This window comes from Paralichthys olivaceus, chromosome 8 (assembly GCF_024713975.1).
Source record: "Paralichthys olivaceus isolate ysfri-2021 chromosome 8, ASM2471397v2, whole genome shotgun sequence".
Taxonomy (NCBI): Eukaryota; Metazoa; Chordata; class Actinopteri; order Pleuronectiformes; family Paralichthyidae; genus Paralichthys; species Paralichthys olivaceus.
Window position 1 is genome coordinate 15,360,572 of NC_091100.1, and position 112,247 is coordinate 15,472,818.

At 40.2% G+C, this 112,247-nt stretch overlaps 1 protein-coding gene across 1 annotated transcript; it reads left to right on the top strand.

Annotated features, from left to right (window-relative positions):
* Window positions 1–323: 323 nt before the first annotated feature.
* LOC109627726 (alpha-1,6-mannosylglycoprotein 6-beta-N-acetylglucosaminyltransferase B-like) lies at window positions 324–101,296 on the top strand. The gene is made up of 17 exons (XM_069530662.1): window positions 324–930; window positions 7,659–7,771; window positions 36,439–36,589; window positions 43,682–43,791; window positions 46,071–46,147; window positions 46,302–46,481; window positions 47,959–48,123; window positions 54,193–54,362; window positions 75,307–75,438; window positions 85,658–85,791; window positions 87,186–87,316; window positions 90,885–91,043; window positions 91,201–91,347; window positions 92,017–92,133; window positions 95,595–95,669; window positions 98,424–98,707; window positions 100,265–101,296. The coding sequence occupies exons 1-17, from the start codon at window positions 863–865 to the stop codon at window positions 100,461–100,463; spliced, it is 2,412 nt and encodes an 803-aa protein (XP_069386763.1). The 5' UTR covers window positions 324–862; the 3' UTR covers window positions 100,464–101,296.
* Window positions 101,297–112,247: the final 10,951 nt, after the last annotated feature.

Here is a 112,247-nt window from a genome sequence, read left to right on the forward strand (position 1 = left end):
GCTTTAAGGGAAATGATATATTAATTATTTCACATGCAAGACATTGAATACACACTACAAAGATTTTAATGTTTGAACAGTTTAAAATTGATTGGATCATATCATCTCTATGATGATGGTGATGATGAGGATGATAACTTGAATTTATAAAGCGCCTTTCAAGAGACCAGAGGGCAAGAAAAACGTCAGATGATGATGAAGATTATTATTATTATTATTATTATTGTCATGATTGTTGTTACTGTTATTATTACACAGATCTGGGGACTTTAATACAGCCCACACGGTTTGAAAGGATTTCTGCCAGTAATAGAGACGAAGCCATTACTGTGAAGGGGCAGACAGGAAGTAGAAGACTCGACTGTGTCCACTTCACCTCTGGAGAAGTGACGGGGACCCACGGATGAGTGGACTCACTCTCGCCGGCTCCACCGTGAAGTTGACACGTCCGTGGATCCAGCTGCTGTGTCCGCTCCACACACACAGGACGGAGGAAGACTTTCCCACCACTCTCACTTGTATTCACATCGTGACGCCATCTCCCTGTGCGCACACCTCGCGCGGGATACGACTCCATGACACGAGCTGCAGCGATGTGTTCGCCCGGAACCAGGGGAATAACACAGTGAGCGACATTTCCACACAAAGGAGAGGAGACTTGCTGAATTAAACTTCCCACCATTTCTCCCGGAGGCGTGAAGGAGCACCCGTGGGCGCCTGTTCGGTCTGAAACAACCGACTCGACCCGCCGCTGCGCGCCGCTGGATGGGACGCACATAGAAGAAGGATAGAACATGTTTGGTCACCTGAAGTTGCAGGTCGGGAGGTCAACGACGATGTCAGGGGTCCAAGGTTTTGGGAAATGATTCCTGGCTGCACCGACGGCAAAATAATGGTCAGAAGATGTCTAGTGACGTTCAAGCCGTTCAGGTGAGATTCAAACACATTTCCCACCATGCTCTCCTCTCAGCCTCAAATACATCAGGGGTGGAATCACTAAAATGCAATACATGCTCCACGATGAGGATAGTATCACAATATATTGATTCTGCGATAATCATTTATATTCTAAACGATCATATACATCATGATACATGAACACAAAATGCCCCTGAAGAGGTAAAGTGCAGGATTTGTGTATTTATTCACTGTATTATGGTGTCAGTTTCACAGAGTTTGACACAAACTGAGATGAGACAATACACAAAGAAAAGAATCATCTCATCTTAGTGCCTCTTTAGTCTTTAACAAACACTAACTTGTCACTGTCCACATGTGCCATCATTCTAATGTAAAACATTCATAAACAGTCCAAACTCTATATATAAAGCTAAATATCAATAAATCTCAATATCAATATTTATCAATAATTGTGTCTCATGAGTCAGATTATTTGCCATATTAATCTTTTGTCCCTCATAATATATAAATATATACGTTATCACATAGATGGCCCAAAGCTGAACAGAAACACCAGTTAAGAAATGACCACACTAAGGTGTAAGGCAGTGTGTGTGTGTGTGTGTGTGTGTGTGTGTACTCATTGTTGTGTAGGGTTGAATATCGTTTGGATATCTCTTATACCGGTGCTGAATAGATACTTATAAAACCGTACTGGTGCCTAAACGGATTCAGAACAGATGCAGAACCGATTTTTTCTTGCCAAAGTCACAATTACAAATCACAAAATAAACAAAGCCTCACCCAATTACAATAATTTAACATAAAATTACAGTTTCAGTTCTTAAAACTTGTCATCAATAGTCTCCCCATCACAGTGTCGGCTGGTGTGCTTAGCATGGGGTCACGGAAGAAGTCAAACACGGAGCATCCGTTTGCTTTCAAATACATCTGTGCATCGCTAAGTGCTTCATTATGTCACGCTCCTCCCTTTACACACAGTTGTTTTCAAACATTTGCTGCATGTTCCAGTGTTTGAATCCTTTCACTTGGAATAAAAGCACACTTTATATTTAGCTTAAGAGCACGGTCAAACATACGTGAATGCAAAGCGAATATTACCAGTCAAAGGTCACCAAACTGGAACTCCACGTGAAGCCACCCAGCCATTTGCTGTCCGACAGGAGTCGCCTCCTGACTCCACAGATTGGAAGTGAACCGGAAGCAAAAGGTTCGCCACTGATATATTTGCATGTGTGACCAAGCGACGAGCTAACTGTGGGCCAACGTTATGTGTTGCAAGAGCCATGTTGACAGTGTGTCGCCACCAGATTTAAATAATATCAACTAGACACATGTGGTGATGTTCATGTTGCCTGTAGGCAGGGAAACTTCATTACAATGCTCAGGCACCAAAATCTTTGTTGTGATTTGGTCCTGTAGGTACTAACCGTTTAGGATTTTGATTTCCAACCCTTTTTAAATTTTCTTTAGGGCCTTTTTTCTAGTACTGTATAAGCCCTATATGCCCTATAGCTGCACAAACGTGTGTGTGTGTTTCTCAGCACTCACCCAAACACACGTCAGATGTTGATCTCCAGCAGATGACTTAGATTTAGATTCACACATTAAAAGATAAAGGGACAACCCACGGTGATAAATCATGAAGGAGGACTTGTAAATATAAATTATGCTGTGGCACCAGTCAGCCGAGCTCTAACTTAGTTTCTCACTGCATGGATAGCTCCATTATCACTGTGTGTGGCTTTGTTTGTGATGGTGTAGAGAAGGGAAACACATATTAACTGCTTAAACAGCTGATTCCTCCACAGTCCATTGGGCCATGCTGTGCCATTGAGCTTCATGGTATCTTATTTGATGGGTACTCTAATAATGACATCATTTGAAATCATTCAATAAATCATTTTTTCTGAATAACGAGAGTTGGAGATTAAAATCGGCACTGCTGGTACAAACCCATTTTCCATTTTGCAAATACTGTTTTGGATTTTCAAAACAATTTCCCCTCAGTGGTGGAGTGACGGTGCAGCAGCCATCCTTGATAACATGTGAAAAACTATAATAATAATAATTAATAAAATGTGTGTCAGGGATGGTTACATTCGTGCTGAACTGAATTTAGCTGCTATCTGCTCGGTAGACATTTATACATTCACATTTAATTGAGCAGCTCTGTGACAAAGCTGCACTAGCCTTGGCAGTGCAGACAGACCTGGAGAGCTCACTACAAGTAATTTTCATTTAGAATGAAACCAGATCTGCTGCCCTGAGCTCGGCGCTCCATTATTTGACCGTGAATGGTAGGTGTGCTGTCATTACATTTTGCCTTTATTAAATAGTTTTGTCAAGAAAAAAGAATAAAACCTGGGGAGAAATTAAGTTTCCTGGCAAAGGTTGAAAAAATTTCAACTGGGTGATATAGTGAAAAATGTCATCACGCTAAAAATGTTCATTCCATTGTCCATAATTTTGTGAATACATGTCAGTAACTATTTCTTTCGAGATTAAAGACTGATTGTTGCTCCTCCTTGTTGAAGAAATCAGTCAATTGTGGATCTCTCACTACGGTTTCACAATACAAAGATAGATATTGATTGAACTTCTGTTTTATTTCTATTGAAGCAAATTATATAACAATAATTATTGAGACTGGTTTGTTGCACAGGCCTATTGTGAATATGAATTTTAGATCACTAAAGCACCAGGACAGAAATAGTAGAAATGCTGCAGTGAATATGGAATATAAAAATCACCATCACCCCAAAATGAAGGCTATGTGCTGTCACCTTAAATTCCCAAATTTCTCCCAGACTTTTTGACTATTTGAGTTTCTAAGAAAAGTTTCTTGGAAAACACCACAAGTAACACCTACACCGTGGCTCCTCCACGCCTAGCAGAACTCCTTGCTTTTATATCATCTACCTAGAGGCATGTGTGAGGAAGCCAATTAGCTGATAGCAGATCTCTCCTTCTGATCCAATTATAGGGAGCAGAGCATTTATTTTAAGCCTGTTAATTAAAGACTCGTCAGGCAGGACCGGGGCCTAATCCTCTCATATCGCCCACCTAACGCCACTTTGTAAAACGGCTAAATGATAAGAGGGGAAACGATCGCCTTAGGCCAGCATCAGACCAGTTTCCACACACCCGCATGAGCTGACACTCACTTTTACTTTCATTTCCCCCCACCACTACTGTTCCTCTGTCCTGCAAACATACTTGAATCACAGACTGGTGATCACTAAAATCAGCCCTTTTTGCTTCATGCCCTTTTGCAGCCCCTTTATCAAATTTGTTACTGGGCCTCTTCATTTTTTCTTTTCGTGATCATACAAGGCACCAAGTGTGAGAGTGAAAAACAAGTAATGGTTCTTTTGAAATGTATTGTTCTGTCAGCTTCCACTTTCTTGGCTTGCTGACCATATAGTTGTATAGTAAGTGCATAATCCATGCAGGTATAATTATCTCTCCCATGGCTTCATGTTTATGACTAATAATCCTTTAAGCATAATGATTGTATGGGATTGGATTCACATCAGTTACTGTGTCGCTGCTCTGTGGTCCTTTGACAATGATTGAGCTATTCAATTCATTCCTCAATATGCCTTGAACAGATGGGGGTAATATTTCATTATTTCATAATAGGAAAGCATCCCAGGAGGGATACTGTTCTGCTGTATGAGAAAAACAGAGTGATGCTGAGACTGTTGTGAATTAAGTGTAACTATGGTTTTCTTGTGTTTTCATTGTAAAGTTATGGCACTCCAGAGAGCACATGCCTCCACCACGTCCCAACAGTCCCCTTAAATCCAATCAATATTCACCAAATGGCACACACTCATAGGCATCAGTTTCCTAAATATGCCTGTTTTTTCAAGATCTGTATCTGTGTCAACATTGAATGGGTTCTTTCTTGGTCCCTGTCTCATCTTTTTACCAAGTTTTGTGGAAATCTGTTTAGTAGATTTTGTGTAATCCTGTTGACAATGAAACAAACCAACCAAAAACATCCCAGCTGACAGGAGTGAGAATATAATCTCGTTGATGGAGGTAAATATTAATAAAGAAATGCAGGAAGAGCTGTTGACTTGCTGAAATCCTGATGATCACAGTGATCATCACATTAAAGTGTCTAATAATCTGCCTCCACCAGCACCAAATCAAGACGATAATCATAATTGAGAACTCTCTTTGTCTTGTTCCCAGTGTAATCAGCACTGTAATTCATCAGATGCAATTCCCGCTCAAAGTGGAGTCTGATCACTTTGCTTACAGAAGGTTCAGAAGATAAATGACCAGTTTAACTGTAATGACTGTACAACTGCTTTACCTTTGGGAATGATCAGATAATTGTTATCACGCTTGATGCAACCCATTAGACAAGAGCCTTGATGATAATGATTCTTCGTTACCAACATTTTTTTTTGTGTTGTGCGGGGATAAAAAAGTTTCCTCTTCAAGAAATTGCATTCCTCTGTCTGTCCTTGAAGCCATTTGAGTGTATTACAATCCAGGGCAAGACACATCGGCTCTGTCTTGGAATATAAAGTCACACTGGGAGCCTGCCAAAACACAGAGCTCTATACTTAACAGATTATTCAACATCATCTTGATCTTGTTGGGTCATCAGATCAATCTGGCAAATGTTCTTTTAAGTGGCCATTCATGCGTTGGTGTTGATAGGAACTCATTTCTGACGGCCTCATCAATATTAAGAGGTTCTGCTCTGAACTTTGCGTGACTGGAGCTACTCAACATTCCAGGAAGTGCTGCCAGATTTCACATTGGGCCGCACATTCAAGCAAACAAGCCCTCGTCTGGCTTTGAAGAGAAAGCAATAGTTATGAATAATGCATTCATTTGTTAAGTTAAGATCAAAATTTCCAACCTCAGCTGCAAAAGTTAAAAGTTTAAAGGTTAACCTTTGCAGGGCAGGCCTGAACCTACGAAGTGTATTGGGAAATTACATAACAAAGCTCCTGGGAGTTATTCTTCCTCCTGCTGTTTTATTACATTCCAACCACTGCTTGAGATGCAGTCCTCATATGCTGGAGATTTTAGAACAAATATACTGTATTTAGCCTAACCAATAATTAATGAAACCATAGTCTCCATATAAAGATGGTCGACATGATGGCTCCCAGAATGTGAAGCTAAATCATCTTAATTGTCCCCTGGTGGCTGGCTGCAGTAAAGGTCATAAACCCCAATGCTCCATGTTAGTGGATTAGAGTGTGGACACCCAACCCGAGAAGCTCTCGCCTTGGTTCAGAGAAAGATTTAGAAATAATATTTGTGGTTGGGTTGGTCACGCTGGCTTGGCCAGATTTTTTTTACATTGCACTTGTCTTTAAAAGGGTAAAACAAGCAATTCCAATAAGTTGGGACACAGGAAACAGATTGCAAAGTGGAGACACATCGTCCATCTTTATGTTCAGTCCATGAATGAATCTTGGGGAAATTGTTTTAGCTTCTAAAAAAATGTGGTGTAAGTACCAGACTGTCAGCCATTCTGTGTTACATAAGAATCTTCTCTTGTGGGGTATTGGACTTGTTAGTCATGGAGGCTGACAGGTATTTTGTCCAGTGGTTACGATTCACAGACTGCTTTGCCTCTCTGGTTCCCTTAAGAGTCTCAGCATAATAAGATAACCTTTGATCCATATACACTGAAGAGAGAAGCTTAACAAGGGCAGGATTTACACGGATACAAAAGACCGGATTTTCAACTCTTTTAAGTCAAAGATCTGATTCTCTCATGGCTGTCTAACAAGGGAGAACCCACACACCTCTCTTTTTTTCCCTCCCTCTGAGGAAAGGTAGCTTTTCAAATATAAGATCTCCGACACAGTGTAGTACAGCAGAAGTTTATATGCTACAAAGGCAGGTCTGCAGTATAGATGTGAGTCTCCACTCCTGAAGGATTTTCACAATATGATGCTTTGGCACCCAGCAGGCAACTTTATTAACAACACAGTGAACTGACTTGTATTTGATATCTCTAGATGCCAGTAACTCGCACAGTGAAGAAACAATTTCATTGTATGTTGTTGTTGAGCTACTTTTGTGTTGTAAAGAGAAGTGAGACTTAACTTGGCATTTTAGCTATCTTTACACTCTTATTCACCTTAAACACCCTAATGTTTTGGGCTATCTGTGTGTGGCTTCTGATATTTCCGAAATACCATTCATTTTGCCTCTACTTGGTGACAATCTGATTTCCCTTACTTTATCCCTTGTGTTAGCTTTAGGGCCAAGCAATGATATCAGAACATTAAAAGGTCTCCAGTGTCTTTTAGCTTCAAGTTTTTACTTTTCTGCATGCGATCATTGCTTTGTTTATCCATCACCTTCAAGAAGTTTCTATCCTCCCCTCATCCTTTGCTTGCTGCCACATTCTCCCTCGTCTTTGCATCTCTATTTACAGATCCTCTTTTTTTTTTTTTTCATTCTTTTCTGTAAAACCTGTCTTCCATCATTGCCGGCCTAAATTATTCTTTTGGTTTTTCAAATCTCTCACCCTAAATCCACTCCTTTGTCTGCCTCAAAATATCTTACCTCTCTTATCTCTCTCCTCAACTTTATTTATTCCCCCACCACTCTAAAAATCTATTTACCTGCCATCACATGAATATATATATATATATATATATATATTATAAATATTACATAAATATGTTGGTTTTATATGAACTCCCCTTTAATCGATCCCCCTCTGTCCTTCCCTTGTGTTGCAGGATATTCGTGGTGGGTATAGGCTTCTTCAGCCTCTGCTTTCTAATGACCTCTCTGGGGGGGCAGTTCTCAGCCAAGAGACTGGCGGACTCCCCCTTCACCATCCGCACAGAAGGTAATGACATGTGCTGTGTGTCTGTGCCAGTTTTCCTCTTTATGAATGAGCTGAAATGTTGTAACGTCACTGCATACTGAGGGGCCATAAATCTGAGTGGTGTTGCTGGTGGTTCACTGCCACGTGCCACCTGGTCAAAGCCCCTGTCACTGGACACCACTAATGAAATATTCTGGACTATCAAGATGAAGAAAGTAATTTAACGGAGTAAACTTAATTTCCTTTGGACAACCAGTGAATTTGTTAAACTTTGCATTCATAATATCAGCAGAAAAGCTGTTTTTTTCCGGAGTGGTGAGAGATAAATCAACATGCTTATAAAAAAAGATTTACTGTGTATGGCAAGTGGGACATAAACTAGAGAGGCCAGCCAGAAGCTTAGAAATCACCGGTCCAATACCCAGCAGTGACGACAGAGTGGGCAGCTAATATTATATCTGGGTTTCACCCTCATTTCCCCAAGGATTCTGCACTGCACTGCACTGACGGCAGCCCTGTTCCCTCTCTAACACAAAGTGGGGCTGTGTGTGGGACTGAAATATTTGAAAAAGCATGTGAATATACTGTATATGTTTGGTGAGCAGTTCTTCTCTCAGCTGACAGTGCTTTACACCAAGACAAAACACTAGAAACTATGCATAATTCACAACAGGATTATTCTTCTTAATGGTCAAAACTCACTCCACTCTTACCTCGCTCCCTCTTTGATGACTTCAGACGAGCGATAAGCAGTCCAGTCTAAAATGTATTTTACAGATCCCCTCACTCAGGATTTTCTTTGAGACTTGGCGTCACATGGGAGTCCATTAAAGCGAGACTATAAAGCCTTTGCTCTAGCCACAAGTGGAAATTATGGTATGATTGGATTTGATTTGGATTTCCCAGCATTTCCTGTGTGCCTGAGCTGATAACAGAAAACTAACATTTGCCTCTGGTTGTGCCTGATCTAATAAGGCTGTAATAACCAGTATAAGAAAGAATGTGATATGAGCAAGGACAAACTTTAAACTCAACACGTTACAAGTGTAACTATGGGAACATGCAGTGTGTAAAAGCAGGGTGAGATTTTTTGAGGACAGCTATGGTCAGATGTCTGAGCTTGCTTAGTTAAAGAAACTGAGAGCAGCGCAAAATGCATTAGAAATGACCTGCAACATCACCCACACTCTAAAGGTACTTTCACATCCTCCTTGTTTGTTCTGGACCTTCTGACTTATTAGCTCAGTATGAACCAAAATAACAGATGTGAAAGGTGCCTTTAGGACCTTGCTCCAGACCAGTGGACCAATATGTAGTCTGACTAAAAGGAGGTAGTCTCGGTCAACATTAAACTAAACAATGGTTTGGTTTGTTCACAGCGTGAAAACACTTTTTGGAAAGTTTGGACTTTCCACCACTTGCAGGAAAACATACAATAGAAGAGAAAGAAGCTTAATAGGCATTCAGATTGCTTACAGCCTGCAACAATGTGTATTTTGAACAATGAGGAAGTTCATTTGCCTCTTTAGAACTAGTGTTGAACACTGCACCGGAAGTGTGTGATGCTCGTAATGATTTAACAGTGGCAACCAAATCAATGAAATGACCTGGTTCATTAATTCTCTCAATTTAAACAGACTGCTTCCCACTGCACTGATAACAAGGACCCCTGTTTACAAATGAATCTATGTAAATATTGGGTAGAAGCAGCCTACGTAGGTGATAAGGACAGGATGTAGGTATGTCAAACAAAATTCCACGCCCTTAATAAGAGTGTGAAACCATTTGTCCGCAAACACAAATGTCATATAAGCACAACCCTAAAAACCATGGATCTTTCTATATAACTGCCTACTGCACAGTGGTTGTTGTGCTCGTGTGGCGTGGACATTGAAGCCTGTGTCTGGCAAAGCCATATCTCACCAGTGAAACATTATTAACACATTGCCAGTCTGTAATATCACATAACCTAGAGGGACAGTTGACTGTCACTGGCAAGACGGGGGGGGGGGAGGTGCTGTTGTAATCTCCTGCTGTACAAGGTGCGAAGATAGAAAGCCAGAGTCGTTTCATGGAGGCCGACCACTTCTACTGAGTTAAAACTAGAAATCTCGGGTTTTGTTTGTAACCCGCGTGAATGCTTTTTGTGGTCGAGGCATGTCATGCATCAGTTTGCTTGCATGTGAGTGCAAGTAACAAAAAACAGAATGGAGCTGAAGTGTGACTCAGTCAGGTGTTGGTGTATGCGAGCATGTGTTGTAATCAGTCACAGTGAAAGATGAGCCAGTGAAAATGGAAACAGAAAATAACAGATGTAACTGAATGCAGGGATGAAGAAACATTTAAAATCAGGTGCAGTGTGTGTGTGTGTGTGTGAGATAATGGAACCGAGGAGGGGGTCATTTGGGATTACTGTGTTTGTGATAAATTGAGATTACTGTTTGTCTGATAAATTAGGATTAGTGTGTATGTGTCAGTGTTTCTTACTCAAATGTACTTGATTAATCAACTACTCATGCGATGCAGCCTGGGAAGACATCTGGAGCAAGCTCATTAAAACGGTGAAGTGTCCAACTGTGCTTCCCCTGAGGAGCTTACTTGTGTGTGTGTGTGTGTGTGTGTGTGTGTGTGTGTGTGTGTGTGTGTGTGTGTGTGTGTGTGTGTGTGTGTGTGTGTGTGTCTGCATGCATTTGTGTGTATCCATTTATGTATTTAAACACTTTTCTGCTTGTCTGCGCACAAAACATCTCCAGTATCCCTATCATCTACAGCGTGTGTGTGACCCACTGCATCACCCTCTTCTCTCCCTTATGCAGTGTCTCTGTGGTCTTCTACCACACACTGTTTTTCGCAGCTTCCTCCTTTTGTTTGTGTTTTTATGTATGTTTGTGATGAACCGGCAGGAAATTGGCTGTTCAATGGGGCGACAGCAGCAATGTGGGACAAGATTGAGACCAGAGAGACTGAGCGACCGTTCCATCTGCTCTTTGAAAATCAGACCCAAAAAAAACAACGGGCTCTTTCATTAAGCCTCCACACGCCACCTGCAGACACACACACACACACACACACACACACACACAGTTTTCCACTGTGTTTCATTAAGTACATGTAGTTTCTGGCATAGGGAAACATTCACCATCTTGCATTGCACAGTTTTCAATGAATCATGCAAAGCTGAACTATGTAATTTAGTGGTGAATTTATCATTTGGATAATTTTCATTTCACCTGATTTAACTTTGCTGTTCATCTTTTTTAGTCATAACCGCGTTTGTGACCACCTGACAGATGCCAAGAGAGGGCTGGTACTGAAGGTAATCGTTCAAGCCAGCAAATGATAATTTCACTTGAAGGCTGTTTCTTTGGCGGCTGCCTTCGGCTCTCTCACTCTCTCTCAAACATGACCTCTAAATGGAAACACTTCGTTGCAACAATGGGGTGGGTGTGCTTCTTAAAAAGGTCAGTGTTTCCTCAATGATGATGAATTTGGGAATTTTAAGTCTTTTCATACACAGCAGACATTGTAAGCTCAACTTAATCTGCATCAGTTTTGTCCCTAAAAGCCATCAGCAATATTTCAGTCATTACTGTCCACTTCTATAATTCCGAAATCTTCCTGGTGTTAAAAGAGTGTGTGTGTTGAAGTTGTCTGATGCAGCAGCTGTCATACAGCTCATCATCATCCATCATGTGTTGACAATACAGCATCAGGATCACAGTATTAGACAAGTGCCTCTTTTGTAAAATCACAGCATTTCATCTCACAATGTGCTGCAGTCATTTTTATCCAGATATGAGCTTGTTGTTTGCAAATGGCAACAACCAAATTTGTGTAGGGCTTTGTCACCTTAGCGGGAGTTGCACAGATAGCGATTGTTGTATTAGCTGATTTTCGCCGCCACCTCTCGCTTCTCTGGATTATCGGCTTCCACCGGCAGTCCAGAGTGCTGGGTTTTCGCTCAAACCCCCCTCTCTCCTCAGTCACTGACAAACAGCTGCGAGCGGGAGATGGAGAGAGGTAGAGGCTCAATGTGAAAATGAGAAGAATGGAGTATGTAGAGGGAGGTGGAAGTAGAATGGAGAGAAGAGATTTCTATAGGAGACTAATGAAAAGATAGATAAAAGGTATAATAATTAGGATTTCTTTCCCTAGATTAAAATAAATCAGACATAAGAGAGATGTAAGTTTGATCAAAGACCCTCCCTGTGGAGCTTGTTCATACTCTGCAATTCAGTACTTTAACAAGGACCCATGACAGTCCCTTTACCCTAAGCATGTTACTCACTACACTGTTTGTTGAATCTGAAAGACTCTGGGTGGGTCCCTGATGGGAGAGAGAATATAAATTTATATTTCTGTGTGAGTAATACATTTTACATTCCTCTCATCTGTGTGTTTATTGGCTAAATGCTTACGAAAACTGTCATTCACACTCTGTAATTTATAAAATGAAGATTTATAATTGCTCCAAGGAGAGCACTGTTTACATCCAAGCGGGAGCCGAGACAAATCGTTGTTTGATTTGCTTTAAACTCAGTTCTGTGATGTCTGTCTGAAAGTTTCCATGCCACCAGTCAGAAAAAGACTCACTCCAATGTGTCACACTCCCAAAATACATTTTGCTGTCGTCCTAATAGGACCTCAGCGGAGAGTTTACACACACGATGGTAAACGCAGCTTACGGGCAGATACTTACTCATCCTGCATACATTAACACATGTGTACATCAGTATGCAGTAACTGGTTCAGGTTGAGACCGGCATACAGCCCTGCTCTGTGGTCCCCTTTCATGTTTTTTTCAAGCTGGATGTTCATCTCTATCACACATTCCCTGCAGTTGTGTTTCCTTCCCATCACTTCATGTCGAACAAATCTGGCATGACAATCTTTCGCGTGTGTGTGGCGCTAGGTGCAGCAGTGAAGCCACTCCGGGAGTACACTGTATCAGTGCATGCGTAGCCCGGGGAGTTTGAATGGACTGCGTGTGTGTTCGTGTTTACATCTGGGTTCCTGAGTGTGTGATTCTCTCTGGTCACACTTTCAACTAAGTGCTAGAAATATAGACTGGCTTTGGAGTGAGCGACTGAATGCATATGTGTGTCTGTCTGTTTCAGTAGTTGTATATTCCTGACAGTACAAACATCTAATAGACAAGTCAATGTTTCATAATCCAAATGGAGGAAATGATTCACATTAGATTCAACTTGACAAAATACCTGAATATCAAAAGATGGTTTTACTCATAATTTAAGGCTGGTTTATTATAAAGTTTAGATTAAAGACTCAGTGTGAAGGATTTAGTGACATCTAGTTGTAAGGTTGTAGATCACAACCAACTAAATACCCCTCCCTCTTCCCTACCCTTGCAAATGTGTTGGAGAACCTGTAGTGGACTTCAGGAAACATAAAAATAGGCCTCTCTGGAGCCATTCTTGGTTGTAAAAATTGGTGGTGCAACATAGCAGACACTGCTACACGTAAATCATAAATTCTTCAACTCCACATTGTAGCTTGTTGCTTGTCTCCACTCTTAACCATGAAATGGTGAAATACAGGGAGAGGAAATGTATACAACCCTTTTGGTAGGAGACACTTATAACTTATTATGATGATTCCTCAACATCTTCCCACTCGTGAACTCTGCCTGTAAAGACCAAACCAAAAGCAGCTATAAAGGGGAGAATTAAAGCTATGCTGGTATGAGCAGAATCATTTCAAGAGAAGAGGAAGTATTTTTCCTATTGAGAGGATATATTGGCCTTAGTGGTTTCCATGGTGCTTAGATATCACCAAATGGCTGCCATATTTTGTTTTCGAGAAAGTTAAGTCCAGTCATATACGCATATATGAAAGAATTTAACATTTATAAGATGCAGTCATGCAGACAAAGCTTTGCTCTCTGAGAACGAATATCAGTGAAGCAATGACGACAGCACTCAAAGCCCATTAGACTCAAAAACATAAACTTTATAATAGTTAAAAAGAAAAATACAGCACCCAAAACCTAGAACCAAGGAAGAGGTTGGGGTGAAGGCAGCTCTCAAAGAAATGCTGTTGATATGATCGTACAGTTATCAGCAGAGTGAGAGAAATCAGGAGCGGTGTCAGGCCATAATTGCCACATGTGATTGGATATAGTCAGCTGGTAAGCCGAGCAGCTGTTGAATGAGCCACTGATGGCAAAGCATATTAAAGAACTGATGAATCAGCTTACACAAGCACAACTGCAGTGCTCTGACTGACCCAACGCTACACTGTGCTCCTCATTTGTGAGGGTAACACAAACAGCCCCTGTGCAGCTTGGACTAACAATCACCAGCATTAGGCTTAGATTCCTGACACAATGACACAATCACATATGCATTGGTTGCTGTGTGTTATTGAGATTTTAACAATCAATGCACACATTCTTGATCATGTCCATATGTGCGACCTGCACCATCACTGACCTCTTCTGTCCCATGGAGGATGATTTATGGTTACACTATAGGACAAAGGTCATGGTCACTGGACATTACATTCCCCATCACTGTAACTATACCAATCCACTAACACACACATTATATCCACCACCCACAAGTGCTATATTTTGGAATTTGGGCTGCATCTGTTGAACACACCTGGACTGCTACACCTCTTTTCTCCAACTTTCTTTCCCGTCTTTGCAAACTTCAGGACAGTCACCATGTTTTTTCCTCCCAAGGCAATTCCTAACAACAATACATATTAATGAGAAAGCCTATCCAATTTGCAAATGGAGAGGGCCATTGTTCTGACCTGAGTGCTTTTACCCGGTCATAAATGAGAAATTTCTCCACAGCACATTATATTATGGTTATGTCTGTGGGAAGGTTACTCTGCAGCAATATGCTGTCTCAATTACCCAGCCAGCATCAAGCTTTGTCTACAGGTCTCTAGCTCATCATCTCCTCTGCCATAAGCTGGCTATTTTCCTTGGTCCTGATGGGTCATACTCAAGCGTGCATGTGCTTCCTCTCTGCAGATATACTTTAATGGTGTTTACGAAGCCATGGCCTGTGTTGCCTAACGGTTTTGGGAAGCTATGACTACTGATTGTATTATGTCTGTGTTGACAATAAAGGCGGCTGTTTGTCTGGTTTCTTTGCTGGTGTGGCTGATAAAGTCGTAAAGCACACCAAGCATGACTTGAGATTATTTCTTTCCTCAAGCTCACCTCTTTTTCCCCCGCCACTTTCTCCTTCCCTCCAGCTCCTCATTCTCACTCATGTCTTTCCCTGGGAGATGAATATATTGTGAATAATTGCAAGCTGTAGCTTTTTTTCTGTGTTTCTTCTGCTCCTTTTTTTTTTTTGAATTCGGTTGGACAGTTCCTCCATGGCCAAAAAAGACACTTCTGCCTTTGTCTAATAAGTCTGACAGTGATGATCACTGCAATGCAGGGGGATCTATTTATCAGATACAAAGTGTGTAGTGGAAGTGGGTGAGGAAACATTTTATTTGGAAACTTTTCAGAATGTTCTAGGTGAAAGATTTGACTGAAAAAAAAAAAAATCAAGCTTGGTTTCAGATGGTTACCAGACAACCAGCCCGTCAGCTTTTTTAATGTGCAGTTGACCCTGTGTTGACTTTTCGTCTGTTGACCAACATCTAAAATGATCTTCTTTGATTTGAAATATGATGCAAAGGCATCAGACCCTAAGATACTAATGCTAAATATCACATTTTAAAATTATCAGATCATTGTTATTATATTATTGGTCTCATAATTAGAATATTATAAAGAAATGAGACCTTCGTCATGATGCTGGAAAGCCTTTGTGGGCTCCATACACCACACATACAGTCGGGAGCCGCTGTGGCTCAGATAGAGTGGCTCTTCCCAAATCAGTAGATTGGTGGTTGGCGGTTTGATCCCAGTTTCCGCTATTCCTTGTACTTCAGTACAGTGTCCATGAGAAAGATATTGTACCCCAAATTGTCCCAGATGGGTGATGTATGAAAGAGGAAGTGCTGCTCATAGATGCACTGTATGAATGTGTGTGTGAATGGGAGAAGGGCAAAATTGTACTGTAAAGCTTACTACTGCTTTGAGAGGTCTTCAAGGCTAGAAAAATGCCATATAAAAACGGACATTTACAATTACAGTGTTTTAACAAGGACGAGAAGATGCCATGCTGCTCTTTTACCTATGAAGGCTTTTATAACAATTCTGTGGTGAAATGAAGGACTGATTCAAAATCCTTTCTTTCTATCTCAAGAAAATTCATACTGAGAATTAACCTGGAAAAATAGTGGCTGCATTCAGCTCATCACAGAAAACAGAGGGTAATATAATTTTACAATTGCATTAGAAATATATACCATGAACCACAGTCTAAGTTGTGGTACCAGTCTCAGGGAAATTTGCTCAAACCATTCTGTAATATTTGGCGATTTAAATAAAAGAAATGCAAAATGAAGTTAACATGAACTGGTGGGCTCATCAACACAAGGAGACATGAAAAACAGTCTTACTGGGGTTTTGTGAGCAGCTGCTACAAAATTGGCAAATGACATATAATGCACTCTGTATGCAATCCAAAGATGACCCCTGATAGACATGGATAAAAAGCAGAACTAAGCTGACGGGAGAAAGGCTTGCATATGCTACAATAAATAAACTGCGTTACCAGAGCTGATTTCAAATTAGGGGCACAGCATGTCTCATATACTTTAAGTACTGTATCTGAACTGCTCTGTTAGATACGGTGCTTATGTAGCAGTACATTGCCTATGAGGGCACTGGTGCTATTTCAGGAAACGCTGCAAGGAGGAAGTGACACGTCTCTAAGGGCAGTGGAGATGCAGTATAGATGGATGAGGAGAAAACAACAGATGAGAGAGATTGCACTAATCTAAGACTTAACTCTTCTCTGCTCTGCGTGTTTGATTTGCATTGTTTGCTGCAGCTCTCTTTTCATCTTTGTCCATGCATCTCGTTCATTCTCTCCCTCTCTCTTTTTTGGTCTTTTGCTTTGACTTCTAGTTGGAGGGCAGTAAACATTATTGTTTGTCAGCAGGGCAAGAAGTTGGTTTGGAAGTTGATGTACAGGGGCATTAAAGGGCTGAAATGTTACGGTTAATTAAGAATGAGTAACTGGATGGTTTATTGGTGTTTAATATGAAGCAACTAATGGTCTGATGGGTGATCTAATGTAAGATATTGGTATTTTGCAACGTGCACACATTAATAATAAATACATCAAATCTAAACTAATGCGCTCCCTCCCTCTATCTTTCTCTGAGTGAAACTTACACACTCCAGACTGTTTCTTTAATCTCAGTGTCAACTATCCAACAGTACTTCACCTCCTCCATCGCTGCAGGATAAACACAGGAGGGAGTTCATTCTGTCAGGTAGAGGCTCAGATTGAGAGAAGCACCACAATAATAAAGACCTGTAAGAGCAAGATTTGAGCAGGAGCACTACTGAGTTTAAGAGCTAGACCGATTTAACCTGGCGTGTGTGTGGGATGGGGTGGTGGTGTGTGGTTTGTATTTTATATCCTGGTGTGGACTTCACTTCACTGGGATACAATTATAATCTGACTATTGATCTTTTTCTAAATACGATATCATACTGATTATGATGTTTACACAAGCTGCTAGTATATTCCATTCATATTCCTGTTGCAGAGCCAAATCTGAATCAGAATTTTAAAAACCCCACTCTGAAGTTGTTTAATGCACAGTGCTACAGTATAGCCCATGTGTTTTCTGTCTAATTTAGCATCAGCACCTCTTCATTGGTAACACTCTAATCTAGGGCATGTGTCGTCAAGCAGTTGGTAACTCATTTATAAATGTTGTAAAAGGCTGTGAAAACTTGTATACAGCAATTAAGACGTATACATGTCTACATAATGCATCTAAGGTTGGAATACTCCATATGTCTTTATGCTTGTTCTGAGTAGAGAAGAAATGGTGTTCGAATTTTGTATAATAATCACAAGAATTCCTTCTCAGTTGGTGCTCATGTCTCAGGATTTCTTTTGAATGTTTTATTTTTTTATTTGTCAAAAATGGTTGTCGGTTCATGGTTTAACAGTTAATTATGAACAGCCCTGCTTCTTGGAACCATTGGCAGTAATAATCATACCTGCAGCTTTGATATTAGACATTGATTCACACATGCAGTCCCTGATAATATCATAAAGCTGTTGGTTTTGTTAAACATAAAAAACTCACTGAAGCTCTCCTTAATGGCCGCCTTATCAGTATCGGTGTCCGTTAACTGATTTATCTTTACCCCTGTGACAGTGATAATTGTTGCAAACTGAAGAAGGACAGGAGGTGAAATGATCACAGATAAATTCTTCTCTTAATTGCAAGCTTTCTACTCTTTTTGAAAATCTTACATATATAAGAATTAAATGTACCTGCATCAATATTCAGTTGTTTAAATTATTTGTAGCACGTCTTCATAGTTGATAGTCTTGCTCAGAGGGAATTTATCTTGTGAACTCATGCATGATGAAGAAAGCATCAAGCAGGATCTTACCATTTTTCAGTTAATGAATATTTAATGCACTGTTTTAATGTAATGGATGCTCAGTCTGAAAGACATATTATTGGTAATATGTGTATTGGCCTCTTGATAATAAGACACTGGTGTTAATTAATCTTTGTGTTTACAGATAGTCTGTACAATGCTGTTTGTGTATTGTAATAATATTGTAAAGAATTCCAGACCGCATGCTGAATGAAAACAAGCTCTCCATTGTTTCACCTAGATGTACATGCTGCCTGCTGACACCTCTCCTCCACTCAAGCATCTATACGGCAGCTTACTGAACTGATCTGGTAGCGTGTGTGCTGCTGTACTGACAAGCCTTCTGCTCTTCCTCTCCCTGGGAAATTTTGAATGGCATTATCTGCCATCTCAGATGATAGGACCCATCCGTTTTTCAGTCAGCAAAAAACACACAGAGGCACAACAGAAAAAAGCAATTTATAAAAGGTTTTCCCAAATCTCTCATTCACTGTTTTCTGTCATGTAACATTCAGGTTCGTCTGCTGAGAAATGGATCACGTTTGAATGAGAACGGCTTTAACAACTGCAACCATGTTTCCTTGTCAGTAATGCTCCCCTTACAATACATGTGGCAGTGTACAGTGACTTTCCTGGGATTTTCAAATGTGCGACTTGAATCATGTTCAAGTTGAGCTGCAGTGACACAGGCGAAGCATGAAACACTATTATAGCTTTTGGCTCATAGCAGTAACCTGAAAATAACTAATCTTGGTCTATAAGTGCACTGTGCTTTATTTATTTGTCTCAATGTACGTGAGGGTGTGAGACATGCACGTCAAGATATTGTATCTCCTCCTGTGTGCATGTGATTGCATTCGTTCATTTTATTTTGATTTAATTTTGTTAATCTGCCTTCAGGTGATCAAGTTGGATTAATGCACTTTGATTGATCACGCTCATTTCCTTAATGGGTCCGCTCAAGGCTGCGTCAGTCTCCGTGGATCACACTATAGGCTATTAGTCTGTGAAGAATCAAATGTGTCCGACTCAGCAGCTTAAGGATGAAGAATCTTGGAATACACATAGACCTGCAGTTCAAGCTGAAGATTATTTATACGTGCACACCAGTGGTCTCATTGTTTCCAGACACACAGTATATAGGACATCATATTCACACACGCACCATTTCCAGCTTTCTCTCTCACACACACATACACGCACATGCACAGGCAGCTAACTACACCCACAAGCTTTCGAAGCAGCTGAGCTCACACAGTTTAGCAAGTCGATGGATAAAATTGCCTCAAGGCCCTCAGCACTGCTTTGTGCAAATAAAATCCATGCTACGTTCATACCCAGTGAACATTTTCACAGCAATTAAATGTACACCGCACTTAACAAAGTAAAATGTGCACAGCTGTTAGTGTCTTTTCTTTTATAATGCTATGAGATTTTCTTTTTACCTGAGAATATTCTAGATCTGTTTCAGTGTGAAGGGCGGCCCGGCGGCCTGGTGGTGTAGTGGTTAGAGCTGTCGCAGGTTTAAACCCGCTGACCGATCAGAGCTTTTCTGTGTGGAGTCTGCATGTTCTCTCCATATCGTGGGTTTTCTCTAGGTACTGTGGCTTCCTCCCCTGGTCCAAAGACATGCAGATTAGATACACTCAGTAGATGTAAGTGTTAATGGTTGTTACTGCGATATGCTGTTTAGGGTGTAAAGGACAAACAGTATAGATAATGGATGGATGTTTGAGGCTAACTCACCCGATGAGTTGAGTGTTGCAATGTTTCAAAAAAGTATTTCCATAATACAAACTGCATATTTCATTTGTGTGGTGTTTGTCTATGTTATCATGTGCTGGCGATGGTGAGGTATGAAAGAAATGGGTACTTATCAACTCTTCTTTACCTGCAGCCATTTCTGCACAGTTTTGATGCTACATCTAGTGGATTAACTTTGGAAACAAAGCCAAACAACTGAAAGAGAACTGAGATTGAATTATATATTATATCATTACATAGTCACTTTAGCAAATAGGTGAGGTAATTACATATATAATAAAATAGATGAAAGAAACGCATTGCTTTACAATGTCTTTAAAGATTGGATTCAATCAAACAAGCAGTAGTGTTTTACTGATCTGTCAGGACAAAGGTTTCAAATTGTGTTCTACCTTTGTACCAATCTCCGAGCCCATTGTCTATAATCTCACAATGAATTAGCATCTGGGACAATGTTCAGTATTTTTGGGGTTCCATTGTAGATAGTGGATACGCGGGCAACACATTTTCCATTTGCTGTACACCATCGACCGACTGACGAGTCCACACAAGTCAAGCGTCTCTCTTACTTTTTGAAGGTGCTTCAGGTGGTGACGATGTTGGCTAAACTCTGTTAACAGCTATCTGCAAATTAATGCAGATAAATTTAAAACCTGAAAGCTGATGAGTTTCGGTCAATGTTTGTTTAAATAAGCAACAATAAAATTGTCCTCGACCAGCCAGGTAGTGGTTTTAATCATTTGCTTTGATTACATTTTGATAGTGCACGAGATTTTATGATATTAAAGATGAAAGTAATGTCACATTAACTTATGATTTAAAAAAACTTCAAATAAAATGACTGAGGTTGAGTTTTACAGTGTGATGACGCTCAAGCAAACTGATGAACAAAAATAAGTTGCGTGTTTCAGTGCTTGGAGAATCGTACCTTCCATTTCATACAACAGTTTCTCTTCTTTTCTCCTCAGTCATTTGCAGAACATTATGTCTGAAAAATGGAGACGCAGAATTCACAGAAGTTCACACAGTCTCATTTAATATGCCGCACATTAGGAACTGGTAATGCGATAATATATGTATTGCCTTCCTATTCGACTCCATAGGAACAACACAAACACACTTGGCACTGTCTAGTAGCTGTCATCAATATTTTAAAAGAACATCGTCCTCAGCACAGAGGAATTAATGAATAATTGATTAGCCATCCTGTGGGATTTAATATGTGTGTTCTTTGGATGCATGGTATTATGATTTCTGTGCTGTGCCTCTGTGTACATGTCAGAGATTAGTGTGTGCATGTTTCTGCTGTGCCAGCTACAGTTTAATCATAGCACACTTTCAACTTGAAGTGACCAGCAATGCTATCAACACAGCACTCGCTTAGTGCCAATTCTTCGGTAACTAACAACTCACTCAGCGAGGATACAAAAAGATAAATCTTATTTGTGAGCGTAAAGGGGAGGTTGTCGGCATCAGCAGAATAAAACACAGTAGTGTCTCAGGTAGCTGTAAGATAATGCAATCAGACAGCGACCGCAGAGCGTCAGCTGCAAACAGAGGCTTATTGAAGGGGACGTGGCTGTCAGATTCAGCTGAGAGGCAGACAGATCACAGTCGAAGCTGTAGAATGTGTACGGGTTGATTTGTGAGTGCTTAGGGAAAATTAGCTCAATTTAGGGAAATGTAGCGTTAATCAGAATTATCATGTGGAACCAGTTTAATTATTGGACGATAAAACCTCAGAGTCAGCACAATAAAACGAATAACCATTTGTCTTTGTGATCAGTCAAGAGTGTCTCTAAAGCACACATTAACTTAAAGAAGTGGGTCATCTGTTCATACACATTAAAGGACTCAGATTTTTGCTCATTAACACTGCCAGAATCTACTGAACATACTTATAGGTGCAGTGTGTAGAATTTTGTGATTTCTAGTGTTGAAATTGCATGTTGAAGCTGAACACCCCTCACCCCTATAAAGTATTTAAATATAAAGGGCCTTTTCTGGGGTAAAGAAAACTACAATTCATACAATTTTTAAATCAAACAAACTAGTGAAAACATAATGAGAATTATTCTACATTAAATTTCTGCCAATATTTCCCTTTCACCTAAATCTTACACACTGGACCTTTAAAAGTGGGAATTTTTCTTTTTTTTTTCTTCTTTTTTCTTTTTTCTTTGACACTGTATTTGTGTTTTTGTCCAAATGTTGGGCCTTGACTGTTGCAGTACAGCCTGAACTTCTAGTTTTGTATTTGTTTTCATGTGATCAAGATAAAAGCTTAAAAATCATATGAGACTCATTAGATGGCGGGCCACAGCCAACTGTAAAAAGAACACACTGTATGAAACAAACACCAATGTCCGCTGTAGTTTTATTCAATCAAAATGAAGTCAACAAAGAGAGCATTCATAACCTTGAGTGGACGTACTGTTTTTTGTTGTAACAAGGTGAAAAACACAGATATGGTTTGTATGAGACATGCATAAAATCATAATAAAAGTGTTTCATTATTTAAGTGCATGTAGGTACCTGCTGCGAGCTGTGCTCACTGAAAATTTAAACAGTGGCTGCTGTTCTGATTTACTCGTTTTATATGGAGAAAAAAAAAAACAGACAGTTGCTGCTTAAATATTCCATTAGTTAGTTCAAGTTTGGGGGTTTAAACTTAAAAAACACTGATGGCTGTTCCATCAAAATGCTGGAGCAAATATGTGTCCCTTTTTTTGGAGCTTTGTAGAATATGCTTGCATTCTAACAAGATGTGCTTGTAACATTTAATGGGCTCTAGTGAAATCAGATTTTTGCAGTGTGAATAAACGGAACTTCATATAAAGAGCAGAAAATAAAAAAATGTGTGCAATGGAACAGCGTTTTTCAACATTAGTGGCAACAACTGTGTTGTGGCTCTAAAGTGTGCTATTAATGTTCTATTCTGGCTCTGTAGCTATTGGCTAAAAGCCTTCGGATAAACACCTTTTGCACTTTACGCCTGAACTTCCCCCAACCCAGCTGTTCATTTCAACTGTAAACATTTGTATATCCCCAGTTTGCAACACAGCCTCCCAGTATCATGAGGCCAGATGTCCATTCTGGCTCCAACAGTGGTATGTCTTTCCTCTCTTACACATGGTTTCACCAGTCCTCTGCTTCATTACCTGTGAGTCAGAGTAAATAATGGGATGAGTGAAGGTGCCAGGGCGCTGAAGTGTGCCATCGAGAAATGGCTTCTGCCAAAACTCTCAGCACAGAGCGAAGCCTTGACAGATGCTAATTTATCTGGTGAGGGCTGAATTATAGAGACAAACACTTGCAGGTCCAGAGAGAGGGAGAGGGAGAGACTATTAGATGATATTTAAGGGGAATTGGGAGTAAGTGATGCCAGGGAGGAAAGTTTGAAGACGTGGGGTATAGCAGGGATAAAGAATCTGTGAGCACAATAGACTGAAAGAGAGAGGGATAGATAATGGAGAAAACAGAGACAGAGATCACCAAGAGATCACTGAACAGATCCATTTCAGTGGAACATAGTTCTATTCATATAGTATAAAGTATCCATACAGGATGAGAGCGGTATAGAGTGAAGTATTCTACATCACATATAATCATCATAAAAACTACACTCTGGCAAATAATGGCTTTTATACAACTGTTGCCAAAACATGTTGTCTAAAATGGTTGCACAGACGAGACGTCTGTCCTCTTAGGGGGTTTTCACACTTTGGTTGTGTTTTGTTTTCGCTCATGGTGTGATTCATTAAGGCAGATGTGAACACAGTAATCACACCCGGGTGCAGACCAAAACAACTACGTCAAGAAGCTTTAGAGGAAGTGGTCTCAGTCCAGACCACAGCCTAGCTATAGGTATGAAAACACTGCATGTTACCACAAAAGCTTTCAGCTCTAAAGGAAAATGAAGGTTTTGTATCAGGAAAGTTTATTTTACATCTAATTTTACATTTCTGATGTTGACTTTCTACCAGTGCTCCCTAGACAACAGTAAGTGAATTGTGAGTGTGTCCTCTGGCATGAATCTTGTTATTTCTGAAAAGCCGTGGGATGACCGCTGAAATCCACTTGTCTTGAACCAGCTTTACCCCCCCTCTCTTATCCTTCCCTGAGGATTCTGATATAACCATGTTTCATCTTGATGCTGATTGAGTGCAGGCTTTCAGCTGATGCGGTGGAGAGGCAGTGGAGATACAGTGCATGCGATTTCTGCCTAAGGCTTGGATGTCATTGCACAAATGTGGTGAATAATCTAACCACACCATCTATGAAACTGATTTTGAAGTTCAGATAATGGCCTCTTAGTCAGTGTGACTCTGGATCGTTCTGAATTTATTATCTCCATCTTTTGTTATAGAGATTAAGGCCATTGTGATAATTATATATGAATAAATAGTATCGGAAAAAAATGGAATTAATAATTTTTCATCTAAAAGTAAACTCAGAAAGTAGCCCGTCTGAAAAACCTCCTGAATACACATGTTGATTAAGTGACCTGATGCCACTTTAATATATCAGAGATAGTCAATCTGAATTACAATTTCCTGTCTTCTAAATAGTGTTCATGTCAAAGTCCAAGTTGTTACTAGGATTGTGTCAGACGTGGCTTAGTGATAACAAAGTGCCTGAAACACAACCTCATGTCATCAAATAACATTCATGATAATTATTTTGCAGTTAATTGATAGTGTTAGTTATTAAGATGGTAATTTTTTTCCATCTCTACCGTTCATGTGATGTGAATGTTAACTGAGTGACAAAAACACTGTGTTCTCCCTCATGTTTCCTGCATGTTTCTCTATGAGAATAAATATTGTCTGTATTTACACCAGATATGCAAACTCAGTCACACAGAACAGTGTGAAGGTCATGTCATACATGTTTTTCCCCTCTAAATGCTTGTACACCCTCACCTGACAGGGACATCACACACTCACACACTTTAAACCTCCACATATCTGCCAGTGTCTGAATACAACACAACACTCTATCAAACTAACATACACTGACGTGTTCTTGCAAAACAGACCCAGCAGTTGTGTCTGTCTGCTCTGAACAGCCGTGTTGTGCTGAACTAGTAAGAGTCAACAGAGAAATGTTTTCTGAGACACAGTGACTTCTGTAGGTGGCAGAAATCAAAATGAGGGTCACTGCTTCTCTCCCACACACTTGTCAGAATGAGGCTACATCCATGTTTTAGTTGTAAAATCCGTTTTGTTTTGTTTATGTCTGGCGTCCACACTACTCATTTTGAGCCCCTAAAACTGAGACTTTTCAAAATGCGGCTGGCCTCATTTCAGTTTCAAAAGTCCAGGGGTTGAATTTTAATCTTGGTCACCAGCAGAGAAATTTGGAAATGATGACAATGACTATGAAGGCTACCCCGACGAACTACCGCTGGTGAATGCAACATGGACAACTATAAACTAATGACTTACAAATGTTGCTGACCTTGTTCTCTTTGTTAGCAGCTATTGTGCAGTTTAATTGCTAAATGCTTTATGAAGCTACATGTGCCTATATTTACAGGAGTTGAGCTATTATTCCAGCGATCCATTCCCATGTCCAGTGCAAGTAAATTGTCATATGATGTCTATTATCAGCCTTATTGTTATCGGAGAGAAAACACCGTTTGGACTGAAATAGTTTAGGTTTGGACAAAATGTGACAGATGGGCTGCATTGGATGCGTTAGCGCCGCATGTGCTTTCTATTTCGTCACCCATCATCAGATGGGAAAGACTGGGACCTTCTGGTTAGAGGATGACCGCTCTACCCCCTCAGCCACAGCCGCTCTAACCTGACAACAAGGTTATCTTTTAGAATCAGTGTTTCGCCTTTTTCCTCTGAGGGCCGATCACAGTTCACAGCAAAATAGTTACAACATGCTCTTTCACCTCAATTGCAATATCTATAGCTGACGAAACATAACTGTCACAAACGAAGATATTTACCTGTTTCAGAGTAAAAGATCTCATGCGTATCTTTTGACTAAATCAATGTATTTGTTTTAACAAGGCTTTTATTGTGAAATCTTTCCAGCAATGGAAGATGCAGCAGATCAGTGATGCAGCTGCCACGCGCTGCACTCACACCCGTTTTGGCCTGAGTGTGTTTGCTTCTATGTTCTCATACATATGGTGTGTTTTTGCAATCATAACGGAGGCCATTACTCCCCCCCCCAAAAAAAAGACAAATAAACACTGCATTGCTCACATGTATTTCCAAGAAGCATAATCCTATCAGATGAAGAATTGCATTGTTTTTAGATTGTGGTTCAAGACACCAATCACTATCACTCCATTTCATCACAGTTTCATCAAGACGCAAACACACCCACAGACACACTCTGATCAACAGATTAACCTTTCATGCTGCATATGTGTATGTAATTTAGTTTCTATTCAAATATTTTTATTTTTTTTATTTGTCCGTCTCAAGTGCTTTGTGTGGGCGTGGGTGCAAGCTGAGTGATGCCAGTGTTTCATCCTCTATCATCATCATGAGCTAAACCATGATGAATCAAGCTGACAGTGGAGTGTAAGGATGAAAATTAAAGAGAGAGCAAATGAAAGACAAGGGGAAGTATAGAAAAAAATGCTGATGGGTGATGAGTGGAAATTAAAAGGTGAGAAGGGTCTTGTCCTCTTGCAATGGGAAACTCAAAAGAACAATTCTAATAAAATCCAGGCACTGAGCAAAAGAGAGGAGGAAGGGGATTTAATTTGTTGACTGACAAAGCGCTTGTCCCCTCCTCAATCACGTCGAGACAGAGAACCACAGAGAATAGAAGAGACAGAAGCCATCGGCATTAATAGGCATTGTTGCTGTCCTTTCTTTCTTTGTCTTTAATATCCTCTCATCTCTACTCATCTCCCATCAGGAAATCAAATTTGCCTTGACGTCGCTGAATGAATTATGAGAAAATGTCAAAAACTAAATGAACAATTAATATTTCAAAAGCCAAACCAAGAGTGGAAAATTAAGATGGAGACAAGTGTTTACATTTTACATCGTCGCCAGCTGGGCCTATTCTATTCTATACCTTGGGGTACAAATTAGGTTATTGATCATCCCATCATTTCTGGCCTACATCTTATGAAATTGTCTTATAGATCATTGGCATTCATTGTGTTTACTTTATTGCCAGCACGATGTTTCTCTTCATGCTTCATTTGTTGTGTCTTCATTTGCCTTCACACTGCTTTCACAGAATACTTTCATTCCCAGCGTGCAGCTAAAATAAACCCACCTCCATCCCACTCTTCTCTGCCTGCACTCGGTCCTGCCGTTCCTTAGCTAATGAACAGTGGAGCTCCTACGCTATAATAATTAAACGGCATGCAATTTGTACAAATTGAATGTAGGTGTAGAAATGAGTGGAGGAGATGTGCTGGAGAATGGAGAGGTATAGCAGGGCGTATAAGCGGCACTGTGTCTGTCTGTCTATCCCCTGAAAGTGGAGTTTTACCGTTGATTGTGTTGTTTCCTTTACTGCAAAGGAGAGAGCGGGTTGGAGGAGAATGACGAATCAGGTGAAAGTGTGAGAACAGGCCATGAGGGGGATGATGATGAGAGAAATACAAGGGTAAAGGAAAAGAAGGGAAATGTTTAGGGAGCAGTAAAGGAGGAGGATGAAGATGAAGTGGTTGGTATGCACAGGTAAACATGCATCATGTGTGAATTAATATGGATACTTGTGGATTGTGTACAGCTCTGTTCTACTTCACGGTATTAAACAAGTGCCTCCTTAACCTGAGGAGCGAAGGACATACTGCGGTGATGATGTCATCTCCAGACAAATCTCTGAGCTGATGGTGAATGATGGGAAATAACAGACAGGAGGCCATGACAGCGGCCACGGTGATTTTCCTGCTGCACAGCATTTTCTGACTCACAGCTTGAAGCCTTGAATTCAATTCATGCTCACTGAGATGGAATATCTCAATAAAACAAAAACATTTATGAGCCCACGGAGTTATTAAGCACTGATGAAACATCCCATAATTGCTATATATAGTGTGTTAAAGCATAATTTCCAGTCTTAAAGCCCAGATTTTTAAACCTGTAGAGACAGGTGTCTAATTTTTGGGTGTGAATTAATATCACAGTTTCATTTTAGGGTGGCGGATGTTACTGTTTAAGTAGCTTTCTGTCACATTTGCCTCGGTGTGTGTGTAAGTGTGAGTGTGTGCATGCACTCCTGTGACAAAATGACATCTGCCTCCAGTTCTCCAGTTAATTTAGCTGTGTCAACCTCTATCCAGCAGGCCCTTCTGTCAGCTTTCATCAGACCACAAATGGTTTTCTTCTCATAAATATTCAAATACTCCCTTCCCCTCCCGCAATCCCCTCCCCAAACCAATCAAAACACCATCCTGTTCTGGCACAAATAATACCTCATGCACGTAGACGCATGTGTGTGTTTGTGTGCAGTCACATAAGTCACCCCTCACGTTCGTTGTGAGCAACTGCAAACACAATCGAAGAGCCGATCATATAGACCCACTCACGAAGAGTGTGCACACACACACACACACACACACAAACAGTGGCTGACTCTGACTTTATAGTTCAGAGCTGTCTCAGGACCTCAACACATATCAAATGATAGAGTTTGATTTAAAAGACAGCTTTCAATTGCACTACAGATGTGAAGATGTAGAAATAAATGTATTTATATATTGTTCACTAGACTTGGGCCTAACTAATCTACATCTAAACACCTCTGTGATAAACCCATTTAAAAGAAAACACTTTAGTTAGAATTTGTGAAGGTTAATTTCAGTGCAATTTGATCCACCCTGCTGTCCTGATTTCTTTCCTATTACACACACACACGCACACACATGCACACGCATTTATGCCGCTGAAGCACCTCAAGGCACAATCACCCACTTTTATAGAAACCCCACTGCTTTAAACCCCTTTTTTTGCTAAACTTAAACAGTAATAGAGGAATCCATTCTTTTCCACCCAGCACACATAACATACTCTAGTCATGGATATACCTACATACTATTCAAACACACCCCTGCCCTCCCCGTCTTCTTTTAAGTGATACCCCACTGCACTGAGATATGAAGAGTCCTTCTCTTTTGATGGTTCCGTTGACACAGACAAATGTTGTTCCCAGCCTCGGTAAAATGTGAGTTTTTGAACTCGTGACATAAAAGGATTTGACGGAGGAAAGTCATAGCTGTTTTGTATTGTGGCCATTAGCATGAAGTCAAGCAGAGGCTATTTCATGAACTCCTTTAACAAGTGCAAACACACACTCTCTCTCTCACACACACACACACACACACACATACAGTGCACAAGCACTGCCATTAAATATTCAGTCCAGTGTGGTGGCCAAAGCATGACACTGTGTGTGACTGTGTCTTTGTGCTGATTGTATTCCACTAATGACAGCGGGGGGGAAGATAAACAGCATGAAATAGAATGCCAGCAGCTCTGTCCTATTGACTGACTACCTTTACTGTTGTTGAATCTTAAGACAGCTTTTATCTCATACAAATACAAACAGGCATCCAAACAACTCTGCTAAATTAATTACTGAAGGGCTGAAAATGACTTTTGTTTGATCTCTTGAGATAATTAAATCATGCATATCAATTAGTTGAAATGTACATAAAATAAAATTTATTAATTTATGTCATTTGAGGAGTCTACACATACCTCTATCTTCTAAATCTCCATTTCATTACCTCTTCCAAGGAGGTAGGGTTTTCATAAGTGTTTGTTTGTTTGTAAGCAGATTTAAGCAAAAACTACTGGATAGATTACCCTGAAACCTGCTGGAAGGAAAATTAGATTTTTGGTGCAGATCCAGATCTGTGGTTGAATCCAGGATTATTTTTTAATTTTCTTTAAACATTGTGAGATAGGGTGTTTTTAAAATTTTCCTTGATTTCTCAGAGGTTACTCCATGGATATTGATAATAAAAATAATTCCAGCATATTTAGGGGACTGATATTTGCAATGTGTGCAATTTGTTGCAGATACAAATGAAAATCTAGTGAATAATAATTTGTTTTCATAAGGGGACTGTTGGGCCTTGGAGGAGGTGTGTACTCCACTGAGTGACCTCCGAGTCTTTATCACTCACCTTTAAGTTGCCTTTCCAGTGTATTTGGAACTGCAAGTCAACCAAATGAATGCATGCATTGATCGAGATGAACAAAGTAATCAACACACCATGCGCTATTATTAGCACAACACAAAAATACAATCGACTTCCTCCAGCGCGCTGTGTCTTCCATTCTTGTGTTCCATGATGCATCTTGTTAAAAGTTGCTTATGTGGGTGTTTTTGTCCTTGAGGGAACCATCACTGTTATAAGCCACTCTGACACAGAGTTTAAATATTTGGTTTCAGCAGGGACCTTAATATAATGCAGGTCTCAGTTTGTCAAAGTGCAAGTGAAAGACCAGCAAATAATGGAAACGTTATTATTTGTCTGTATGATGGCAAAAGATTCATAGACTGAGTGGGATATGTCAAAGCTGAATAACAAGATGAAAGCAGTGATAACACTGTCACCTCACAGTAGGTTTCTCTAACATATATGTGCCAGGGCCATGCAAAGTAAGATTAATGGGAAACAGACTTTTTGTCATCAGTCATCTCTTTTATGGTCGGTTTTATCATTTGTGCTGTCAGTCTTGGTCATGGAAAGGCATTTTGCTCTCAAGTGATCAGTAAACTGTGCTGTGAAATCTGTGAACAAGCCACAAGTGCGTGTTCTTAACATGCCTGTTTGGAATGGACTATTTCCTTGGCCGAAGGTCATGCTGGGTGCAGCTTTCTTGAACATCAGATGTGACCTGGAGTAATCAAGTGGAAATAGAGATTGGCTATGGACTAGTCCACAGAGCCCTGAAGCTGCACCCCCACTGTTGAACAAAGAGCTATTTACCCATTTGTTCAAAGTTTGGTGACGCTTGACTCAGTACGCAGATCTCTGAACTGAATAATCTGTTGTTGACGCCATTGTCAAGAATGTAACATTGCTGCCATTGATGATTTCACTTACATTAGTGAGTCCCAACCCCCCCGCGACAGATTGCTCTTTAACTCTTTTGTACATTCATTTATTCAAAAGTTATTAAAATTAACTGTTATTAACTGCGTCCGAATTGCATCGAATTCCCAATTGTGCTTCCTTGTAGTCATAGCAACACACCTGGATTGGATAAACAGTAATATATATAAAGATATACAGAGATGACAGAGATCTTTGCGTTATAGTAAAATTAACAATAAAGGATTTACTTTTTATTCCATCTCCTTAAAAATTCTTTACCATGCAAGATTGTTCTCTGACTTCAGAGCTTTTATAGCACTGCGTTGACAGAACATGTCAATACATCACCCACATAATGAGCTGAGTTCTTCAACAGTGAGGGGCCTATTAGAATATGTAATTATGTAATCTGTGATCAGTGATAGACTGTTGACAATGAACTTATACAAACAATATCCCGGGGCTCAAGTCAGATACCCGGAGGGGAAATCGAATGCTTCTTGGCTTTTAATTTTGATTCTCGGCCGCATGCTTTGTTCATCCATCTCTTGTTTATTCATGTTCTACACATTCGGACTTTTGCATTTTGTGTGAAGTTACGTCATGCTGTCAAAGTCACACACACAAACACACACACACAACACTTTTTGATTCAACTGCCTTTAAGCTTGAGCAGGTTTAACTCCCTCCATCTCTGCAGTAATGTTATTGCTGCTGTTTATCTTCTATCTATTCCATGTTGCACTGTGTCTTTGGCCCCAGTGTCTTTTACACCAGTAAGGTCTGAATGAGGTTTTATATGATGGGGGGGCCTCATTTTCTATATAATTATATGATTTAAATAAGCATTTCGAATTTTCTGCTTTAGTTTCCATGGTGAAACATTGTAAAGATTTCATAACAAGTGAGGCTAAGGACCCACTCTTCAAAGGGAGACCTCGTTTGTGTAGTCGGTCATTTGCCATCCAGAGGAGAGCAGCTTCTGTGACTAAGTTTTGACACCGAGATTCGTGAAGAGACAAAGACAGAGAACAATTAGCCCTGCGAATATCTGTTCTCTTTTACCTGAAGTTGTTGAATCATTCCTGTTTGCTCTGTTGCTGCACTGCTGATCATCACAGCCGTTATCTATCAGCGAGTACTGAAATATTATAGTGCTTTTACCAATGTTATATAGTCTCATCTGGTATTTCATTAACAGCCACCTAGACAGGGAGTCACACATTTTAACACTAATTCAAAGCAGCATGATTGTTTTTTAAAACAAACAAACTGTGTTTGGGTGAGGTCATTAATATGCTTTGTCAGAGACTTGGCCAGGAAATTAATTCCTCGGGAATAGAACTGAAGCTTAAACGAGCCTTTATTTGTTCAACCCTTAACATACGCTATAATTTTCCCAGCTTGGCCACTCCTTTAATTTGCTTGACCCTTGACAGGGATGCCATCCATTATCACCTCGTCACAAAGATCGGCACTGGACCCATCGGCACCCTGACACGGCGATCCATCACACCAAGGGATATGACAATTTCAGTCCCACACGAATACATCTGTCGCTGTGAAGATAACTCACTGAACTTAGGTTTCCATCTGCCGCTGGAGGCGATGGAGGCAGACAATGACCTTGCATCAGCGCTGTTAGGCATGGAGCCCATTGGCTGTAATTGCCTGTCAAGCAGCAGACATGGGCTTTGATAGAGCGGTCGGACAGCGTAATCCAGGTGTTTGCTGTGTCAATGTGGGCTCTACCAAGAGCTCTGATGGGGGCTGGAAGGATACACTCTGACCTTTGTGCCCCTTCTGTCTAGAGCTGTATCCTGATAAGCTGTTTATGTGTGTGGCTGCTAAGGATTTAATGACGGCATGAGATTCAAGTGGACAGATCTCCCTTGGCTCTCTTCACTCTGCATTATCACATGTGACAGTGTTTGGATTTTGATCACTTTCTGTAATAAATGCACCTTAAAAATGCACAATAAAATGCATCTATAGCCTACACACTGAAATCAGTTTGTCACTAAATATTGACCCTTAAAAACTGCCATTGTTAGGGAACACCTCATTTGTCTTGTTCATCATGTGCCAGCATCATGACAGCTCATTTCTGACAAGTGTTGTGCTTTACTCTTTTCTGCCATCTGTCTCCTCTGTGTTTGTCTTATTGGATTTGCACACACAATGATAAACCACTGATGGCAGCGATGACACTGATGTCTCCTGCTCCCAACCACAAACAGTACAACGCATAACCTCCTTTGAAACACATTGTGCAAATCAGTAGTAGCAATATACATTTCCTCATCTTATATATTGCAAAAGCATTGTACAAGCATGGTGAGGCAGTATAATACATACTTGATCTATCGCCAATTTGTTCAATTGTTTTCTGTTTCACAGGTTCTCTGTCCATTAAGAGTAGTTTAAAACAATTATCATTGTTTTTTTATAATGACAATATTAATAATGGTAACAATAAAATTACAAGTTAAGGATGTAATATTGAAAGATAACAATAGCAAACAATTAAAAGCAGTTTGGAGATCACACATTAGGGCTGAAATATAAATAAACAAAATATAACAAAACATTCTATTATTTTTAATATATTAGAGGGTGTTCATTAAATAGCCTAAGCTCGTTGAACTCTTTATTCAAGGAAAGTTCTTTCTTTTGGTTTAGAATAATATTTATATTATAAGATAATATTATCTGAAAAAGAAGAAGCGATGAAGAAGCTTGAAAAACAGTAAGATCTCTCCCGAGCTCTGCTTTATCTCCTTAAAGGTAGCACAGGTCTCTTGCTCTTCTTGGTCTTACTTTTTTCAGCTATTACACCTAATTTCAACCAGAGAAAGAAAAGATAAACCGCATTTATTTTATTACCTCCTCTTTCATGAGTCACTTTTCTTCTCTCGCTGATTCTCTTAAATGTGATGAGTTAAATGAGGAAGTTTTCCATGTGTGTCTCCACCTCTTCTTTTCACCTTCCTCCTCGTTGTCGGCCATTATGACTGAACTCACAGACACTGTGAACCTGGCTGTGTCTGTATAATCATTCTAATGAGGTCGGGAACATATTTTATGCAGTAAGGGTATATTCTACCTGTCTTGCTGTCTCTGCATCTATGTGTCGTTTGTGTTGAGAATCTCTTTTCAAAGCACATCTTTATACACACACAAAGCTACACACCCACACACAGACACACACAGCTCCTCTCTGTTCTCAGATAGTTTCTCTGTTATGTTAGGTGAGAGAAAGAAATTGGCCACCACACAGACAGAGACATAGAAAAGAGCAAAGAGTCTCGACGTAATTAGTTCCTGGCTTTTCATAACTCATGGTTCTGGTGAACATCATATATGAAAAGGGTATCAAATTTAAAATGAAGCCCATATTCAGACATCGCACTCTGGAGGTTCTGGCCTGAACAAAACCCTATCTATGATTAGAGATCAAAATACAGCACTGGGTAACTGGGTTCACTGCTGAACGCTGAGGAAACAAGAATTAAAGCTGTACACATAGCAAGACATGAGATCACCAAAAGTGTTGGCTTTTAGACTTTAAGGATTTACACACATGCTCAAGTGAAGAGGAGATACTCTTATTTGGTCCCATTGTAAAATTGGGCTTTCTCTGGAGGGTCCGTCTGTGTCCGCATCCTGGATGCTGCAAAAGATGACAACTCAACTAAAAGCTGTGATGGAAAGAGGGAGGGGAGGAGCAAGCAAAAGAGGAGAATAGAGATAACATCACAAGAGCCTTTTCAGGCAGGAAATTTTGAAGTGTCCAGGTCAGGCGCGATTCTGGAACAGTCAGGTGAGGAGTGGTATCTGGGTAGAACATGCAGGAGCCAGGACATGATGGATATATAGCTCTTGAATCTTGTTGACCTCTCTGTTGCCGTCTCCCACATGCATGGCTCCCTTTTGCTGTATTTGTATGTATATATTTCACATTAGTCACATGTGAGAAACATCATCAACATGACCATTATCCTGCTGTGTTCTCACATGGGCTTAGTCACTCTTCATTGATTGTAAACGAGGTAAAGGTTTAAAATAATCGAGAAATTGAGTTGAAGTCATATCGTCGCCCTACGTTCTGCTAGAATTATGTTTTGTTGTATATGTTGTATATCTGACTAGCGTAACTACATGACCGTGTGACAGTCCCACAGCTCACAATCCCCCTCAGCCAGAGACTTATCGTATCATATCCTCTATTACACGTGTAGGGACCTTGATCGCCATGGCAACCACCACTGGGGATGTGTTAGGGACCGAGTGCCACACGTTTATAGAGGATGACCAGCTGGTGATGTGTGGACAGACTGCTGGTTACTTTCAAAAGATCCAAAGGACAAAAAGGAAAATCTTTCACAAAAGCAAACCTTGAAGCAAACATGGGTAGAGATGACAGTAAAAAGGTTTACACATTAAATGGCGAATAGAAGCTTGAGTAATGATTCATTCAATATCCAAACATTTATTACAATGGTGTTATATATATCCGGAGGGTTCATAGAGCTTCAGCTCTTAAAACTGTCATCTTTTCTCAGTCCATTATACTTGTTGATTTAGGGTACATTGCATGTGAAGAGCCTCAAACAGTTTTCATGTTGACTGTATGAAAAAAAATGTAATCAGTGAACAGCACCTTGTTCCAACAAAGAGGTGAGGGACAGAGGCAAAAGATCAAATTAAGACAAAGGCCTTTATCTGAATGTAATACTCTCCTATTGCAGCATTGCTTTTGCTATTAGTGCTTATGTTCTGTTAAGTGAAACATAATGGCAGCGTTTTAAACAACCTGTGAACTGTCCATTTGTCCTTGTTGGTAACAGACTGGTCAGAGGCATTATGTGTTCAAGTTGTCCGACTGTTCTACCATCATGAACACAACATCTCAGAAACGCCATGAAGGACTTTCTACAAATTTGACACAAACCTTAACTTAAGGATGAACTGATTTAAGTCACTGTGACCTCACAAAACATGTGAATGTAATGGTAAAACACAGAAATTTCCTTCAGTCTACACTGTATGAGTCTGAACAAACATGGGTTTAACTTAACTGGTGGCTGAAGACATACAACCAGTTTTTAAAGCTGCTAACATTTAATTGAAGACTTGCATATTTTGGCTTAAAAGAGAAGTTAATTTACTTTTTATCAATGCCGCCATGCAAAGACAGTCCAAATCGAAACCACCACCAAAATCAACTGCAGCTCTGTGAGCCAGAAGAGCTGCAGGCTTTGTGGTTATTACATGCTGTTCCACAAGTTTGTCATGCACTCCACTGTCCAGGTTTTCATTCACCTCTCGCCTCCTTCCTTCCATGTCTTTCTCTCCGCTCAGTGCTGGGGGGTGTGGAGTCACGTGGTGTGCTGAGGAAGATCAGTGACATGCTGGAGGTGATTCTGAAGAGAATGGACAGCCTGTCCAAACTCGACAACACCTCCACCACCGATGCACGCCGTCTGGATGAGCTCAGCTCTGCAATCAACAGGTAAGATGAATATTCCTTTCATATAACAGTTTACTATTGTAACTATTAATCACCAATTCTCCCCAGATGTAAATGTTAAGTGTGAGAGTCATTTATTCTGATGCCTTCTTTTTCTGTAAGATATATGTTGCAGTCGCTCCAGAATAGAAATGCACACCAAGACAATAGCAATAATAATAATAAGTACAAATGGGTTTGTAAGAAAATAAACATCTGCATTAGGATAACATATAACAATGTTGAAAACATGCAGTTTAAACCATTATACCGCATATACAACTGAAGAAAACCTATAAATGAAGAAAAAACTGTGAACACAAAGTGTGTGTTCTAAATATGTTATATTAGTGAAGATGAGTCTTTGTTGAGCTAACAATAAAAACAGGGAAAAACAAGTCATTAGAGAACAGTGCAACCAAATTTATAATGCTTTGTCTTTTAACTTGCAAAAACACCAGATATTTAGTTTAGTTAGAATTTAAAAAAATCACAAATGCTTCTCTCACCAAGAAAAACTATCAGTATAAATATATGGGTACGAAGACTTTAATGAGCAGTATTTTTCCACTCTAATCTCTCTCTAACAGTTTTATATCAGGAATCTTATTTAAGATTTATTCCACATTGTCATTCCTACTGAACATCAACTCTCTATCTCTACATCTCTTCCCTCCTTTTAACAATGCTCCTTATCATACTTTGCTCTCATCTTGACTCTTATTTTTTCTCCTCCTCATATAGTTACTTGTGGAAATTGCTGCCTATTACCTCAAAATTGCTGCTGCAAACGGACGAGTCTTGTATGACCTTGCTGCTACTGCTTTTATCAAACCGCTCCTCTCTTTGCCCCCTGAGCGCCAAAACATCCAATTTGTCTTTTCTGCTTGACATTCTCCTCATTTCAACTCCTTCATTTTCACACAGCCTGACTGAACTCGCTGCAGCCGGGGTGATGTGATACGCACTGACAGAAATCCCCTCACTTCCCCCAACTTTGTTAAATGATCCCGGATAAATGCTCAGGTTCAGATCTGCGTCGAGGCACCAGAGCGGAAGGATGGAGCGATTAATATGGTCTGGCGTCGGTGTTAACTGCAATCAATGTCTAGTAATGGGCTGTTTAATGTGGAGGAAGCGGCTCTACTCTTTGGCGAGGGGTGTAACTCTGTGTCTGTTGTCAGGGACTCTAACAAGGATGGTACGAGGATGTGTAACTGTAACTGAAATCAATTTGCAGTTATTGCCTTGAAGGGGGCAGTTTTGCTGCATAGAGGGTTATGGTCAGGGTGTAATTAGGGTCAAATACAAGTGCTGAAATCAATGGTGTGTGACCATCCAGTTCTAAATAGATTTGTGAACAGTTTGCCCGTTACCACAAGACTTGTTTTCGGCCTGCGATTAAACATCTAAATAATGCCTCACTGAATTAGTTGAAAATAATAGGATTGCGTCATATGTGGCATATTTCAGATTTTCTTAAACCAACCATATGTGTGATCATTATTTATTCATTAGAATCTCCATGTTTAGGACTTTCAAGTGTTCAAGCGGTTTTGTTTATAATGTCGACTGACACATTCATTGAATACCCCTTCATGTTTCATTCGTAGATGTGGGTGAAATATAGTGTTGTGGATCAGAATAGCATTATGCTCAGGTTTTAGTTGGGATGTCTGACTGGCACTGGGGTAAAAGAGCTATCAGCCACCACTGCAGAGAGACATGCTTAATCCCCAGTCACAGTGCTTTTGGCATGACTAGACATCCAATTACACACAACTGGCATTAAACCAATGAGCCACATTTATAACAGGGAATGCAATTTGTGATTTGCTGGTTCTCCCCCCACCCAAAATGAAACAATTCAATGACTGGTTGATAATGAGAAATAAAGATTTGTGATGTTTTATTACATTACATTATGTGATCATAATGCTTAATGTAATCAGTTGCAGAAATGTTTTTTTTTTGGATCAGTGTTATGAGAGTAGTTGTATAATCTGTGATCACACCTACAAAATTAGTTGAGAACCCATATGAATGACCAGAGTTCCATTTTGCTTGTTCAAGTTTTTAATAAGTCTAAAATTCAATTATCTGAATTGTAGGCCCCAAAAGTCTTAAACTGTTGTGTTCTAGGTCTTCAATATGTTTAGGTAGGTCTGAATTATGTTAATGGTTATTTAACACTACTTCAGTCGTGCCTTAGAATTTTTTTTCTTCAGGCAATTTCTTTTGCAGCATGCACAGTTTATGCCTCCATGTGTTGTTCTTTCCCAATGATACAGATATTAGCAGGTTGTAATAAAACTGCAAACCGGACCGTTATGGAACTGATAACTGAGTCTACAAACACTCTGGTCAGAATTTATCTCAGTAAACATGGCTGTAGGAAAGACTAAGATACTTATTGTCTCTGCTTGTAGTTTGAGAGATAGCGTGGGGTTTCAAATCTTATCTTTAATGATGGGGAAGTGGAAGTAATCCTGGGAATCCGAGGATCCCTCATATTTGTTGTACTTGGCAAAGGTCTTCATTTTTTTAAATTACATAAAGTTTACCTTGCTGAAACCCACAGAAGCTCTGAAGATTATTTTAATGCAACATTGTAATTGATGCAACCCATATAGTATGTATTGTGATATGGGTTATGAGCAGTAAACGTCAAACTCAAATATCATTCGACAAGCCCAAGAAAACCAAAAAGTTCAGTGATTGACATATACACTTCTGCAACTTGACACATCTTACTTTCCTCTGAGCTCTTTTTCGACAGCAGCACTTTGTGAACAATATGTAATCATAACCATGATTTGCTGTGTAAAAAGCCATTTCATGTTTTTTTTTTTATGCAGTGTTGTTTTGTATGGGCAAAATTGATCCTTAGAATGGAGGAGCTGTAATAGCGGGAGTGAAATTTCTGATGCAGGGAGCAAAATGAAAAAGATATTGATCAATAAAATTGTAGGGGACACATAACACACACACTCACACACTCACACACAGATGTTGCAAAGATAGCAAGTAAATGCACACACACACTGAAAGTCATAGTGACAGTCATTGGACTGAAGTCTCTCCTCAGTCCAGTTATTCTTATTTCTTGGCTCATTTCTCTTCTCCTTCTTTCTTCAAATGTCGTGTGATTTTTCTACCTCTCCTTTTCTTGCTTTGTGTGGGTTTTTTTCCCACTATAGTCTTGATACTCTTCCTCTTCTTCATGCATACACTCTCCCTCACAACAGTGGGAAAATGTGCTTAAAAGGTAGTTGGTTGGTGTGAGTGACATAGTAAAGTAGGGAGAGGAGCAAATAGGAAGGGAGCTTAATAAAAACACATAACCTGTATTTGCAGAATGACACACACACACACACTCATATACACACACACACACACATACACACACACACACAAACACACTGGACAGGAGTCTCATCTTCATGTGAGCTTCATTGGTGCTGACACACTCCCGTGTAGTGGTGAATGGGACTTGATGTCTGAGGCCCCAGTCTGCAATTTGCCCATGGGGTAGCCACTCGTTAGGGCAGAGAGGGAGGGAGGAAAGAAGAGAGCGAGAGAGAGAGAGAGAGAGAGAGAATGCAGAGCCTGTAGAAAACATGAGAAGGTAGGATGAACGAGAGGAAGGGATGCAGAGTTGATTCTCTGCATTTTACTGTGCAGCAGATGAGAGGGGAGATGGGCAAGTAAGTCTCCCCCTAGGCCTGCACTCTCTGAAGATCACTGCTCTGGCACGGCTTTACCTATTTCTCCTTCTTAAGCGGCCATCAAAGCTCTGTCAGCAACAACCTTTGTCCCAGGAGGCTTCAAGCACTCAAGTCAGTGTCATAGTGTAGATTTTTGGCAGGAAAGAAGACACTTAAATTCTTCTTTAATTTCTTTTATTCATGTCTCTCCATTTCAGTTGCTCTATGCGTAGATGTGGACGAAATAAACCATGCTGCCAATGCCCTTCTCTGTCACAGTGTAAAAAAAAATCAAGTTCATGTCTGTGTTCATTCAGGCTTGTGTATGTGCGTGTGTGTGTGAAAATAAGTGGAATAAGAGCTGTGGAGTGTGACGTTTGAACATCGTGAAGTCAAGTTAAAAAAGTCAGCTTGCACACAGACAAATGGACATCAGCCGAACACCTTGTCACATGGATCTGTGGCCCTGGACACCGCTGGTTGATGGGACTGTGTCAGAGTTATCCACTTGCTGTAAGAGGATGAGCTCATTAGATAAAGAGGGAGGCAAAGACAAATAAGGAGAACATGAAAGCATATTAGTTTTATCCTTATAAAACCTCTCTGTAGTTGTCATTGATTTTCTCTCTCCATGTTGCTACCCCTGCTTGGCACACACTAGTGGATTTCCTCACGCTGTTTCTTCTCCCCCTTCTCTTTCCTCCCGTTTTGTCTCTTCTCTGCTCTCCCTCAACTCAGTTTTGTTTCCCTCGTTTGTAAAAAGAGCCAACTGTCTACGATCATCAAAAGGGAGGAAGCTTCTTTGCGAGTAGCGTGCAACAGTGGGCCATCAAATATGTATATCCTCGTAATCTTTGATCGTGATTATTGTTTAATGTTTCAGTCAAGCTGTTTTGTTGGTTTCCACATGAAGGCGCACAGGATGCTTTTATTTTATCTCATTCTGTCTTGACAGAACGCTCTCCCTGGTACTCTCGGTCCGTTTGCAGTTGATGGTTGATCCCCTCTTTATTATCTGCCTGCTTTCATTTCAGTTTCTCCTCAGCTCTCTCACTGTATGTTTCTATATCTGCTGCTTTTTCTTCTTGCCCTCTTTGGATCTCCTTGTGCAAACCTCTCCAGTCTTCAGTCTTTCATCCACGTCTCTGCCTTAGTCTCTTTGACTCGCTCCCTTTCTCCTTTCCCTCTGTGTTCTTCTCTAGGGGATAGGTTCACATTGTAGCAGACGTTTGTGGTGAGATTAGAAGGTCACATCTTTTGGAAGCCAACTTGAATAGTCACTGTTGAGCCCTTTCTAGAGAGAAAGCTTTATGGTAACAGGAGTTTCTCAGATTAGCAAGCAAAGGTGTTTTATCAATCAGGTCAAACACATTACAAACCGTACATATACACACAAACTGGGAGCTTTGTTAGATATATTAATTTGTGCCTACTTGCTGGTTTAAAACGCCACTTATTGAGCTCGTTGTCAACATATGGAATTCTCTAAAGGTCAAAGTCTTGTGGAAAAGAAATGATTTATTTGTAAAGTTTAAAAACTGCAGACGACCAAAGTTCTGTGCCTCCTAAGATAGGATGGGTACATAAAACGTTAAGACAACCAGAGAACAACAATAAGACATTCAATCAATGAGTTAAACGCAAAACAGTAAAATAAGATAAAGCCACATAAATAAAGTCTCAGTTTTTAAAATTGTCCTGAGTTGGTGAAGTCCTAATGTGGAGAGGTAGACTGCTCCACACTTTAAGGGCAAGTACTGCAAAGGCCCAATCTCCTTTATCTCCAGAATCATCTGATCGGCTTCAGTTGTGATACGGGCAATTGCAAAAGTAAGAGGTCAAAGAGGAGGCGCTTAACCCTTCAGAGCTTTAAAAACAAACACTTAATCTTGAAATCATTCCTAAAATGTGCTGGCAGCCTGTGTGGAGAAACCGGAGCAGGTTAAATGGGGTCCTGTCCTTTAAAAACTGAGCCGCAGCATTTTATACTTGCTGCAGATGAGACATCAAAAACTGTCTAACACCAGAGCACCACACAACACTGTGCATGTTCCATATGATCTTGATGAGTTGAAATTCACTGGAGGAGTGGACGCCCGTACGTGCAGTCTGCTAAGGACCACAAACAGCAGCCACACACGATTTAAAGCAACAAAAGCACTCTACATGACTTCTTAATTTCACGTCAGCACGGTTTCACTTTTTGCAGACAGCTGTTGCCCCTGAAATACACTTGCAGTGGGGAATAACGTCTTGTCTGTTGCAGCAAACATATTAAAGAGCATGCAGACACACTCAGCGATGCTTATACAGTATGTGACACTTACAAAGCTGTTAATGGAGCATGGAGACTGCCTGTGACTGTGATGGCTGTCTCGCTTTTTGTTTACACTTTGTTAAGCAACAAATGCACTTTCCTCGCATATTCCCTTGATTCCATGATTTTTTGTTTTGTTTTCATTTTCATGCAGCTGCTGCTGTTGGTTAGGTTAGTTACACAGTGGTGCATTCCAGCCTGTACACACACACACACACACTCACACACACACACACATACACACACACTGGAATCAAGTCATTAAAATAGACTTAATGGGCACAGCAGTATGAACATGTATGGGTTTACAGGCTTGGTTTTGCATGTGCAGCCATGCAGCCTAATGCTCACAAACCAGATGAAATTAAACACACAACATACACATTTTCCACACATCACATTATGTGAATGGGAAGTATCTCACCCTACAAAGAAAGTGGTATTAACAGCGCAGGTCTTTTTCTATTTCACGCTCCAACCAAGTGTCTTCCAATTTGCATCCTCCCCTAACACTTCTACATCTGTTAAGATGTAAAAAACAAAGGAGGAAGGAGAAGCAGAGGAGACCTGGCAGGGTAGAGGAGAGGATAGAGTGAAACCGAAAAAAAGCAGAAACAACAATGAGACAGTAGTGAAAGTGTGGAATAAATGGAGAGGAGCGAGAATGCTCCATGACTGAAGTGAGCAAGGGGGAATGTAAATTAGGGAAGGGACTTATGGAGGAAGTGATACAACTGAGGTGATACTAGTGGAAGAGGAGAGAGGTTTCAAGTGCCAGCTGTGTGTGTGTGTGTGTGTGTGTGTGTGTGTGTGTGTGTGTGTGTGTGTGTGTGTTGTGTATGTTTGTGTGTGCATGCATGTGTGTGTTTAATAGAAATTCTTTACCTCAATGCAGAGGTGTTTGCTTCTTCTCCTTGGCACTCTGTTTTGAATTGAGTTCACATTGTGTGTCAGTAGTGTAGTAAGTTTACCTGTCATTGTCACATGCCTTTATCTCTTCTTCACTGTCTGTTGTGTGTGTGTGTGTGTGTGTGTGTGTGTGTGTGTGTGTGTGTGTGTGTGTGTGTGCAGGTTTCAACCAGCCGGCCTGGTGGAGAGGATCCAAGCTATAGCCCAGAACGTCTCTAACATGGCCATCAGGGTGGAGCAAATACTGCAAAACAGCATGGTGCAAGGAAGAGGTACATCATTATTATATAGAATCTTGTTATTGTCATTGCACAGTGTACAACAGAATTTTGCAGCAATCCTCAAAAGGTGCATGATATGAAAAAACAGGATAAAAAGGTTCAATCAAAAGCATATATGAGGTTTATATGAATGTTTGACTCATGATTCACTTACACGGCATCTCTCATACTTCATTAAGCCTGGGGATAGTCATCATGGACTTCAATGTACTGTGGACCCAAATTACAACAAGCTATTAATAAATAAACACAGATCTTACACAAAGACATCTGATCTGACAGTACATGGAGAGATGAAAAACTGGTAGACCTGATGTACAGATCATTCAAGTAAATCATAAATGTGTTGGATTCCAGTTTTCTAATTTGACATGTAATCACTACCCTACTGTCCTATTATGTTGTACTTAAATCACAGCTGGACTCCGGCACAGCTGTCAGCTTAAACTGGAGCAAAATGAAGTTGCTTTAAAAGAGAATGGAAAAGAAAACATAACTGCAGATATACACATACACAGTTAGAGAAAGATGCACTTGTTTTTTGCAGATTTTTCTATTTGCACAAAAATCACTTCTGACACTTGGATAAAATACTAATATTTTATACAAAATGAAAACAGTATTGGAACAATGCCTGATAATTCCACTGAAACATCAGTGCAATTCATAAACCTTTAACACATTGGAGTGTTTGCTGAAACTTTTCCAGCATTTACTTATATGAAGACCAGCCCAGGATCAGATGATAGTGATATAGTTGGCTCTGTTGTGTTCCAATGTCTTTCCCTTGCTCATTTTTAATCAAATCAGTAATAATTTTAAGCTTGTGACAGTTCTGTTCACGCACACAATTATAATCATTTCTTTCTTATTTTCCTTTCGGTTTTTTTCTCTTAAGGGTAATTGCCCAACTCTTAACATGATAATAAATCAGCATAATGTCTTCTTTTGTTTTCCCCCGCTGCATCTGCGGGAACGATGGCACACGCCATAATGAAAATGCTGCTGCTTTCTCTAATCACAGATGAATTGAAACAGCGCCGGCAGACTTTATTATCATACGGCTCAGTGGTGCTTTATTTATCTCATGGTCGGACGTGTGTGAGAGGCAGCGACAGCAAGAAAGAGAGGCGCAGAGGACATGATTAGAATTTCCTGCCCCCTCAAGCACTGACAAGGCTTTTATGTTCTGTCTTGCAAGGACAGGAGTCAAGTTTTTATCTAGTTAGCTGACCACATTTCCAATTGTCTCTGCAGTGGTTCCTATTGTAATCATATTTGTAGGCCCCTTGTGTAAGTGTGTGTGTAAGTGTGTGTGCGTTTCCAGTCAATAGAGAGAAGCCCCAGGGAAGACTTATGTGGAGAAATGTCTCTTTTTCATTACGCAAATGGAGACAGACAGAATCAGGAGAGAAGGCAAATTTGTTGGTCCAGAGAGACAGAGGGAGAGGAGGGAGTGAGGGAGGGGCTTTAAAGACAGAAATACAATGAGAAAATGAAGCTGCATTGGTTCTTTCACAGACAATATAATTTCAGTTTTCTCTGTCACTCTGGTCCCTTCCTTTCCTCACATCAGCAGCAGAGAGGCAGTTAACTAAGTCAGTGAAGCAATTAATGCAGTTGAGTGCAGCCTAAGTGAGTAGACATACTTGCTAGCCCAACCCTAGGACACTCTGCAACGGTGGGAGACGAACGGCTGTGCTGCTTCGTCCATCCCGGTGAATAGCATGCACTGCAGTAGAGCGTACAGTATATATGGGATTTATGGGCACCGACTTACACTGGAAATGTGATGACGTTAACAGAGAAGGTGAATCTCGCCATAAAATACATCCAAACGGGAAGAGATAAGTGGTTAATGTGAGTGTCACAGTCCTGAGGGGTGAGCCAGTCATTTTGTTCAAGTTAATCGATTTAAACTTCCATTTTAAAAGGGGTTTGACATGCACCATATGTTGGTCAATGAGCTGATTGATAATGTTATTCTGGTTCATTGCTGTTGGAATCATTAGTTTCACTGGAGAATAGATATTCCCATTAAAAGAGATTTCAATGACCTGAGCTTGTGAGCCTGTAGACTAATGAAGCAACAGTCGTTGTGGGTGGAGCAAACTCAAATATCGACTGATCGTTTATAGTTGGATTTAATAAAAGTGGATGTTGATCCTGGTGTTGTGCACGCCGTCTTCTAGAAAATCTCCAGCTGACAAAAAAAAAATGGATGGTTTATAACTGAAGATAAAAAAATTTCCCTCCCTGTGTTTTTTCAGCAATCAGAGATGGGACGTCAAGCCAATGTGAAGTGCCAAGAGACCCACGCTTCCCAGAGTGTCCTGGGAAAGTAGATGTAGGTGTCAATCTGTTTATTTTTATTCCATTAAAGTAGGGCTATGTGTTTTGCATTGAGATTAAATGAAAATGTTTTCATGACGTGGCAACAAAACCACTTTGATGGAGAACCTCTGCTTGTTGATTGTTTGTGTGGGTTCTTTTCTGAACAGTGGATGCGTGCCCGTTGGACGTCAGACCCTTGCTATGCCTTCTACGGCGTCGACGGTTCAGACTGCTCCTTCCTCATCTACCTGAGCGAGGTGGAGTGGTTCTGCCCCCCACTGGCCTGGAGGAACAACAGCAGCCCCCCCCCACAACATGCACAGCTGCCAAAGGCCCCCAAGAGACAGGTGAGGAGACTATAAACAAAAACACAGTGTGAGTATCACCAAACAGCAAAAGACAACAACTATAGGCATGTGAGAACGCATGTAGATCTATTTAGAATCAGACCAGGTGAGTGAAATGTGTTAGGAAGAGAAGAAAAGACGTCAAGTCTTCAGTGAGAATGGCATAAAATCTGGGTTTGATCACATAATTGCCAATCACTGAACAAATTTCTCTGCAGCTGTGAAGATGTGCAGGATTCAGCCTGACAGTCTTTGCTTCACTCCAGACGGTGATTTGATGCTGCGCTGGAATATGAAAACATAACCTGTATTCAGTGGTAGCAGAGATTTTCTTTTTAGGTACTTCACTCTTAAATTATTGTTATGGTAGAAATTAGGGCAAACAAATGTAATTAATAAACACAAGTAACCTTTACTGTGTTTCACCCTGTTCAAATTTTTTCCATATAGCTCTTGTATATTCAAGAAAGTACTTTCTGGTTTAGTTTACTGTCAAATATTTGTTGAAGCCACATAAGCCACATATAAAATACCATCAGAATTGTCTTTACACTCTAGTATTTTCCCTGAATTGCTACCTTTCTATCTTCCTCTTCAATTTAAAAAATGAGTAATTAATAAAAAAGTAGTCATTAAATGTTCTGCAGTACCAATCAAATAGTACAAAAAAGCAGGAGGATGTGGGTTGTTTTGCTCTGATGTTATAGGAGTGTCAACAGTTTGCCCTCCTGGCTATATAATAGTTAACCTTCATCCGACCGTACTTACTCTCAACCAATTAAAACAGGCCTCATCATCATCTTCTGCTAATGGAGGTTGTAGATCAGTGCAAACCTTTAATTCCCTATACACAAATGTGTATAAGGTGTGTGTTTATGGTCTGTTTATAATTTAATAGAGTTTAGAATATATATTAGAATATATTTTTATTACTTGCTTTGCTCCTCACTGTGATGACACCATACAACCAAAACTGCACTCTGGGGCAGAGTCCATGCATAATAATGTTTTCGATTTGGATGGACGGAATAAGCAGTTTTTCAACTGCACAACCACACAGTTTAAAGTAGTTTGTATAAGAAATGTCACAAAAGTAAAGCCAAAGCATCTTGATATCCCCCCTGGTGGCTGGTTACAGAACCGCCTCCTACATGTTAGTGGATGGGACATTGACCGAACTAAAAAGAGAAAATACTATACACATCATATAGCTATTTCTCAAAGGTTGTTTTGTAAAGAAAACCCAAAAGTAAGATAGATAAACTGAACCACAAGACAACATAAAGAAAATACATAGGAATCTGTCCAACCGCTGTTGAGCCACAAATTACAACCTCATGCTGGCATGTTTGGATCAACAAAGTCAGGAGGATACATTCTCTGAAAACAAAAATGTCTGTTCAAATTTCCTCCCCTCTTTCCAATTTCCCCTTTAACTTTACTTTTACTTCTCTCCATCAACCCTTCTCCCAACCAGGCTGCATTCCGCACAGACCTCTCTGTACTTTTGGACCAGGTTGGGACAGGAAAGGAGTCCCTCAGCTTCATGAGGCGCCGAATCCGCCGCCTTGCACAGCAGTGGGCGACAGCCGCCAACCGCCTGGATGCTAAACTGGAGCAAAGATGGAGGGACCAGAAGAAGGTGAGAGAAACTGCTGAGAGATGAAGACGAAGTACCGATGGATAGATGTTAGTGGATGCATGTTTTAGTCAGTTAGCATAATAACTTTTTTTTGTCAAGTGCAGCTGAGAAAAGATGTGAAACATGAAAAACAAGTTCAATCTGGAAAGAAAAAATAAATAATGAGACTCAAAATGATCTACAAATGTCTCACAGTGAAATGGGTGATTCCAGGTTAGCAGAACGCTTTTCCTTTCAAAGATAATAGTTATGGCAAAAACAGTTTTCCACTGAAGTAGTTAAGCACAAAGTGCTTTAGTCAGATGCTTCTTGAAGTTTCTCAATTTGAATGATAAGATCTATTAGGAGAAAAAAGACAGAAGATGATAGGTTGTCATCCATAGCTGCAGTCTGCATTCTTCCGCTGTAGTTGATGTGTCTTTCAATGTGTCTATCCATTTTGAAAATGATTTTTAAAGCTGTGTACGGTAAAATCTAAATCTAATCGAACATTCGGTAAACTTCATTTTGGTTGCAGTTAAAGCTGTGTGGCAAAGGCTTGGCTAATTTGTGGTTGTCACCATGTAAGTAAGAAAGGAAGGAAGGAGGAGAGGAAGAGAGGAAGAAAGAAAGAAAGGGGGAAAGAAATGAGAGGAGAAATGAAAAGGCGGAAGAGGATGCCAAGCATGAGCCAGTGCCAGAAGGAGAAGAATAAGAGAAGTGGGGAAGGATACTGTAGAATATGGATTAGGAAAGGATTGATGGAGGGAGATAGGGGAGTCATGAGGCACAGTGGAGATGAGTAAGCAACAAAGACCAGACTGGGCCAGTTTTTCTGTGGATATTGGCAATTTCATTAGAAATTGGTTATAAATAAAGGAAAATGTAAGGCTGTCGTTTAAAGGCTTACTTTTCCAAATGCCAGCTGAAGCACACTGTGATTAAAACTTCTGGAGACTTTCTGCATTACGTAACCTTCTACAACACCACAATATAGGTTTAACTGTGCAATGACTCATAATCTTTTAGTTAAGAAACAATGATAAATAAACAAGTAAATGCAAGAAGGCAGATCAAGCACACACGCTGCCTCGTCTCTCTAAAATGTTTCCCTCTGCCCCATCTCTCTTCAAAATAAGTTAACAAGGGTGGAAATAGTCCTCTGTCACTGTGATTGATGTTCTCCTTTCTTGCTGTGCACGGAGGGGATTTGTTATCCTCGATCACGGTTTGTGTGGCTGCTTGAGCAGAATATATGCCACACAACCTACTGCTGCTATCTCAACAACAGATGTCCTGGTGTTGGTAAGAGTTGGCCTCGCCTGTCAAAAGCTGTTAATCACAATAATTAGCAACGGAAGTAAAACTGTGTTTGTTTGTGTGTGTCTTGGGTTTTCTGTGTGTGTATACGACTGCTACAAGGATATCACTGCAACAAAAGCTAAGGAGAGCAGAGCCTTATTTTTTATTTCATTTGAAACAATTTCTGAGTTGAAAATTAAATCTCTGTCTCTTCCAGTCACATTTACCTTCATCCCTCAGAGGAGGATTTCATTTAAACTTTAAAATAAGCTATTTGAATTTAATTAACTCTGACCTCTGAGGGAAAAAAATCTGTCAGATGTGAATTGCCTGTTGCCCTGTGCTTGCCTATGTCTTTGACCAAATCCCCTCTTTCAATATCAACTTCAGCATTCCGCCTCAGTGTGCAGTCTTTGCAATTCCAATGAGGCTCTGTTGATTCGGTTCTGTGTCCTTGTTTATCTTTTTCTATGATTGTAAGCAGAGTTAGATGTTTACACACAGAACAAATGAATCATTCGACGAGAGGCGTGAGTTTAAAGAGAGACAGGATCGACAGAGAGAGGAAAATGAGAGAAAAAGCAAGAGGATTCTTTTCAGCTGTCAGCGGCAGACACAAGGACTGGGATCTCTGAAGTTTTTTACCAGAGAGAGTCGATGCGAAAGAGATTTTTTACAAATATATTTGAGATGTTTGACAGACGTCGGAGAGATTTTGCACAGTGAAGATGAAGTCTGTGTTAAATATTTTTAGAAAACTCTTATTTTGCAGCTAATCTGTCAATTTCTTCAGTAATTGAGAAATTCAGAGAGAACACAATCAACCCTTTGTACACTTGGAAACTCGTCTTTTTCTCCATCGCTGTTATCAAACTTAATCAAAGACCGCGGGTTAACCCATTCAACCGCTATAACGTAGCTATTTTAAAAACTGCTGCTCTCTCCTTTCCTCCGTATCAAGTAGACATATTCACCTAAGCTGTGGCATAATGAAAAGCTTTTTTAGAGACAGCAGTGCAGACTCAAAGACAGCGACCTTCACCTGCTCTTAACCCGTGGCAAGTGACTTTGTGTACATCTGTGCCTGCTTAGTGTGCACTGAGCTGTCAGTGTTTGTCAGCATGTGACAGTTCATCGACCTCTGACTGATGAGATGCAGACAGTGGAGGAGACAAATGGAATAGAAGGTGAAGTGAGGAAGCGTGTGTGTGAGTGTGTGTTTAGCTGCTTTCAGACATGGACTTAAGTCTGGATATTCTCTTGACATTCTCCGAAGGAGCTATATGTAAGAATGCAAATGTGAGGGTGAGAGGCTGTGGAGTTTGTCCTGCCGGCCCCCGTTAAGACCTCTGGATAATGCCCTCTCTCTGGGGGATTCACCATAAGGGAGTGGACATCTTGTTGGTGTTTCTAATACAAATATCTCAGGAGGAAAAAGAGTTGTAATACACGTAGAAGACACTGATGAAGATGTCAACAGAGAGTTTGGTGATAAGGGCAGACGTGCGATCTCCACAGCGGTAATTAATAAGCTACGTCCTGCATGCTGTGCCACCCCTTACCTGAACACTCCAGAGATTTCTATGTTGTTTTGAACGTGTCTGACCTGAAGAAACTCCTGCTGTGTTGTTCATATGTAAAGGACAAACTTCAGAGAAAGTCAGAGCCCTACTGTGCGGACATCCTCCAGAGTTCATGTGAAAACAGAGAAGTCAGAAGGAAAGAGGCTGGAGGAATATGGCATAGGAGGAAAGACGTGAGGGGAAATAAAGAAGGGAGAGGATTCTGTTGAGGTGGATTAGAGAGAAGGTGAAATTAAGGATAGAGTATTGATGGCTGGCAGTGCCAGCTTGTGTTGCCACCTGTGGACTTCCATCAGACAGCTGCGACCTTCACAAGGGCCACAGTGCATGAGCGAACTGGGTCACACACGCACACACACTCACACAAACTCACACACTCTCAACGCATTCAGGCCGCTTACAGATGCTGAGACAAGCATTAGCATTCTTGTGTAGTTAGCCTGTTAGTGATGAGTGGAGCACAGCAGCATAAGTGGTACCACATCCTTAAGAGCCACTCCACTTCAATGCCACTGCTTTTGCATGCAGATTCTTTAACTTAGACACACATCCATGTTACAGTACATAAAACATTTCTAACATCAGCACATGAAACAAGGTTTACTTTTCCACAGCCTCTCCCAGATATGTAATCAGTAAACAACTTCCAGAGCAGGGAAAAGGGCCTTTATGTGTCGCATTACAGTTGAACACACAAGCAGGCAGATGGGACATTGTAAAGGTGAGCGAGAGGTTTCAGCATGAGGGTGTTGTTCTCGTACTTCTCAGTCTGTCTCCGTGGGTTTGGCGGGTCTTTGTGTTGAATCCCTATGGGACATTGACAGTGGCGAGCAGCTTCAGATCCTGTTGAGAATCTCCCCCAAGCTCACGGCGAGTGTGTGTTCATCCACGCTGAACGCTCGCAAACATCCCCAAACACACACACAGGGGTCTGACTGGGGCTCACTGATGTGTGTCTGTGAAGCTCTGAAACAATCACAATTTAACAAAATTCAATCAGCACACACGCACACACCATCTGGGAGTGCCATAAGTCCACGGCAGAAAGAGCTATGCTCTCGTGTGTGTGATCGGTTGATCCTGGGGGAGGCAGCTGGCGGTCATACAGGAGTTCATGAGGAAGAGTTAGTCTCTCTGCTCCTCACTTCCCATTGTGTGGCTTTCCCAGTCGATCGTTTTCAAGCGAGCGCACAGGCAAATGTGAGATTGAGTTGGCGTGAGACTGTGTAGCAGCGATCTGCTCGGGAAAACGCTAGTTTCTCTCCCCTCTTCACTCTAGATACCAATTCCTACTTTGTGATATAAAGGTAACTTCTCCAGCGTTGTACTGATATGTTTTAATTGAACTCCATTTTAATTGTATTACCCAACACAACAGATTTGACATTAGCTAATTGAAATGAACACTCACTGTTGGTGAGGAAGTGAAATCCCTCCTTAGCAGTTTAGATTATGGGCTCAAGTTACCACATTTTGCAAAGTGTTCATACCTCCCTGCCCATAACTTTGCAATTGTGTTCAGTCCACAGTTATTCATGTCCATGTGTTGTTGTTGCTGTTCCTTTGCCAGTATGTAAAATGTGGCTCCCTCTGTCTCCATTTTTGCAAGTTAGCCAGTGTTTATGCGATACTCCCTCACCACTGCCACCAACACTAAGTCAAGAGAGTCAGTAGTATTGGTTTCATGAATTCTCACTTTTGCCATCTGCCACCCAAACTGTAATTAAATTTCACTTATCTTTTTTTATGAAGCAGAAGTTAATAGAGCAGGCTCATTAAATCAGGGGATTTTTTTCCGGCAGCTGGAGACTCACTGGAGCTTCTCGCTGCTGCACACACACCATTGTCCAACGTTTTACACACATATTAACTGTGGGACATCAGCAGAATGAGTATTTGTACTGCACGTATAGAGCTGTATACACAACCTCTTAAAACAGTATATGTTTAATTACAATATAAAATACTCTTCGAGAGGGGTTACTGCTGTTTTGTCTCTATTTCCGTCTGACTGGATTTCAGGATCATGAAATATGTGATATGTGGGGGCAGTGTTTGTTTTGTGTCCTGTGATGACTCATAAGAGAGCACACTGCAGTAAAAGCTCTTGGAAGCTTCTCATCATTACCTCCACAGATGTGCAGGTAGAGACACAGGACGCACATACACTACCAGAGAGAGAGAGCTACAAAGCGAGAAGTCGCCATCAAACCTTTACGGCCAATTCCACACAGTTGACCCTGAGCTCATTAGGCATGTTGCATGATGAAAGTTGCGGGCTCCGTTTGCCAGCCAAAGCAGCAGGAGGTGTTCATGCTGCGTTAGCTAATCAGGATTACTCAGCAGAGCAAGGTTTGGACATGGCCGTGTCTAATCCGCTGTGAAAAGCAACGTGTTGCTCATTTCTCGGTGGGTTGCTCTAATTATGCAGTTGCTAAGCGCACGTGTGACAGGTCTGTATAGCCTGTAAAATGCAGAGTTGTAAAATAATGCAAAACATACACTACAATAAATACCTTCACATATTTTATACTTTTCTAAAACAAAAGGGAATTTGTTTTTTTTTGGGTGTCTGGAAATACTCGCAGTTATCTTTATAGACATATGGTTCATAGGAGATGAGTTTTACAGTACAGTCCATTATGATGGCTTTCTACATGTGCATGCTATTCCATTGGGGCATGAGGGGATGAGTCATTGAGGATTTCAAAGAATTAGTTTTCAGATTCCATAATTTCTTTTTGGAAGAGTCTGAAATTCTAACGATTTTAATCCTCAAACTCATTAAAACAGTTTGAACTGCCGAAGCTTAACTTTCAAGGGGCTTAACTTTACTCACACACACCGGATACAAATAATATAACATTAATCAGATTGAATTAAATTTACTTTAAAAAAAACATTACGAGCATCAGCCAGACATGTTGCTTGTAAATCATGAAAATTTAATTGGAAAGACTATGGAAACCCACTATCCTCTATCTAGTTTGTTTAGCTCCAATTATGGGGAGTGCAGGTAATTCCCAGATGTTCATATATATCTAGGAATCTGTCGTAGGAAAATTACTATCTCTTAAGCTTTTTCTTGAATAGATTTTTTAGTTCACAGAAAGGATTTTTGCAGTCTGTATAGTTCTCATGTAGAGAGTCCATAGACATTTCAACTGCAACAGCTACAATACATTATGTCCCTGTCTTTCTCTAGATCCTGGTCCATGTAGGCTTCCTGACAGAGGAGTCTGGAGATGTTTTCAGCCCCAAGGTGCTGAAGGGGGGTCCATTGGGAGAGATGGTCCAGTGGGCTGACATCCTCACAGCTCTCCATGTCCTGGGACATAACCTGAAGATCTCTATGTCTGTCAAGGAGCTGCAGGGGTGAGTTACTGTGTGCTAACTACACCGAACAGGTTCAACTGTTTGGTGTAGATGGATTCATGGATGTTGACACTCAGCTGCTGATTTGACTTGTTAATAGGCTTTAAGTAAGTGATAAGAGATATGGTGTCAGTCATCAAATTAACTCTTTACAGCGAACCAGTTGTATCTTTAGGACATGCTCCACCCCTCTTTCAAAATTTCATGGTAATCGATTGAGTAGTTTTTGCATAATCCTGATAAATTCAGACAATATCTGATATATTCAGATAAGGAAACATATTTGCCTTGAATAGTGTGTGTTTTATTGATTTGCAGGATCAAGGTTACACGTTTGGTACCTTTCTATCATCAGCCTGTGTTATTTACAGCCCCTGATGACAGTTTTGTCAGCAAACCTGTGACCATTTACAATCCTTCCATTATCACTGTGCTCTTGTGTTTCCACATATTCTGTTTCAGTAAGAGAGCATTGTGATCTAATTTTACTTACTTACTGTGGAGATTAGGCAGGAGGTCCCCAAGGTCCCGTTGATATATTTGTCGCCATATTGATCCCATATTGATGCACTCCACAGCTTCCTGTCAGTGTGACTGCGTTGGTGTGTCTTTTCATCCACTGCGTCAGCACACTTACATGTTTCTGCTGACGGATACAGCTGTAGAGCCAACACACACAAACACACACACACACACACACACACACACACACTCACACTGAGGGGGGTGGATGGATGTAAATCTATCCTGTTGGGAAAGATCCCTCAGGCTTGTTCTGTCCAGGCTACGCAATATCTACTTCATGGCTTAGACTGAATAAATCACACGGGCTGTCAGGCTGAAGATGGATGGCTAATGTTGAACAGCAGAATTATGAATAGGTATGAGTGCGAGGAGACAGCTGAATCATACAGTAGATAGGCAACATCTTTGTTCAGTCTTGATTGTGCCGATAGTCTTTGTCTTTCTGCCATCACTGATCACTGCGATGACACCACCATAGCGTATAGATCAATATAATGATGTCCATTGAGACCCAGCACTGTACGCTGAATTTTACACTGAGCATTTCCTGAGACAACTCTCACAAATCATAGCTGAAGTACTGTATTGACTCGCAGCCTCTGGCAGTCATTTTGTAGACATATAACACGTCAGCAGGGACCAGGAGAGAGTTGGAAAATCGAGAGGAATTTTATACTTAAAGAATTAGTTTAGAGATGGCAGGGACTCGCACAAAGGCTTGGGTTCAGCTGTCAGATTTGAAATGGATGGCAGGATCATTTTCACTGCGTGCTTGTCACCGTAGTATCTTGGGGCCCACATTTTTAAACTGGTCCCTCTCACAAACCTGTGATGTTTTTTTCGGAGACTGTGCAGAAGAAACGTACCATCATGAAGAATTATTTTCTCCCCCTCACCAACATGAAATGGCTTTGGAGGGAAAAGGGGCCTTTAGCTTTGGATTACTCGGTGAAACAGTGCAACTTTCTTCAGACTGCATTTGGATCATGACTCAGTCCTTTTAAAAACACTTGTGTGTGAAACAGCACAACAGCTTTGTCTCCTGATGTCAACTTTCCACATGGTTTGCTGCAGGAAAGGGGAACAAGGCTGGTTATGCGATGTGTTCAATCATTACTGTTGATGTGTCACTTATATTCTTCTCATACATTTAATTTATCTTGGTTGCTATTATCAATAACACAAAAAAGCTTGAACTTAGTTTTCCTGTTACAAAGATTTGCTAACCGTAACAAAAATGATGTGGGCCTCGTTCTCTACCAATCTGTGTATGTCTTTATTATTAATATAAAGAAAACCTTATAAAACCTTATAATAGTAATTATTGTTATAATTATTGTTGTTATTAGTTTATTGTGCTTTTTCTCCAGTGACAATCAAAGCCACATTTTGGTGTTCAAAGGTCAAGGTTATTTTGACTTCACAACTCAAGAATTCACACACTTCTCATTACACTTAATACACTTCACCACACATATTACATGAGTCTGGACAGACAGGGATATCAACTGTAACTCTACTGGTTGGTTGAGGCATGGAACTGCAGGGTGCTCGTTGTAGTTTCTTGAGACTTCTCAAGTAAAAAGCTCAAAATGCTTCCAAAGGTGAGAACATTGAAAACATACCCCGCAAAAAAATATCAGTAAAAGGAAATAAAGGTGTTAAAGAAAAACTCTCCATGAAAGCAAAGCAAGCACAAAATGCTTTCCAAGAGAAGGACATTGAAAACATGATCAATAAAACTCTCAATGAAAGAAAATAAAAGATTAAAAACTTTAGAAAATAAGAAAAAGCCCAAGGCCACAGATCTGTGATAGCTGTTAGGAAAGGCTATTCTATGAAATAAGTTTTAAGACAAGTTGTAAAGGCAGCAACAGATTCAACACTTTGAATGTCTCACAATTATTTCAGTGTTCCTCAAATCAGTCACACTGTAGATGCTGATGTATTGTGATTGAGATAAAAGTATTTAGTAAAAAAGGAAGTCTTCTAGTGTGATGAAGTAAAGAGGCGTACTGGCAGATAAACAATTTTTCCATTGAATCGATCTGAGTATAATTGTGTTTAAATCTTAAAAGCTTCTGATAATTGCTGTAAAATATATATTAATTATTTGTTCGTTTACGCTGACACTTGTATTAGTTCGTCAATCTAGTAGTTTCTTTCTCTTTGTCTATCTCGTGTGCACTCAATCTTATCCACTTCTGTAGACATAATGTCATTGCTCCTTTGTTCCCATCATAAAGAATGTGCAACAACACAAAGACAGAAGAGATATGAAATATGTTTTACCCTAAAGACAGACAGGTGGAGAGACGGACAAAAACAGGCAGCTTCACTTTCCTCAGGGCAACAGGAACAACATAAGAACAAAACTGAACAAGAAGCGCCTAGAGTCCATCCACCTCCACAACTCCACAGCTCTCACACAGTGATGTGTGAGAGTTGTGATTGGCTGAGGAGGGAGCAGAGGGTGGCTGTAATTGGCCACTGAGGGGATGCGTCTTTGCTTGAGTTGTATAAGTGTATATAATCTACACCTTGGTTTGTATATAGTTCAAGTCAATACTGTGGTCATGTGGCTGGACACTGATCATGAGAAAAGCATAAACAGAGCAAACAGACTCATTAATGTTCTGTGGTGAAAATAGACGAGAGAATAAAGAGTAAAACTGTAACTCGGGATTGCAACACACTGAAGTATAAATGTATATTTTGTGCACTTTCTAAATTAAAGTGATGCATGTTGACTTGTGGTCTGCAGGACATACTGACACAGGGAGTCATACACTTATATTCACCGTTTTCTGTGGCAGTGAAGACATATCTCACTCTCAGTGCTGTCACTGCTCAGGTAAAAACGTGTGTAGGAGCCAACTGGGAAGAAAGGGGAGAACAGCAAAGTGCTGAGTTGGCATCTGTGGAGTTGGGGCAGGAGTCTTGTTATTCAAATATGCAAATAATGGCTCTATGCAGTGGATTCCTTTTTTGAAGGCTCATCTCTTTTTTCAAATTTTGGACTCATTCTTTCCTTCATTTATTCACAAAGGGGAAATTTTAATCGCACCACTTCCTTGCCCACACACACACACACACACACACACACACACACACACACACACACACACACACACACACACACACACCAGTTAATTCAATACGGATTTTTGCATCTCCCTGCCTTTGCTGAGTGTGCACTCCTCACAATGTGGGCTAACCGAGCGAGCTTGACGAGCTGAGTTCAGTGCCAATTAGATTGGAAAGGCTTCTGAGATGTATTAGTGTGAGAGGGAGAACTGACAGAGCTCAGAGTGCCATACGTCACAGTCCACAGGGTCCAGAGGACTGAAAGCTGCAGCCGTCATTGTGAAGGTGGATGAGCAGCACCTTTTTGTCCCATCCTGTCCCCACTGCTATAAGCTATTAGGCTAAACCAACTTTTTTCAAAAGTGACTTCTCATGGTTTTTAAATGTTCGCTCCCTTCCCACACTTTCACTTCCTTAAACTTGAGCAGTCAAGTTCACAGTCTCATCCCAACTGTAAAGGTAATGTGTCAGTTACCATGGAGATCAGACTCTGGGATAGTTGGGGTCGGAGGTGGAGTCCCAGCCAACCAATCCCTCCAGTACAGTAGATGTAGAGAATCTAAAAACGTTTGGCCTCTTCTGTTCCTGATATCTGCCGATTGATACTTGGGTACAGCAGAGATTCCCACTCATTCAAACCTTCCTCTCACTTGTAAGGCTTTGGTTTTAATTACGATGGTGTTTGGAGCACTAATGAAAAATTTCTGTTCTGTTTTTGGCATTCCTTCCTGTCAGAGCATTGTGCTCCAGCAGATTCAGATTTGGTTATATGTTTATCCCCCGCAATAGTGTTGCTGATATATTCACAGTACAGTCCGACCCATGAGTTCTGAGTTCTGATGTGATAATAATATAGTTTAATCCTTAACACTCATGGGTCAGAACATCAACATGCTCCTGACATTTCACTTGGAGGCTGTCAGGAAAGGTCTGTATTTGCCTGTGTACATTACCAGCTACATTTCCTTTATATCTCAGTTTTGCTTCCACAGTGGTATTGCTCGCCCATGTGTGCTGTCTCCTCCTTTTGTCAGTCAAACCACTGAACCATTCATATAATAAGCAAATCTCAAAGAGCATTAGTCTGTCTTTCCCAGAGTCAAATCCCTGCACTGCTTTTAAGCTCTTTCTCACAGTAGTGGTAAGCGGGTGAATAGGCTTGTGTTTTATCTAGTGCAATGATTTCAGGTTTACTGTTGACACTGTAGCCTTTACACTGAACAGATGCACTGTATCTAGGTTCTACAGAGTTTGGCTTTTATTCTGTTTGGTTGTGCAGAAGTATCAAAAGCCCGTACTGCCTCTAGTGTTAAAGCAGAAAGTAAGTGCTACCCTGTACCATCAGTAGATTAGTGCCTATGTGTGGACTTAAGCTACCTATTGGTCTTTAAGTATGACTTGTGTGAGAGAAAGTGATTTACTGGAAGAGAAAGGCTCAAAATGCTCTTGTGAATCAATGTATGTGTGCATGTACTGCAGCGGCTACAGCATCCTGTAAAGGAACTAATGCTAGTTTCCATCATAAGCTCATTGCTATAAGTCTGGAGCTTTGGCCCACAAATGGCTTGCATAACCCAAGAGATTAATGCAAAAAGAGCTATCTACAGAGGTTACGTAAGGCGTCTCTGGATGAGTCTTCAAATTCTCTCGGCGGCACACTTGTTTTTACTCTATATTCTCTCTGCCTTGTGGGTGCTGTAGTTTGACCATCGCTGCATCTCTTCACATTTTTTTAATTGGTTCTTCTTTCTCTTTTCTGTTTTCTAACAGGGTCTTTGATTTCCATCTCTCACTTCCATCTGTTTTTCAATATCAGTGGACTAAATGTCCTTGAATTTAGAGATGTGGACTCTGCACAGGTTTGACTGAGAAAACATTCTACAACAGTATCATGCAGATTAAGTGTGTGGCTGTAACGGGAATTTGTGAGATTTCTTTCTTTCTAAGGTGTATTCTACTTTTCCCCCTGTTTTATCTACCTAACATGACTCAGGCACAAAACATGTTCACGGATGAGGTCACATAAAAAAGTTGTATTCACATTACGCAGCAATCAGCAGTGAATTATCGGGATCCATTAGCCAGCTAACTGGCCAGCAGTGTATTCTAAGACAAAAAAGGAACATCCTATGTTACCTTGAATAAACCTGGGGATTCCTCTGAGTTTGAACATCGTTGGAAACATTTTGGATAATGTAAGTAAGTCAACATAGTCTCCCCATGTCTCTTCTCAATCCATTACCCACCATCAACCTCTTCCACCATCATTGAAGTGAAGCTTGTAGTGAGACTGGAGTCAGTGACCTCAGTTCACCTCCTGCTCTCCCACAGACTGGCTTCACGCCACCTTATTATACCTAACCCAAGCAGATAGCAGTGCAAACACATGCACACAAATCCTCTTTAAAACCCAATCATGCCTCCCTTGCCTCTCCCTCGCAATTAGGCTGTTCTCACTTTCCTGACATTGCTGGTTTCCTCCTATATTTTTCTTAAGTTAAAGGCCTTTCTGTTCTTTCTGGCTTTGTTATGCAAGTGAGCAGGGAATAATTTGCAAAGCAGCTGACGAAACATTATCATACACGTGGCTGTAAATGCAGCGGAGAAGCTTCTCCAATTAAAAATATCCAACCTTTGGGTTATGTAGGGAGTGTGTATCCGATCTCTTTATTTAGGAGAACATGCTGAGGTGTGTGAAACTCTTTTAAGAGACTGGAGGGGTAGCTGCCTATTGTAGGCAAAACTGTAGAGCATTAACATTTGCGTGTGTGTGTGTTGGTACGTGAGAAGAAGTGTCAACGTGTCTCTTTGTTAAAAACTAGAGCGTGCAAATGAGTAGTATGCTCCGCTTACATCATTTTCTCTGCTTAAAGTGTGTGAGTTAGCAGAAACAAACTGAAGCAACCTCCCCTCCTCTCCTCCTCACCTTTGTTCCTTTCTATCTCTATTCATTCATCCCACTCCTTTCATAGTCTCTCTTTATTTTCTGTTACCCCCAAGCTCGAATCATTGTGCTTGTTATGAAGCTCCCAGATTTTTACAGCATTTCATCACCCTTGACTCCTAACTCCTTACAGACACACACACAAGAGTGCACACTTTGTAATGATGTGCTGTTTCCCTTGTCTCAGATTTGAAGCACTGAGGGGGAAAAACAGTTGTGGCCCAGAGGGTGACTATCTTTTGTTATTGGTGTTGCTTTGACTCATATCTCTGCATGGCATTACCTCTAATTGGTCTGCATGACATAACTGGGTCTGAGAAACATAAATAGGACAAGCTGCTGCTCGTGCTTCTTTAGCTGATTGAGCATAATATTCTGTATGTCTGTGTATGCGGGTGCGTTTAGTCTTGTATAGTTGAGTTTGCAGGCCTTAAACATGAGGGCAGTTTTATAACATAAGGAAGAGCTTGGTCATAGTTGGAAACATGGTCTCAATATAAAGATGGACGACATAACAGCACCACAAAAGTGTTAGTAGATGGAACATGGACCAAACCAAAAAGTCAAAGGAAACTTCTTTTCCCAAGTATGGTTTTAAGTAGTTCTTATTACATTAATAATGTATGTGCTCCTTTTACTAGTAAGTGTGGTTTTGATCAGTCAATTGATATTATAAAAATCATGATTGACAGCTGAGCCACTCCATCCCAAGATTTCTACTGTGCAGACTTTGGCTCCAAGCTGAGCAGAATGGCTACGTTAATATCTGAAATATTTTTGCCATAATTTCTAGATTGTGGAAGGAAGTTGAGATCAATTTAAGTTAAGCTTTTAAAATAATCAGATGTTAAAAAGATGTAAAATTATCCATCACATATGCGATCATTACTGCTCCCATGTTTAACTGTATCAGTGATACATCTGTGAACGTAGCCCGGTCTGTCCCCTGTGATAATGGCACCTTACTCTGAAATCAACTGTCATTCCTCCTGTCTCTTGAGACACAAAGAAAAGTGGTCCCAGCTATTTCAACACACTGTCACACAGATGCCACCAAACGTTCATCTGATCCCAGCTATCTGTCACTGCTAACCTTTAATAGTCCTTTGTCACAGCAGCCATTTTGACAAGACATAGTAGGTAAACACAGGGAATACTGATCACTTCCATTCAATTTCTGTTCTGTGTATCACTCTTAATCAATGATAGTAAAAGCCTGCTGTGAAAAATCGGTTGATACCAGGTCTGAACTGGACCTAAGTTGAATCAAAAGTTACAAGGCGTGTGAATTGAGTACAAGCATGAATATGGTCTGATGAAAATTTAGCGGAGTCTATATCTCTTCGGCGAAACAAGTCTCTTTGTAATTTTGGCCCATTCAATCACTTTGTCTGGTGACTGAGAGAGAAGCGGAGATTTTCCATCTTCAGTTGTCAGACTAGAAAAAGGAGCTAAGGGAGGTCAGCCTCTACCAGCTGCAGGGTCCAAACTGATGCCTCTGGGTGAACAAAAATAGAGGAAAAGAAAAGCTTGACGGACAGGTACAGAAAGGTGTCTGAGATGAAGTAAGTCTGTGTGTGTGCGTGTTGCATGGGAGTGTGTGTATTTCCTCATCCAAGATCCAGGTACTGAGGGCTTTTCAATCTCCTCTTACTGTGAGATGGAAGCAGGGGAGGAGAGTTCCAGCTCTGAATAGGAGTCAGGGCCTAGGGACATGATGAGCCGAGCTCCAGTAAAACCGACACTATCAGCCATTCATCATCCTCCTTTCCTTCACCGAGCTTTTATTTTTCAGGAGGATTTGCCCGAGGCGGGCAGAGAAGGGAATAAAGAAAAGAACAGAGAGGAGAAGTTGCATTAAATGGGATCTCATGTAGAAACACATATGGCTTTACAAGACATTTTTCAATGTGATCTGTCTATTGGACCCATTACAGCCTTGTCCCAATCTATAAACCAGGCTGTTGTTGGTGAACAAAAAGTGAAAGAACTATCAAGCTTTACTGAGATTAAACTAAGAAGAGATATGTCTTTTATTGTAATAATCATCACTTATTTATACATTTTTACCTTTTGGCTGTAACACCCAGTAAATACTGTTAGCAACAGTCTCCTAGACAAGCAGATGCAGCATAATGTACATGTGGGTTTGTTTGTTTTTTTGCATCAATGGAAACATGGTGTACAGCCCTCTGGAGATGTTTCAGCCTAGTACTGTCTGTTGGTGTGCTGCAATATTTTGCATTTCTCAGTGAAACTTGATCCAACCTGTCTGCCTAACTTGTATGAAGAAAATCGGCAAGTTAAAGTTTTAGCTCAATTCATGATGTGGATACTTCAGAATGGAATGGTTTTATCAAAACCAAGATGATAATGATAACCATGGTAATTTTGCTTACAAAAAAATTTAATTTTCATACTGTTTAATCTTTACAATGCAGAGCGTTGTGTTGGTGGGGTTGTGCTGTAACTGCTTATTTTTGATACTCTCCCATTAAATGTATTCAAAATGTACGCGCCTATCTTCTATCCAACAATCTGACCAGGGCTAGTATTTCATATGCAATCGGCACATTTGTTATACAGACGAGTGAGATACCAATAGAAGTGGAGTACCTTACATCATAGATAATGTAGGGTGAAGCTGAAAGAATGAATAACGTTCTGGGGTTAGGACAAATGGGTGGCTTGAAAGATCATGAACCACATAATGGTTCTTAATTGGTTCTCAGTGCCGTGTTGCATGACCACTACTGATGAATCAGTGTGGAGCACCTGCAGAGCAAGCACATAGTCATCACTTTTGATGTTTGCAAAGTATGCAGTCAAATATTGAAAGAACATATCAGTAGTTACATCATTGTAAAACTTTGAAGTAAATAGACGATCCAATCCAGTGGATAGTGTTCTGGCCATGTTATTTTGACTTCTATTAGTCATTCAGCATTAGCATAATAGCTTTGTATTTGTACCCAGTTATTGTCAACTCTTTGTTCTTTATCTGCCCATTAGAAGATTTAACTTTATCTGGAAACTGTCAGTAAGATAAATGACACTTAAACCAAGTGGGGTCAGAAAGCTCTTATTATCCACATTTTCCTGTAGCAAGCTTGACAGTGCTTGTTAGATATATATCAGAGCCTTTGTTATCTCCACTGTCATTGAAAAGAAATTCAAGCCAAGTCGAGCATAATTGGGTTTCGTGTCTCCACCTCACAAGGTGTCCTTGGAGTTGTTAATAGTTAACGCAAGAACCCAAAACATTTGGCTCCATAACGCTGTCACCGTCATCTCTACCTAATGGCTTAAAAAGCGACGGGCTGTCAAAGCCTGGCTAAAAAAAACTGATGTCAGTACACCTGACATCTCGGCGCTATCTCCGGGAGAAAATTGGGCCATCTTAGAGCAGTCAGCCTTGAAATTAGGTTGAGCAAAGAAAGGTGTTGGTTTCACTAAATCTAAATAGATTGCCGTCTTTTCTTTGCATTTTACTTTTCTCCCCATCTTCAGGTTACTGTAGCCGTTTCCTTTATGTACGCGTCACTCTAATCCCTTTCACTCTACCTCTGGTTTGTGCAGAACATTTTGGAAAAAACTGAACTCAAGAAAGGCAGTTAAAAAATGCACTGGCAGTTCTGTCTGTGGATGGCTACAGTATCAGGGCCGACAGACACTGCTCGTACAGCCTCTTTACAGCTCCTTCGACATTGTGTTTCTGCTCCATTTGTCTGATGGAGAGATTTCAGCGGATGTAGGATGGTCTATGACATGTCCTCTACATTTTTACTTTTTGTGAAGGACAGATTCTGAGAATCTTTCCATCTTTGTTCAGTAAAAGGAGAGACCAGTGTGTGTGCGCGCCCCTTTACCTGTCCCTCAGGTTCTGGGATTATAATAAAGAAACTACATAATTATTTTATCTTTTATTCTTTCAATCAACTGATTATAATAATCAGTTTGTAGTTTCCACTGTAGAATTTTGTCGGGATGCAGGGGTGGGCGGCTGGCAATTCTCTATGCAGGAAACCCTGGACAGGCCTGTCAATGATCTGAATCGGATTTATTATCTAGAGCAGTAGGGCTCCATCTGATTGGCCAAATAAATTGACATGCAGACTGGAATGCATGGCACATGGAACTCCATCTATCGCAGTTCAAGCAGTCTTGTGTGATACATATATCGCACATGTTGATATCACTTTAGATGTATCCTGCAGCCCTAGTTCCCATGACACTAGTTTTACCACTTGAATTTAAAACAAAAGATTTTTTTTTTTAGATTACCTTCAACGACTGATGCTGGTGTTTCTGATAATGTCTCAAATTTTCTGTGCAACTGTCTCTTTCCGAGCCTTCGTATGTCACACGTTTGATTCTTCTGCATGACTTTCATCAGCTCTAGATGTGAATACATAACTCCCTAATTATCAATTTCGAATGACGAGCTCCTGAAGAAATATTTGTTTTATGTTTGACTGTCACTAGAAGAGTCTTTCCCTTAGCACCAATGTGGGTTTGAAAGTCGACTCTACACACATGGATTAAAAACTGTGTATATGTGTGCACTGGGATGTGAGATGGCTCTTCCACAGGTCCACTCGACTCCAGATGATTTGCCAGTGAAAGTGTTTGCTCCTGCACATCAACATGCATGTGTTCGCTCCACAGGCCTCTGGCCGATGTATCATTTCACTCTTACTCTGCCTCTGTTTCATTCCTTCCTGAGTGCCAGTGGCAGAGTGGATTTATCTGATCTGCACCATGTGCAAGAGCATAATGATCATCTGCCTAAGTATCTGTTTACACACCCCAATCCAACCATATGCATTTTCATATGTGTGGTTGTGTGTGTGTGGTCTCAAGTGTGTTTCCATCAATGCGTGTGTGCATTTTTAGTTCCCTCGACTTCCTCCTTCCTTTTCTTCTTGATTTAGTGCGATGAGATCAAGAGTTGCTGACGAAGGAGAAAAAAGCAGACCACCTGATGCCTGGGGAGCAAGCAGGAGCAGGCTTTATTAGCACAGGATGCATATGGTGTGTGTGTGTGTGTGTGTGTGTGTGTGTGTGTGTGTGTGTGTGTGTGTGTGCGTGTGTGTGTTGCTTATCTGTAAATTAATTTTTCATACATAAGAAAGTCGGACCTTGCAAGTGACAGAAGTGTATTTTCTGTTCCTATTATCACTTCATTGTATAGTTGCCCATCTGTCTTTTACCATACAAATCACACACACACATGCACACCACACACATGCATGCGTTTCCTCAGAAAACTGATATCCCCCTTCCTGAATCTCTTAATCTTTCCATCCAACTTTTCCTGATCTCTTTTTGCCTTCTCCTCCTTCCTTCCTTCCTTCTTCACTCCCCTCTTCTCTCCTCTTGCTAGATCCCACTTTTTTTCCTCTCTCTCTCTGATGAGCCGCCCACGACTTACTTCTCCTTTCACCTTGCTTCCACATCTTCCCTATCTCTATCTGTCTTCCCATGCATCTCTAATGCTCCCTCTCTCCAATGTGGCTCTTCATCTGAGAATTTTATTATCTCTGACAGGGGTGTTGAATTTTTTCCTCTTCCTTCTTTAATCTCTCTCTCTCTCGCTCTCTCTCGCTCTCTCTCTCTCTCTACTCACTCACTCACTCACTTACTATGAGAGATACCATGATCAATGATACCTTGCAGCTGCCTTGTGGTGCACCCTGCCTTGGATGATAACTGTGGCCTTTCAGCTGCTTCAAGCTTTGCCATATATGTACGTGTGTTTTAGTGCATATGAGTGCTCTTGTGTAAAAGGTTGTGTTGAGCGATGTGTGTGTGTGTGTGTGTGTGTGTGTGTGTGTGTGTGTGTGTGTGTGTGTGTGTGTGTGTGTGTGTCACTGTGTGTGTCACTGTGTGTGTGTGTCACTGTGTGTCACAGGTGAAAATGTTATTTTCATTAGACAACACTGACAAAACAGATGAGTCGTTTGTGACAGTAGTTTGTGAGTGATTGCATTTGTGTGTGTATGTGTCTTTGTCTACATGACACAAAAGTTGAAGGGCATTTCAATCAGCGCTGTCAGATGAAGTCACCCCGCTGCCCTGACTGACAGACAGAAGGCGAGACGGGATCAGCAGCCAGTCTGTCAGATCAGCAGTGTGTAGGGGTAGCAGGCAGCAGCTCAAACAGTGAGTGTGTATACTGTGCTATTAAAAAAAAAAAAAAAAAAAAAAAAAAAAACTTATCAAAAGACACGGATGGACATCAGATCCACATCATTTCTAGATTTTGCTGAGGCTTATTCCACTTCATATTTGCTATTTTACTGGATCTTCGCTCTTTCTCAAAAATGCTCCTAAATACTTTCTGGTTGAGCTTTGTATTGCAGTAAATAATTTTTGTCTGAGCATGTTTCCTTCTATAAAAAGAAAAAAAATGCTCTGACAGGTTGATCTCTCTTTTGCACATCAACATTATGCAAATATTTTTGACATTCAATGCTTGGCACTGTATTTTAATCTCATATTTGTTTTCTACATTTTTTTTAAATTATTCAATCAAGTCAAAACAAATAAAAACAATGGACTTTCCAGGACAACCACATTTCTTCTTCCATTGTTTTCAAAAGCAAGACAACAATTTTGTCCAACATTTTCAACCTCATAACAACAATATGTTTGTTTTGATGTCTTGCTACCTGGGCAGCATAGATTTATCTGCACATCTATTATGCATGCAAGATTCTAAATCTTAACTCTGCAAGAAAAGAAAACTAATATAGAGAACAATATGGTAATCACTTGTATTTCCATACAGGAGAGTGGTCAAGCCAAGAAAGCACATTCAGAGATTAAAGATGGTGTGAAATAGAAGTGCGTGTAATTTCCATCACAACTGGTTTTCAAGATTTTAGCATAAAGCTTTGAGGGAAAAGTTTACGTGTTTACACGATTTCAAAGAAGGGTCATGCATGAAACCAGAAAAAACGGTCAGGAAAATGTTGCCTTGGTGTTGCATAAGGTAACATCAAAATGTTTCTGCCTTTTAAAGTCACTGAGTTGAATTTGGTTAAAGTTTATCAGCGTGACATGATGACAAAATTGTGCAACAGCAGCTTGATCCTCTTATGTGTGAATCCTGGAGGCAGCTGCAGGCAGTAAACTACTCCCATTTTAGGACGAGCAGTCTACATTCAAGCAGTAAAATTCTGGAAGTTAACTCAGTGGTGTGTGTGTCTTTGTCTGTGTGTGTGTGTTACTTAGTATGTATGTTATCTGTATTGTCCCGTTGGACAATTTGTAGTTCAGCAAGCAGAACAATCACACAACCAATGGACATATACAGTATAGAACATAAACAAAAAAACACAATAAATACTTAATACACTCATGTGAGGGTATTTAAAAGGCAAACAATCAAACATCAATATTATATGTGGTGCCCAAATCATTGTTAGGGCCACAAAAAGATTTGGGCAGGCCCTGGTAACAGAGTATTTCCTTTTTCAGTTAAAATGTTTTGATTATTTCAGCTACACATACACACACACACACACACACACACACACACACACACACACACACACACACACGTGTTAGGAATAGACAAAGAGTTTTAATGGCATTAATCTATGGATCAACTCACAGTGACTGCAGACCAAGGAGAAGGAATCATGACACACATAGGTACCACACAATCCATATTGGAAAAATGAAAGTCATTAGTTCCCCACAAGCAACGCTCTGTGTTTTATTTCACTCTGTGCTTTTGTGCGACTAATAACACCCTGCTAAATTGCTCCTTAGGAGATCAATACAGTCAGATGGATTGAATGGAATAGCTCCCGTTTATAGCATAACCAGCAACATTTACACACACATGCACACGATTGCAAACACACATTTCCCTTGATAACATATTGTTTGTATACTGTGCTTGAACAGAGTTGTTCGGATTTGCAAAAGAATCAGAGTCAAGTGCTGAAACCATGGTGCAGGGAGAAAGGGTTTAATAGAAACATTCTTGACTATAATTTTAAATGTGCAAGAGCAAATGTCCATTTTACAAAGGTCCAATCAGAAGTCCAGATTTCAGAGCCCAACTGGCAAACAGATCACCAAACTAATGTTCCAACAAAAATAGCAGGGACAGAGCTGATGATGGTGCAGAGATGGTTTATTGATCCTGAACAGAGACTAAAAGGTACATAAGTGAGGCAGGCAAAACAAAATAGCAACAGGTATACAGGTAGATTGACTCTTTCATTTCTAACATAAGAACTGAGAATGTTAATAACATCACACATAAAGGGAGGTAATGTCATCTCAACTGTACCCTGTTTTTTTCATGAACATTGGAGTTCATATAGCTTATAATGATAAATATAAATACCTTCTCATTTCTCTCTATATCACTCTGTGGCAAATATAAAGCAGAAGTCACTCATTAAATCGAAGTGATGTTCATTACATTACATCAGTTTTCTAACATTGATGAATTTAATTGAACAACAACAGGTCTTTGGAAGCAGGTCAGCACAGACGGAGCATCACGGTTAAGACCAACCCCCCACCAGTTGCCTTCTAGTACAATAACAAAAACACTTCAGTTTGATTAATGACTGCACTGGAGTAACTGCTTTTTTCCACGTCCTTCAGATGTCCTTATATTTCCTGTTTGGCCAGTTTTTGTTCTGTTTTTGCCCTGCTCAAAGGTTATATGATCACTGGACCGTGCCACATCACTTTCAGATTGTGTGACACCGTCAACAAACGCATGAGGAACACTGTTTCTCTGTGTGTGTGTGTGTGTGTGTTCTGGTACTTATGTCTTTGTGAGAACCATTTTAAGCGTAGAGGCTGTTTGAGGGTTTTTTGTATTGTTAGGGCTACAATTACGTTTTTATAAGGTTAAGGCATTTAGTTTGGATAGTTAAGGTTAGGGTAAGAGGCCAGGGTTATCTAGTATGTCAATGAGTGTCCTCATTAAGATAGAAGTACAAATGTGTGTGCATGTGTGGATGGATGCCAGCCAGGAGTCAAGAGAACCTTGGGTAATTGGACTCCTGTGTGGCATTGCATGGCACTGGGATTGCGTCTGGGACGGCTGCCATACTGTGCGTGTATATGCCACTGAGGGACACACACATCCACCTCTGACTGCACCCAGGGGATTGAAATTTGGCAAAGTTTCAATTACACACATGCACAAACGCATGGCCACGCATATACAGACAGCACACACATGAAAAGTGCAGCAACACATGTAAAGATATAAATACTTAAATGTTGTAGCTGTATGCCTGGATAGATTTATCTATGAAGGTTCTCATATTGATTTCATTCCCTGAGCACTAACCCTTAATTTTAATAAACATAATTCATTCAGATTTTATGGCTAGTAAGTAAACTAGCAAGACTGCAAAATTCTTCTTCACCTCTTAAAACACCAAAACTGCTGCATGTTAGGTGTGAACTCTATAATATAATTCTGTAATATCAGAGAAATGATTTTTGATTGGCCTGTCATTTTCTTTATTGATTAATCATCTATTTTTTCACTTCAACATTTGTGCTGACTGAAATCACTAACCTGCTGGGTTGCTTCAACCCCTTGACAGAAAAAAAGTAAACCTGGTGAGATAGGTTAATTCATCTGTCAAGATTCTACCCATCATCTTGGTCAGTGTCTGCTGGGATTTGTTCAGCTGCTCCAGGACCCTAAAAAGGATGATTGGATAATGGATGGGTGAATGATTTAATCTATTTTTTGGAACAGCATCAGTATAATTTCTGAAGATAAGGTGGGAGAAAATTACAATTAGAATTAGAGGAGACTAATTCTCCATCCATCCATTAGCTGTAATGCTTATTCTTCGCGGGTGATAAAGGAGAATTATTAGAACATTTTAATTGGGAGAGTGGTTATTAAAAAGAGATTGAATATAACATTTAAAACGCTGATTATGTTTGGCCTTTAGGTCTAGAAGGGTCCAAAGGCTTATATTAATTAACAGTTATTTAGATTTAAGTGATATCCTTGAGTTTTGTTAGTCATGGAATTTTGGATCACAGTAATAAATCTGACTTTGTGTTTGTTGTCCCTGTGTATAAGTTTGTACAACATTGGCTTTAACAGGTGTTTACTAACCAGTCTAAAAGAAACGCTTGGCATCCAAAGTCCTTCACTTATCAAGCTGTGTCTTGTAGTGGAGAGCAAACCCAATGTTTTCCATAACTTGGTAGCTTATACCAAAGTTAACATGCTAACTAGCTTGCTCATTGTGTCACTGTCCAATACAAGTCACTGAGTAGTGTTCAGTAGCGCTGCTCACAGGGCGTACTACAAATGTTTGTCTCAGCAGGTGACCATCAACACCACCTGCTCCCAAATATGAGCCACGTTCAGCAGCAGAGGAAAGTTACAGATCACGTATGGAACAAACAACATTTCATACCCACCTTTGGATTATTACTATTAATAGTTTTTGATTGTTTGAGTTTTCCTTTACACGATGTTCATTCTGTACCAACCTCTATCCAAGGGCAAATATAATGGACAACTTGTCGAGTTAGGCTTTGTTAAAAAAAAACCTCCCTTTGAGAGGTTGAGTATTCAATGCGTATCATTCAGAAAAAAATGACCTTCGGTTTTCCTTAACAAATGGTACATTAGACTCTTTCAGGAAGAAACAAACAGGTTTGCTGGTAGGTTAAATTGGTATTGCTGATTAAAAATGTACCTAAGCATCTGATTTTATTCTTTATTCTTTTCTAAGCTGTTGGTACATTACAATATATTTATATTTCTTTCTGAATCTCAGTTAGCATTATTACAATAATCCAAACCCTTTCTCACTGGTCTCATTGTCCCCCTTCTCTCTGCTTTGACAGAGAAACAGACGGTAAGACTGATGCAGGAAAACAGAAGGACTGACTGAGCTCCACCACTGTAACTAAAATGGATTATAGATGTTATGTCTTTCCTCTAAGACTAACCAGAGATGGTACTACAATTTAACAACATGTATTATCTTGTCAACAATATCTCCTTACTATACACCAGCAATGTGCTAACTGTAAACATAGCGTCCACATACACAAACCGTCATTGATGTAAAACAACCCAAAAATCGTTTTGACTTTTTGCTAAGTACGTACCTCTATTAGGACAGAGTTTGATTTGTATGTTCACTACTATTGTACTAATTCACTTTGTGGACATTTAAGATATTTTAGCATTTAAACTTTTGAATCAAATAGTTGTCCTACAAAATGTCATTTTAAAATATAGTGAACTATGACCTACCATGGTATAATACCAAAGGATATTTAATTTTTACTTGTACAGTAAAACATTCACTAAATATATTCGACAACATGCATGGCTAGAGCTAAATTGTCTCTCTCTCTAGCTTTGTTAATAATCTGAGTCATGCCATGAAATAGGATACATTGCTAAATCTTCATGGTTAGGTCTAGTAAGCACATGTGTAAGTGGTTTGTCCAGAGGTTTGTAAGAAAAGAGTTAATTAACATTATAAAATGAATGAGTTTGAAGCAGGTAGCTTCCATCCCTCTTCTCTCTCTCTCTAACTTTTTTTGGCTTCCTCTGTGTAGCTGTGTTGAGCTTTGGATTAATGCATGTTTTTATGTAAAAGTTCTATAACAGCTCTGAAGAAAGCTTGCTATTATTTCACATCCCCTGAAATGTGTTTTGTTCTCATTGAATGGAGTTAAGTAAGAGGTTCTCTCCTTTATCTGTAAGGATGGAGGCAGACGTCGTATCATTAATGGAAATAAGAGCAATGAGAGGCAACATTCCTGCAAGCAAAGTGCTCACTTGAGATCCCATCAAGCAATTCCATATTATGTTACAGGGCTTCAAACCGCAGTCGGTGGCTAGCCTCTACAATACTACAAGACAAATTATTATATTTCCAAATCCACTGAACACACTTATGTAAAAATTACATAAAACATGTTCTGCTACTTCACACTACATTTGCTATAATTCAGTGGCAGACAGAGTAATTTTTAAGTCACCTGACATTTAGACACCAAAAGAAAACACTATAGACTGGCACTACGTAGAGTGCATTGCTCCACCAAACCCCAAACACTCATAAATCCCGTACACGCATAAATGTATGCATGATTGTATCCATAAAGATGAATTCTTCTCTGAGAATTCAAGGAAAATGTTGAAAATCTAGCAATGTTGAAAAATGCAAAAAAATTAATCCAGGATCCACCCCCTAATCCAGATCCATACCAAAAAGCCTCTTTCTTAGGTCTTGCTTCATTGCTATACAAGATATCATGGAAATGGGTTTAGTAGTTAAAAATAATAATAATTTGTTAAAAAACAAATAAACGTAAACTTAAGTATTACCTCATTTTGGGAGGTAATAAGATTACTGCTGATCAAGTGCTAAACGTTGCCCCACATAGACGCCTCATGCTGCAGTTGCTGGTTTTACACTATAGCACCTTTTTCATTTTTCACTTTCATCACCAAACTCTTTCATGTGTGTGTTCCCACTGCTGTCTGATGGTTGTTAGAAGCTGGGTAACCTTTGGGTAAGCAGTGCAGCCAAAAAGACTCCATTGTAAAACTAGCATAGCAAAATGAAATTCACTGGGGGTACGAATTGCATTACAGTCTCCATTAGCCTTTGGCCTCATCTGTCACAGGAATAAGAGCGAGCAGACCACTCACAGGTCAGATATCCAATAGCAGGTCTGTGGGCACAGTATCAGAAGAAAGCCCTCAGTCAATAAATTGAAGTTGAAACTGAGTCAAACAAGGATGTGTAACTAGACAGTACACCACACTTACAAATGATGTTTGTGTGTGTGTGTGGCAGATCTTACAACGCAGCATGTATAGATCATACACATGCAAGCCTTTGTCTCTCTCACACACACACACACTCAACACATTGGATATAACTGTATCTCTTTCTATTTTCTCTCATCTCATCCATCAACCATCTGTTGTTGCTGCTGTAAGCTACGATGCAGCCAGGTCATTTCAAATTCAGCTCTTTTCATCCTGTTTGTTTGAATTATTTTTCTGCCAGAGGCCTCCTCGCTGCCCTGTGGCTTGACTTTGATTGAACTCTGCATTGCCCACCCGATGCTATCTGATCAACAAACACACTTTTTAATTTAACTTTTAGTCAAAAACACCATTTAAGTGTTAGACTCTCCAGGGAAATAGATTTTTAACTTTAATATGAGAAACTCTAGGCAAGCGAGGACGTAAACAGCAAATGGCCATTTCTTTATTTCACATTAACTTGTTCAGTAACTTTGTCATTGCACTCATGCAACTTTTTTGAGGGCAATGTCCTGAAAAGATATTTTCTTAAACCTGGCTTATTCAGGGGACTGATATTTATGAATGTGTGCAATTTGGTTTGGCTCAATTGCATTTAAGGGGACTGTTAGACCATAGCAGAGGTATCCACTGAGTTTACGTTATAGTTTCTAATGTGCCAACTATGGTACATTTTCTTACAAAACACTTATATTGTTGTGTTTCAGCTCCAGGTTCAGGGGTTTTGATTTCTACGAGCCTTTATTTCTATCTTTACTGAGAGGATCTTTCAGCTGTGTTGTCTTTCCAAAGCTGCACCTCTCACAGATCAGCTGTCAGTCAAACAGTTTTCTGCTGATGAAGTTCACTCTCTGAAGCTGGTCCTCTTTGTCAGCCATCACTGCTGATGCTAACCACGCAGTTCTTCTGCTGATGTAATTCTGCAGTCATTTATATACATATATATATATATATACATATATATATATTTTTTTTTTATCATTTTCACTATCTTGGTTTAGCATGTTAATTGGCTAACATTTGTTAATTAGCCCTCAACACAAATAACAGCTAATGTGGGTGGGAATGTTGTGCAGTGCAGGATAGCGACCACACCAACCAGCCAAAAAGAACACAGAAGCAACCCAGGCCTTTCAGAACAACATGCAAATCCAAAGTTCCCGAACTTGAGCAGTGATAGAAACAGCAGCATTTCATTCTTTCAAACTGCATTCCAAGTGCAGCCAGAGGACCAAGATTTGTTTCTAATATTATGTGCCTTGGTTACTGGTAGAAACCAACTCAATGTCTGGGACATTTGAGAAAACTGAAAAACCCTCAACACCTGCTCTTCACACATATATATATATATATATATGTATATATATGACTTGCAGCTTACACTACTGTATGTTAACCCTCTCATTCCCATATTGTTCTCTAAATAAAACCAAAATGTTTTTATCTGAGTTAATAATGAATGCTTGGAAGCTTTAGTAGCTCAGCAGTTGTTTTCAGGGTGAACCTTCGCTCTTTCCTGTCATGTTCTTCTGCTTGTCTAAACTGATGTACTTGTGTGTGTGTTGCAGGTTTCTCGGAGTGCCTCCAGGCAGAGGCAGTTGCCCACTCACTGGCCCTCTGCCCTTTGACCTCATCTACACTGACTACCACGGCCTGCAGCAGATGAGGCAACACATGGGCCTCTCGCTCAGGAAACACAAGTTAGTGTGTGTGTGTGTGTGTGTATGAAAGAGAGAATATGAGTGTATATCCATGTTCTCACTGTGTGTTGCTTTTGCAGCATATAGTTGTGTGTGTGTGTTGTGAAAGTCAATTTCAAAGCTTCAGTTGTGCTTAACTGCAGTTCTACTAAGCATTCACCTGTCAAACCTCCCACACTGTGCTTTGTAGACAAAGCTGTTGGTTGCTGTTATTCTTTTTGGCCTCTTCTCCGTTGTTGTTGTTGTTGTATTTCATTTTTTGACAGCCCTTCATATATGTTCTATGATTTGTGCTCGTGGCTGGTTTCTGTCATGAAGACTTGTTTCTGAAGGCTGGAAACCCAATGATTAAACCACAAAGGGCCACGTCTACTAACGTGAATGTGCAGGACAAGTTGGTGCTGCACAACTTGTGCTCGCAATCTGAGTACACTTACACAGCACCACCCAGTGTGTGTGCTTCTTAAGTCACGTAGATATTTTGTGTGTGCCAGTTGCGTGTCTATAGATGTGTGTATGTCAGCAATTTTCCTGGCTGAGAGGGAGGTTTATTGGCTGTGCTCATGGATTAATTATTGCTGGTAATAAGGTGTTCGCGTCTCTGCCGAGATGTCTGGGTGTAACTCACTCAGCCTGTCACACTCACACCCCTCTCTCTCATGTACACACAAACTAACACACACTCTCTCTCCCTCCACTGATCTGCATCCAGCTAAATGACCGTAAGAATATGTCAAACGCATGTGATTTTGAACGGTGTGATATAATGGAACAACTCACACACACACACACACACACACACACACACACACACACACAAACTGGCACTGCACCACCTGTCATCCAGCATTACTCCTCACAGCAAGAATAAGATGAGTATTACATGTAGTGCAAGGTTAGAAGCATATATGATATTGACAACTTGAGGTCTCTAAACATTGTCACACATGTACCAGTCACGTCTACTAAACACACACACACACACACACACACACACAAACACACAAACACACTATCTCATTATAGCTGTTGTCTGAATGCACTCAGATTCTCAACAGGAGGGAGGTAGTTAAACACAGAAAGCAGAGGAGTCAGGAAAAATAAGAGAAAGAAGAAAGATTAGTGAGATGTTGAAATAGAAACAGGCTTGGAAATGTCTTTAACTTTTTTTTCTTGCTGTTACAAAAGTGTGCTTAATGGCTTTTGGCATTGCTAGAAAGATGGAAGAACTAGGCCATGACAGTCATGAGACTGCAGGAACCACACAAAATGATCCAATAAAATGAATTTAAAGTAGCACAGTGCACTACAGCAATATGAGCCCACATTATCCTCAGAGGTCCTCCATGCTGTTACTGGAAAAACAAATAAAAGAGTTTTCTCCCCTGGGACCTGAGTACACTTGATCTCATTGTCTAGTTCTTTTGATAAGTGGAATCAACAAACTGCTCTGCTTGAAAAGGTGACACATCACATCAGCCACAAAAATGAATGAACCAAAAATCATAAGCGGACTGAGTATGATGTGATAACTATTCAGCTGTCCTGTTCTAACATGGCCATGACAGGATCTCTGGTGTAATGAAGAATTGAAATGCTCAGTACACTCTACACACAAAAATCAAGAGTGTTTACCAAAGACTATAAAATAATTATTTTAAGTTTAAGTTGATTTTAATTAGATATTATATGCTATAAAAACTTAGTGAAAAGTCATGATAGACAGCTGAGATGTACGATTTGTCAAGCGTGTGTATCAGTGTGACCTCGCTACTGCGCCTCCATCCCTCGCTAGCTACTGTGCAGACTTTGGCTCTAAATGAAGCAATCGATGTAGGACCCTAGTGTTTGTATCCTTCGTATTTTGCCTTAATTTCTTGATAATTGGAGGAAGTGGAGATGTGTCGTCCATATTTTTTTACAGTCTACGGTATTTACATGTAGGAGTGTACATTAGATTTTCTTTTCTTTTCTACCTGAGAGAAACAAAATGAACAAATGTTGGGTAGTTGTTGCGACATGACAGGTCACAAACCAACCAGTGTGTTCTTAGTTAAGAGCAACTTTACTAATGGTGAGTCAAGGTGCATGTTGTGCTCTGGGTATGAGCCAATCGTACCTAATATGAAAACACCCTGAGATTGAAAGTCCACCTTGAGCCTTGTCTGCTCCAACCACCTAAAAACAGCATGTTGCCACCTCCTTCGTCCAACTCTCATCTCTCTTGGTCCAATAAATTGACATCTTCATCTACCCCCTGTCTGTGATGGCAGCAATTGACATTTTGCTTTCCTTGTTCTAGCTCCAAGCAAAAAGCCACAATAAAAGATAAAAGAGAACAGGGCATGTCCAAGTAGGAGGCTGAATGAATGTGAAACGGCAAGAGGAAAGACTGAGGAGATGACAGAGTGTGTGTGTGTGTGTGTGTGTGTGCGTGTGCGTGTGCGTGCGTGCGTGTGTGGAGATGGCAACAAAGGAGAATATAGAGCTAACCGAGAAAGAGAGACACCACAAGACAGAGGGAGTGGAAGGCATCAGGAGTCAACCTGACACCACATATAAAGGGCTCCTCCATGTATTTTTAAAATCCAATTATGAGCAAGAGAAATGCATTACGGGTCGGTCAGGGAGCTATTTTCACAGCACACAACCTGTTTTGCTGTCTCCCTCTTTCTCACAAGTTCTCACACTCTCTCCCCCACACACACACACACACACACACACACCTAATCCCACAATTTCCCCAGACGAGATGCCAGTCAGCCTGCAGACTGCACCTAATTGCTTGCTGAGGTCAGCAGCTCCCAGCACCGTCATTACTGCGTGGAACTTGATTTCTGCTTTCCCTAACAGGATGTGACTTCTAGTGTTTGTAAGAGACGGTCTCTTTTGGTTTGCCCAGGAGCTTGCAGTGAGGGTATTATCTGAGTTTTTCTGCAACACAGGTGGAACAAGGAACATCTATTCTCACTTTCACGAGAGGATGCACCTCAGTGATTTTCAAATTTATGGAGAGGAATGCTTTCAATTCAATTATTTGTGGACTCGAGAGCTCAGGAGGAGATTTGTTAACACACTACGCACTCCAATATACAGTCAGATGTATGATATATAGCATACACCATTAATTTGTACTGATCTCCTGTAGAGTGAAAAATCTACTTTCTCTCCAGTACTTCCCTACCACACAACCATGCCTTTCCATTAATGCTAACTCAACCATTCCACAATCCCGAGTTTTCATTAGTGCCCGATGCCCGTATGGCCAGATGCTAAAAAAATTGCATTTGAAAACATCCTTACTGTTTCTAGTCAAACATTTTTGTAATCTTACAACATTCTAACTATATCCTTCAACCAGGTAAAGGGTTTTTGTCATGAAATGTCTCCATCTGATAACGTCAGTGGAGCAAACAGCCCCTTCCTCCTATATTACATGAATTATCTCAGATACTGTTGCCACCATCTTGGGCTGTCTTCATCATTCGCAAGTCAGTCGCAACTGTAAAACATGACGCTTCACCCGATATTTATAGCACCAAAGTGGGATAAGAGCTACCTAAATGAAACACTCTCATTGAGAAAAATATATTTGTACTTTTTCCATGTCCCATCTACTTACATAGAGGAATGGATCAAGATGATTTAACTCCACTTTTGGGGAGCTGTCAGGTCATCCATTTGTATGTTCTATCTATGATCAGCACAATAAAGTAATAGAAACGAGCAGTGAGAAACTAGCTGTGTTTTACCAGTTTTAATGACCCGGAGGAAGTAAAAAATACCAGTGCACGAATGTAACATTGAAGTAAGCAGCGTGTAAATGTGTAATCTAATGATACAGCCGCAAAGGTGTGTGATTGACAAATAAGGTGAACATTGTCGGCACTAGTGCAGGTAGACAGGTAAATGACATACCTGTTCACCCCCTCCTCTCCTTCTGTGTCTCATCTCGTTAGGTTACACCAGTCTTGTTGAGCCGTGTGCACTGAAAGGAATCATTAATCAACTGCTCTGAGCTTTGGGGCCCTTCAGCTCTCGTTAATTACTTTTGGTTTATGCTCCCACTAACAACCACATTCATTTATTATGCCTGGACAACATGGTGTTGTCCTTTTTGTCGTGTGTGTGTGTGTGTGTGTGTAGCAGTGCAGTGCTGCCGTTAAAGATGCTGATAGCCGATAAGAGACAGTCTTAAATCACACCCACTCATCTTATAATAGGACTAGCATATTGATTTTCTCTGCATGGTAAATTTACTGCTCTGCTCGAGGCAGATTGGAGAAGATATCAGGGGAATCCTTAAAAACAAATAAAAAACCCTCCTCACTAAGACAGAGGATGATGTAGGGCGCCTGTACTTCCCTGGAGCCTGCTGACTCTTTGGGGACATATTGCTAACTCTCATCAATTTAGCTTAAGCAAAAGAGCGAGTTTCATGGGAGCTCACAGTAGCTGCTTGTTGGTTTTGATTATGTTGGATTTGTCTTTTTGCTCAATCTCCCATTCACTGCTCGACGGTGAGATAATGATTCCCTACAACATAGTTACTGTAATAAATTGGTGTAGCTTCCTCTCCATGCTGAGTTGTTTTGAAAATCAATTTTTATTCTTAAGAATGATCTCTCTTTGATTTATCTAGTTTACAGGGCTTAAATGCAGGCATAGGACAAAGGCATGTAGGTGCAGCAAAGAGTATTTAATTCCTTTGACAGGCTTATGGTCTCTGGTTGGCAGGTTGGAGGGCAAGCAGGCAGACAAAGTCCAAATGATCAAAGAGGAAAACACAAGGGAAACACTGGGGGAGTAGAATTGAATCACTAGACTTACATCAGAGGAGTAGTGCGAGGCTAGACTGACTGAAACAAACTGGCGCACAACAAAAACAGAGAAGACGAACAGACGAGGACAGGGAGCACAGAGACCAAAACACACAAGAGAGGTACGGATAATTGGACACAAGGCAGCAAACAAACACAACACAGCACAAGAGAGGTAAACGAGAACAAAATGGAAAGTAAAACAGGCAAAGGACACAAGGTAACCAACTGCGTAAGTCCAAAGTGTAAACAAAGAGTTCCGAAAGTCCATAAGAGCAATTTTGTAGTCCTTAATAAACCGAGTTGAACTCCAGAAAATTTCCACAAAATTGGGTCCAGACTTTCTCCAGATGTTCCCTGTCACCCATGAACTCTGCATCAGGAGATTCTCCACTCAGCTGTTTTCACAACAACATATAAATCTGAGGTGAGGGGTGGCGCAGCATGCAGAGGCAGGACGCAGTGTATTAACATATTAAGTCCGCTGCTGAGATCATGTGGTTTTTTTTCAGCACATCAACACCAGTTCTTTTTTTCTCTTTTACTTGGGGGCTGTGCTGGAGAAACTCCAGAGACTCTCCCATTTGTTCTACAGCCACTTCTCTGGAGTACAGTTCAAGTTGGAAAGCAGCTATAGTTGGAAATCACACACGAAAGCATTCTCTACCTCCAACAGCTTGTTTACCATATTTCTGAGTTGAATAATGACTTTCAATGGGTTTCATTAGTCTAAGGTGTTTCTCAACACATACTTCAGACACGCATCTTTTGTCTCTCAACCAGGGGCTCAAGTTTTAGGCCCCTGGACAACACTTTACCAGCTGCTCTGACATAAGTAATTTCTGTAATCGCAGGCATGTTCTCTGGCTTCTTTCCATCTCTGTACCCCGTAACATTCAGAGTTTACCCAAACTAACAGTTTCCACTTCAACAGCTTAACAACAACAACATGCTCAAGTAGTTCTGCTTTACCATGTCCAAGAAGGACTAATGGGTACAGCGGAGTGAGTAAGCAAGCAAGTAAGTAAGTAATGAAGGATAAATGATAAATGGTGGAGTATTAGATATGGTTGCACATTGACGGAAAGGATGATAACACAAACAAATGACTGCCTGTAGCACAATTAACCTTTATCTGTAACTTCATACTTCAGCCTTAACAGCACTTTATAAGAGCACATATATTGTATTTAACACACTGAAGTGCTTGTGTGTAACATGAGTTGGTAATCAGCAGGGTATTGACGTGTGTCCAGGTTTTGGTGCCATGATATTCTTCAACTAAAATAAAGCAGGAATTATTAATATAACACATCAAAATGTATTTTAAAATGTCCAATTCTTATCAATTAAAGTGTAAATCAAGTCATGTGGAAGAAGGCATAACATTAAATACCTATGTATATATTGTAGTATTATGGTTCAATTTATTTAAGGCTGAAACTGCTATTTCCTATAAAATAGCAGATCAAACCTGAGATAGGGAGACAGAGAAAAGGGGCAAGAGGTTTCTGGTTGGCAATAAACTGACACAGTTATCTGATAACTCTTCAGCTCAATACTTTCACTCAGGCAGTAAAAGAATATCTCACATCTCACTTTTCTGCTTTGCCTCTTTACTTTGTAAAGACTGCTGTACTGATGTGTGTATTACGTATGCACCACTGAAAGCAAACTGCGAGGGCCACTTCTTGACCTGAAGTACAGTCTGAGTTATCAAAACAAAAGGCTTGAAAAATTGAAGTGTGCCATTTTAATCAGGCATTGAGCCTGATTAAAAATGTTTGTATTGGAGCCTTTGTGTGTGAAAGTGTGTTTGGCAGGTTGTAGCTGACCCCAGCAAGTAAAGCTGTCACCAAATAGAAAGAGAAATTGACTTAAGAAGAAGGAAGATCAGACGTCTAAGTTGTTTTCTGTCTTTATGTACAGTCTATGATTCTGTTTCATAGATAATCTACAATAGCTTGATTATTATTTAGCTGCCTGACTATTAACATCCAGTCATATTCATACAGTGTGGTGGTTACTGTATAACTTGACACTTCACACTTAGTCTGCTGCTTCAGGCTCATGTCAATGCTGTCGCAGCTTCCACTCATATGCTTTATTCTTTGTATTGTTAATTAAACTAATGTTTATGTGAATTAGAGGGATTAGTTCCCTCAGCACAAGTTGCATCTCAGACTCTCTGAGAGCTCACTCACAGAGCAGAGGATTTCTCTGCAGTTCCATGTGTTTCCTAATTTCACAGTATAGTCAACAACATGGAAGCACATCAATAGCATACTCATCTTATTATCATGCAAGGAATCTCTGTATCTATGTACTGTTTTATAATTTGCTCAAATCCTGAAAACCTTTCATCTCCTTCAAATTAGCAGGTGTGTTACCAGTCGACCAAACATTCGGTATTCATACTTTATGAATAAACAGGCAAACATTACTCTGTTGTAGCAGGTGCTGGGTTTAGTCCTATTATAATAATGTCATTGATGACAAAAAGGCGCGTTCATGAACGGTGACAAAAACTGATCGACCAGGTCTGGGTTTTGTGAGTCGAGCCAAGTCTGGCATGTGTTCACCGAGGCTCATTTAAAACAGATCAAGTTCGCCAACCAGCATCACCATAGGCCAAGCAAATGTTTTTAGAATGGACGCTACTCTAGTCTTTGTTGAAAGCAGCAACATTAGAGATTTATTTGGTATCAGAATCATTGGAAAGCATGTTCCCTTAACATTTGTCTGCTGTTGCATAAAATATAAGTCTGATAAATCCTGATTAAATGCATATAACCATCATGTGTGCATCCACATTTTAAATTCAAATTGTCTTCTGTCCAGTAGAATCCAGGTTCCTCTAACTCCCCACAAAGGCAAAAGCTGTTAGTGACAAAGCACCACCCTGTCATATCCCCCTCACCTCGGCGGACTGTTGAGCCTCAAGCAGCCGTTTAACCCAGATTAGCCCCATACTCTGATCTCCCGATAGATATTCAGCTCAGCTACTCCTCCGCTTATCCCCTCTTCTTCCACTTTTTCTTTCCCCCTCCTCCCTGTGGGACCTCTTATCTGTGGGCAGAAACATTTTCACCGTTTCAAAGCCAGCGAAAGGTTAGAGGGAGAGAGGACGAGGGGAGACGGTAGACAAGGGACACTAACATTTGTTTTTAATAATGCCTTTACAAACAGACACACGACATTTACTATACAGTTTCATCCTCTAAACAAAGCTACAAAGATAAGTGCATGTTTTTCTGACTCCCTCCTGCAGATAAGCCTGTTTTTATATCCAAGCTCTATCAATTTAAAGGCTCGTCTCCTGCAAGCTGCACTCAATGACAGAAATATCAACAGCAGTTTCAAACAACGAGTGTGTCACCTTGTCTTGAATAAGACTGGAATGCCCTCACCTTTTTTTCTGTATTAAAACTCCTGAAAATATACGACCATGAAAACAAGCACTGAAAGTCTGTGTTTTTATTTGCGGCAGTTGTCTGCAGCTAAATGCTGTTCTCAGAAATAAAGGATAGAGAGCCTGCGATTGTTGCTGAGTGTCTAAATAAGGAACTCCAGATTTTACAGGGTGGAAGGTTTCTGTTTAAAACACTTGAGCACAGTTCAGATTACCTTGCTCATTCAAGGGGACAAGTGCCTGGTTGTAGAAAACATGGCATCTTATCCAAGCTTTTCCAGCAGAGCTACAATGAAGGGAAGGAATGAAGGACTTTTGCTTATAGCTGTCAGCTTATCAGAATCGAAGGGTGTTTACACTAGTGTTCGACAAGTAAAGGGAAGAAATCCATCATAGATTTCCCCCAATTTCTCCACTGCGAGCTGCTTCAACAGACCATTAAACAGAATGGCAGAAATAAAATTATATTATGTAATTCAGTCTGTTTTTAAATGTTACAATCATCTTTTTGTTACAATCATCTTTTTGTATTTATTGACAAATGAAAATACGAAAAGATACACATACACAAAATGTTTGAAATATTAGACTTTTTATATTTGTATATTTTATATATATATAAACACAGACACACCTCATACACCCCATCCCCCGGGATTCAGGCCACCAACTCCTACAAAATATTATTGTATAAAGGTCCTTAAGCTTCATAAAAAAAGGAATTACCAAGCCTCAATAATTGATTTATGGACTCAAGCAGTCAACAACTCCAAGTATACAATGTCCAGGAATGTCAGCATTCAAGCTCAAGAAGAGGGAGTTGAAAGGTTTCCAACGCTTGGCAACCAAAGTTTTTGCAGGTTAGAGGCCACCGTCTTCCAGAATCCAAACACTGCGACACATATGAAAATACCACAAATTACTGTCAATGGACAAACCGTAGAAGTAGAGTCAGAGTAAAGCTTCCTCGGTGTTAGATATTGTTAAACTGTAATAAAGTTGCTGCTGCTTGGGGTTTCTGAAGATTAAGCATATCTTAACCCAAACTTTGTCCCACTGGGGTTCATATCTGGGACATCTGTCCTCCACAGAGCATCTAACGCCAGAGGTCTGTAAAAGTTGCTGTGACAAGAACTGGTTAAGTTTCATTCCTGCATTTATTTGAAAGCAACAACTCAACAACAGCAAAAAAATGGATGGTGGCTGAAGTAAAAGGATATATAATATATAAGGATATATAATATATAAGGATATATGAGAATATTAAAAAAAGTTGCCTGTGTGCAGACTCAAGGCCAGGAAACTGTTTATGTGCAGCTTTTCAATTAAGTATTCAGAGGCAAGAGCCTTTAAGTGTTCTTTAGACACTCTGAATGTAGTGGATTATTTTTTTCTTTCACACACACACATACACACACACAAATTCTGAACCAGTGAGTGTGCTCAGTGTGGCCCGTCTGAGGGATAAATAAGAGTGAAAAGTCCACTTGTGTGTGTGCGTGCCAGAGAACATATGCACACGTGTATGATGTATGTTTATGCGCAGCTCCAGTGCAGCACCTCTACTCATCATTCAGCTGTAAAACATATCAGGGCTCTATCACTCCTCCAGCCTGTGAACCTCAATGATTTCTTTTGTCCTTTTCTTGTCATCTTAATGTCAAACCTCCCACGCTGTGATTTTTTTTTGCTTCTTTGTGTGTACTTTTATTTGTGGTATTGTGCTTAATGCTCATCAATGCATTTTAAACTCAGGAGGACTTTCTAAATTATAGTGTTATCAATACATAGTAGTTAGTTATATATATAATATGTATATTATATATATATATGTGTATATATATATATATATATATATACTGTTATGGTGTTTTTTTACTTTCTATGAATGTTGAATATGGTTTGTGACAAATTGTTCCTTGTATTTTTTTGCACAGCGGCTTCAACACAACCATTTAGCTATAAAGGATTTGTCCTGTCTTTACAGATGTCATATCCGAGTGATTGACACCTTTGGGACGGAGCCAGCGTACAATCATGAGGAGTATGCAACCCTGCACGGCTACAGGACCAACTGGGGTTACTGGAACCTGAACGCCAGGCAGTACATGACTATGTTCCGTAAGAAAACATTTCCCTCCTGGAATTTTTTTTTTTAATCTTAAAGGTACAGTGTGTAGAATTTTATGATATCTAGTGTTGAATTTGCATGTTGCAGCTGAACACCCCTCACCTCACCCTCTTCTTCAAAACATGAAAAAGAACCTGTGGCAGCTTCAGTTGTCATAAAAAAAGGTGTTTAGTTTGTCCAGTCTGGACTAATGTAAAAAACATGGCGGCCACCGTAGAGAGGACCCCCTGGATGTAAATATAAAGTATTTAAATATAAAGGGCCTTTTCTGGGGTAAAGAAAACTACAATTCTTACAATTTAGAAGAAACAAACTAGTGAAAACATCATGAGGATTATTCTACATTAAATTTCTGCCAATAGTTCCCTTTCACCTGAGTCTTACACACGGGACCTTTAATTGAATGTGTTTGCATCCTGATATCCTGATATCATAAACATCATCAGTATTCTAATTTTGTTTAATTCAAATGTGTAAATCATAAAATATATTGAGTTTTGTTTGTTTCCACTATACTACTTCAAAACAAGTGAATGCTCTGAATTGTCACCCACACACAACATCTGTCATCAGTGTTGACAGTCCTTCTCACTGTGATGATAAAAAAAACATGTTTGTTCATTGTTTTTATATGACTTTCTTTGACAGGTCTGGCTGCGTGTTCACATTCATTTGACGTAATGTGTTTAATGCAGCTATTTGCAGCAACACCGCAGTTAATCATATCCCTTCAAGCTGAATCTGTTCCTTCTCTCGTTTGCTTTTCTTTTTCTGTTTCATTCTGCACAGCGTTTGCACTTAACTCTCCGCTGCTCTCACGTTCTGCTCTTAACAGTGTTGTGCCCATTCTGCTATAGCTGGTTCTCAAAGGCAGAATGTGTGGCTAACTGTTTCACACCAAGTGACTGACTCAGCCTTTATCAGCTTCATATGTGTGAGTGAGCAGGCTCCATCGTGCGAGTGTACTCTAATGACCAATAAAATGGCTGTAACTGTGATGGTACAGTAAATAGATGGATTCAAAAAAGTTATTTTCCAAGAGTAAAAAGCAGAAATAGAAACAAAAAGAAACCATGAATATATCCAGTCTTGTTTTTTTATTAAGTAAAACACTTGAATTGAGAGCGAGTACTTAAAATTTGTGTTTGTATAACTTGTCCTAGTGAGGGGACTCGAGCTCGACAGCAGCTGGCTTTATGACATAAATACTTAGGGAGTCAATAATCACAGAGGCAAACATGGATGTAGTGCTCTTTTTCTGTCTTCTCTGTCTCTCACTCACTGTGAAACTCTCTTTCTCCCCCCTCCCCTAACCCCTCTTTTTTTGATGCTCCCTTTACTACTATCCTGTCTTTTCCTTTCTCTCACACACACTCACATTCAGCTCACACACCAGACAACTCATTCATGGGCTTCGTTTCGGAGGAGCTGAATGAGACAGAGAAGAGGAGCATCCAGCAGAACAAAGTCAACAACATGGCTGTTGTGTATGGAAAAGAGGCCAGCATGTGGAAGGTACAGACAACAAATATCACACACGCAAAAACTAAGAATGGTTTGGTTGCTGCTGTAGATCCTGAAGCTTTTTTTTTTAATCAAAAACATACTGAAACTGTTTCAGTTTCTCTCCATTACTGTTAGTGTTTTGTTTTACTGCTGTTGTTACAGGTTGAATAAAATAAGCTTTAAATAAATGTATTTGCATGTTGACGACCAAGTATATACAGCAAACATACACAGATTAATATGTCATCACCAATTAAAATGTACATATATGCAGTATATTCATATGCTCATACATGTATGTTCGTCATGCACATATGACAGTTTGTATACAGTGCAGAGTCCTGCTACTTGGATGCACATGTTTTATGCACACACACAAAGTACATACATACATACATATCCTGTTACAATTAAACGGGATGGCTTCTCTGTAATTGTTGATGCACACAGTGTCCAACCCTGTACTGTTCTGTTAACAGAAAAATCCAGCATTTTGCACAGTGTGCTGTGTGTACCTTTATATTTCAGCTTCATGTGGCTCTATATACACAATTTACACTGATTTACAGGCAATTTTCATCTGGAAACGTCGCCTGCTTTTCTCAGCATGGTGACGAAGGGCACAGTGGTGACTCCGTAGGTTATATGGCCCCATGGTTATAGAGATGTTATCTGCCTGTACAATTACCTGCATCTCTTTATTTGTTGGTCTTGTGAAAAAAACATGTGCATGAGGGAGACTATAAAAGCACTGTCATCTGCATTCACCTGGTGAAAAGGCAGAAACAATAGAATGTGTTTCTTGTTTCCTCATTGATTGTATACTATCGTACCAGTCTATGCACATTTCAATCTGATTGTGTTTTCTTCTTTCGCTCTATCTTTCTGCAACGTTGTTTCTTGCTGGATGCTCATTAGCTTCAGGTAAGAACCTGTTAATTTCTACAGAAACCCTGTTTCTGTATGTCCATGTCACAGCCAATGACATTGCAAAAAAAGCACAACATACTGTTGACATGTTCATCAGCACAGACCTCTACACCTCTACAATTCTTATTACGTCTCATTTGAGTAAAGTGATTTATGAGAAGCGACTTGTGATAGTATACATTTAGCTGCACAACTGTCATCACTCTTCAGAGCTTTATGTATAACAGTGATTAACTTTTTATCCTCCCACATGTCAGAGAGCACAATGACTGGTCAGGCAGACAGTTATTTAAAGGATGTTTGTTTTGCGTATTAAACCGATGACTCCGTCTTTAAAAATGAAACTCTTGACAGCATGTCTTGGTTAACATGGCCGACGCAGCGCTAATGGAAGCTGCTGGTCTTCTCAAATGACTCCCACCTCATTCACAGCAGTAATTTCATCATCAAGGATGAGTTGCAAATCGAGGCTCCCAACCTTTCATCAGAACCACTCTTGGATGAGAATGAACTTTATTCTATTCAGAAAAGTTTACACTTCGGCTACCAAAGCAAAGAGCAGCAGCTGAGCATGGTTGAGTTACAACAAAATAAAAGTCTGATCTCACAGTATCCCTTATATAATACTACAACTATCTGTAATAATTATGCAGCATAACATGTCTTCTGGGAAAGATGCCGACAACCTTAGAAATTAAGCTTTAACTTGATATCTTCAGGTATCCATCAAATGCATATTTAAGACCTTTTTGCAGAGTTATTTATTTAAAATATATTTTATATTACTTAGAAATATAAAAAGTCATTCAGACAGTTAGACCAGGATTTGTAATTAAAATGCACCTTGGTTAGCAACGATTTTCAGACATCAAAATGATGATCTCAAAATTAGACGCCTGTCTTTGCAGACCAAAGACCTGCTCTGTTTTCAAGTCGGTGATATGCGATGACAGGAAACTTGTAGGATGAGTCTTAGTGAGTTATTCTTCATGTATATTGATTGTAATCTTCCAACATACAATGCAAACTGGACTGCACTAAATGCCTTGAAAAACCATTTTCTTAAATCCACATAAAATGAGGTGAGCTATAAAAACCAGCACAGCAGAACATACTCATTAACATTCCTAATCCAATGCATGCTGTGTGAGTTGGACACACACACACACACACACACACACACACACACACACACAACTGCGAGAGCCGGCTATAGAATCTGCACTCTACCACGCATGTTTCCCCATCTGTTAATTCATGTTGTCTGCTGCACTTAGCGCTTGAGCTAATCTCCTAATTGGCTGGGAAAATCCTCACAGAGGAAGCTATCGATCGCTACAGCCTCCTATTATGGCCGCGGGGGTTCCAGCACTGAGCAGGGATACAGTAAGCTGCTTAACACCGGACAGCCAGTCAATACTCTGGTCCAGGGTTATGCTCCATTCACATGATTCAATTTTTGTTCTTAGCTCGCGCTGGTTGTTGTTTTTTTTCTTTTCTTCTTTGTGCTCCCAAGCTATAAACTTGACCTTGACTTTTCAAAGTGTGGCTCTCTCACACACAAATATATAATGCTAATATTATGCAGAGACAATTCGGTGGAAGAGATTCACTTACATGGTGAATGCTACACAACAATAATGACTACTTCCATAATTCCCTTTAAGCTATTTTATTGAATGATGATTTTTTTTAAACACTAACTGATTTAACAATGTTATTCTTTCGCCCACTTACTTTTAAATGGGATTCTGCATCTCAGGGCTGTTTTTCATTCTTATGGGAAAAGAAGTCACAGTAACTATGCAAAGTGTACAAGTATCCAATGCAAATCCAAAAAGTGTCTTATGAATAAAAGAAACAGTGAGAAAACAGTGTTGTGTATACAGAGTGCTTCACATGGAGGTTTCTCTTCACTGTCTCTAATTGTCTTTCCAAGAAACTTTGCCGGATCTATACACCTCACAGATTCGTCTTTATTTTTATGTTGCAAATTACAAAATGACAGAGATGTTTGATTGCCGTCTCACTGGAATTACAGTTGTCAATGTTTGTCAGGTTTGATCTGGGATCAAATATTGTATAATTTGTTCACTCTGCTATAAACAAAAGTGAATCATGAGTATGGTTTGATTAAATGACAATAAAAGTAATTATGAAGAGCAGGAGCTGAGAGAATGGAGGGTAATCCAGCTGAGATTCAGCTGGAGAATAACTGCACTGTCTGCTACTTCCACAGTTTTTTTGTTTTTCAAGTCAAGGATGAAAAAGCTCATTGCAATTTATTTGCATTTGTGGAGTGGACAGACATTTTGAAAATGCCAATATGGAAACAAGTTATCACATGTAAAAGGTGTTTTATGAGACGTTTCCACCACAGACATATTCTTAGATGTGATACACACACACACACACACACACACACACTGGCACCAGAAGCTGACAGCCACACATTCAGACAGCAGACAGCTCACACTCAGATCTGAGACAAAACAAACACAGCAAACAGTGTTTGTACTCTGGAGTCTTAACATATTCCTCTCTGTGCTGTTCTTTTCTGACAGTCTTTCTCCAAAAACCCTCCTCCTCCTCTTCACCCCTTTAACCTTCATCTCACCAACCCATCGTTTTTCTCCTCCTCTCTCAGCAGGGTAAGGAGGGTTTCCTGCAGATTCTCCACAGGTACATGGAGGTGCACGGCACAGTGTACTATGAGACTCAGAGACCTCCGGAGGTTCCAGCCTTTGTGAAGAACCACGGCCTGTTGCCCCAGCATGAATTGCAGCAACTACTGCGCAAAGCCAAGGCAAGAGGCTGTAGAAAATATTACCTGCACACTTTATCTGTTGCTGTGTGGGTGCACACAGACACTTCATATGCAGCTTCTATCCTGCACTCTTATATTTATTCAAACTAAGTGGTTATCACAATTATAAAATTACATTTGCTATTTTGTTTTCTAGCTCTTTATTGGCTTTGGTTTCCCCTACGAAGGTCCCGCCCCTCTTGAAGCAATAGCCAATGGCTGCATTTTCCTCCAACCCAAGTTCCACCCGCCTCATAGCTCGCTTAATCACGAGTTTTTCAGAGGCAAACCCACTTCTAGAGAGGTAAGATCATTACATTTGCTTCTCCCCACCATCAGTCACAGATCAGAGTATGTAAGCAATCCTGCTGGGTAACTATATTCATTGGTAGGTCCTTTAAAAGAACCTATTATGCTTTCTCTCTCATTTTCTGTCATTTATGTATAATGTTGCAATGATGGACGTCCATTTTGAAAAGTGCTCAAAATGTTAAATATTGTGGTGAACATATTTTAAAGTTTTCCCTGTGAGGGTGCACTGACCCTGAGAAGGCGTTTGGATGTTCAGGATTGTAAAGGCTGCCTGAACTCACATTACCACACACTGGAGGTGCACTTTGTATTTGAAAGGAAGCCGGAACATGGCATCCTTCATACAACACATGTTCCTTTTAATGATTGTAATTATAAGACGTTATTTTGGGTGAGTGCAACAGCCCTGATATGCAAGTCTTTCAAATCCTAGAAATTGTTGCTATCCAAGCTCTGTACCAAAATGATCACATTTCAGAAATGTCCAAGTTATTAATGTGAAATATCTAAATTTCCTAGCATGTTAAATGATCATGGTATGTATCTGTAATAATCAAACTGACTTTGTTATATATTGCAGCACCTTCGTTTTAAGAAATCCCCACAATTACACTTTTATTTGTAGAGTTCTGACTGCACACCTTGCATGTTTCTTCTGAAGGTGTCGTCCCAACACCCTTATGCAGAGCAGTACATTGGCAAACCTCATGTCATGACGGTGGACTACAATAACTCTCTGGAGTTTGACTCTGCCATCAGGGAAATCATGAGGACCAAGGTACTGTCACCCACTGTGCACTATAACTTCCACAGATACAGGGACTTGTAAATTGAATATTTAATTGTCTTTAAGTCTTTGAGTATGGGAAGTGTTTGAGTTTAAATATTGATTCAGTTTAAATTATTAAACAGCAATACGTCTTTTAATGTAAAAAACATAATTGCTTTAATTGAGGCAATGTACATGCAACAATCTTGTCAGTTATTATGAGGGGACAAACATAACAAGTCACTTGCCTCAGGTCTATAAAAGAAAGTAATTAGTAACTTTTATTAATAATAGATTTGTATAGCTTGTCATAATACACATCTCTATTCTTTTACTCAGCGAGGTTAGTTTTATAGATGACCTTTGCCAATAAGAAGCTGTGAGGAAGATTAAAGTGCTAAAACTGCTGCAGCTTTGTCACTCTGGAGTTTTCCGGAGAGAGTTTGCCAGCATGTAGGAAGCAGCCTGATATTACAGAGCACTGAACTGTTCCACGCAGTAAATGTGGGCTGATGGAGAATTTGAGGATGCTTGGAACTGTCATGAGTGGGAGAGAGGTTAATTATGGAGTCAACCACACAGATTGGATCTTTCTGAAAATAAGGGAGGGATAATGAGAAAGAAGAATTTAGGATGTAACATATATTCTGTGCCTCTCACATATGTACATTAACCTTTCACATGTTTATGGATAAAACTGACACTCTCAGTAAATATTTAATAGGCAGTATATTACTCTTGTGCACATACTTTTAAATGTCTAGATAACATGAGCAGGAGGTAAGTGGGAGTACAACAGATAATTCTTTTTATATTTGAGAAAGTTGGAGTACAGCTGAAGAAACTGTGATGTTGTTGCCAAATGTCATCACATGAGTTGTAATACAGCTCTGGCATTATTTATTTCCACTTCTGCCATCCAGCCAATTCCAGGTTGTATCACAGATCCAACTTCCAGCAGAGAACTGATTGTAAATGCATAAAGGGCACTGAGGGATCATTTACAGTAGGTAGACAGGAATGCGCGTATGCGTGTGTGTGTGTGTGTGTGTGTGTGTGTGTGTGTGTGTGTGTGTGTGTGTGTGTGTGTGTGTGTGTGTGTGTGTGTGTGTGTGTGTGGTCAATTCCTCGTCTTGTCTGTGTTGTCAGAGAAGCTACAGCTCAGCAGCCCCGGCTGACTGCTCTGTCTCCGTCTGCGCTGTCAGACCACTGAGAGCGAGCTGATAGACCACTTCACCCTTCGCTGGAGGCACACTGCCCCAGCGAACACACACACACAGAGTCAGATAAAATTCTACCGCTGGTACCTTTTCAAACCCAAACACATAACCACAATTGGATCATAGAGTCAGAGACACTGAAATTGCAGAGGTCAGGTGGATCAGCGGTGAGAGCCTTACCTGCACATTACAGCCATTAACTACAACACAAACACACACACACACACACACACACACACACACACACACACACACACACACACACACACTTTGTGAGGCTCATGTTCATTCTTGCACGACAAAGCAATCTCTGGCAGACAAGTCCTCATGTTCCAATAAATCCTTTCTCCATCGCTTTCTTTCTCTTTTTTGTTCTTTACCTCTTTCTTTATGACTCATCCTTTGTTTTCTTATTCCCCTAACATCCTCTGCCCTCCTTTTTTATTCCTGTATTTTTTAGTGTCTGTCCTTTCTGACCTGGTGCTTGTAGTGAAAGACCTTTGTGCAGATTATATTCATATTTCGTTTATTTATATTCCTTGCTGTAATAAAATCATCTAATTTGCAGTTGAAGGTTGGACTACATGTCAAAAGATATGATACTTTAAATGTTTGGTCCATTTTTGTGCTTTAAACTACATTAATATTATTTAAAGGCTGTTCATCATCTGCTGTTTCATTATTGATGATGACAGATAGGTGGCAGATCAGTGAGACAATGAGTGAGGTGAGGAGGGGCTGAGTGAATCAATGTGTTGCACACAGCTCTACAATGAAATACGATGTTATCTATTTGAAATAACAGAAGAAAAAAGGAAATTATGTGATGGTCAGAGCTGATATTGTGGTGGTGGCCACAAATTGTGCTCAGCATAAGTTCAATCAGAAAGAGAATTTCTATGTCCCATTCATTCTTAATTCTCTCCCACTCTCCCTGCCTTCTTATCAGCTGCCTGTTAGGTCACCCTTCTCCTCTTGAGTCACCCCCCAGTCTCCATATCCAGTGTTCACTCATTTCATTCAGATCCTCAATTCTATAGATAGCATCAACCTCCACCAGTGTGATGGCCCCTTTCAAACGAGGCATCTATATGGACTCTGGCTTTCTTCTCTTATTGTCCAAGGCAATACATTTTGTCAATTTTCCAACTAAATCTCTCCTGATAGAAATAAAGAAATACATGTATGGAAACACTGGAGAATGGAAAGATGTTTTCATTTTGTTATGAAGCTGTAGCGACGTCAGACGATGTCGGCTGACTGAGTGGTCCTTCGATGTGGCCCAGGACGCACAGCTTAAAGACTGTGACCCAAACATGATCTGAGTGATCGGAGCTCAAATGCATCCTCAGTCTCACCTGAGACGTTTAGATGTAAAAACAAGGTCTGAACAGGATCAATGTCGAGAAAAGTGATAGAAAGAAAACTCTTGTTACATCCTGTAGATTGTTATTGCAGGGAGCTTGTTTGTGTGTCACTCCTGTTCACTTGCTTACTTTCTGCTCCACTTTACAAAGTAGATTAACATAAGGCTTTGATCAGATTTGCAGTGTGTGGAACTTTTTAAATTGCATCATCCCTGCATACTTGCTTCCCAGTGGTTTTCATTTGAAATGGGCCAAGTCTGATTTCACATGTGGGTGAACATTAGACTGCTTTGATTTCAGGTTGCCAGTGCAATTTACCGGGTTGTGTATCACTTACTAAGGCAGCCTGCCTGTATAAAACTGTTGCCGAGGGCCCCGCAGAGGGCCTCACTTAAAAACCTACCAATTCAAAAAACTAAATATAAAGCCATTTATTAAATCAGCTTATTCAATTTATATCACATCTTGCAATGCAATCATTTTACATTCATCCAGTTATGTTGCAGTCCGTTTGCACATATTGAACACATCAGCATTAGCAAGAAACACAAAAGAGTAATATGTTTCCAGCTCATCTCTAATTAGGGCCAATCAAAAGTCTGCTTTACTCATAAGAGCGGCACATCACAGCAGGGTATGATCTATTGGTATGCAAATAAGTGAGTAATGAGTTTCCAAGCAGTGACATGCAGTGATTAGGCCACGTAGAAATCTGACAATAGAAACCTTTCCTCTGCTAAAATTAATAAGGAGGAGAGACAGTTTATTGCAATTAGTGTGAACAATGGAGGACAGCACAAACATACACTGCAGTACGTTCAAAATATGAAAGTAATAACAAGGAGTGTGTCCGTGTGTCTCTGTGTGTGTGTGTCGTTTTCAGGTCGAGCCCTATCTGCCTTATGAGTACACCTGTGAGGGGATGCTGGAGAGAGTACATGCCTACATACAGCATCAGGTGAGGTCCAGTCCATGTAAACGTTATTTAATGAATGTGCTGGTATATGTTGACGTTTACTCGTAGAATTGTCTCTATAACTGGTTGTGTGATAGTCTTTGATGGTGTTGTATGTGTTGTATATGTTGTTGAATTTGCTGTGTTTTAGATTTAGTGTGTACCTGCCAAAGGACTGCAGATAGAAATCATCTCTTTTTAATTTTTAGATTTATGTTTTTGTGCATTGTCCTTCTTGATTAAAATAAAATAATATAATAAAAAACCCACATGCAGGGATTGTCTTCTGTAGTCACCACACTTCCTTCTCATTCATACATAAACTCTTTCTGCGTTTATCAAACTCCCCACTCTGCTCAATATTTCATCACTGTGTGCATTCAACAGCGTGTGTGCGTGCGTGCATGCATGTGTGTGTGTGTGTGTACTCCATGTATGTAGACTTGTGATTTATCTACACGCTAACTCTCATTACGAACCACATCTCTGCCCTGCGGCTCTAAAGCAGACGGCCTTCTGAGACTAATGAGGAGGGATGAAGAAGGAGAAAGTGTGAGGATGATAATGATGGAGAGGTTGCATGAAAGAAAGACAGTTTCTTTTAAAACTAGATGTCAGACAAACTGCAGAGGACAAAAACAAATACTCCTATTAACCAAGATTTTACATAGAAACAAGTTTTTACGGAGGTCGAGACTCCTCACACAAGTGTATTAATGGAAAATGCAAAAGCCACACAACAGAAATTCAAACAACAGATGTTGACAATGAAAGGCAGAATAACTTTCGTGATGGGGTTTTTTTTGTGGTCAAGTGAGCTGTCGTTTGTGAAACTGGTGTAGCCCTGTTTAAAATGTGATGCTTGTCTATTGGAGGTGTTACGGTACAGTTGATTTGAGCACCTAAAGGTCAAGAACTCGACGAATACATGAGCATCACATTTTAAGTGGTGACTGGTTTGTCCAGGTTTACGTAAATAACGGCTCAGTATTCATCCATGACTTGACCACAGTAAGTAACTGCATTCATTGTCTTCATGTGTTCTCATTCACCTCTGTTGTGGTTATGTTTCTGTTTATTTTTATGTTTGGGCTTTTGCATTCATGTTTTCTGTTAATTCGCTTCAGAGAGATGTCTCAGCCTCCGTATCTTACTTGGTAAACCTTTTTGTTTCACTGTGTCAGCGCATATGCCATATGGTAATGGAAGCTGGCTGAGATATCAGCTTCTTTTTGTCTTACACTTGCATATTTGAACCGGATTAATACACGCTTGTATTTTTTGCATTCAGTCCTGTAAAGCAGATTATATAGCAGCAGCAGCAGCACAGAGTGGAAGGGTAGCTCTGCTCTTGTGTACTTGCACAGCTCTTTGCCATCCACATAATAGTTAATAAAGGTTGAACTATTTTCAATTTGCTACTATGGCACGCTGCCATGTTTCCCTGGCAACCGCAGATATCAAACAAAGGAAAAAAGTGTTGGACTAAGTGTCAATGTCGTCTACACCAGGCAATGATCCTCAGTCTGGGTTTTTTAATGCTGTGTATAATGTTATATATATCTAAACCTAACTAGATACAGTGAGAAGTAAATGAAGCGTGACTGTATATAACGATGGATGAAACGTCTCCACTTCCTCTCACTGGAGAAAAATTAAGCTAAAATATTGCAGCTACATGTGCTGCCATCTTGCATCGTTGACGTCACATGGAGCCAGAGTCTGTGGTGTGGAGTGGTGGGATCCTGACAAAACACAAAGTTCACACTCAGTAGCCTGAGCTGTCAATCATGATATTACACCTGTTTTTTATAGCATCAAATAACTAATAAAACCAAAGTGTGATAAGAACTTTGTACAATTACATAAGTTTGGTCTGTGTCTCATCCACTAACCTGGAGGAGGTGGGGTGTATACCTCTGCCGGCACAAGGCAATCAAGATATTTTGGATTCACTTTTGGGAAGCTGTGTCATGTCATCCATCTTTATATATAGGCTATTATATGAATCCGAGGGAAAGAAAATGTTTATGTATCAATTTGTCTCACAATATAGTCACATCTCCATTTAAGTAACAATGAAGAACAAGCACAATCTATTTTTACTAATAATACACAAATCATTGTGGTTTTGTCCCTTTGAATCGTTTAAACATTCTCAGTGTGGGTTGGAAAAAGAAAGTTAACTCATGTTGACACAGTGTCAACAGTACTGCAGCAGCAACAACCCCCAGCAAGTTACTTAAGTCTACTCCACTACATATGTCAGCAAATATCTGTACTTTCTACTTCACTACATTTTTACAGTACCTTGTGTTACATACTCACATTGTTATCTTATATTCTTAATAGTAATCAATGATGAGTGGTGGCAGTTATTTTAACAATATTTCAAACCCAAAAATTACTTTTACTCGAGTAGAACATTTACTCTAGTACTTTTACTTCAGTACATTTTATTTAAGTAAAATGTTAGAGTACTTTCTCCACCCCTGGGTACAGACTGTTGGATGTAGCCAGTGGACATGGCGGTGGTGTTGTGTCCTCTAAGCAGCCATTAAAACACAGAATAACACTGTCACTGAGCAGCAGACACAGGGGTTACAGCTTGCTGTGGAAAAGAAGCTACAGTTAATATGCTTTCCACTGAGCTGCATCATCATTCTGCCTATAAACAGTAAAAACAGCCTTAGTCCAACAGTAGCACCACTAAAATATAACTGCTCAAACTAATTCTACCAATCTGTCTCCCTGCAGGACTTCTGTGCCCCAGAGCCTCCCTTCATTCCAGCCAACCTCTCCAAACAGGGGTCTGCTAGTGGCAGCAAGACAGCAGGAGCACTGTTCGTGCCTCTGCCCAATTCCACCGCCCTCGGTTGGTCGGCCAGTGTGACGGCTCCGCCTGCCTGGCCTCCTCTCAGGTCCCTCAGGCTGCTCGTATCTCAAGAGGGCCAGTCCTGTGTGGAGGCATGCCAGTCAGCCGGGTTCATCTGTGAGCCCGCTCACTTCCACTTCATCAACAACAAGGAGGCGCTGCATGGGTACGTCCACCAGAAATAACTCAACGTCTGACAAACAAACCCAAACAGAAGGTTTAGTGGGTGATGTCTACCTGTTCATACTTTTCATGACAACATTTCAATTCTGTTTGTCTTTCCCACAAAAATCATGATAATTATAGTGCGATATCTCATTACACATATATATTTGATTTCACTAAATATAGATACATTTTAAACTTGTCATCTTTCAGCATAAAAATAAATAGCTCGATAAATTCCAATAACATTTTCTCGTAATATCAGCTGAACTCAGTAACTGTGTCCAAATACAGGGGCTTTAGAGGCAAAGCGATCACCAGCATTTTCGACCCTTTATCTTGCAACATTTTGAGCGGCTGCACTTACTGCTGCTCCACCCCCCGCATAGCTAGCGTGTTAGCTTCATCACCGGCGCACAATGAAGCATGGGATAAATTGGCTCCCCCGTTGGATCCTCCGTTGATCGGGAAAGGAAGGATGCATTCGTCAGCTGCGTTTAAAGGAGCTTTCGGAAAAGGGACTGCCTGGTCACAGCTGTGTAACACAATCGTTCTTCAAATTCAGCCTCTCAGGGAGCCGGCCCCTGAATTGGAACACAGCTTGTGGGTTTCTCCTCCTGCTGCACCAGCCGCCCTCCACCTCCAATCACATTTCTATTAATTTAATCTGAGTGCAGGAGGCAACGTTTGATCTTTTCCATATTAAGTTGTCAGCCAGCACAGGTCAAAGCTGTCGATTAGAAAGTGTCAGAGAGAGGAGGAAGAAATCAGTATTTTGCTTTTTCAGTCAGACAGAAGAAAGTTCACATCCATGTAGAGGTCGTCCAGCAACTTACTGCAAAACCATGGAAATCAGTGAATCTAAAAACTGTTGGAATAATGAGAGCATTTCTACTTATTTAGCAGCTGTGTTGTTGAAACCTTTTCTCATTGTCCTTTGCGGGAGTTAAGGGTTTCTCACTGCCTGAATAGAAAACGTCTCTGATATCAATCAAAACAATGTTTTTCCTGTAAAGCAGCATGATGGCAGGGTGTGTACAAACAGATTAAAAAGTGCTGAGCTCATGCTGAACAATTAGATCCTACATTTGAACTCTAGATGATACGGGTGAGGCAGAATCTTGATGTAGTTTACTGAACCAGCTGCTGGCAGGTGAACCAGAAACTTAAGGATCAGACATTGCACTTTTCACAGCTCTAAGACAGAGAGCCTCTGTTTCTCCTCCTTGTCGCTCCCTTCTGTTCTCTGCCACCAGTTATCTTTCTCACAATCACAACTCATTTCTGCAGTTTTTCCAACTTTTCTTGTCACTTCTCCAATAAATTCCTTTCCTCTCTTTTAAATTTGGCGTCTGTCATGTGAGGAAGGTAGAGAAACTTCTCTCTTCCCACGTCGCTACTCTTTGTTTATTTTGAGGTTATGCCAAAAAAAAATAATGTTAATTACTCTTTGCTTTATAAGTTTCCAAGTTATTTATTGAAGAACATGATGACAACATTTTCTCTGTGATTAATCCTGGTGAATTGTTTATATCCATACCTCTGCTTCTCTCTTCAGGTTGGAGGTGCAGTGCGATGTGGTCGACTCAGAGATCAACCACATCCTTCCCGCCTTCTCTGTGATGCGACAGGAGTGTGGGCTCCAGCGGGAACCCCTCCTCTTCAGCTGCGCAGGTCACTCCCCCAAATACAGACGACTTTGCCCCTGCAGAGACTTCCGTCACGGGCAGGTGGCGCTGTGCAGAGACTGTCTATAATGACAGGGCATGTGAGGGACAGACAGACAGACAGATAGGCGGGGCAAAGGGACACTGCGAGGCAGCCACAGCCAGAGCAGGTGAGATACATGAGCTGATGGTGCAGTGACGCAGCTTCCCCAGTGAAACTGTAAGAGGATAGGAACAGGCATGCAGTGTTATACAGTCGGCCTGGATAGGTGCGGGTTTGATTGTAGTTGTTAAAGCAGTTGTTCCACTGTAACAGGCTGGAGACGTACAGAACCAGGCTTCTTAGAACAGGGTAGCATGATACCAGCTGTCAGTACAACAGGGAAGTATACTTCACGGAAGTCAAGGTCAAGCTTCCAACTATACACAACAACAGTTCCTACAAGATGTGAGACACAACTTTTCATTTTCTGAACTGCCTCTCACCAAAAATAAGGGGTTTCAGTTGGAAAATGTACAACTTAAATGACTGTAGAGGAACTCGGTATCAGTACCCCAGTGTCAAATCCATGACAGAGTCCTCAAATATCGCGGCTCGGAGAAGGCAACCTCGGGTCAATATCCAATCTCCTCTCGGCACTTGGACAAAGGATGATGGACAGCTGGTTATCTCCCTGACTCTTCCCTCCCTCCTCCAGTGACGGATAGAGTCATTTATCAGACTGAACCACAAGACTGAGGCAATGTTGGTCAATGCAATCATCTCTGGTCACAAAAACGGAGACGCAGGACAGAGGACAAAGATAAAGGGTACAAGATTATTTTTCAATAAATAAGCCTTCAGAGCTTTCAGCTGGATTTTTAAAGAGTCCTCCCGGGCTGTATGTTGGAAAAAAATGATAAAATAAAAAAATCAGAACAGATGACAAGTGTTGAGGTGGGTTTTATATTGCATCTGGTCTGGACTGGGTTCTTTCTGAACTTTATTTCAGTTGAAGAGTTTCTCCTCCTCCTGCACCAGCCACTCTCCACTTCTAATCACATTCTATTAATTTAATCTGAGTGCAGGAGGCAACGGTTGATCTTTTCCACATTAAGTTGTCAGCCAGCACAGGTCAAAGCTGTTGATTAGAAAGTGTCAGAGAGAGGAGGATGAAATCAGATTTTGTAATCTGAACGTTCCAGTATTTTGCTTTTTCATTCAGACAGAAGAATGTTCACGTCCATGTAGAGGTCGTCCAGCAGCTTTCTGCAAAACACTAGAAATCAGTGAAGCTAAAAGGTCCCACTGAGTGAAACGGTCACCATCACATAGAAACTGTTGGAATAATGTGAACATTTCTACTTATTTAGCTGCTGTGTTGTTGAAACCTTTTTTTCGTTGCAAGTCATTTGCATGGGAGTTAAAGTTTTTCATTTAATATTATTTTATTGGTTTGACACAGAAAATTCATTCAGTCATAATCCTTGGAAGGAATCCAGATTACCAGGGTAACAGCAGTTCGACTCTCATTGAGTAGTGTTTGTCTGAAATAATAAAGATATCGTTTTGTTGTGTAGCCAAACATTTCTACTTAATAACTGACCTTTATCCATTAGGTCATGAACAACCATGTGATCTGATTTCATGCTGCACACGTCGTGAGTAGTTTTCCGCACATCAGCAGAGATTTTAAGAATGGCACTATGCACATCCTGTTACACAATAAAAGCAACCTTCTGTTTTGCCCTTTGAATGCTTTTACTGTGAAGTGGCAGTTGTTGCTGATATCATTGAGATAAAATTTGAAACAGTAACACCGGGTTTCATACATGAGTTGTTTACTGTGAATCGGTGTAAGATTAATACCTCCACCAAGGAGTGTATGTTTTCATCCCTTTCCACTTGTTTGTTGGTTTGTTCGCAGGATTAAACATATCTACTGAACAGATTTCCATGAAACTTGATGGGACATGGGCCATGAAGAGCCCATCAACTTTTGGTGTAGATCCAGACAAAGGGATGGATCCATCATTTTTATTATTCAACATTGCAAAATATGGTGTTGGCCTTGGAGGACGTATATGCTCTTTGTGCTAATGGTGACAAAGCTACTTCCATTTAAAAGCATCAAAACTGGAGTCTGATTTCATGAAAACGTTGACGATTATAAATGTATTGCACTCATTTACTATTTATGGCTTTGAATCCCCTGACATATACATATATGGATCTTATTTCCATTTTGCTGCAGTAACTTATATATATTAAACTGAGAGTGCTGTTATCCAGAAATTCCTTATCTATGTAATAGTGATAACAGACAGTGGTCCTTCTATATCATATTTTCACACTGGTCTCTAAACTCGAGCTTCTCTGATACATTCAGTGGATCTGTGGTGACCAGACATCCCGGTTTGTCCAGGGCAGTGTCCAAGATATGGCTCCATGTGCAGGCGACAATCTCTGTCCTCCTTTTCATGAAAACAGGTGTTATTGTTATTTATATGTACTCCTTGAGTGTGTGTAACACAGAGCTGCACTTGGTCTGAATCCCAGCGACTATAAAGCAGAATTCAATGAATAATAAATCACAAGTGTGAATGCCAAAGTAGATTCATCAAATCCTCATTGACCTGCTTGAGCATAGGGAGAAAAATGTCACCCCCATTCATCAGCTGACTGTAATCGCAATTTAACACCAAAGGCAACTCCAACTGCAATGAGCACTTTTCATCTCCATAATTCATCTGGAAATATTTACAATGATAATAAAAAAGTACTTAGAACTCGTACAGAAAACCAGTCCTTCCTCTGCTATATCAGAGTCGGCTGCAGCCAATGGAAAGGTTGCTCTATGATGATCATTCATATGAATTAAAAGTCATTACATGGATTTATATCTAGTAAAATGTGTTTTGAGTGAAACAAACAGCCTGCGATTAGAGATATTAGATCTAAAAGGTCAACATTTAGCTACACTTAGAGTTGGATGAGAAAATTGTTGCTACTCTGACATCAGTATGTTCAACAAGAAGCTGGAGCCAGTTCTGCAGAAAGTCTGAATTGTACACACCTACATTTTGTTTTTAAAACACATTAGTGTTCCTACTATCAACACCAGTTTTCAGTACAGTACAGGAATCTGAACAGAGGCAGTGAAGATATGAAACACTTGCTATGCTGCGGCATCTCCCTAACCTTCACACCTTTGCGTTTCACTACACTGTATGAACCTCAAGCCTTCCTGTTTGGCATTGAATATAAATAACTGATGCAAATGAGCCCAAACATGAACGTTACTCATGGGAGACAAGGTTTATATTCGTGGTTTGGTATAATATCAAGTTATATTGTGGAAGAACACACGTGAAACTGAAGCACTGAAGCTTTTTGTCCTTCTCCTGGAGTTTGATCTGCTGTCAGGGTGACTTTCAAACTTAATGCACACAGCTACCTGGAAACCAGATGGGGAATTTTTTTGTAGGACCCCCATCAAAGTAACTTTTGACATGCCTCTGAAGGACAAAGTGTGTGTGTGCAAAGATATAGCACACAGCTTGAGCCTAAGTAGTTAGAATACCTTCAGGCTACAATCCCAGCTGAATTCTGTCTTTTTTCAGTTTCCACAATTCATTTTGACTGAATGCTCCGTCCCAACAGAATAACATGATCCAAGCACAAAATCAAAGCCAAAGAAACAATTAGTGCACAAACAACATGTCTCTGGTTAGATTTTTGTGGAGTTTGGAGTTAGTGAGCTAGTTCTCTCACTCCACAATCCTCTATCATACACACTCCCCAAGATGACTGTTTATTTCAACTGCAAAGATTTCCCATCTCTCCCTTTGCCTGTCAATGTATCTGCCCTGCGTCAGTGTTGCTTCCCACTGATTCAGCCCCTACACCACCCCAGCATCCACCTGTAAGCTCCGAAAGGGAGGGGTTAGAGTTATTTGCTCATCACCCCCAACGTAGTCCTGCACTGGGTCGCAAAATATTGTGTAATGGGTACAAAACATATAAAAATAAATAATAATAATAATAAAATAAAATAGAGGTTATGCTCGGGCACAGGTAAAACTGAATTATATAATTAATATTATTATTGTGCCATCATGACTTCAGAACATTAAAGAACATCCAGCAGCAGCAGGTTTATCGTCATTCTCAGCTGACACACCAGTGAATCCACAGTGGGAAACGTTAACACAGAGAATAGCTGATCACTGAGGGTGATGTCTAATCAAGCCCCCTTCACTGAAAACAGCGAATGTGCCTTGTGTTGAATGTTCATGTGTGACGGAGACTCACTAAAATATTACTCTGATGCTGCTTCTTGTTCCCCAGAAAACCAACTTAACAGAAACCTGAATATATTAAGTCTCATTAGACTGTTGTTGTCTGGATGTTTGAAGATGTGACCTTGGGACTGGATGGATGAATTATTAACTGATTGAGAAAGTCACCATCAGATTAATCAACAATCCCAACATTTGTTAGTTGTTGTTCTTGGAGAGATTGAGAGGCTCGCAATCAAAACAATGACAATAGATCTACTTGGATGACGTCGGGAAGCAGCGTGGGATTATGGGAGTTGTCTTCACAATTTTACAGATGAAAACCTACCTCGGTTGCAAATCATGTTCACAGATGAGGTAATGTATTTACTTTTATTCATGTTCTATAGCAAACAGCAATAAATAATCTCAAAAGAAAAACTGTATATCAATGCATCTTTGATGTTTTCATGTTTTCATCAACTGTACAATGAAAAATAAAATATTCAAGTAAAATACAAGTATCTCAAAGTATCAGAGGTCCAGTTAAATAATTAAATGTACCTGCAGTGTGGGTATTCTGTCTGTCTGTCTCACCATGCACGTCTCTGTTTCCAGACTGTGTGGGCAACTGTATTTACAGAGCAGCATTAACCAGCTTATTATCAGACTGATATGGTCTGTCAGCTCTTAAAGGAATTTGAATTAGAACCACATCCAAGCACATTATATATGCTGTTTAAACAATAATTAATCAGCAACAGATTGATGTACACAGCTTAATACTGACTGAGCCATTGACAATAACAAATAAATGTGTGTGTCAGAATCTGCCAGTCTTGATGTTAACAATCTTGTTGTCTTTCCAAATTGAGATCTTCATCTGCATCTTCTGCAGGTATGGCTCCTGAGATATTAATACGCCATCTAAACTTGCTTCCCAGACATTTTACTCAACAAACAAACAGCCTGTCCCGAAGAAAATGTCAGGGCACGTCTGAAAGCTAAAGTTACACAGACGTTTCTCTGAGGAACGCGTTTGTCCTTTAAAAATTCACTACGTGCAATCTCACACACTCTCATTCACTTTCCATCCAATTCTAGTTTAGAATTTTCCACCAGTGTTGCCAGATGTACAATAATTATCATATTTGTTGTGATGATGAACATGAACATGGACCCCTTCTTATTTAAGCATCTCTCCTCACGTGACATCTTTCCAGCCAGTCATGCTTGTGATGAAGAATGTGGCTCACGAGCACAATGATAACTGTCTCCAGCATCTAGTTAATCACATGAAAACTACTTCACTCCACTCATTTAATGCAATTTTCTGCTGATTTGCAAGATGCGTTCTACTTCTCACTTCTGACTTTGATTCATACCCATAGTTCATATCTACGGCGTGATGCACCGAAGCATCACTTAGCCATGGTCACGTGACGTGACCGCTTTGAACCACATTTTGGAGCAAAATAACTGCGCTGCATTGAGCTTCCCATCCCTCTGGTTACATATGATAGTTTTCCTCAAATAAAAATAACGCTGTTTTCCACCCCTCTCCTCCCTCCCTCTTGTTTCTTCGTGTTTTGTGTTGTTTCTCTGAGGGTTCTCAGAGGTCCAGTTCACCTGACAAACATTTGGCACTACAGTCATACTGACACACTTTGTTTGAGTGTGTGTGTGTACACTGTTGCAGCTACAGTATGTGTGGCCCTAATTACCTCTTCCCTTGTCTTTTAGTTTTTTTTACCCCAGCACACACAGCGCTGTCCCCGTTCAGCCTTGGATTATACAAGAGTGCACGTGTTTGCATGTGCGTTCTCATTTTTATGATTGTGTGTGGGCTGCTGCATACAAATCTGTGAGTAAATGAAATCTGTTTTCATGAACGTGTGTGTTTGTGAAAGCAGGCTCGCCTATGGATATGAGGACAAACACTCATCTCTTTGTAGCACTTTCTCATGTTTCCTGGCACTCCTCTTTAATGAAGCTGATGTTCTTTTGAAGTGAAGGAGGAGGAGGAGGAGGAGGAGGAGGAGGATGCATCCAGTACCTTAAGTCATGTGGTCATATCCCTGCTGGGCTTTCACATCAAGGTGGATTGGGTCTGTTTCCTGTTCACTTCAGATGTGCTGCTATGTCTCAGCCTCTCCCTCTGGAAAGAAATCTCCCCCGCTGTGCCAACACTGAAGATTAGCAGGGTTCAAACTTGGGAGAACAGAGTGATCAAGCAGCAGCGTGAATGTTTATACAGGTGTATACAGCGTGCTTTCATGATGACAGCTGAGAACAATAGGGAGCTCGAGATGTGTAGTGCGTCTGAATGAATCACTGTTGTTTCCCTCTTAATAATCAGTCGGAGCTGTGATTCACTGTGGTTCTGCTGTAAAATACCTCCAGCCCCACCAGAGTAGGAGACAGAGAGAAAAAAAAGGAAATAGAAGAGGGGGGAAAAGGAGGAAGAGAAGAAAGACAAAATAATAAAAGGTGGATGAAGTGATGAGGTGCAATTGGAGGGGGAGAGATGGATGGCTGGAAAAAGGAGGAAATTAAATTGAAAGGAGAGGAGAAGTAAGCGATGATGTGAGGAGACGGAAGGAGGGAAGAAGAGAAGGAAAAGGGAGAGGAAGAAAAGGGGGAGATCGGAGCCACGAGAGGTCGACAGCATCCTCGTCAATAATGCATGGCTAACTGGCTGTGTTCAACTGAGAATTGACGGGAGCCTGAATAAATAAAGTTTTGCGTAAATAAAAGGGGACACTCAAACATTTAAAGAGCAGCAAATCAATGAGTGATTCTTCAGATGGAAAAACTCTACCTCCCATCCTCCGTTCTCTCTCTCTCTTTCTTTAACTCAGAGTCAAATACGACAGAGGCTCACACGGCTGTGTTACAATAAGCTGCATGCATTTCTTCCATCTTTGTTCTCATGCCCAGGTTCCCCACAGCCACGCTCCGCTCCTCTCTGTCCATCTCACCTGCAGTACGCCTCTTGTTTCTGCACTAACTTTCCTTTCATCATCCCTCCATCTCTGCATCCCAGCATCCGTCCTCCTTCCCTCCTACCTCTTTCATAGCTGGAGTAAAGGTGAGGCCAGCTAAAACTGATAAGGATCCCCTCAGGGAGCTGCGGTAATGAGGTGGAGAACTGTGTGAGAGAGAGAGATGTGTGTGTGTGTGTGTGTGGTGTTCCAGCATTGGTCGTCATGGCACAGTCAAGCTGCTTTCAGACGTGCATTGAAGTCTGGACGTTTTTCTGAAGTTTTTTTCAGAGGGGCTGTATGTAAGAACACAAATGCAGTTGCGCCAGACATTTTCCTGAAAATGTCTGAGTGAGCCCATGTGAAAGAAAAAAATGGTGACGTTCATAACATTCAACAGACGCCAAATTGGAAAAATACAAATATCTCAGGTGTCATACATGTAGAAGACGCAGACACAGATGTCAACTTGGAACGACAAGATCTGATTTGGAAGGATACCGGTGTCGATGTGCTGTATAAAAAAAACTGAAGCTGAGTTCCACATGTCCTCCTGCATGCTCTACCCTCACCTGAATGAAAACGAATGTGTGAACTTCAGGTTGTCTTCAAAACAACAACAATGTCTGGAAAATAACATTTTTAGAGGCAGTGCCTGAGTGGTTTGAATTTTTGCTCATTGTCTATATTTTCTTTTAAAGCCACAATGTGCAGATTTAGAAAATGTCCCAAGCAGACTCAAGATAAAAAGCCATAAATTGATCGAGATTAGAAAAAAAGATAAAACATTTTCTCAAAAATATGAAGATCTAGCTGTTATATAAATACTATTTCAACACAATTCAAGCGATTACATTTCAATGAGTTAAAACTGGCTGCAAATCGAGTCACCATCCAATCCATATTAATTGGTGGACTACAGCAAATGTGAACAAAGTAGACCAAACCACTGACAATGTTTTGTAAACTAAGTTTAGGTAGATTTATTCTTTCTTGTGTCGCTATGAATAAAACATAATCAACCACTTCAACAGTCGAACAAAAGCCAATCTAAGCTTGTCTTTGTAGAAACAATTTCTGCAGCTAATGGTACTAATGCTTCACTGAAGCAGTTTGTCACAGCACAGTCTGAGGAAGCTAAAAATGTCAGTCACCACATGGATTTAAGAAGAATCATTGTTCATAGTCTCTTTCCTTGTTAGGTTTCAAGAATGAAATGATTCCTTTCACAGATGAAAAGACAGAGAGAGTGGATGATGCTGAAAGATGGTGGAGGTGTGAATGGCTGTCAGGGAGGCTGGCCTTGGGTTTCCCTCTGCCCAGTGAGGGTGCTCAGCAGGCGGGCTGAGGAGATGAAGAGGCCCCTTTTGAAAAGGATGGGAGTGAGAGCATCTCGAACAGCGCCTCCTCTGACGTGTGAATCAACCTTGAACACCCATCACTTCACACGTTGCCCAGACCACATAAAAAAGAAGGAAACAAACAAGGGAGACAGCGAGCGTGTGATGGAGGGAGACACGGAGACAGAAGTGATGAAGTGGAAAACTGTAAGTTGAATTGTTCATGAGGAGAACGAAACATTTCCCGGTCGACAAAGACCATATGTTCAGTTGTACTGATCAAACTTTAACCTGCAGTGCTGAATATAAACCTGTGTTTTATGTCAGCATCTCACTCACTTCACCTGCAGGCCTCCCCACTGCCTCACACACCACATGTTTCATCCTGTTTCAGGTTTGTGGGCTCACTGGGACACTAAAGAAATGTACAAACAACCAAAGTTTCTGTACAAATGCATGGTTAGGTTTACTTGTGGCATGATATTAATGGTGTCAGCAGACGAACTTTACATTTGCTTCTTGTTTTTTATCCTATTTATGTCTACTAGTGTATATATATATATATATATGTGTGATCCTCAGTACCCTAAACAATATGGTAAACAGAAAAAAACACTTAGATAGAGCAAAAAATCGATTGTGTCAGTTAATCCTGCTTTTCTTTTGGCTATTACAGTCTGAGTTTGTCCCTTTTCCACTGCCTTAATGTTTCAGTCAATACAAATTAATGGTATACACTAAATCTACACAAGTAATTTTAATTATTTGAATGTGGCAGTAGACAACTTTTCCCTCTGGAGTTTTAAAGTGGTATTAATGTTGACACTGCTGTTGCAGAAAGCCACTTCTCTCTTTTTCTTTTATCAACTCTTAAATCATTACAGAATATCCTCATTTTCACCTCTGCTCATTTAAGAAATGTCACCACTATGTGTTTTTTGTTATCAAATGAACAATGCTTGTTTTTAGCTGCTCCTACCTCCTCCGTATAAGTGGATGGGACCTGGACCAAAATAAAGTAAGTAAACATCATATAAACCTTTCTCAAAGTTTTCCTGTCATTTTAAGTAGTTCATACACTGATGTAATGAGGGCTCATGTTTCTGTTAAGTGTTAATTATTTGATGCTGTCAAAACAGGATGAAACGTCACGATTGAGAGCTGAGACTGACTCGCGACTGGTCGAGCGTGGGTATCTATGAAACCTTGACACCGTGGCTCTGTCCTCTGATCCTACTGAGAAAACTCCAAATGCACAAGATGGCAGCATTTGTTTCAGGTATGTTGCAGCCTCATTTCTGGATAGTGGGAGGAAGCAGGGACACATCATTCATCTCTGAATACAGTCTATGGCTGCTAATGGTAGTTTTAGCAACATGGCTATTAGCCTGATTACTGTACACATTAAATAAACAACCATAAGAATCCCAAGTTGAAGTAGAAACCATGTTGTTAGTGATAAAGGCAGAATAAAACACATGACAAAACACATATCTGTATTGATAACAAAACATATATGCAGATGATGTCTTATTTTATGGTTTATTACCAATACTTAGAAATCCATACCAGCCATAATGTCAGATATTCAAACCTTTGAGTCCTCCTCAGTACTTACTGTAGTTATTCACTGACATTCAACAAAACTGTTGGAACTACATTCATAAAAGGAATCATCCACCAAGCTAAACTATAAAAAAGAACAGATCTTGGGAACATTTCTAACCTCAGTGCATTTGTTAAGTGAGGTTTTGTGTCTAAAAATGACTTTCAGATGGGAGATGATGGTGACATAGTCCCGAGGCCCATTTATGCTGCGTAGGAAAAGAGATGTGTTTGTTTAAAACTATATAAACATCACTCTCACTTCTTCCCATGATGTTGCTGCTTCATTTTGTCTGTTTAATCTGCATGGTAAACTTTCAGATGACGTGCTCCTATATGGATGAAATGAACGCATCGTTAGAACAAAAGGTTCCATCTGTTTTCTTCTATGTATCTGAAATTGAGGATAAATGAGCCTATAGATGTTTTAAGAGCAGCTTTGGATTATGGTTGATAAAGACTGACCATGGTGTGTCCCTTTGAGTTGTTGGGCTTCTTTCAAGAAACAATGTCGGGCTACTTTCTATGAAATTTCAATTTCAGAACAGAAGACAAAAAAATCGTTTCATTTTTCCAATTCTTTTTAAACTCAGGGCAGAGTTTGTTTGACATTTCTCTTCTCAATGAAATTTTATGTGCAAGCTCCACATATTTTCATGAACAACTTTGAGTGCTGACCTCTCGTTTTTGAAACACTGCAGCAAGACATGTTTTCATGTGTGAGCTGTTCTAAATATAGACATGGGTTTTAATTATACCTGGGATACCTGTGTGTGTGTGTGTGTGTGTGTGTGTGTGTGTGTGTGTGTGTGTGTGTGTGTGTGTGTGTGTGTGTGTGTGTGTGTGTGTGTGTAGTTTGTTCACAAATGGACTCTGGGGACTCTTCTACAACAGAAAGGAGCTCTGATCAGCCTGAGGCGACATGGAAAGAGAAAAAGTGGATTACAGATAGTCTCACTGGAAAAATACACACACAAGACACTTCCTGAAGCTCGCCATGATCTACCAGAGAAAAGGGCTTTGAATGCTGCTCTGTCTCTGATGCTCTCTCACTATTTGCACATCCCCTCACACACACACTGTAAATTCATCATACAAGCACAGTCAAAAACCTCAGGAGGAGTGTGATGGACTTTGAACATCATGTTGATGGGATGGGACACAAATAGCCGAGCTATACATCTCGACATGACAGTACAGATGGATATGAGGAAATTGCTTGGAGTCAACAAACTGTCACTGGGGACACAAAGCCAATATGAATGATAGCCAAATATATTTACTTACTGTCAAGCATTATAGTCTCTAGGGTTTTACTTTAACTATATACTGGAGAATAAAAACAGTTTTTTTCTGGGTGGCTGAGAGCACTAAAAAATACACACTTTAATTGGAGAAACTCAGGCTTTACTTTATGTGAAACCTACTAACTTACAAGTAAAAGATATGATATGAAACAATTCGTCATCCAAATGTCCAGAAAGAATTATGTTCTATTGTTGACTTGTGTACTCAACACATTATCTGAAATGTTTCCAACAATGCTTAATCCCAGAGAAATCCCCAATTACATTCAAGCTAACGGAATGTGGGAATGTTTCAGTCGATCACGATTATTCATCATTCCATTTGTTTCTGGTCTTTTGTACAAGGCTCAAACTCAAAGTTATCATATAAAACTTTCA

Excerpts from the sequence above, each read along its gene's own strand:
- LOC109627726 (XM_069530662.1), top strand. The coding sequence starts at position 863 with ATGATTCCTGGCTGCACCGACGGCAAAATAATGGTCAGAAGATGTCTA. Across the intron at positions 931-7,658 it reads GTGACGTTCAAGCCGTTCAG|GATATTCGTGGTGGGTATAG; the intron begins GTGAGATTCAAA and ends CTTGTGTTGCAG. Across the intron at positions 46,148-46,301 it reads AGTGTCCTGGGAAAGTAGAT|TGGATGCGTGCCCGTTGGAC; the intron begins GTAGGTGTCAAT and ends TTTTCTGAACAG.